A 144,179-nucleotide genomic window follows, 5' to 3' on the forward strand; every position below is an offset into this window, starting at 1 on the left:
GTAGTGGGAAGGCTACAGGGGTGGCTTCTGGAAGAAGCTGCTAGAAGCTTCCCCTGTGTCCGATAGAGCCAATGCCAGCCGGCTCCAAGACGGACCCGCTGCTGGCCAAGGCCGAGCCCATCAGTGATGGTGGTAGCGCCTCTGGGATAACATATTTAAGAAGGGGAAAAAAAAGACTGCACTATGGCAACTTCAGCTGAAGAGAGGAGTGAGAATATGTGAGAGAAACAACTCTGCAGGCACCAAGGTCAGTGAAGAAGGAGGGGGAGGAGGTACTCCAGGCGCCAGAGCAGAGATTCCCTTGCAGCTCGTGGTGAAGACCCTGGTGAGGCAGGCTGTCCCCCTGCAGCCCATGGAGGTCCATGGTGGAGCAGATATCCACCTGCAGCTCGTGGAGGACCCTGCGCCGGAGCAGGTGGATGCCTGAAGGAGGCTGTGACCCCATGGGAAGCCCGCGCTGGAGCAGGCTCCTGCAGGACCTGTGGACCCGTGGAGAGAGGAGCCCAGGCTGGAGCAGGTTTGCTGGCAGAACTTGTGACCCTGTGGGGCACCCACGCTGGAGCAGTCTGTTCCTGAAGGACTGCACCCTGTGGAAGGGACCCACACTGGAGCAGTTTGTGAAGAACTGTAGCCTGTGTGAAGGACTCGCGTTGGAGAAGTTTGTGAAGGACTGTCTCCTGTGAGAGGGACCCCATGCTGGAGCAGGGAAAGAGTGTGAGTCCTCCTCCCCCTGAGGAGGAAGGAGAGGCAGAGACAACGTGTGATGAACTGACTGAAACCCCCATTCCCTGTCCCCCTGCGCTGCTCGGGGGGAGGTAGAGAAGAGTAAAGTTAAGCCCAGGAAGAAGGGAGGGGTGAGGTGTTTTTTTTTTTTAAGATTTGGTTTCATTTCTCATTATCCTACTCTGATTTGATAGGTAATAAATTAAACTAATTTCCCCAAGTCGAGTCTGTTCTGCCCGTGACGGTAACTAGTGAGTGATCTCCCTGTCCTTATCTCAACCCATGAGCCTTTCATTATATTTTCTCTCTCCTGTCCAGTTGAGGAGGGGGAGTGATAGAGGAGCTTTGGTGGGCACCTGGCGTCCACCTGGGGTCAACCCACCACAGAAGAGTAGCAAAGCCACTTCATGATTTTCTGTTTTCAAAGACTTAGATCATTTTCCAATGGGTTTCATAGGCATTTGCCATCAGCAGAGAGATGAGACCTGGAAATCTTTGGTTCCATTCTAACCTCTTGGAGTAACTGCATCCCCTCCAACCTGCCCAGTCTTGGCTTTCCCCTCCATTGGCTTATGCTTTTTGCTGATAAAAAAGTCTTAGTCTTCATAAAGCAGATTTTTCGCATGCATTGCCTTGTCTATGTTTATTAGACCTAGTTTATTTACCTGGCTACAGTGTCTGATTTCCATGTCTTCACTTTTGTTTCTCTTTCACTGCTCTAGCCTCGCTCCCAGATACCTGCCAATTGGGAGTTGTTCTTCCACAGCACTTTGTCTCCCCTTCACCTCTTCTGGGTTCTACCCTAGTCTCTCTGCTCAGCAGTCTACTTGCTTCTGAGTAGACCTAGTTCCATTTGCTCTCCGTCTTTCTTCTGGCCCAAATGTTCTGGGCCTCAATCTGTCTTTCCCCCACCCTTCTCCAGTCCCTTTTTAATTCCTCAGGCTCCTCTTCCTAGTCTGTTCCCCTGAAGGACTGGTCCTCTCCCTTTATATTTGAGTTTGAGAACTGCCTCTTCTGTATTGCTTGGACTTAGTAAGGAGAGTATTGAAACAGCAGCAAAGACCTCTGGCCTTAGTTCAGATTGTTAGACTCAGATTTGGCACTAAGCTGCAATTGCAGAGAAAGACCTTCTCAGCCCCCTGGAGCATGTCCAGCACAGACAGAAAGGTTGGGAAGTACAGCAGCTGAAGTCCAGGAAGTACTGGCTGTGCACAAACCACAAGGCTTGCAAATTGGACATTGCTGAGTGGCTTTTCATTGAGAGTGCAAAAGGCGCAAGATCTCTGCCAACTTGCAAGTCCTTATTCTAAAGCATGGGATTTCTTAAAGAAAGATCTTCAGAACCTTTTAACATTCTGAAAGAATACTATTTCTGCTAGCCTTTTTCTCGGGACCGGCTGCAGTATTTTGTCTGAAATTTTCCAGGAAAATTCGGGCCAAGGCAGACATATGACACAGACGATCAGAGCTTTTTCACTGGTGTAAGTGATTGAAAACAGGATCTTTAGTAGGGGCACTACTTCAAACTTAATTGAATAATACTCTGTCAGGGAAAGTTTTTTCTGCAGGTGTATATTTCTTAATTCTTCTACTTTTAATACCTGTTCCTTAAAGTTTGTTATTCTATTCGTCTTCATCATTACTGTTTTAGTACTTCAGTAAGTAAGCAGTGACATGAGAACACTTGACATTTGCAGTGAAGTCTGACCATAGATACATACTCCCCTGTAAGTGAATATGTTTTTTGAATAAATTTAATAAATGAGAAGATTAACATTTTGATTTCTTTGCATTGGAAGTGGATTGAACAAAAATGTAAATAACTTTCCTAGCATCAGATAAGGGAAGTGAGAAATAAGGTGTACTGAACCTCTTTTTTTCTCTCTTGATTTTTCTCAAGTGTTTTAGCTCTAAGCTGCAGTTGTCAAATTCATGTCCTCTGAAGACATTAAATCAACATCAGAACGTTTGTAAGAACCCCATAACTGTAGACTCTAGATCAGAGACTCCTAACCAAGAACATGGGTTTAAGAACTTATGTTCAAAGGTGTTTTTTAAAAGTTATGCTGATCTGATTCATACTCCTCATTGTGTCACAAATTAAATCATTACATTCATCTCACGGTTCCGTTTGAAACCCAGCAGAGGAAACTTAGTTATCAGAGTCCTTTTGAGTAAAAATTATTATTATGTAGGAAGAACTCAACTTGATTCTTAGATTGCCAAGCTTTGTAGAAAAATTGTTCATGTTTGCAAAATAGCAAAATCGATGTGAAACTTTGTGATATTTAACCAAGAACTGCCTTTTCCCCAGTCTCTTTCAACATAGAACTTTCCTGTTGTCTATTTTTCATTAAAAGCTGAATGACTGCCAATTTTTTTCAGTTATTTCACACAATGTAAAAGCTTATATTGGAGAAGATTTTTTGATCTGAACTTCAGGTTTGTTTATAGCACTTTGCTTCAGAATTGCCATTTTCATGCTTAGCAAGCTAGTTTTTCTAAACTACATTAGAAATATTTCTAACATAATTTTAATCCACTAAATATACAGGGAGCCATGCAATCCTTATTATGCATAGAATTTTTTTTGAGAGGTCCTGGATACCTGTTAGGCATTTAGAATACACTGTGCAATATTGTTCATTGTTTCTGAAATGTTGCAAACACTTGAAATCACTTCTAGATACAGTTGCAATGAAAATATACATGTATACGTGTACTAGTATACATGAATAGATCTTGCCTTTATGAATGGAGTGCTATGTTTTAAACTCAGTTGTATCCAATGATCTATTTACCTTAGGCATTCTGTGGGCTGACCTGCACTCTGCTGAAATCACCTTAACATGGACAATAAAGTTTAGTGCAAGTGACTGTTTCAGCATTTCATCAACCTATTGTCTGGCAAGTCGTTGAACTGTAGAAGGGAATGTATGGATTCTGTAATAGTTCAGTATTCTTGTAGCAATAAAGAAATTGTTTTCCTAACTTCATTCCCTTCTTAGAAGACAGGCATGACTATTATAAGCCATTAAGTATTTAATCTACAACTGTGCTATTTTTTAATCTTTATATTCATACAGCAATGCAAATCTTTTTAATTGAACCATCTCTGGGAAAAAATGCATATATATAGCTTGTACTTCTTTCCTTCCTCTCCCCCTCCCTTTTGGTGAAAAGAAGAAAATAATTCTTAACTCATGGAAATGGTTTTGTCCTCTAACTTTGCAAAGTGTTCTCTGAGCCTGTAGAAAGCTAGCACGTTTGTTTCTACTGTGATAAACACAACAGAGAATAGCAAGCTGGCGTGGCATGTGTTGTTCCATGTGTGGCTGTGCAAAACATTCAGCACTCTTCTCCCAATGTGAAATATGTGAAACACTTTTAGGGAAAGATATTAAATGCAACAAGTTTCTAATTCCCAGTTATAATGTTTTGATTGTTTTTTCTATATAACCTTTTTTGAATTTCCCTGGACTTGGAATAACAAGAAAGACTGAGTAAGCGCAAAGAATTTGGAGGCACAAGAAGGACTGAAAAATCCTTCCTTTTAAAAGTACGGATTGAAGATTTGGCAATGGGGTATGGGCCTCCGTTCCTAGACACAGCCTTGAGTTTAGGCAGGGCTGATAGTGATTTAAGATCAGTAATACTTCTTGTCCTCATTTGGTGTAGAGCCATCTAATAAAGACCAGATCACCTGGCATTCATTGACACGTAAAGTTTAACTGAGAGGTCTAGGAATGAATGGATGTGGAGGCTGACTGACCTCCCCATAGGGCCCATACAATTGAGCTTTTTGATTGGGTTGTATGTTGAAGACAAGGCACAAACCTTGTCTATTCTATACTTCCTAAGTGGCTAAGTGAAATATTTTGTCCTCCAGACCTCATGATGGCATTAATTAAAATAAAAGTCTTTTCACTGTTTGTCCAGTTATTAGTAAAAGCTTGTTCCTCTGTTTTATTAGTTGTTACATTATGATGAACATTCCAGAAAAGGGGATCTGTTTTATCCTGTCTGCATACTGGGTTTTCCTGTTATCAAAGTGTACCCTAACACCCGTTTAAATGGAAGACAAAGACTGAAAAGGAAGCATTGTATATTATAATTTTTTCCAACATTATAGTATAGTTTGTAAATAGCTGAAGACATTTGGTGATATTTACTACATGTGGAATAAGAAGTTGGAACTGGTGAAGGATGTTAACGGAGGATGGAGAGCACATATGCATCATAAACTGTTTCATAATTTAATGTTTGTCATTTAGGGGAGAGTCCATCATATAATTTAATGTCTTGCAGACTGCAACAGTGAAAATGCTACAGTTTTCTTCATGAAAGTGTTTGAGCTTTAATAGCAAGTGGCTGTGATGTCAAGTTCTAGATCTCCTAGGAAACTATAGTATGATTCAGTAGTCGGTCACTCAGTGCAGTCTTGCTTATGGTCTAGTTTTTTTCTGTAGGAATAACACTTGTCTGGGATGGCTACGGGAATACACCCCTTAAGAAAGGACATAGAATGTATTCTATAATTTATTTGCGATTACTTGTAATAAAAACATTTATTGCAGCATCTACTATATCAAAGGCACTGAACAGAATTATCTGGGAAAAAGTTCATTATTCACAAAGACTGTTTCTGCAGAAGTTTACGGTCAACCACTCTTTTTTTTCTATGTCATTTACATTAGAAATGAAGTTTGAATGTAAAAATTCTAGGGCTGTCTGTTTTTTCTATCTATGGCCTTTGATGACTCTTTAACCCTAAAATGACATATTCATTTCTGCTTCTCAGTACATGCCTGAAAGATACAATGTCATGTAAATTGATGACTTCCCATAGCTGGCAGTGTAAAAAGGAGCATGTAAAGTTTGTAGCATCCCCGCTGCCTCCATGGGGAACTGCTTCTGCATACTTAGTTTTTCATTCTTGACTCATAACTCTGAACTGCCAGACTGATTATATAAATTGTAACTGCCAGTTGATGGGCAGAAGGAAGGAAGTTTATGTGTCCATATGAATTATTAAATAGCATACCAAGATGTCACCTCGTAACATTTTGTTAAAATGCCATGATATTCTAAACAGTTGCCTGAAAAACATGTTGAAAATGGATCCATTTGCAAGTTTGTAGACATCTATTAATGGTTATTGCTGCTAAATTACAATGAATAATTTACTTGATGAATTGCACCTTTTTCTTAGTGAAATATCTTCGAAGACCTGCAAATTTCTCAGATTAAGATTTTTTTTATTTAAGAGGTGTTTGTGTGATTTGAGCTGAGTATGGGTACTCCCTTACTGCTCTTTCTGTTCTGAGATTGGATATTTATAAGAGAAGTATACATACTGCTATATAAGTTTGAACTGCTGTTTTGTGCAGGACAAGAACGCCTACCTTTTATCATAGTGTGTGAGCACACAGGCAAGTCACTGAGATAATTTTCAGTTGGTTTGCTACATGGGAAACATACTTGTGCATGTTCATACCCTGATATACCCAACAGAAAATACAAGGTAAATAGCATTTTTTCACTGAGGGATAAGCAACCTCACCCTTTTATGAGCTAAAAACATGCACAGTTACCATGGAATAATTGATGAAACTTAGCTTTCTCTGCAGTGAAGTGTGCGTGTGTCTATTGTCTCTCTGATAAACTTGCTTCAGAGTATAGTACCATCAAGCAATTATGGAACAAATAAAGGAAGGAAAGGTTTCTCCTTAATCTCTATGAGATGTTATTTATAGAGCTAAGGGATATCAGTTCTGGATTTTTTTTTGCAATGCCTTGAAGCATGAGGATGCATGCTTTTTATTCAGTTCTCACTAATAAACTTGTATTTCTCCTCATTATCCATAGACGTCTAACCTATCTAGTTTCTGGTATGAATACTTGAAAGAAGCAAATTAAAAATTCACTATGTTCATTCACGCTGATGAAACTCAATTAAACAAATATTCATGTAAAGCAAATAGAAGAAAGAAGTAAATGTAGCCAAGACAAATGTATTTAAAATTTCAAAACTTTTTTTTTTTCTTTTTCCTTTCCAGTATTTGGTGCCTCTTTTAGAAATCCCAAGAGAACATATGAGTTATCAGAAAATGGATGAATGAGTAACCTCTAGAGGCAGACTTCAGTTGGGGAAAATTCCAAGATATGGAGAACAATTATCAGTGAACATAAACAATACTGCTGTGCGGAGAAGAGAGTTGGGATTGCTCAAGGCTCACATAAATACAGTAAGTACAGTCTGAAAGTTAAAGGGGCTCCTTTGGGCAGAAAATCTTTGAATACTGTAGCTTTAAACAAAGTCATTTTCATAACTATTGAATCTGAATCTTAAAGCAAACTTGACCTGCATAAAATTCAGTCAGAGGAACTCTTAATAAGTTCAAAGTAAGACTTAATGGAATTGTACCTTGATGCAGAAACCTTTGGCATTTTGTGGCTAACAGTGTTTTAGGAGCTATATGGAATTCAAATAAAACGATTGCGAAGGAAATGAACAGTGTGAATTGTGGAATTCTTTGTTATTTGGCAACACTGAAGAACAGGTGTGAAAAACATGGCTGAGTTAAGCTAAGACAGGCATTACCCAGTGTTTTGGGGTTTTTTTGATTTTAATAAAAAGAAATTAAACTTTTTTTGGAAAGCCAACTGAAAATCAACTCAGGTCAGTTCTGTAAAGAAATACAAATATGAGATGTTTTGTTTGGAACAAGTAATACATTTAAAAATAAAAGATTCTATTTAGAAATGTTAGAAATCATGTGTTCAGCATTGTTTTGAAATTTCCCTCTTTTTAATTTTTTTGGGCTGACACACACTTTTTCAGTCAAGTCACTGCCCAGTGAGTGTTTTTTTTCCAAATTGGTGAAAGTCTGAACCAGGCTGAACTTTACAGCTAAACCCATGAATCTTTATGATATGAGCTCAACATTCTGTAGCTAAAGACATTTGCAGTTTTTGTTGATTGGCATATGAGGGGGCAGGTATATTGCTAAGAAAAGTTGTACAAAACCTTTACTACTTTTCCAGAGCTGTTATTCACGCTTAACAATACAGATCTATGCCTTTCAGTTTGAAAAGTAGTGGCCTATAATCTTGTACTCAATTAATGACCTAAAGCAACTTTGTGGTCTATGGTCTTTAAAACTTTTATTTATTTTAAAACTCCAGTGGGACAAAACATCTGCTTTCAGCCTCTTGAACACAGTGAACTGTCTCTGTTCTCTTGAACTGTTTTTCATCAGGGCTGTTGTGATATCAAACCAGTGAGATCTCAATGAGATGTGCTAATATACTGATGATAAAGTCGCTGAGAGTGGAAAGTGCCAGATCATTTGATTTCTTGAAGTATTTTATATCACAACTGTCATTTGAAGGTCTAAGGGAATATTTGTTTTCCATTAGATGCTTGTATTCTATTTGTTTCCTATGGGATACCTGTTTGTTTTTTGTAATCTATTTGCATCTGTTATAAAGTGATTATGTACTTAGGGCCTGATTCATGCCTGAGTAAATCAGTAATTTTTCTAAAGGTGTCATTGACACTCTGCCAGTGTTAAACTGGCATGTGGGAAGAGTACCAAAAAACCTGTTCTAATAGGTACAGTGGATGATCTGCTGCTTTTTGTTACTGAAAAACTTCAGGTTTTGTATTGGCTTTGTAACAGTCATATATGTTTGGAAAACCTTTTTTGCCTCGTGGTTAGCTATTATAATTAAAAGATAGAGATAACAATGCAGAATATATCTCCTGTGTATGCTCTCCTGTGCAACTGCAGCACTTTTACTGGTTTAGATCCCTCTAGTGTACAAATATAAAGAGATGCTCTTATAAGGCAGATTTACCTTAGGATGTCCATTAGCATTTCCCAAAGCAGTTTGTGTCCTTTCTTGTGTGATAGGAGAGATATCGATCAACTGCCTAGTAAGTTAAATGGTCGCAGCTTAATCATGTAAACTTCTGCTTTCCCTGGGGATTGTGGGTTCTACTGCTGGGAGTCGATGCTGTAATATTTCTCTATTCTTGACAGAGAAATCAGCATCCTGATTTCTGCCAGTTTTCCAGTTGGTTTTTCTAAGCACTGTACTATAGAGCAGTACACAATTATGGAATTCTTAAGAGATTTTGTCGCTATGTTTTTTCTTGCTGCTGTAACTTCTGTAGCCTGTACAGGCTTGCCCTTCACCTATTTTATGTTAGCTGTTCTGAGAAGGGAGAGAACCTTCCTACTGCTAAGCGTGTTATCTGCACAGATGATCTATCTGTAGATTTCTGAGGAAAAGTCAAATGACAACATGTCAGCTTCTCAGTTCTGGAGAAATTATCCCACATTACCTTGGCAGTGCTAATAGTTTACAACGTTCATGGTCTGTAATGGGCTGTTTGCCTTAAAGGGCTTTGACAGTTTTGCTGAACTTAACATGTACTCAGCTAAGAGATGATCTTTCTTCACTACATCACTTGCCGTTTGAATAGGTCACATTTCGATAAGAAGTGTTTGATTTGCTGACTGTGAAACTGCTGTATAAATTTTCCTTTATGCTTACACATTTCTCAAAAGATCCACTGTATTATTCTGAGAGCAAATACCTAATTATTTGCTGCTGAAAACCATGTAAGAACACCTCTCTGTATTTCTGGAATCCATTAGTGACATCTGCCACAGTAAGTTTACATCCAAAATGAATAACACAATGGGAAGTGATTTCATTCCGTGGTCTTGTTGAACTGGAGTCCGTCTTTGTGATAAGATAAAAAAGTGAAGGCGAGGTGCCTGGGGGGAGGTCTTCAGTGGCTTTTTTAAGGTTATGCTATCATGGATGAGGAAGTGAAGATTTAGTCAATGCATTGGCTTGTTTGACTGCTTTATATCCAAGTCTGGAACTGAGCACTTGTTGATCTCATCGATATCAGGTCAAGCTGTACAGGTACTTCTACACCTCTCAAACACAGACCTCCTGAGAGATTGCCTCTGAAACGGATTCTTCTTACAATGTTATGTCTTCCAATTACATATTGGAGGAAATAGTATTTAGAAGAAAAAACACTGCTAGTGTGATGGATGGTGCTTGCTCATGCTCTAGTGACTAGTATTATCGTGATAGTATTCGTAGGAAGAAATGTTCTTGGTAAGTCTTGCACTGCAGAATGATCTGGGGTTTTCTGCAGGATTTGGATGTCTCTTACAGCTGTCTTCAGATAGTAGGTGTTGGTTATGACAGTGCAGGCCAGCACAATTAGGTGATGAATCATCAGCATCCTAATGTCTGTTACTTTAACACCTGTGCACCTTTATTAGGATCCATGTATAGAGTTCAAGGCCTATAAAAGTTTGTGCAAAGAGAAAAAAGCAAAATGAAGAAAATATGTTTAAGAACAACTACTGTCAAGTAAAATATCTCTAATGGTGGATATAAGGTTAATATGGGCTGGCTCTTCACACACAGAAGCATTTGAAGCCTCCCCTGGAGCTGCAGCAAAGTTGTCTGAAGCTGTCATGACAACACTAAGCTCCAGAGTGGTTGACTTTCTGTTTGCAATTTTGAAGATTATCTTAACTGGACGCCACCATACTGTGAATGTGTATGATCAAAAATAATGCGGCATGAACATACTGCACAAGAAAAGGTAATGAATATTTTAATGATCAAGGCAAGGTTAATGAACAAGGTAATGAAAAAGTTCTACAACAGAGAGGAAACCGTTTCCCTGAGTTGGTATCTGAATTCCATGCGTAGCTCTTCAGCTGTGTCTTTGGCTATCCTCCAACTGGCAAAGCTACTTGTGAATCATAGTTCTTTGTTTTTGAAATGCATATAAAGTCCATATCCAAACTATTGTATATGCAAGCAGAGCAGCCGAGCATATCAGCCCCATTGTCTGAGCATCTGACAATGCCCATAAAGTGTCTTATGAATGTGATGCTAATTCTATTCCATCTCTTGTTTGGATCTATGAAGGGGAATTTTCTTAAACTGGGCCTTCAGCCATCAGTGCTCATGTTTGAAAAATGCTAACAGACATTCTGTTTATCACTTGTAATACTTGCCCATATGCCGTGTGTTAGGTGTCAGGTGGAAGCATCCTTACTTCTCTGTGTCATAGGAAGAAATACTGTGAATTTCAACCTGGCTATATTCAGAACCCACTGAGTACATTCATTTGGCCAGAGGGCATCCCATTAAGCGGCATAAGGAAAGTCTCTTGTAATCACTAGACTTTTCTTGCTGTAATCCCTGCTGATCCTGGGAATCTGAGGTGGGAACTGAAACCAGATCTTTTTCTGGCTTCGCACAGTTCTGTGACAATGCCTCCAGGGCTGCTAATGTATTAGCGAAAAATTCTGCCAAGCTTTTCACAAAATAACATTTGCTTTCATAAATATACTGGCTGGTTTTAATGACAATTGTGAGATACTGTTGCAGAAAGTCAGGGTGGCAGAATCTTACTTTGTTCGTGAGTGGCAGCTGAATACCTTTAATTCCAGCTGCTTAGAAAGGAACCAGAAATGTCTAAAGCTAGAAAAGAATCAGAAAGTTTTTGGAGATTAATAAAGTACCTGACCTTGCCTTCCATTTTCTTCCATGACACCCGTAATGATTTGAAATTTGCTATACCAGGCAGATCATCCCTGCTAGCTGATGGGTGAATTATTTATCCATATGTCCATTCACAGTTCTGCACTTGTGTCAGCTTTGCTACACAACTAGTCTTGATAGTGCCAGGTTATATGCTCCCTCCTGTTGGGATGTTTTCTTCCATATCATTCTAGCACTTCTGTAGTCATCAGGAGTATCTGTAACCTTGGTGAGAGGCCCTCAGCTGTTCCTTGGTAAATAATTAATAAATAATACATCAAGTGCTGGCATCTTGTTTTACCCTGTTGAATTATATAGGGAAAAGTTTAAATGTAGCAAACATTAATTCGTGGATGACTCTGTTGGGTTTATTATCCATTTCAATTTCCACAACTGTCCTGCATCTGAGTGAATGGAATATTTCCATTCTGAAAATGACTAATGGCATTCATGTGTTTGTTTTCATTTCTTCTGTGTTTCTGTCAGTGCTCACCATTCTTTCGTAACAAAGCTGTCCCCCAGCTTGATTTTTCATGTTTTACATCACATAAAGCTGGTGACATTTGACAGAAAGATAATACATTTGTTTATTTTTCAGTTTACTGAATGCATCTACCAGCATCTCAAGGTGCATAAATTTTGGTAAGTGAAAAAGATAACAGAGAATATTGAGCATATCAGGAACAGTGTTACAGCAAAAGAGATCACAAAATCACTTGTACCATAGCTAATGGGATGCCCTCACAAATGTGCTGACAAGAGGGCTGTTTTAAGTTTTGAACTAGTTGCACTACCACAAGCCATGCTGACTGTGGGGTGACGGCCTCCGTAAACTCTACAGGCAGATGCTCAACGTGCAAGGGCAAGCTATAGTTACCTACTGCAGTGACTTGCAGCTGCATCCATTGATTTCCTAGTGCACAAATGAGAGATGACATCAGATGAGCTTTGTGCTAGAGACTTGATTAAATTGGATGCTGCACCAGACAGAAAGGATTACAATGATGTTAGAGGTTCTAAGAAAAAATGTAGCACAAAAGACTAGGCTGTACCTCTGTCAGCTGAACCTGACAGCATTGCTCTGTGAGAAAAACCTTTGAAGGTAAAGACTCTAGTCTGATGTACTTTGTTTACATCAAGCTTATGGTTGTTTAAAATCTGTTTTTGGTGCTGCATATGTTTGGATAGAGCAATATGACTGACTTCTAATATTTCAGATCTTACACTGATTTAGCTTTACATATGCACAATACACCAAGTACACATTCCTTTCTAGGTACTGTAAATTAGCTACAGTATGTGAATCTCAGCGTGTAATATGATAGCATTTTGTTCATGTTGGAACTAATGATTGTATTATGTATTTCGTGCCCAAAGAGAAATAGCATGACTTCAGGCAACAGAAATTAACAGTATGAAACATTACTGTTTGTGATGTTGTTGATGTTTTAATTGCTGATCATTAATCTGTGTTCTTCAACTGCAGTGTTGGTGGAATTATAATTAGTCCAGTGTGTTTTGCTGAAATGTAGAAAACAATCAGTCTGCCACTAATGATAGGGCATGTGGGACTCCAAAACTGAGTATCAAGTCAGTACTTCTGTTCCACAGTGCATATTTTTTTTATATTGATATTTCTGGAGAAAATTGTACTTCTCAGGAGAATAACTTAAACTAAAGAAAACTTACAGAACTTGAAAAAAATTTCAAAGAAAGCCTTGCATGTTTTATTTATTTCCATTTAAATGCTGATTACATAACGGTGTAATTACTGTATCATGGTATAGCGGAAGAAAACTTTGGACATACCTGTTTCTGGAAATGTAAATAGTGTCATTATAGTTGATCTTAAGCGTGGCCTTCACTCTCTTGTACATATGTTTGCCTAGTCAATTAGAAGTACGTATAGTCCATTTATTGTGTTACTTTTTTATTCAGGCAAAGATCAGTTTCATCATAAATTGACATTCATATGATAATGTGTGTGCACATGTACATTCATGAAATTTAAAAACTGTGTATGTGTTTCAGGATTACTTATGTTGTAGGTCCAAATCTAGCTCTGCTCTTGGACCAAGCTCACTTTAAGAATAATTTCTGTTCCTTTTTCAGCCTTTTATCTCAGAAAAAAGATGACTGATAATGCCAGTCAAAAAGACCCCCACACAACACCATATCACATTCTCTTACATCAATGCAAAAGGAGCTGAAGAATTTCAAATTAGTTGTATGCTTGTACAACTTGTTCAATATGGCAGATGTTCACTAGAGTAAATACCTAAGGGTTATAAAGCAGCTTTTATGATTTTGCATTCTCTGCAGTGGCAGGACTTTGCCTGTGTGGGAAAGATGCTCCAGCAAACCAAGATCTGACTGTAAACTTCCAAAATTGAGTTGCTGTAAATCGAAATATGGAAGATGCTCATTTCATTTTCTCTCAGTTTAGCTGAAATCAACTGGAAACAAGTTTTAGTTAAATAAAAAGAAGAGCTCTTCAGAAGTGACTGATGAGTGTCCCACCGAGGGTTTTGCACACTATAACTACATTGGCTTTGAATGCATTTAGGTCACAGTGATACATTCCACTTTTAAAGAATCTATAATCTGATCTGGCTCTAGATGAAGTCAGTGAGATACTGCCACTTACTACAAGGGAGAGGATTGAATCATTCTTTTAATGAGGCAGGGGCCAGTTCTCATTTGGTGTAAATCAGTGTTTAAATAATTTATCCTGGCTAAGAATCCATCCCCTTCTGTTGAAAGAATAAACTTATTTCCTAGTTAGTACTGATTCTGTAAAATTCCATTAACCTACTTTCTTCACTAAAAAAAGAAAAAGATAAATTTGTATTCAGGTTTAGCACAGAAGCAAAGAAGTGTTTAGTCAGAAATTACTTGGTATAATTCTAAAACCAGATGTTGTTTCCACACTAATCTCTATAATCAATGATGACATTCTTATTGCCAGCAGACAGCTGAATGTCAAGCTCTTAATGACTGAATTTTCAACAAGGCTCCATTTCAGCTCAGTTTCAGATGCAGTGGTACAGTAAAATGATGAAAGTTTCATGACTGAAAGAAGTACAGATCTCATTATAGCTGTAATGGTGGACAAAATTTTGCATTGAATGTCACTTCACTTTGACCATCAGTCTAACTGTGCTAACATTAATGTATGATGAATAACCTGCATGTGTATGAGATTAAGAAATAGATGGTTTAAATTCTGGAATCTACTTTTATAACATAGTTTAACTGCCAGGATTTAAGGTGTGTTAGTTTATGATTAGCACCTGATTCTAAATCAATTTGTGGTAACATATTCTAAATGGGGGCACCTGCTTGGCTAGTGGAATATACCCAACTTTTAAACCTGAACTGGAACAAAGACAGGCTTATACATCTATCCACAAAGAGACATAATAAATAATAATCATAATATATCACGGTGATTTAAAATACTCCTAGAATATGTTAAATTTTAGAAATAACACTTAGCTTGGCTTTTCTCTGTTGCCAAGCAATGAAAGGTTTATAGCTGAAGTAAGATGTGATGAATGAATCCAGTGAATACTTTACAAATCCTTCAAAAGAAAGAAGGAGAAATCCTGCCACTTCAGAACCAGCTGTGTGACGAATTTGTATAGTACTGACAATCCAGAGAAACTCCCAGAAGGGATTTTGTTACAGACAAAGAATTTTACGTGGGAATTTGTTCAGACAAATTCTGATACGTTCTGGTTCGAAGTGTCAAGAGTGGGGGAATAAATAGCATTGGCTACCATGTGACATAGGAGTTGTTAAAAGTTGCCCACTGTTGGTGTTAACCCTTCCCAACTGCAAAGCAGAGTGAGGCTGGGTAGCTCTTAAAATGAAAATTGATGTTAGAACAAACCTTGACAGCTGTATGACTTTTGCTGGTATTGTTAAGACAACACTCATTTCATTGATTCATTCAGTATTATCATGCTGATTATAGGTCCTGCAGAACATCTACACAACCTAATCAGTTTTTCCTTCGTTGTTGAGTACATTTGTTGTGTTTGTGTGCTCCCTGAGTGCTGAGCAGTGGCATTTCTTGGCAGAATGTGCCGTTGTTTTTAATAAGATACACTTCAAAGCATTGTGCCACACTGCACCAAACTGCACTCTAAAAGAGTATAAATCCTTTCACTTTCATTTCTTTGCTTTTCATTCTTTACACCTTATCTTGGAAGCATTAAAATGCAACCAGCTTTTTGGCTTTCATGCCTGCCTGAAGGTGTAAGTACAACAATGCTAGTGCCAAAATGACTAAAGAATCAGAATGAGAAACTCCCTGAATGGAGAAAGGGTGGGAGGGAAGCAGGAAAATGAGCAAAGAAGATGATGAAAGAAGAGCACTGAGGAGAAAAACTATTTCTTAATTACACTACGAACTTTCTCTTGCAAGTCTTGGATCTCACCCTAATTAAAGTAATTGGCATGTAGCAGCGTGATACAGATGGAAATCAGACACATTCTGTACTGGGCAAAGAGGGTTTAAATTTGCATTAGCTAGCTAGCTTGCAAAAGAGCTTTCCCCCCCCCCCCTTTTTTCTTTCATTGTGTGCAAAAGGAAGGGTGGGATTACATGGCTGTTAAGAAAGAGAAGGCACGTGAATGCAAATATCTGTGTTCCTCTTTAGGCTCACTTATGCTCACCTTGCATTCAGAAGGAGTTTGAGCTCCTGCAGGGATGTCCCTATGATAAATCCTCAGAATATCTTAGAGACTATTTAGCTGTTTGGGGGAGATCTTGTCTGGTCTGGAAGCGGACAGAAGTTATAGCCATCAGGGACTAGTCTAAATCCTTTTAAAATGACTGGAGTGACACTGGTTGAAAATCTGGCCTCTTAGTCTACTCCTTTCTACTCAGTGAATTCTCATCACTTTTGAGGTTTAACAGGTGAAAGCATGGTAAAGGATAATGAGTTTGCAAGAGAGACTTTAGCTTCCATTGGCGGAGAAAAAGGAACCGTGTGCTAATCAAATGGATCACAAAGGCAAAGTAATTGCTGTCTGCTTCCTTACAGATCACAGCGCTGTAAATCTGATCTTCTGCGTCTGGACACTCTCTTCACACATCCCTTGATCTTTGAGAAAACCCAAGATCAGTTCAGTTCTGTTAAAAACAGGGTTGTCACAAAATACTGCCAGTGGCACTGGAGAAGCCATGAAAGCCTGAATGGTTTGACTGAGGTTGATCCAGTCCCTACGCAGAACAGCTGTGTAAGCTCTAGCTGCCTGGAAATATCTGGAGAATGGGCAGTAAAATGAAGTCACAAACTACTACTAGGACGCCAATTCTCATTGTGGTCTTTGAGACAAAATTTCGAGTTTTCCAGTGCAGGTTCCAACTCAAGAAGTACAAAACTTGCACAAATCTCACTGATTTCAATAAAAACTGTGGGTTCTCAGTACAGCTTTGTATCAGGACAAGCCTGTATAGATGGGTTTGAAAGAAAGAAGATTAGCTGCCTTTGTCCTCTGTTTCCAGATCTGTAAATCTAGAATGGTAATAGGTCCTGTCTTCGGTCTTTCTGTGAGAAAAAATACCAGCTTCCAAGGGCCAGGGGAGTGTATGATCTCTCAAGAAAACAAGTCTGTCTTCACAACAGAGTAAAGACTGAGGGAGTTATAAACATAAATGGAATTCTTATTCAGAACACTAAGCACATTCTCACAGGGCTTCTCATTCCGAAATTCTCTTGTTCACAGTCTGAGAATCACAGTGAATGAGCCACCCGGAGACTGTTAGGGAGGATGGAAAACCTTGACTTTTACCTGAAAAAAAATTTCAGTTATCCTAACTGCTTCGGGTGTCAGTGTGTTCCAATTACATGTAAATAACATGCAACCAGTGGTGTGTCAGTGCTGGAATATGCAAAGATTACTCTGCAGTATTAGCTTTAATGTCTTTCTGGTATTCATATGGATGTCATTGAAATGCCACTGATTAGCAGGGTGTGGTGGCTTTGAGTCTACGTTTTGTAACATGCTCTTGAGTTTTAAGGTTTGAATTTTCTGTGTGTGCCAATGGAAGAGTTCAGAGCCTCAGAGAATAGGTGATGTACGTCTTGAACACTGTTGTTCAGGGGTGTCTGTGTTCTAGTAACAAGTGCCTATCTTCTGCAAATCGATATGTGTGTCTGTGCTTGCATGGAATTTCAGTCCCATAAGGTTTCTCTCTGTGATTGCTGCAGGCTCCCTAAATAGGTCAAAGAAGGACATTATGCTGTTAATTGATGAAAAAGGTATTTGAAGGCCTTCCTCTGCCCTCAATGTTTTTGATTTATCGTCAATTCCTATGGGGCAATTAATTTTCCAGGGGCAAACATATACTGAGGTCATCTCTGCCCATGGGTTAAACACAAAAAATGTGATCAAAATCACTGGAGAGTTTTCTGGTAAAAGAGAGTCATTCTCATAGGTGTCAGTATGCTTTTTCTTCATTTTTCTTAGAGTTACCAACAGTTGGAACAACACAGTGAATACTTTGAAATGGTAAGGAGTTTAAATATGGGTATGCTACTTCATTTCATCCTATCACCCAAGCAGGGGGTGAAATGCCAGGAAGTGCACCATTGTCTCCTCCCCTTGTCAGCTCTTCTGTCTGTGCAAGCAAAGAAAACCTTAGCTTTCTCTTCTTCCAGTGAGTCAGTATCAGTCTGTCTTTCTCTGAATCTGTTGTGAGATCGAAGGCACGGGTCATTGGACGGGAGAGACGCTACAGTGCAAGCTCAGTAAAGGAGAAAAAGCAGAGTAGCATGGCTTCCCTCTGCTCAGTGACCCATCTGCCAGAGGTGAGATCAAGAAACTTCACACATCCACAGATGTAAAAAGCTGAAAGGAGGCTCAGTTCTCACCCCTTCTCACTGGGAGCAGTAGCTCTGCTGGAACCTAGTACAGTTAACCAGATGCTTTAATTAAAACTACACTAAATTAGCAAGCTACAAACTCTGATTAAGAGGCAGAAAACTATATGTAAATCATTATAAAGCTTATTGTCTCAGACACTATTCCTTATTAAATGTTTTCTAGACTTTTGTGATGAAACAGAAGCAATGGTGATTAGCGGTGGAGGTCATACATGCTCTGCATAAGTTTAGCATATTTCATAGGTCTAACTATTTATTAGAACTGCAGATAGGCCTAAACTTAATTTGAGTGAGAGACACACAGACTCAGGTGTACTTTTAACTGTTTTTCTGGGCTGGAGTTGTATATACAACTGAGGTTTTTCTTCTGGTCATGCTGCACAGTTTTTTGTAATTGACTTAAAGGCATCCTGGGTTGGCACTGAAAATTGTTTTATTTTAAAAAGCTTGAACTGAGTTGAATAGTTGTTACTAGAATGCTCCATGGTACTTACAAGAAGTAGTTACTGACTTATTCGTGATATGTTAGTGCTGTGTGTCTTTGCTTGGGCATCTACAGGTGTAAGCAAAGCCATGCTATTTAAAAGACACCATCTCTTATGATGTGCAAAGTGAGTGTATAACATTTTGTAGGGTGAGTTTGTTAGGTTTTTGGTTTTTCTTGTTTGTTTGTTTTGTTGTTTTTTAAATATACAGTGGCACTTGGAGTTCTGAATATAAGCAGGAAGCTGTGAGATGAATAGATGGTGCTCTCTGTGCTTAGAGCTGCATTTCCTGTCATCCTTTTGTGTGTCTGACAGACCTGGTATTTTATGGGGGAAAAAGTTATAATTTTTTTAAAGTTAGGAAAATAAGTCCAATGAATCCAGCTAAAAGGCAGTCTCATGCTGTTGTCATTAATGGCTTCCCCTGAGAAACTGGCAAATTGATAAATTAAGCTTTCCCTCTATGACAGCCTTTCACACACTCAAGATATGTCCTACTTTAGTCTTCAGCAGCATTAAATCAATCTACTATAGAAATACTTTGTCTTGTTAGCTAGGTACGAAATAGATCTAGAGACTTGGTGCATCAGTTCACTACGTTTAGCTCTAAGTCAATCTTTTGGCAATCACAAGAGGCTTAAATTTTGTATTTAGTTGAAATGCATCCCTAATTGAGATGTCTATACTCCTTCAAGCCTCTCTTCTTGAAAACCAATTAATGCATATCACACTAGAACAGTCTTTTTTATTAAGACTCAATTAAGGAAGATATAATGAGACCAAACTAGGTGAAGCTTTTAGTGTGTATTATACACAGTAGATCTTGAAAGACAGATGCAAAGTCAAATCTCACTTTGAACCTGCTTTCATCTAGTAGTAGTAGTAATAAAAAATCCTATGCGGTGCCTGTACTAACAAGAAGCTCATAAATAAAAAAACCTAAGCAAACTAAAATACCCTTCCATAAGTAAGAGATGGATTTTAGTTATGTCCCCTGTGAACATGGGAAACTGATATTTTTGTTTCAAACTTTTTAATAAAGGCTGATAGCTTATTTCATTAACTATTATCGGACACTTCTAAATCATTACCATTTGCCTGCATCTCCTTTTGTTTTTTAATCTCCTCCAACTGCAGAGTATTTTTGTAACAGTCTCTTAGCCAGTTTGTCTTCATATAAATACCATGAGATAGTGTAGTTTCTCAGCATTGCATGTGTTATATTGCTTTAGTTTCTCAGGATCCCATGTGCTAAGTTGCTTTAGAAATGCAGAGAGTGATACTTTGAAAGACCTGTGATACTGTTTATTACTGTGTCTTGTTATACCTACAGAACTGAGATGCTAACAGGAAATCTCTATTGTGTGAGGATGGCGGTAACAGCTGGTACTGACTGGTCTTAGTAGTCTGTTGGCCAGACTGATAGAAAGCATGGTAAATTTGCTTAAGCATTTGTCAAAAATCTGAACTTAGGCTACAGTATTTAAGAAAGTTGAAAGTAGTGTAGTTGATTATGATGTCATTAATGTTTTTAGGCAGAATGTGGCTGAATTAAACACAGGTTTATATATTATAATCTGGTTTACAGTATATGTATTATAAATGCAGGCTATGATTAAGTAGAATAAGAAAGATGATGAAAAACTTAAAAAAAGAAGATAAGGTGGAAGGAAAATTGCATAGGTCATCCTCACAAAAAAGAATTTTAAATTATGTAATTGTTGTGGACTCAATGAATCTGACAGTGCCTTTCTTGTTAAATGAAGGGCTCAATTGTTCAGCTCTTGACTACTCTTCTTCTGTCATATTTATAAAGGAAACTAACCTTTTTGTGTCACTTTTAAAAAGATAAATACGATCCTTCTTAGGAATTGAGTGAGATGACTTTTTGTTCCCCATTACTGTTGCTAAGTACTATTATTCTCAAAACACAAAATCTAAAGCAATTGGCAGAATGCCTTCATCTTTATTGATAAATACTATGCATAAAACCAGTAACTCATAATCAGAATAATACTGTTTGTGACAAGTGGTAATGCCAGGGAAATTTGAGTATTGAGATGGATCTTTTTATTTGACTATGTATGTGGCTCTCAGATTCTGTCTAGGCACAAGTTTGATCAGTCTGGCCCTCTTTGCTCATACAGTGTATCAATTTAGTCATATATTGAAATATTTGCAGCATCCAGATGCCAACAGGAAAGCATGAGAAACCAAAGTCACATTCTAACCCCTCAATCTTCACAGATTACTTACTGGCTTGTTTCAATAAGGGAAAGCATATGAGTAACAACTGACAGATCTCCCTTCACCTCCATCTTTGCCATCATTCATTGTTTCTTCTAGCAAGTTCATTAACTTCTTCCTTTAGTTCATCATCTCCTTCCTTTCCTATGAATCCTTTAGCATTTTAGAAGCCATTAACACACAAAGGGTTGCTCTTCTATGTTGGTACCATGAACTCTGTGCCAATCACAGGTGGCAACAATTGGCCATTAGTATTCTTTGTTTAGTAACCGAATTTCACATCATGTCCTACTCCTGGTATGCACCCATCTTTTGGGGCTGTGTACTCCTGGCTCACCTCATTAGGTTTTTCTGTCTCTTTCTGTGCATCTAGCCATGCTTAGAGAACATATGTATTCTATCATATTTCCAGGTTCTCAAAGTGTTAATTGTACATAATGTGGTCCCAAGTCACCATTTGATTTCTGAGGCACAGCACTTTTATTTCAGGAAGTGCAAACCCCAGATTTCATCTGCAGTGTAATAAAATACCCAGGAAAATACCGTTAATAATTCAATGTCTTACAAGCTGGTGAAGGCTAAGTAAATTCCAAGAGAGGGAAGGAAGGAGTTGTGTTGGCATGCTGCTGGGATACTAGAAGGAGACTTTTCCATGAAGAAATGGGCAGGGAGGTAAATATTTAAGGTAAAAAGGATCAAGGTTGATGACTCCCTTCTCTCATCAGTTTTATAAATGAATGAGTTTAATATCGTGCTGAATGTTGCATTCAAAACAGCCTTCCATGAAGGGGGTAGCTCATATCATGAATGAGTTTAAAAGTCCAGTGGTTGGTTCTTTTAGCATCAACTGAATTCCTAGGTCAGTGTATGAACATATAGATATGTGTACTGATGCTGATACACACATACACACACATCCATTCAAAGGTGAACTCTGTCCCTTTATAGAAATTTTGTTTTTGGAAGGCTCTAACTTCAAATCACATGCAGTTAGTTCACTGATCCAACCCTCAAACCCTATGAAGTCTGCTGAATTTTGGAAAAATGGGGAGAGTGTTTTTATTTTAGAGGAATAGACTGTTACATGTAAAGTTGCTCTCAGAGAGATGTGAAAGTGTCCAGTCATTTTAATGTCGTGCTCCCAGTTGAACGGAACCTACACCAGTAGATATAGTCTGAGGCAGATCAGAAAGGTGTGAACTATTATATTAATTGTACTAGTTATTTTCATAGTGCTCCATACCCATGCAGTGCCAATACTTAAAAGGCCTGTACATCAAACACCTCTGTCCTCAACTCCTTGAGAGCTTGGTGTATGATTCTACTTGGCCTGTTCTCAGGTTCAAATGCAGAGGAATTCAGATGCTGTCATATCCCAGAATTAGGGACAGGGAAGCTGAATTATTTAGGTTTTTCTTCACTTCTCTCTGTCACCTAAGATTTTTCTTCTCTCATAAAGGAAGAGATATTGTTCTTGGCTATCTAACAAAGAATATGAACTATATTTCCTTGAGGAAACTAGAGGAAAGGTGGACTTAATCTTTGAAGTATTTGAAATCAAACTTGTGATAGGATTTGCAATAAATTTTTCAGTGTAATTACAAATTGAATAGAGTAACACTCAATGGATGTTGAGATATGTTTACACATAGATGTTTATCAGAATAATGAAGCCATTCTGAATGATCAGTTTACCAAGACGACTTTGTTCACCAGCATCTGGAAATAAGAGCCTCAGGAACTATTTGCTCTGCAAGTCCTATCTGTGAACAGCCAAATATAAAGTGAAGGCACAGACTCAGAGAGAAAATGATAATGCAGTTTATTTATGCTGAAAATTACTGCATGAAACCGAAGTTAAAATGAAAAACTTATATTGCTTTCTTTTCCTCTGCGAAGAAGTTCAGGGGTTCACAGGTTCACATCCTAGAACATTACTCAGATTATATTACATTTTATGGAACTGAGTAAGGGTAATTTGACATCAATAATGGTGAGGGGTTAGTGCCTCCCATGACAGGGACTGAATCTGCTTTAAGTCGATCACATAAGGGAGCGTTAATTTCTTCATATTTTACTGCCAACACACAACAGAATTGATAACGCAAGTATGAGTTCAACACTATGGAAGACAGCAAATGATCACTTAAAAGCTGCCTATTTTATTGCTCTGGGTTTACTAGGAGTTGAAGATCCAGATCTATTAAGTTATTTGCCAGTTCTGAACCTCACAATACAAATCCAGAGTGTTGTGTTGCTGGAACTGGGATTATGGAGATCTTGGAAATATTTATTAAAATTTATAAAAAAGAATAAATTTTTTCTGAGGTCTTGGTAGCAAGTTTCATTGTAGTTGGTAACGACATTTCTCACCGCAAGATGTATTCCTTTTCAGAAGTTTTTAACTTATATGTACAGAAGACTTACTGTTTTCCGTTTAAAATATATCATAGTTCCTGTGTAGCCTTGGCAGATGCTCACAATTTCTCCTTATGGAGAAATGATCGAGTGATCCCTAACACCAGTCACTTGTCTTAAAGGGATTACTTCCTCCCCAAAATGTGGCCTTCTGAAGACACAAAGTTAAACATTAGCCCAAGCACAGAAAAAAGGGGTGACATTGTCAGAAGTGTAAAGCACCTGAGTCCTCCAGGGCACCTAGGTGCCAGAATATCTTGAAATTAAGTTTCAAAGTGCTTATGAATATGTGTTAGTTTATTGTTCTTAGCATACAGAATGCAGCAATAATTTTGTTTGATTATACTTCTTTGATAATTAATGGGAGATTTTAGGTGCAAAAGTCCTTCTCTAAATCAGTGAGGTTGTTGCCTCAAAAGTAGTTGAAGAGTTGGTTCTTTGTTTCTTATTTAAAGAAAAAGTAAAATTGCATACACTTGAAAAAGTCTTTTGAAAATACTTAAGACAGATGGACATTGCTAATGAGGATCGCTGGACTAAAGCTTGAATGAGTGTAAAACCATTTTCAAGTATATAACATAACAGAATTTAATTGGAGGATACTATTAAAAGTAATAAACAAATAAATAAAAATATTAAGGAAAGTTCCCAAAAGTTTTAGTCAGTATAGCTAAATGAGTTCTGTTGATAAATACTTAAAGGCTATAGAAAGGATAGAAAAATTCATCACAGCTTTCTGACAATATTTGTTAATTTATTTAGCAAGATTTGAAAGAAAGCACTTTGGCCAGGTTCCTGAGCTGTAGTTCTCTTGTCCTGTTTTATTGTAGATTTTAGAAAATTTAATTAATTTACTCAGGCCCCAATTTGATATTGACTTATTGTTAGAACTCTTGATGACATATCTCCCAGTATCACAAGATTTTGGGTCATTTTTAGACAGATGAACCTGGACTGTCTGTCTTCTGAAGAGGTTATTCCAAATACCTTTATGGAAGAGGGACACTTTCCAAGACAATGTGTGTGGCTGCAAAGAAAGAGGAAATCAGCATTTTGGAGTTTATCATTAAATAAACTTTCAGTTCTCAAGTATAACTCCATTTATTTGTTGGATTTAGCTAGACTATAGTCCAAAAAAGAGGTCATTGGGCCTTCATCCAGCAAGGCACTTAAACGCATTTGTAACTTTAAATACATGAGTGACTGGATTCAAATCATGACCTTAAGTGTTTTGTTTGACTGAGGATACATTGATTGCTTTTTGGCACCAATCTCATTCTTTCTTTAAATGAAGTTAGTCAAGAAATTAGAAGCCTTAGTTCACTTCCTTGTTCAGAGAACAATACCACGTATAGGGCTTTTATATTGAAGAAAACAGTATTGTACATGACTTATGTTAATTAATGCTTGGTCTGAAGATCCTTACGGTTCTTTCAGCTTGGCCTGGCCCCAAACATCATCCCATCAAGAAGAATATAGTCATTTAAGGTTCTTATTTTCAAATTCAGTACAGCAGTTATTCCTTATCCTTTGAGACTTCCTGTAGACTGTGGATGGCAATCAGTTCTTGTAAGTGTTTCTGGCTGCAGGTGTCAATAGTTTGTTTGATAACTGGGGCCAGGAAGTAATTTTGAGGCAGTGAGTGGCTCTTTAAAGTTGTAAAAATAATAGCAAAAATGGGCTGTGCTGTACAAGAGAGTGCCATCCTGCCTCAGCCATGTTCCAGATTGTCTGGGGGGGCTGTGGTGGTGAGTTACCTCAACTCATATACAGCAGAGCTTCATGGAGATGAGGAGCTATCTCCTATGTTATAGGAAAGGTCACGTAGCTTTCCCTCTGTTCCAGAGCTCACCATAATGTTGAAATAGTAGATTTCTTTCAGCCCCTGAGCTCCACCCAGCTTCTACCCTGATCATCATTCCCATAATGTCTCCTTTGGTGATTGTAGGAGGCATGATGTAGCTGCTATATTTGTGAAGATCTGCTTGGCTTCCTTTTCTGATATTCCCTCTTTACCTTTCTTTAAACAGCTTTAGTTAATTACCTAAATAGCCCATGTGAATCAGATTAGAGAATTTGAGAATCTTTCCATATGGCAGAATGTCTGGGTTTGTTTTCCAGTAAGATTAGACAGTTTTTCACTGAATTCTTCATTTCCTGCAAAAAACATATTTAAAAAAATCCTGGCCCACCTCAGAACTCTTTTCAAGAATCCAACTAAATACAGGAAGTGAAACTGAGTTTACATTATTGTTTTTCTTCACTTTCTTTCCATTTAAGGTAGAGTGTTAGGGTTCCCCAGCTGCTGTGAGTATATACCATTTTGTATCCCTTGGTTGCCTCCTCAGCAACCCAGCATTGCCTTCTGCACATGTGCATAGGTGGGAGCTATTGGTAGTGATGGTTACACCAGACAGGGTGCAAGACCCTTGTTATAGAGGCAGACTCAAATTGAAGGATTCATTTTTCCTTTCAGTATTCATTACTGAAGAAGAAAGAAAAGTTTTTTTAGATATCTTTCTATTTTGAGATAGATATAGAAAAAGCAATATAGGACAAGTAAAGAACATTTTACATTGGCAGGACACTAGAATGCTTTGTGTGTGACTTAATATGTCTTTGCTAGTTTTACCATTTCTGGTTCTCAAGTTGAGAATCAAAAAAAGCAGTGTCCTCAAGTTTCATTACAGGCAACTAATTTAAGGAACATATATATATATTTCCTGTCTTTATTCCCATTTTTCTGATAGAAGTGCACCTCTTGACAGAAACTACTCATGGCTGTCTCAAGGATGAGCAGGAAATGGAGCGAAGACACAGTGTTTGGTCTCAGACACCAAGATGTCAATTAAAAGGCAGGAACCGTTGTGGGAAATGTATCCCGGAGGAAACTTGGAAATGGTATAATAGCCAATCTCTGTTGTAGATTTCCTGATGAGAATCTTTTCTGTTTAGATAGGAAAGATGGTTTCATTAGATTGCTGAAGAATGATCGTAAAGAAAGTTTCCCATGAGAAGGTCACATTTACCTCTTTAAAATTAAACACATCATTAAAAGGTCTTGGCTGAATCAAGGCTAAGGGAACCCAGGTCGGTGACTCCACTGTCACACCTGAATACTTATGAAGCAAAATGTGTGAGGCTTCTGAAGCTTTATTCCTAATTTCTCCATTCAGTGGACTGGTTTACAGATAACTAAATTCTCTTCTCTCTCAAGATTATTTTTTTAAAATGTGGTAGCACCCTAACTGGAAAAAAACCCCATGCTTATTAATGCATTTATTTTTGTGTTTTAATTTATTTTTTATAGATCCAGAAGAGTTTGTGAAAAGTGTTTTCTTAAACTGACAAATAGGAGGATACAGGACCTAAAGAAGCTGTGCTCACTGAATGTATTCACCAAATGAGTCAGAATAGCACATTTAGAAGACAAGATGGATAGGGATCAGTGCATTATCGGCCTGACTGGGGACTTACGCAGACAATAACTACAAACCGTAAAGAATAGGAGGTAGAGGGCATTGGAACTTTATTAGAGAGTTTGATAAGTTGTGTAAAATCATGGCTATAACCCTCTGTATTTTGGTCAGCAGCTCAGTCATGCTGGACTATCTGGATACTTATCTGCTTCATCAGGATGATTATACACATCTGCCTAATTTGAAAGTTGAAACAGATTGATTTTGACTGGATGCAAGGGAAAACCTTTTTACTTCGAGGACAGTCAAGCATTGGAACAGGTTGCCTGGAAGATTGTATAGTCCCAGATTGTGTGGATTCCTCGGGGTTTTCAAAACCTGACTGGAAAAAGGCCTGAGCAACCTGGTCTGAGCTCATAGTTGACCCTGCTTTCAGCAGGAGATTGGACTACTGCTCTTCAGATGAGGTCCTTTCCAGCCTGAATAAACCTGTGATCCTTATGTTTTCCCTGTGCTCGTGGTGAAGAAGATTCTCAGCCATGGGTACTTTTCATGAAAAAATTTAAGGTCAAAGAAGGAAATCTAAAATCTTGACAAGTAAAATAGGATCATCTGACTCTGTACGTAGAGAGCTTAACAAGAGCTTTTTCTTGAAATGTTGTGTTCTGCCACGCCATTGGATCTGTTGAAATGTAGCCTATAAAATAATTGCTGAAACTACCCCAGTACTAAGCCAGAGGACTCAGGTTAGGTTCTGGTACTTACTCAGAGGTGGGAAACATTTAAACCGAAGAGATTACCGGAGCTAAAATTATTATCTTTGGGTAGTAAGATCTTAAGATACTCACAGAGGACTCCACTAGGTAAGCTAAATGTCCCTGCAATTGCTTGCTTCCATTTGAACATAGCCAGAATCCCTGCTCTGTGTGCAAAACTGGCCTGGGGGGGAAAGAAAAAAGAAATGAAAAAGAAAAAAATTTGGTCTAAAAAAGCATCTTTGGATAAGTTTGATATTTATGAAAAATTGACTTTCATTTTTTTTTGGTTGATGGTGGGGGTGGAAAGTAATTGCAGACATTTCAACAATAAGTTGCCATTTAGGTTCTGGACAGTAGACCAGCTGTTCAGTCCTACTTCTGCACATCAAATTTGTGTTAGAAGGGGGCAGTCAATGTCATAAGCCACTCTGGGCTCTCATGTAGAAGAAACAACAATGGAAAATATTTTTCCTTTTACCCCCTACTCCTCTTCCCTTCACGCTGACTGCTGAGAGGTTTTTAAAAGCCTATCGCCATCATAAGCACATGGTTGGGTTTTACCTTTATCAGGCACAGAGGAGGCAGGCCAGCCTTTTGAAATTTCTCAGCAGTCAGTAAGAATAAAGTGGGCATCCTAGTGGTAGGAGTAATTTTCAGCTTCCTGACAACAATTGGCAGAATGCTGGGAAAAGCTATTAAAAATGAGGTTCGATCACCAAAGTCTATTTTGGCCTATATTTAATGAGATGTGTCAGCTAGAATTTACAGTAAGTGGCTAATTGTTAATAATAGGCCTGTCTAAGACACTCAGTGACTTCAGCAGATCTGCACAATACAACCCCATGTGCTTGCTAGGTTTTTCTTTACTGGGTATCACAGGTCAACTTATCACTGTAGTGAAGGAACAGGATGTGACAGGAACAAAGGCATTGTTAAGTTTATAAAAGTTTATTTATTATATATTATTGAACATATTATATGGGTAAATTACAACAAATAAGTTAAAAATTAAAAATGAAGATGTGACCTCAATATAGCAGTGGCATTTCATCTCCCTTCCTAATTGTGCTCAGGAGCAATGCAACAGGTCTGTGGCGAAGGATGTTTGTGTTTAAGGCACTGTGCAGCTTGGTTGCAAAGGTTTTTTTGTTGCTCTGGGCAAGTTACTACATCTCTTTGTGCTTCAGTTTCATATCTGTAGAAGGGAATGACACTTCTTTCCCTAGCAAAAGTGGAGAGTATATGCACAGTGAAATGACTGAGGGATAGTTGTAAGATCCTATAAAAAGGATTTATGACATAATGACTTAATATGAACAAATCTAAACCTCACTTTCTTAGTCTTTTGAATACTAAGGTTTTGAAGTCAGCTATGTCTATTAAATTAAACTATGCTCAAACTCCAGAAAAAAAACATTTAAGAACATTTTGTGCCAACATGTTTGTAGCTTGCTTGAAACTTTAGTTTCAAAGTATGACTTTGGCCCTTTGGGTGCATTAGGCCAGTGCTCAATGGTCTCTCATCCCCCTGTAATGTATGGGTGTAGAGGTAGCCAGGACTACTGTACTAAGGCCACCTCCTGACTGTGCTGTGTTCTCAGGGAAGTCACTGCCTGAGGTATTTAATGCTTCAAATTTGCTTCTAGAAGGTATCCAGAGCTTTGCTTTCCTTTCCTTCTGCCCTTGCCTAGTTCAGTAGAGTTTTCAGGGAGGCATGATATCTTTCATTAAACTGATATAGTTGAAGAAGAAAAACTTTAAGACATTAAAATCTTTTTTTGGATTTGAAACAAACCAGGCCTTGTTTAAATCCCTCCACCATCACATAAAAAATGGCTATTGTTTCTGGCTTTGCTTCTTGACGATCATTTTCCTATCATGAAAACAGAAACTACGTATAAAGATCATCTACTTCCCAATTTTCTTTATCAGACTTTTGCGGTTTCTGATAATGAACAAAACCTGGGAGACTGCTTTCTTCATATGTTTCCAAAATGCATTCTGAGGGTCTAGTGTATCTTCTATAATCCCGTACATTGTAAGGAATCTTAGAAAATACAGTGTAAATGATCAAACACAGGTAACGAACTGACAAGAATGATGTACTTCATTTCTCATCTTTAAAAAAAAAAAAATTAGAACTGTTTGTTGAAATGAATGGAAAACTGATAGAAACTGTAGACACTTTTTTAATGGTATCTGGTGGAAACAAGGTTACCGGTAGGCACTAGTCTAGCACTGCATGTGTCGAATAGACACCCAGACAGTAAGGATGCTAGAAAATCACCAACTGTGTGAATGGACTTATGGTGGGTGTGCATGCTAAATAAAGTGCTTGAATTGGAAAGTGAGCTTGGGAGTTAGATGGCACATCCTTACAAAGAGCTGCACATTGGAATAGATCTTGTTAGTTGAGCATGAAATCCAATATTTCAGTCGTTTTGTTTGTATAGAAGTGATTTTTCTTGAGAAATTGCATAATTTCTGAGCAATAAGCTTTTATCCCTTATTTCCACTTTCTCCAGCTACTAGCTTCCTCTTAAAGATGAAGAGTTTATAAACCCATGAAATGCAGAAGGAAGGAAAAAACTGAAAAGTCCTTAACTTAGGATAAGCGCTACTTAGCAACAACTAAAACATCAGCATCAGTATTTTCACACTAAATCCAAAACACAGCACTATACCAGCTACTAAGAAGAAAATTATCCCAGCCAAAACCAGGACAAAAGTTTGAAAGCATTGTAGGATACTTTGTATGCTTGCTGTGTTAGAAAGGTCTACATGAAGGTGCTGACTAACTTAATGCCTTCCCATCATAAATATCTTCTTGGGAATCTAATGAACCTCTGAACTCCAAGAGTAGCCAAATGAAACAATTCTAACAAAGATAATGGTAGTCCTAAAGAGTTATGTTTTTGTAACCTAGCAACTTTTAATGCAGATGGTGCAGATAGGCAGATGTTCTGCAGAGATCTCAGTAGTTTTAGACCCTAATAACTAGATTTATTTTTCAGAAGATCTTTTGTTGTAATAGACTAGGTTATTCGCTGGTTTAGCAGTCGGTACAGCATCACATCACATGGTGGTGAACTAAGCAAATGCATTTGAAATGCATTTAAATGATGTTGCCAGAACAAAGGTTATATTGTCAGTATTTTGATAAATTGTAATTTCTGTGATGAAATTTTTTTAAAGTTTGTTTCCTGGCAACTAGTGTTGTAGCATGCCCCTGCATTGGTGACTAAGCTCATATTGTTTTTTAACTAATTGGAAAAATATTCTAATGATGCATATGGAGGACATAAGGTCACATGGTGTCATTAAGGCATAGAGATGAGTCATGAATCATTAGTACTAGGTGACGATAGTCTTCTGAATTTTTCTTGTCAATTTTTGTCTTGAAGGAGGCAATAGCATGTACTATTCATATAGAAAAATTATTAAATAGAGAGTTTAGATGAGCTTTCTTTTTAATTAGGACCATTTTAGTGTGGAGGATAATGTAAATGTCATCTACTTGAAGGAAAAGATAGTGATTCTCCTTGATAGTGATTTGAAAATGTGTAATCCTTGTATTGCTATCCAGTCATGTGAAATCGGGGCACACTTTTATTCTAAACTGCTGTGAAGTTGTGGAGGATATCTGGCTAATTTCCAAGTCAAGCATGATTACAATGCTGTGCCTTCAACAAATTTCACAGAACTAATTTAGCCTTCAAAGGCATGAAAGGTTAAAGCTAGGTCAACTGACATCCTTCTTGCGCAACAGCACATCTTCAGTTAATTATGTTGCATCTAAATGTGTATTCTATGTTGTCATACTGAGTAAACTAAGCCTAAAAATACTATAAAAGAAAAAATGTAATTGATGAAGAGGAATGCACAGACTGCCAGCATGGCTTATTTAATAGCTTCTTCAAATGTATTAAGGAGGAGTTTCAGCTCAAAGCCCATTGTCCAATGCTGCAGCAGATCTGTCCTACAAGCAAAATCTTACCAAGTGTTAATAAAGATAATAATGTTTTTCAGGCTGAACTCTACTGAGACATGTATGAAATCATTAGAATGTATCAATTCAGCTTGAGTTAGACTTCTAACAATAAAAAGTGCCTGCAGAACTACATATTCATTATTTTACCACATCAAATAGATTATAGTGGAAATCATAGAGCTTTTTGTTAGTAATTAATCCAGTACATAGACAGTTCTAAACTATAACAATGCCACATCATTTAAATGACACTGTTGAGCCCTCTAGAAGTAGAAGGTAATGTTATAAATTACATCTAGGTGATGTAAGGAAGGATATAGGGAAATAACAATATAGGTAATACTCTACAGATGTATACATAGTATATATAAAGACTTGTACTCTAGACAAATCTTGTGACGCTATTGGTGTTTTTGTATGAATACTGTTCATGCTCATACTAGTCTGAAGGTGCATAAACACAGCAGTATCTGCTCAAGAGCATCAGATTAACTGATCTCTACTCTGTTTGTTCTTTAGGAAATACGCTTACAGCAATCATTAAGTGCTTGTTCAGGTTTGTAGATGATATCCTTTCATACCAAGAAACTCAGCATGGGCCTGTAAGCCCTGCACAACTTCTGGTTATGTAATTGTGTCACTCATCATCTGCTTTTCTACCTGATCAGTTTGCAACCTCATTGCAGCATAGCTGCACATTGTGGGATATGACTCCAGAACTCCTGCACAGCTAATCCTATAATTCCACCTTTCTATGTTTGCCATCCTGCCTGTAGCTGTATCCTACCTACTTCATTGCCAGCAGTGGTCCTGCTAAGGATTGTTATCCATCTTTGCTTTTCAGTTCTGCAGTATCATCCCCATGTCAGCCAGATGAGCACAGCTGCATCCTGGAGAAGTACCTGGAGCAAGCACTGCAAGGCATATGATTCAGCAACTGCAGTTTTCTCACTGGCAGACACACTGGACTATATTGCGTTGATAAGATGAGATGAATATGATCTAGAGGTCTGGGAATTTTCTGGCTATATTTTGCTGCTGTGAAGAGCTAGATGTTTCTTGTCAGGGCTTCAGATACTCCTGGTTAGAGCCCCAAACACAGAGCCGTCTGCCTGCCACAACCCTGTTTACAAAGAAAGTGAATTTTTAGATACAAGGTGTGCTGCTTTTGGCTGGGATAGAGTTAATTTTCTTCACAGTAGCTGGTATGGGGCTATATTTTGGATTTGTGCCGGAAACAGTGTTGATATTACAGACGTTTTCATTATTGCTGAGCAGTGCTTACACAGAGTCAAGGCCTTTTCTGCTTCTCACCCCACCCCACCAGCGAGGAGGCTGGGGGTGCACAAGAAGTTGGGAGGGGACACAGCCAGGACAGCTGACCCCAGCTGACCAAAGGGATGTTCCATACCATAGGAGGTCATGCTCAGCATATAAAGCTGGGGGAAGAAGAAGGAAGGGGGGGACATGTTTGTAGTGATGGTGTTTGTCTTCCCAAGTCACCGTTAGGTGTGATGGAGGCCTGCTTTCCTGGAGATGGCTGAACGCCTGCCTGCCGATGGGAAGCGGTAAATGAATTCCTTGTTTTGCTTTGCTTGCGTGCGTGGCTTTTGCTTTACCTATTAAACTGTCTTTGTCTCAACCCACGAGTTTTCTCACTTTCACTCTTCCGATTCTCTCCCCCATCCCACCCGGGGGCGGGTATGAGGGAGCGGCTCTGTGGTGCTTAGTTGCTGGCTGGGGTTAAACTATAACCCAAGGAAATGGGTTGAGCAGTCCTAGAATATGACTGTGGTGATGACCCTTGCAAAAACTGGGGTATCAGACAACTCTGCATAGGATGCTGTTCCTCTGGGTATTCTGAGAATGAAATTCAAAAGACCTTTAGCAGTGGGTCCAGAGTTGCCATCACAACAGAAGACTTCGAGTAGCTGGAGCATCAGTTCAGTAAGTACTGCTTAATATTTCTATTGTTTTGTGGGACATTTCTGTGTTAAGAACTCTCCTGGTGAATGACTGTGATGCAAGGAGAAATTCTGGCTTCTCAGGGAAAAGTTAGCTCTGATTTAGAGCAGAAGCCATATGAGGGGTTTGTTCAGAGGCTTCTTCTAACTATGCCCCTGCCATGTGCTTGTCAAGATGGCTACCAGCTGTGGGGACTTAGGGCAAAGAGCAGTGTATTTGGAAGTACTGTATTTGTATTTGTGACTATATTGCATGGTCAGGTATCCTTCGGTGGCTGATGCTTTCTAAAAGTGTATTTCTTATCATCTGCTTATAGTATCTATGGATCAAAGTAGAAGATTCTGAAAATATGCTAATTATGCTAATTTAAACAAATTATTTATGTAATTAATATTAATTAACCTAACATTATTTGGAACCTTTAGCTGAATAAAAGCTATTAATGTGCAGAGTTACCAGGTCTTTGCTAGTGTGATTCAGCGGAAGCTGTGCTAAGTGCAGGGGGACTGTTCTTGCTGGTGTTCTTGGTAAACAACACATTCATGGACTGCTGGAATATGTATGTCCTTGGTGGATCAATCATTGTGGAAAAATACCAAGTGCTCTTGAAGAACCTTATCTTACTAAAATGTTTTCCTTCCTCTGCTTCCCACGCCTCTATGGGAAGGTATCTAGGACACCAAAAGGCTAACTGATGTTTTCTGCAAGTAAAAGACCTTTAAAAAAAATCCAGGAAGAAAATTAAACCCCCAAAGCTACATGAATTCAGTTACTGATGCCACAGTAAAAGTTCTCCTGCTCTCTGTGGCCTAGTGATTGTGCAAAGGAGCAAGGATGGCATACCTGAGTGACAGAAATGAGAAATAGTGGCCTTGTAACACAGGCAGTGGGTGTGGAGGGAAAGGAGTTCTAACACTTCAAAAATGGGAGATGAGGAAAGCTAAAGGCAAACATAAGCATAATAATAAAGGAAATCTACTTTAAAACAAATGCTGTAGACCTCTCGCAAACTTAATAATTTGTTTCTCAAACTTTGAGAAATGCCTTTTGTATGTGTAAAAGCTTTCCATGGCTAATTTTAATGCACAAGAGCAAATTAATGTGCAAATTTTTCAAGGTAAGTTAATGGCAGGCTGTGGTCTCCAAAACATCAATGTGAGCGCACATTACTGAACATAGGTGAAGCCACTGCAAATGAGGGGGACTTTATGTCGCCTCCTCTGTGCCTCATTTTGCTGTGTTTTGTCATATTACCCAATGAGACAATTATGACATTCTGACAGAAACAAATGCCTGTTTTAGCAAGTGCCTAATTTGTAAATAACAGCTTTGGCAAGTTATTCCCAAACAATTTGAATAACTGAGCAGTTTCCTAGCCGCATAACTGCAATATGATGTAGTATATTTTAAAGATAATTGACAATAAGTGGCTTTATCTTAGTGATGTAAAATAGGTGATCTTTTATTCTTTTAGATTTGAGGATTTGTCTGATTTAAAGTGTACATTAATACTTTACGTGCTTTTAAAATCCTGGAGCATCTCCTGTGCAGAACAAGGCACAACTACCTCCAGAACAAACTGAAATATAATCATTTCTTCTTTCCTTTCAGAAAAATGATTTAATTTAAGTTTCTAGAAGGGACACATAGGGAGTGTTGTGGCATAATTATCCTAATCGGTGTAACACATAGAAAACTTTGCCATACTAAGTCAGTTATTTTACAGTTGTGTTTGGAGCCTACCTTTTTTCTTTGGGTTGTTCAGGTGTGTTAAAGTTATCTGTTAGGGTAGGCAGTTACAGGATTGACAAAGCCAGACACGAAAATCAAGAAGTGTTGGAGGCTACTGCATAATTGCCTCTACTCACAGAAACTGAACAAATTGGGGAATGAGATATATCAAACAATTGTTAATTTGTCTTGGAAAGTGTTATGTGGAAATACATCTTGCAAAATAGGTATTTTCTGGATCTTTCCCCGTTTTCTGGGAATGAAGAAGAACATACACAGACCTAAAAGTTTAGAAAATGGGATGGTTTTGGACAAACACAATAAACACAATTTAAAATTATATCCCTGCCATAGTTTATACATGTATAAATATATATTATATCTGTATAGAATTCTCTAGGTCTTGAGGACCTCTGGTTAAACTTTTATTTTACTTCTATTTCATACCATCGGTTTACACTTATTAACTTCTACTCCCAAAATGTACTGTGCATTTTTTCCCTGTATTTTCATATAAGTGTGAAAATACTTATAGATTCATACAAAAATACTTATGAAAAGTCATGCACCTAAACAGAAACAGTGTATATAATTAATAACAGGGATTTGGAGCTGTGTTTTTAAAACCTGAGCTATTTAATTTAAAAATTCTGTAGAGTATATAGGTTTGAAATAGGGGCTGTTCTCTTAATAATTTTTCTGAGTGAGTGAAATTGCCCTTTGTACAGAAGGACAGCATGAGATTGCTTGTGTACTACTTACTTCCTTCCACCTTAAGTATCACATGCAGAAACTGGTCCCCTGCAAAGGGTGGATATCCCAAATGCCATGTTATTAAGCTGAAGTTACTCTCAGGCATATCTACTTCTTAGGGGTCAACAATTTTTTTTTCCTTAGGCATGCAATTTACACCATTTTTATTTGTCTGCATGGTCCTGCCTATGACCATAGACTAGTTCAGCTCCTGAAGGATATTTAATTCCATAAGCAAAATAACACAACTAGAAATAAACCGGAGCTATGGAATCAGTCTGTTAGAAACAAACCAGTAAGTGAAGTATAGAACTGAGGCCTTAGACCAAAACAGCTGGGCCAAGCTTAAGACAGAGTCTGTTTTAATTTTGACAAGCAAAATTAGCTGTAAACCACTGGAATTTGTGTCTCTGTGTGTTTGTCCACTTGCTTCTGTAACAAAACAGCTGCTTCTCAGCTAGATTCTTGGCCACCTGCTTTTAAGGGCAATCCTTCGGGCTTCCGTTGTCTTGCTAGGGAATTAATAGGTGACTAGATCCATTTGGTTCTTGATGGGGCACTTACTATCAAGCCTGATATTTACATGCAATCACTCACTTTTTCCTATTCAGCACAGCAATTAAGCAGTTCAAAACTGCGTGTAATAATATAGAAAGAGATGGGGAAACAGAAAGGTTCATAGTTATAAAACATTCCCAGCAGGAGCACATTCCTATCTTTGCTCTCTTTAGGGTATTCTGGAGTTTTGCATAAAAAAGAGTAACCAAATCAGACCTGCGTGTTTTTTTCATGCGTATGCCATGTTAGTAAATAAGGAAGGAAATGAGGAACAGGAGATGCTGCTGAACTGAAGGAGGTTCTGAGCTACTGGCTTGGGGTTTCCACACAGGTCAGTGGCTGCTAACTTGTTCTGGTACAAAGATTTTTGCAGAGCATTGAAACATATTAAGAGTGCACATTGAGAGGTATCTGTGATTTAACTGCTGTAAGTAAACTTGGTGAAATGTGGTGCATTTTCTGAAGTGCAGCTATTTCGTATCACATTATACTATTCTTTTATTATTGTATTAGACTTCTTGTGATCCCCCATTTAAATCAACCTCCTCTAACTCTGTGCTGCCCAAGACATGCCTGTTCCTTTCAGTCGTAAGGCTGCAGTGAATGTTTCTTACATTTCACATATATGTTACTTCATTTTTCTTTTACTGGTGATCTTTATCTCATACTTACTTAATTGTCACTCTAAATATCTTAACCTGCTGCAGGCAACTAACATTGCCTTTGACAGGATTTTTGTCTATGAAATATTTTTTGTTTGCCCAACTGGAGCTGTCAGCTTTAAGCAAAGTTCTGAGTAAGGGGCTGCACAGAGGTGTCAACAACAATTCTTGACCCTTGTGGAGCTTTCTGGCTGACAGGGACTATGAGCCAGACTGTGATGGGAGCATGAGGCCATGTCTCAGCTTTTCTCTGTTTTAGGTGTTGAGATATCTCCAAAGGCACTATCTGGAAATGGTCAATGTGCTGGAGGAAAAAAACAAATGGGCAAAGAAAATGTACAACTTCCTGGGAAGGTGTTCAGATATACTGAGCTGCTTCCACCATGTGGTATCCATATGAATAGCTGAGGTACTGTCCAACTGATTTTAACACAGTATTTGGCCTTCCCAACTGAATAAACAATTCTGTGGTAGATATCTCAAAACACATAGCTGGGATGGCCTGAGTGATAAATGTCAGTAAGGGACATAAAAGCAAATCAAGTTTTTGGCAAGGCCATACAGACTATATAAATGTTTCGGAGATAAATGTGCATATAGTAAAATATGTTTTAAATTCACTTGACTCCTTCCTCCTTTTAAAGACTTATAAGTAGTCAATTTAATTAGTATTACTTGGTTTCATAGATTTCACTATCAGAAAACGCTATTCGTCTAAAGGTTTGAGTAGAGTCTCAGTATATTAGCTGTAATTTTCTTATGCATAATTTAATTATTTACATGTAAGTAGATGTTGTTTGAAATTCCATAGATACAATTCACTACCAGCCACAAGCAGATTACCATTGTGTATTAGCACATATTGAGCTATTTGTTAACAAAAGTGTAAAACCATAAAATAACCTATTAAAAATATTTGTGCACACCTCTTTAAGTATTTGATTAATGAAAAAGTCTAATGCTTTTCTTTAAAATCTCATAAACTAACGAAAGTAAAAGAGCTACTTCCTTCTCCAGAGGTGCTTCTAGCGCTCATTAGCACTAATATGAATGATATGTAGACACCAAGAGCTGAATGAACCCATCTCCCTGACAAAAGCAAATAGTATGCGGAATGCCAGTGCCTCTGTCAACCTTTACTTCTCCCCAGAAATGTAGCCTGTGTTTGAATTTTGTTTTGAGATTGCATCAACAGAAAGAAGTTGTGCTGGTTTTGGCTGGGATAGAGTTAATTTTCTTCACAGTAGCTGGTATAGTGCTGTTTTGGATTTGTGCTGGAAATTGTTGATAACACAGGGATGTTTTCGTTATTGCTGAGCAGTGCTTACACAGAGTCAAGGCCTTTTCTGCTTCTCACCCCACCCCACCAGCGAGGAGGCTGGGGGTGCACAAGAAGTTGGGAGGGGACACAGCCGGGACAGCTGACCCCAGCTGACCAAAGGGATGTTCCATACCATAGGAGGTCATGCTCAGCATATAAAGCTGGGGGAAGAAGAAGGAAGGGGGGGACATGTTTGTAGTGATGGTGTTTGTCTTCCCAAGTCACCGTTAGGTGTGATGGAGGCCTGCTTTCCTGGAGATGGCTGAACGCCTGCCTGCCAATGGGAAGCGGTAAATGAATTCCTTGTTTTGCTTTGCTTGCGTGCGTGGCTTTTGCTTTACTTATTAAACTGTCTTTATCTCAACCCACGAGTTTTCTCACTTTCACTCTTCCGATTCTCTCCCTCATCCCACCCGGGCGGGGGGAGTGAGCGAGTAGCTGTGTGGTGCTTAGTTGCCAGCTGGGGTTAAACTATGACAGAAGTGCAGGTGGAAAGCATGTTAATGCACAACATAATTACTTCAATATCACAGAAGATGTGTGAAGTCATTCAGTCTGTTTTTCTGTTATAAGATACCTGCTCTGTATCATAGAAATGACCACATATGTATTTTTGGCTGATCTTTTTACTAAAAATTCAGATTAATTTGTTTGGTGCTTCAGTCCAAAAAGAGTCGTGCAAAAAAGTTCTGATAACATAACTTTTTTGACACTTTCAAAACATAGCTCTTATTTTGTTCATTACTTGTTTTTTCTCAGAATGTATTTCAACATTTATTATTGTTTTTATTTTAATATTTAAATTTATCAAAATAACTTATAAATATTTATAGTTTGGGGTGAAATTAAATAGTCATTTTAAAAAGAAAAGTTTGTGTAACAACTTGGTTCACTGAAAAACATCTGTTTGGGTAAACATACACTTTTTTATTAAAAAAAAACAAACTCAAATTTTAAAAGTCATAAACAGTATAAGAAGAGTAGGTCATTGTACCAATGTGTTTTGTATCTTCAAGATATTCCTGAAACGTTGCAGATCAGCTGCTTTAGTAAGTGACACCATGGAATTTTCTATGTCTGTTGATATTTCTTCTGCCTGGATCATTGTCTTAAGCCAATGATTGAATGAGTGAGGAAGTTAAAATCTTGGATAGTTTAGAACAAGAACCTGCTTTGCTGTTGTAGCAGGAGCTGTGTTAACAAGCTACAGATGCTGAGTTAATGAGTGTGTTTAATAAGCAGATGGGTGGTGGGAGTGGTTCTGCCTCTGTATATGAAGCAAAGAGAGCCCTGGGAAAGACAGACAGCAGCAGGGATGTGTCTGATTGTATTCCTGGTATGTGGTACTACTTGGGATGGAGTAATTTATCAGCATGTAAGCTTTTTTTTGAATGTTTTATTAAAATCTTATCCTTGTTTGGTTTACATGTTGTCATGAGTGTAGTTTGGGGAAGTATTCAGTAAACTCTGATGAAATAATTTGAAAACTCTAAAATGATTCTCAGTGGAAAGACCAAGGACTGAATTGAGCCTAGAGACTGAATGAGCCTTAAAATTGGAACAATGCATCTAATCTTAATTGAACTTTGTTATCTAGGGAGCTCTGATAGAACAGGCTTTAAGATGAGATCTTGCTGAAGAGAGTAGGGATGATGAATTCTCATTTGCTACTGAAAGAAGATGTTGAAGAAGTTCTAAGTGCTGTACCTTGTAAAAGCTCTCCTGCTAATCTCCAGAAGGTCTTCAGCCAGATGATGAGTCTGAAGATGTGACTGGCTGCCTGAAGCCAAAACGTAGGACTTGGGACCTGTAAGAAAGCATCTCTCTTCCTACGACCAATAGCCTCTACCATAAATTGGTGTGCATGACCATTTCAGGTATCTGCCCATATAACTAAGAAATGAGTGTAGTTTTAAAATCTGAGTAGTATTTCTGTTTTGTGTTGGATAGTAAAAGCTTTTTATTTTTCTGTCTTTGTGTCAGAACTCAAAAATATGATAGCACAACTCTAAGAAGTCATTTAGTGGAGATGGTCTCCTGTTCAAATACAAACATCTGTCACTATAAACTATTTTTCCTTAGTAGGCTTGATTAATTTTTTTTTTTTTTTTCTCCAAGGGAAAAAAGGTCACTGTGGCAGTTAGTACACTTGGCAGGGGTCTGTAATAGTAGGTAGAAGCTGTTAAGAGAACTGCCTAAAAAAAAAAAAAGGCAGAAAACTTATTAAAAGATACTTACTGAAGTGTTACCCTTCTTAAGGCACTGCAAGCAGCTCAATCCAGGATCTTCAGGTGGGAAGAAGCTGGCTATCTCTAACCTGTGGACATTTGAAAGTGAGTATGTGCCTCAAGAAAGGCACATATAGAAAAGTTTCTGGTTTTTATTTTGATTTGGTTTGTTACATAAAGGTTTTTTGGGGGTTTCGGGGTTTTTTTTTGTTGGTTTTTTTTAAGGGAGGAAAGAAGGAACAATGCAGAGGCAGAATAAATGGTAGAAGGAAGACAAGCACATCTTTCAGTAGTAGCATTGCTTTATGGTTAGGAGAACATCCGAAATCTGTAATCATGGTAATTATTTAAACTGAGAAGGAAAAAATAAATTTTGCCTTGAGACAGGGAATTTCTACGAAAGCGTTCATATTTTGCAAGCTCTTTGGATTGGTGTCGCTTTGTAATTTATTTGGCTACCACAAGTGATGAGTGAAGCATGGAATATTTAGTCTGTATTTCCTGATAAAAGCCTTTCCAGGCAGGGAAAGGGCTTTCATCCATCCAAAGAAAGAATGCGATTTTAAAAACAAACAAAAAATGTAACTATCAGAACTCAGAAAGTGTTTGCTTTGATTTGTACATTGTAGTTCCAAATAAAAGACAAGGGCTTTCTTTTTAATACTCCTGCCTTGTCTCTTTATAGAGCAAATGAATTTGTAGAACAATATTTGTATCAACAGCATGCATTAAATAACCTCAGAACAGTACTGTATTTCATGCTTTGAATAAGGAAATACAGGTTGGATTCCTTGACTGTGTTTTTAACTCCATTATTGATGTGGCCAAATGCACAGTTAGTGATGTCTTTGCTAGTTTCTTCTTAATTCGTAAGACAATGGATAATTCATGGGCAATACTGTTGCTTACGCTGTCGCAAGGCACCAAATATTTTTGTATGGTACTTACTTATTAGATTCATGAGATCCACCTGACTAAATCAAAGATGGTAGAACAGTATATGACTCTGACAGACTGAAACTGGCTGAGCCTCCCATAGAGAGCGATATACCCTAAGAACATGCCTTTTAATGAAAAATAATTTTCTGTTTAGTTCAAGACTATAGGACAGTTTCTCTCAGATTATACAAAAACAGTACTGTAAAATTCATGTTCTGCTGTGGAGGGAGAAGTCATACCAATGGATGCTTAGAAAGAAGCAGAGATTAAAAATATTCAGGATACCATCTCTGTAAACTATAATTTAGAGAGCTGCAAGCTGTGTTCTGTAATCAGTGAAATTATAGGCATGCAATTACTGTTTTCTTTATTAAAAGCTTATATTTAAATGTACTGTCGCAAATCCATCTTCTCCAAATAATATCAACAACTCATCCAACTCATCAGGACAGTATTCAAATTCAGTACTGTCAACATCCTATGGCAAGCTTGTCTGGAAAGACACGAGGACAGGAGCCTTGCAGTGTGAGGGTATATGCTGTAAGGGAGCAGGGAGGGAGTCTATACTCTTCTAGCATAGCAAGTGCACAGGACCAGCTGGGAAGTCACAGAAAAAGTGGGACGGTGCAGAAATCACATTACAATGTCCAGTGGTTAAAAATTCAAACTGTCATGGCAGGATGTGCAGATACAGTTATTCTTCAATTAGGCTGCAGGAATGCATCTTTGTCCAGGTCTACCTGAAGTGGTTGAATATGTTTGTTTTCATGGCACAGGTGGGGAAAGTGCCTTAATCTGCTGTAATCAGTGCCAGCTTCATTAGCTCAAACCATCTTCAGTGGCGCACTCAAAGAACTATGTGGAGAAGAAAGTTATTGCACCTGGCTGATCATCACAGCCCTCTGCTGCCTCTTCAAAATTGCCTGCAAAACTTTATGTGCTTGTGCTCTGTAATGTCTTTCCACCAAAGTAAACTTAGCAGACACAGGGACTTTAACCTGTTTGACAAACTGGCTGACCTAACCCGAAGTAAATTAGAAAGCTGTTCTGCTGCAAACTGGAAGCAAGTTTATTTGCTCCAAATACACCTGAAAGAGCAGTTCTGTTCACAATCTGAGAAATTGTATTCCTAAGAAAACTTCTTGGAGGACAAAAATCTATGTAGATCAAGCCTTGATATCCAGCACAAAGTCTCTGTCAGACTTCTCACAGAAGAATGTCACTCTGGGTGACGCTGAACAGTATACTACCTTTGAGGGAGCTTAGCAAGATCAGAGAGGTTTTGTAATCACTGTCACAGGCAATGCTTGACTATTCGTCACGAGATAAGGTCTGAGGCACTTCTGGAAATTAGTTACAAGATGTCCTGAGTTGAGCAACCAATAAACAAGACACTTAAGGTAAATAAATGCTTCTAAATACTTGGTGGTTTGTATCCTCCGGAAAGACTGCAAGGCCTGCCAAAGACTGAGGCTGCTTCAGGATGCCTGGCATACACAGCATATGTAGTATTTCCTAAGGATGATGCACAGCGGCAACTTGGACTAATGTTGCTTTTGCCAAATGCCTATGTGGTTCGATTTTGTTAGCTGCAGTCTTTTAAAAATGCTTTTGAAATCCTGATCTACGGGAGTCAGTTAGTCCTTTCAATTTCTTTCGCATACATTAGTCACTAGATTGTTACTTTAAATTTCCGAACAGGCGACTTGCATTCATATGCAAACTAAATTAGGGGTTGAGGCATGAGAACATACCACTTCTTTTTGCATTGAACTTTCAAGCCTGAGAAATCCTAATGTGCACAAGAATATCTCGGAAGTGCTCCTAACTGCACCCGCTGGGAGAATGGTTAATCGGAGATTCAATCAGCAATAAGTTCTTCTGCTATCACCCTTTGCTTTAGAAGACTCATTTTAACAGGATGATGGCAGATTTCCAAGTGTAGTTAAAATCTTAGATAAAGCCATATATATACATAAAAATTATGCTACAGGTTTAAGGAATCCTAGAAAAGATCCCAATAAGTTTACCAGTTTTATTGTCATTCTGCTCTCCAACTCCAAATAACCATTTTCTCTTTAGAAAAATGTGGTTCTGTTATGATGCAAATGAATGTAGATGTTTGCAACGTTAGATAGTATTTATCAGTTGGTGTACAGTGGGGAGCTTTTGAATGGCAGCAGTAACAATACTTGGTGTTACATCAAACTGCTCACTGAAGGACTGTTATGGTACAAATGCAGAGCCTGAAATAAAGGGAAGAAGGAAATGCAGATGTGAGTTAAAAAAAATAGATAGGTTTGCTGCCCTGTCAAGTTTTGCATTGCTGAGTAGGAATGGCTTGTTTTTGCATAATATTTGCTTGAAAAGTATGCATTTAGGCAAGTTCTGAAATTTTGGATCTATTGATCAGCTGCTAGGGTCTGTTAACTTGTTCCCGATTTTGTAAGCATAAGTTTATTTCTTTGAAAAGTATGTTTATGTTTAGATGTTGCATTGTCATGTTCCATCTAACATTATCTGTTACTCTTATTCGTACTTAAACTTGCAGTTTGCGGGTTGTTGTTGGTGTTTCTAAATAGGCTGGAAGATGATCTAGATGAGTCTCCCAGAAGCAATTAATTCAGACTGTTTACTTTAGCTGTGGCAACAACCTGATCCCAACTGTCCTGTATCCTAGAATTTAGATCTATTTCTCTAGAATGCCACTGGGCTTTTTAAGGCCTTCCAAGCTCAGCCTATGTGAATGAAACCTGGTTGATATTTAATTTCATAACAATGCATTTCTCAATTCTGATTTTCTGCTTTGAAATAAGTTTCCATTGTTTCTCTTCTTTCATGAAAATTTTCAGATTGTAATATTTATGAAAGTACAATCTGGACCTGTTAAATTATGTTTTTGATTGGTGTCAGAGGCATTTTAAAAGATTAGTATGTCACTCACGGTAGTTGCTTTGTGGTCAAGGCAAACATCTGTGCTTTGATTGCGTGCCTGTGGAATCTTGTTTGTTTGATCTTCAGTCTTGAGGACATTCCCAAGAGCAAACAGAAGTGTTGAATGCTAAAGAGATTGTGGCCTTAATTTAGTGTCCTTCTCAAGCCCTGTCCTTAAAAACGGCTCTCAGGCTTTTTTGTTTTGTTCCTTGGTTTGATTATTTCCTTCTCTCCAGCATTTCCTTTGCTCCTCTGTGGGTTTTTCCTTAGCTGTAGCTTATTTTCTATTTTTCTTGTTCCTGATTGAGTACTGTCTTTCTTATTTGACTTTATGAAACTGCTTTCAGCTAGTCTGTAGCATCTGAGGAACACATACCTTCCTATTCACTACATGTAATATTATGTGCACAGGTTGACATAATCAAATGCTCAAATAACTGAATATTTTGTGTAGTGGATATGTAACAATTCAGAAGCATACGTATATAATATGATCTTTGGCTGCCTGTTTTTGTCAGAATGGAGATAATTAAAGCTTGTTCCATTGTCACCGTTTTTAGGTAGAGAGGCAAATAGAATGACTTTCTACAAACAGCATTAGAAAATGTGCTCAGTTCTGGTGGTAGTCAAAGGTTATTGTAACATATCTTTTTCTCTTCAGTTAAAACAATTTGAGGAATGGACGAAATGCTATACCATTAGAGATTTAATCTTGAGATACCTTAGTTACACTATATAATTTCTCCATGAGTGAAAAATTGCTTTAATCCAGCAGAAAATAGTGAAACAATGAGTGATTGAGAGCTGAAACTAGGCAGATTCAGGTTGGATCTAAATATAAATTATATAAGGGGGAGGGGGCTATTAACCATTGGAACAGGCATTGGGGCGTGGTGGATTCTCCATTGATATTTCCAAAGCAAGACTGAAAATCTTGCTTTAATCACATACTTATTATTTGGCTCAGTGCAGGAATAACTGGGAGAGATTTAATGGTCTGTGAGGTCAGCCTGTATGATCTAATGGTTTCTTCTGGCTTTAAATTCAGTGAATGAGAGTTATAAAAATGTATTGCTTCAGGTTCCTGTATATCAAAATAAGGTAACTTTTTATTCTGTGTTTGGTTCAAATTTGAAATGGCTTTGCTTTTTTTTCATCCCTCCCCTACAGGGGCAGCACTGCTCTCAGATTCATATATCTGTAAGATGTATATTAAACACAGAAGTAGCCCGAGGTCAGTAGCTTTTGATATTTCTTTTGGGCCCTGGTGGTCCATACAGGAGGCATCTGAGACCTTAATAGACTTAACAGGCTTGACCCAAGCATGAAATGTAACTTCTGGCACCAAAGGCTTTATTAGTCTGTGGATCATATAGTTATAAACCTTTTGCTTCACTGCTTATTAACCCATCTATGGGATAAGAGGAGTTTGGGTTTTTTTACCCCCAATACAGTCCCTGTATTATCAGAAGGCCTGAAATTAATAAGTATATTTACAAATATGGAAGAAGCCTTGGTAAATTAAATTAAAATCACGCAGCTTGTAACGGTGGCTGATCCTTCTCCATTCTTTGCATCTAGGAAGCAATTGGGAAAGTTAAAATGGAAGTATACCCCTTCTTGCCAAACATAGCACGTTGTTTGTCACTGAAAGGAAAAACAAAGTGACTCAAAATATGTCATCACTCAGGTTAAAACTGTTGTGAATTGTTTTAAGTTTCTTCTCTTGTGTTAGCCTACTTTGAGGTAAGAAAAGGCAGTGTATGAAATAACATTTGAATTGCTACATTTTAATAGTACTTTCTCACCCATTAGCACAGCTTACTTGTTAGCTAACTAGATAAGGAAACATTGGCATTACTCTGTTATGGCTGTATTACTATAGTTATGCTAATATATCTCATGTGAATGCACTCTTCTGAATTATGAAGATGAATTCTGAACCTTTCTCAAAGGGAAACTCTTTCAGTATCAGTAATTTGATATGTATGATTATGCCCATTTCATGACAAAAGTAAGTTTTGCTGTGTGGTAAGTTTACTACGTCTTTAGTTTTGCTGGACATCCTCATCATTTCTGCACAGATATTTTGTCCAAGCAGAACATGAGGAACTATTCTAATTTGTCTAGGGTTTCCAGGCATTTATTCAGAGTCCGATGTACCATGATTTGTTGGAGCTAATGCAAGGAGGCAGGACAGCACCAGTGCAATAGTCTGATGCATCCTAGGTAGTTTAATTCTGATGTGCATATGCTACATCATTAAATATTAGGATCAGACATCCCAGCCTGGGAAATCCTGTAGGAAACTGAATTGTGAGATTAATTCTGCAGGGTGTAGATGGGGGGTTATTGTATGTCTGTACTGGGCACAGGAGGGAGGTATTAAGAGGTTAATGATGCTCTAAAGATGTTCACCACATCATTGCACAGAGCAGCTTTGATTTTCTGCACCACTTTGATCTGAGGATCTTGAACTAAAATGTGAGTTCTGCATGCAGACGTAAACTGAGTTAGGGTTACATTCGAGTTAACTTTACAATGAAGATGTATTGTAAATCTCTTTTTATGACTTCTAATAAAAAGAAAAAAACTAATTACATATGCAGTCTGATTGGGAGAATGAGCTTCTGCTCTATCCCACTGTACAGTTTCCCACAAGGTTACTTTTTGGCTTGGAAAGTAGTATAATCTGCTGACAAGTAACAATTATAGCGGTGATTTTTTGATAGGGACATCTGGCCTGTGAACTAATGTCATACAAGCTACCATAAAATACCTGCTGGTATTTATTTCTGTGATTAATATCAGGTATGGTTTTGAAATAGTAATCTGGAGAGAAAATTCTTCCTAGATCCTTACCAAATTCTTGAGCAATCAAGTGACCCCTAGTAAAATGGTCTTTAGCTGCTTCTAGGTTTTAGGTATGTTTTTTTGCTACTAACTTTCTCACTTTGAGTGGAATAGACACTCTGACAAAATAATTGGTAGTAATTGTTGTACCGGTGTCAGTTTTAATAAGTCATTCAAATAGAAAATATTTTACAGATCCAGCCATTTCCTATGTGTCACCAGATAAAACTTTCACATCCTTCAGCACCTGGATCTTAAAGCTAGTACTTGTATTTTTCTTTCGTGCTGTATTTTTTTTTTCCTTGTTAATAATAGAGCTGTCATTTCTAATAAAATATGAAACAACCATCCAGGGAAATAACGCTGGTGATAGATAGAGCAGGCTGAAACACTAGACTGAGTGAACACAAATGCTCAATAGCTTGGAATATAATTCTGTCATTAAACTGAACCTGTAGAGGGACTAGGACTGAATGCACTGGGGTGAAAATGCTTTGTGCTTAGGAGACTGATTCAGCTTCTGTTGGGACTGTTCAGGTCATTGGGGTCAGATCAGGCTTCTGAGATTTGAAGGAGCTCCTACAGTGAAGGAAGAAGGGCTGTCAAAAGTTAGGCAGCGTTAGACTGACCAGAGGGAGAGCCTGTAGAAACATGCACCAAAGATGGAGTTCTTTTGTCAGCCTCTCTGCCAAAAGATTCCCTCTGTCACCCACCTTATTGAAGAAAAGGATGTCAAGTCCAATCAGAAAATTTGCACACAAAGGGATCACAGGGAGCTCTATAGTCTTATTTTTTCTCTGATATTAGTAACTAGGATCCAAGGCAGAAGGAACAGTACAGTAGAGAGACTCCCATCTCCCTATTCTGCTTGAAATAGATGTGACCTATGTGGGAAAGATTTCTTTTGCATGTGGATCTGGGGAGTGTGTTTTCTCTCTTTCAGCTCTCCTTAGTAAGGTTTGTCCAGTAACCCAACATATACACTGTCAGCCACCTGGCAAATTGTTTCTCCTCTCTGTGTTTTTTTCCTCCTTTCCAAAAATGGAAATCAATATATTTCTTTTCTATCTTTACAAAACACTGTGACAGTTCTGGATGGACAGTGCATTAGGAGACTTCAGTATCGGTGTTATTGTAAACAATGTTGATTCTTTGTCCCCAAATAGTGAAGACAAGTATTTTTGGGGGGGATTCCAAGTGGATAAGAAAAGTAAAACTGCCTATTTAAATGATAATTATGCTCTTCTCAGCCTCCATATAACAGCTAAAAAGTCTGTTTTTCTCATTGAGCAGTCTGATTGGCTAATGGATGATGTCTATTTGCAGTTAGAGCTATTGCAATGTTGACAATTAAGCATATATGTGGAACAGGGTAATCGGTATGAATGCAGTTTTATCACCAATGTTAATTATCTAATATTTTCCAGCTTACAATAATGTGAAATTCCTTAGGCATAAATGAAAATGAACCCATCAATTACAATTTTTCTCAAGATAATGGCTGACAGAACATTTGCTGCCCCACAAAAAATGGAAACAAGAGAAAAATTAACAAAATTAACAATTTAGTTGTTCAGGCTCTATAGTAGTCATATATTATATGACGTGTATTCTCATTTCCTCATGGGGGAAATTTCCAAGTTGGTGACTGGAATTACTCATACAAATCTTTCTTTTCAAGAGGTTTGTATGTGCAGCCACTCTAAAATTTCTAAAGAAACCACTTTTAAAAGAAGCAGAACAAACCCTGGTCTTGAATGTAGGTTGTGAATGAGAGCAGAACTGATCTAAAAGCTATTGTTTACCATAATAATTCTCAGAGATTCACTACATCAGTGCCTAGGAGAGTATGTGCTGCTTTATGTAGAAACAAGGCAAATACTCTCTGGCATGTCTCCTTTATATTCCTGAACTTGCCCTTTTCATTTTATTTCTCATCAGCTGAGGACTAATCTCAGTTACAATCATTCCAATCAGACATTCTCAATGACCTTTAAACGCTGAGGAGAGCCACTGAAGATTATTTGTTAACCTCCATCCTCCAAACTTGAATAAGCATCCTAAGTTAACAGGGAGTGAGAGAAACCATGAATAAGCAATAATTTTCAGGAAAACTTATCTTGGCAGTCTTACAAGCTCTGTGATCAATTTTCATTTTGAAGTTTATCTTCAAATGAAAACTGGAAGACACTGAATTACTCTCTTTAAAAAAAAAAAAAAAAAAAAAAAGAACTTGGGAGTAGAATGACTTTTTAAAAGCATTCCATAGGGCAACACATAGCTATGGGCTTGCTGAGCTCCAAAGGGAAGTGTAGGACTATATACACTATGTTGCATGATATAGATGTTTGGATTTTAATTTTCTGTGCATAGCTAATCTTCCTTAAGTATTTAGGTTTCTTGAGCAAACTGCAGGAAATGGGCTTGCTCTCAATCAAAGCCCCAGGCAGTGAGCTCTTTCTGCTCCTGAAAATTATTTTAGGTACCTTACCACAGGTATAGGTCTTGCATTCACTGTGTGATGCAAGTTGAAATATCTTCAATATCTGAAATACGTTCCTTCAGTTTCAGAAGAGGGGGTTAAGATTGCACAAAGCTTGTGGCAGAAGAAAAATAAGACTACTCTCTCTCTTCTGTGATAATCCACGTCAGGCTTAGCTCCATTAACGACTGATGTAGAAATTCCAGGGCTCTTCTGTGTATTTATAGAACAAAGAGATGGTTATTAAATCTGATACCTGTAACAAAGCGAGTTAAAGCCACTACCAACTATTGACCAGCAATGCCAACCGTTGATGTAGGTCATTATAGCGCTCTTCTGCGTGTGACCAAACTAAGGAATTATATTTGCTTTGTTCACTTTACAAGGCACTTAATGATTCTGAATATGAACTTAGCTGGCAGAGCAGACTGAACATACAGTGTTTCTCTGGTAGGTATCATGTGTGGTTTTGTTTTGCTGGCAACTGTACAAATCTGTTTTTGCAAGTAAATTCTGAACAAGAGTATATATGGACAGAAGCAACATACCCATTCAAAGAAGATTTGGTTTCTTTTTTTTCCTTCTCCACTCCCACAGAAAGCACATTAGCAATTATATATTCTATGGCCTCCTTTGGCTTTTCAGCTCATAAAACTTGCTGAACGGTGTTCTCTATCTTGTAGGTTAAGGGATTCAGGTTTATTAAAACATTTCTTTATATTGACCTTGTACTTTTAAAAATAATATAAATTTCTATTTTTTTTGTCTCAACATCAAGAGATCTTTATCTGTGCCCTATTTTTCTCCAACTGATTTTGGTCTGTACTGAACTTAAAGAAATATGTAACTTTCTTCTCTGAGCAAGCATTAATTAACGAATCAACTTGTTACGGTTCTTCATTTACATAACTGAAAGCCCATTTAAGCTTTAGAGGGCTAGGATTTCAAAGTAGTTGATGTTAGTTCAGTTTGTAAGTGCAGTAACTTCTCGCCCATTGCCAGAGTAGTAACATGGTAGAGATCTGTACATTTTCAGCATAGTAGCAAAAAAAAATGGAGATGGGGTTGAAGGAATTATGCTCTAATTAATTATTACATTCATGTCTGTAAGTTGTGGAAGGTGAGCCCCTGCAAAGCAGAAGGAGGGCAAGAGCTTTATGCATCCCGTCACCAGTCCTGGTCTCTGGAAGGTAATGTATTATCCTCACTAGAGGAATATGAGTATGTGCTAAAGCTCACCAAGGAAATCTCATTTCCTTGCCACAGAAATGGATGCTGCTGCTTAACACAGTTTGGAGATCCTAATTTTAATGGAGGTGCTGTCAGTATGTTATAGAACTGCATGGCCTTGGCAGTGCTCTGGTGCTAAGGTTGCCCGACACATGGAAATGGAGATTTGATGAAGGCATTCCTTGCAGTGTCTCTCGCCATAAAGCTTGATTGTTTTAATTCCTTTAATCAAAGTTTTAATCACGTTATCATGTGGCCACACTGTGGCTGTAATTGCATGTATGGATTTGTGTGACACGTTAAAAATCTTGCAACAAAACCAACTTAATATCTTTCTTTTCATACAGCAATAGTCACTAGCTTTTTGCTGTTACACAATGGGATGTAATTGCTTGTCAGTAGGTAACTGCTCAGGAAACATTGTTCTGTGATTCTAGGGAAAGAAAGAGGAGAAAAATACAACTTGCATTAAGCATAGAAAACTAGCAAGTCAGGCAGAACTCTGACTTAAAAATGTTACAGACTTCTAAGTGAGTATACTGATTGCTTAGATGGGGTATGTGGAAGCTTTAATTACATTGTGTGATAAAAGAATAGTATATTGTGTTTATATTTTGTTTATCCTAACAACAAACAGAAATTCTTTCTCTTAAGGTCTAGATCTTAATAGGCAGACATTTCTATAATGTAGCATCATTATACCTGCGTGTTTCACAAGACTGTGTTCCATTTTCTCTCACATCAATACAATTGTACTTATATATATGCGATAATTAGGTTTGTTAGATGCTTTTAAGTGTCTGCCAAAACTAAATATTGCTTTCCAAGAGTGGAATGTTTTGGCCCATAATGTTTTTCCTTTCCCTTACCTTATTCCACATAATATAAAGGAAATTCAGTATAGTCTTTCTAATATTTATTTCGTTTTCTGTTTAAAAAAAAACCAAACCAACAAAACACAGGAGAGCAAAACTCCCAAACTTGTTTCTGCTGTAAAACAATAGTTACAGTTCAGCAGAACCAAAAAACACTGATTGAGGAAACTTCTCATTTTTAACTTCCATGTAAATTGACTTGTCTACTGGACATGAAACAGCCTTAATAGATAATCTAGTTGATGTTCCTGTAAATATAGACTTATTCCCCACAGAACATTTTCTTGTGTTTTATGCATCCTACCTTTAAATATCTCAGTGGACCACACTTCCCTCGGAGACTAATTTACAGGCTTAAATATTTAGTAGACAAGTCAGTTGTGGTTATTAATTATTCTTAGTATTATTTGCACTGTGATAGGCAATTGAGTAGCACAACAAGCCCTATGTGAAAGCATATAACAAAGAGATAGTGCTTTGTTTCCCTGAGACAAGTGACCTCTGTAAATCATCACCTTTTTTCAATGGTATGACTGATACTCGGAAACAAAAGTGCTACACTGGAAAGACTGTAGCAGACTCGGCATAGGTCTGTCTTGCTATTGTGAGTGAAGAACCTCTGCCTTCTCTGTTGTATCAGGTACTGTCTGCAGATATTTCTCCAGTTTGCTACACCATCTTTGTATATGATAAAATTATGATTGGGTAGCTCTGTGCAACAGTATGCAAGCCTTTCAGGTTTCTGCCACTCTCTTGAATTGTTTTCTCCCCAATAGATTGAGTTGTCTTTTTCCAGTCTCTTTCATTTGTTTTCTGAAATATTGCTAGGTAACATGCCCATGGCTACTAAGTCAAAAACCTTCAAACTTTTAACTAACTCAAAGAGATATTTCCAGCTAATTTCTTGCCTCTATTACTTTGGAAGCTACATGACTAAGATCACAGATATTACTGATCAAAAAGATTCCTTGAAACTTTAAAAAAAAACCCAAAAAACCAAACCACAAACAAAAAACCATAACTGTCTCTACATTTGAGCAGTGCCAGGTACATTATAGCTCCATTTCTGGTTGTGGCCTCTGGGCAATGTTGTTATATAAATTTACTTTGCTTAGTACTAAACAAAATTAGTAAACTTGGAGAGGTTCTGATTTCCATCAAACAGTGTCACTTGGTTAATTATAGGACGTGATGGCCAAGTGAAGGTAAAGAAATATGATTTGTATTGATAAGTTAATATGATTTTATGAAGGGAAATAATAAACCATTAGTGCTATAAAGTGAATTGCAGTTTTTATCAGAAACCACAAGATTCAAAGTTTAATCCCTGTTGATTTGTTTGTAGGCAGATTGAGGTTTCTTCTAGACAGATATCTGTCCCTTAAAGTGCAGAATTTTTCATTACATCGGGGTAAAAAAGCACTGAACAAAAGTAGTTTGGACTGTATTCTTTGAAAAACAGTTCCTTAATCCCTTTTTGAGTTTTCAGTTCATGTTTTAGTCAGCAAAACAAATTCGCTACTCAATGTTGTAGGCAATGATAACACCAGGGTAAACACAGGAAATGCTTTTATTAATATGATCTAAGCATTTAATTGCCTTCCTTGTAGTTTAATCTTATCTTTACACATTGAAGCAGTGCATATTGTGCATTTCTGATCCTCAAAAGACAGCTTTTCATATGGCATTGTAGAATAAGACATTATCACCAGAAACCTGACAGGCCTGTAATGTTGCTTGTCAGCCGAGGGGCTAGAAAGTTGTTATAATTATGAAGGAGATGTACAAAAGATCATGGTTTGCAAAAGGCAATGCTGAATACCATTTCATAATTAAAGAGAAGGGGTAAAGTCAAGATGTGCCATGAGTTCTGGGTTCCTATGAGAAATAAAGTGTCAGACTTCAATAAACCCCAAAGTAGAGAGTTCAGTCTCCAGATGATACATTTACAATCAGGTTAAAATTAAAGAAACAAGGCTTTAAATTCTGAGTGATAAAAGGACTATAATTAAGAAGCTTAATCCCACATTTTAGGAGCCATGTTTATGATAAACCAATTATCTAGAGCAACAGTTCTTGTGTTGTTAAATTTAAACTTACTTTTTCAAATTACAACCATGTTTCTGTTTGTACTTGTATATGTAAAGAAACATAAACTGAACTAGGAAGGGAAGCTTGGTTTTTTATGAGCTATTTTAGTTTCCTCTCAAGGCAGGTGACATAACACACAGAGCCCCTCCTCTATTCCAGTTCTAGATTAGATTTTTCTTGCTTAAAAAATGTGGGTAGCTAGGATTGCAGACAGTCTAGATTTCAGACCTAGTTTCACCCATGCCTAGTATGTTAATCTCAATCTTTTTCTATCTATATTGCGAATATATCTCCTAATATACTTTAGAACTATGCTTGCGTTTTTTGTGGTAGCACCATACTAATGGCTGAATTTCAAATGTCTTTGTGAAAGCCTGGAGTGAGAGTCTCCCATAATTACAGAATCCATTCCCTTAACACAGAATCTGTTGGGACTTCCTGTCATCCATATGATCTATTTCCATAAGTAAGGCCAGCATTTCATCCCATTTTTCCTTTATTTATCTTTACTACTTCTATTCCTTCTTTTAAAATGTGCTATAAAGCACTGTATGCTGTAGAGAACCCAGAAAAAAGACATGAAAATATGAGTAGGCATAATTATCACTCTTCCATTAGGTTATATAGCTTGCCTCGGGATGTGCTGCTATTTAGGCTGCTAAAGCCAAGAAGCCAGGCTACATTGTTGCACCCCTGTATAAACTCTCTCAAAAGACTGTTCTGCTTCAATCCACACGGCAAATGGTAATACAGTAGGTAACAAGAATACCGCTACATGCATAAGTCCCGAATTAATATCCCATTATGCAGAAAAATAAATAACTAAATAAAATTTCTCTCTCCTTCAAACTTAGATGAAACAAAATATAAGTATTCATTTCAAATATTGTGAGTGTATTTCTTTCAAAACACAATACCTTTCCCAATCCTCTAAGGACCATTTTGCAGTCTGTCTTAGAAATATTGTACTAGGCAGCTAAAAAAAAAATCTTTTAATAGAAAGTGAATTATGTATGTACTGGCATCTTCATCCATAATTTTCTTGCAAAGGCAGAATTGTATAGCACATTTGTTTTAACTAAAATCTGCTACGGGCCAATATCCTAAATTTAGACCACTGACATAGTATATTTTGACTGTGTGTAATTAGTTAATTAGACGTAACAGTAAACTTATGTTGTCTCAGTACAGGAGCATGTCAGAGAAATTTCTACAAGGCTGCTCTTGTGTGACACTAAATTACAGAGGGAATCTCGTTTTATCCTTTTGCTATTTTTAACAAATAGTTGAGAATTGGGATCTCCTTTTCAATCTTGAATTTTCCAGGGATTATAGGCTTTAAAAGTAAATATAATCAAGTGCACAGATATCCTTTAAATATTACCCTGTTTCCTTGTAGATGTTGAAACTGGCAGAGTTTCCTCATGTAATTTGTAAGGCCAACAATTTATTAGTGTATTTTGGACTATTGTCTAAATGGTGTTCTACATTAATTTTTACCAGCAGATCTGCAATTGGGCTCTCATTAACTTTTGTAAAAGCAAACTATATGAAAGAATGCAATTTTAGTACCATATAGGCATATTCCACTTCAACTTTCTCAAGGCCAGGAGCCCTATTTCTCCTTTCTCAGTTTCACATGAGCATGGCACTGTTGCTTTTAGTGGAATCACTTCTGATTTACAGTGGTTGAAACCAGGCTTTAGGGTAGAATAATTGACTTGGTAACAATGTAAAACAATAAGCATCTGCTCTGGTCCCCTCTGTGTAGATTTATATATGATAAGGGTGAGCGCTTGGGAAAGGTGAAGACAGTATTAATATTATTGTGTGTGTTTTTCGATATGCCTTCTGCTTGGTTTTTGAACTTGAGAGGTCTATTGGGAAATTTAAGAACTCTTATCAATTACTCTAATAATAAATTCGTCAAGACACAGCTCTTGTAATACTTTGTTCTTGGTTTTGATTCAATTATTTTGACATTACTGAAATGAACCTAGAAATGTCTCTCCACTGGGGAATACAAAGGCAAAAAGAACAACGTAATAAAGAAGTCATGAAGAAAGGTTTGTGAAGAGCCAAGTGATTCAAGAAACAGACAGCTGGAATGTTTCTCATTTCCTGCTGTCCCATCTCAATATACTTCAAGTGAACCGTATTTTACCATCAGCGTCTTCCATACAACTACAGCAGTTTTGCTCTGATCAGTGATCCTTTGCCTTTTACTGAGCTGAGCATAAAGGATTTTGAAAAGGAGGTGGGGGAAAAAAAAGCTAAGGATTTCTTCAGGGACAAATCATCTTAAAAAACCCTGTGGCTTAGAGGATTACTGGAAAGGTCTGTCTGCTTTTATCTCCTTTTCATGCCATTTGATGGAATGTAAAGAAATTATACTGGAATGAAATAGAGATGATAAAGTTAAGAGAAGATGTAGATGTCTGGTCACTTCTGAATGTGGGACTAAAAAGCTTTGTAACCTTTCACATTATTAGTACAATTAAATTGTATTAATGCAATTGTTCTTAAGTATCAGTTCCTTGTATTCTGTCTTCTACTTTATATCACAGCCTTAGATCAAATCCTGAATGCCTTAATTTAAGGCAGGTGACACTTGTATGGGAATTGGTGTCCATAACAAAATAATTATCTGTACTTGTTCTCTCTCAGTGGAGAAATCTGAAGTTTTGCTGATGATCTGAATGACTCCATGGATGTTTAGATCATATTCTAGTTTTATTGTGCATGGTCCATTACAACTTGGCCTCTTGGACGAAGGAAAGTCTCTGCTCTAGCTCATCTGCATTTCCCATCTTTATATTGTTGCATGATAACAGGGTATGATGGTACTCAATTATGATATGATGGTACTGTAATTGTGTCATGGGCTTTTATTACCTTAGTGGCAGAATTACATGCAGTTAGTTTCACTTTGGATTATTTGTCCTATGTTTTCAATTGTCTTATGATGACTTTATTAGTTAATTCTGACAAATAGGCTCTGGACTGCTTTGGGCAAGGCTACTGTACTGCTGGCTTTCCTGGACACGTCGTCTTTCTCGATGTGAGAAATTCTGCTAGCATGGGATTTTCAGCTTGACAATATTTGACCAGGATTTCTGAGAATCTTGCAGCATGGTCCATACTGTTTGTCTGTGGCTGTAGGTTAGGGGAACTCTGGAAATCTTGGAGTTGTCTAGTTTCTGCTTGAATGCCTTCTGTTGTTCATGGACAGTAGCTGATCTGCTCTGAGCACAACCTACAGACCTGCCATCCACTTTGATGCGAGTACACACAGCAAAGCTGTTACTGTTGTGGTTGCTCACTGAAGTGAGCTAACCCTCTGGTTTACCTGTGCTGCGTGTGCATGGTAGCTCTGTTATGTCCTAGATTCACAGGTTTCACTGAACCTATACTGCATAGTGCATGAGCATGAATTTGTCTGGGGCATCTTCAGTTACTTTATAAACAATAATTTTAGATTCTAATGTGCTTTGAAGTGCACGGTCTCGTGTATTATATAAAGCTAGTGACTTGCTGGATCCTGTAAAGTGTTAATCTGTATGGGAGAAGAGACAACTCTTCTCGGGTTTGCTGTTATACTTAGATTAAGGTATCAAATATAGTTATTTTATGCCTGCGGATAAATGATTTTTTTTATCAGCATACATTTAATTTTAGTTTTTCAAATGAAATAAGAATATATTGGCAAAAACTTAAGATTTCCCACTAGCCTGACTGTACCTCTACAGGTAAGTTGGTCAGGGAAGAAATATGTTTGTAAAAACAAAAACCCTAATTGAAAAGATGATACTCTGACTCTGGAGTCAGGAGTCTCTAGCATAGTGAAAAACACAAAATTAAGGACAAATCTATGTCCATGGTGAAAAATGCTTCCAATCACAAACCTATTATGTATAGCTCAGTATAGTTTGGTACTGCTGTCAGGCTGTTTTGTGGTTTTTTTTGTTTGATTTTTTTTTTTTTTAAACTGAGTTCAAGCACTGAGCTCTCGGAGATAAAATTCTTTCTCTTTTCTATGCATGTCATCTCCATATCAGGTTAAGGTCACTTCAAAGACAGCCCTGGGGACCTTGCATTGTGGCTCTGTGTACATAGAGCTGACCTATTGATAAACAGGAGAGTTTGGTGCTTAGACGTGCCGGTCAGTGGTGGTACAAATATTTACTCAAAAGTGGAAATCAAAACAATACACGAAGACTGAGCTTTGATTTCTTTTGGGACTTGCTTCTTGTCTTCTTTTGGAAAACTCCATTAAAAGCTTTTCTTCCATGAAGTATACTGATGATGCAGTCGATAAGTCAGATCTGAGTGTGCATCTAACAACTAGAAAAAAATTTTTCTGGTTGACAGCTGAGAATTGTTAGAGTAGTAGTGAGATATGGTTAGTGTCATAGCAAACCTACAGATCACCTGCAGCAAATGTAAATAGGTACACTTAGAGAGCCGTTATTTCTTCACATATTCATTGTAAGAGGTGCACTTTGCTATTCACCAGTGTGTAGTGTATGAAGAAAACAGAAATCACTGCCAATGGATACGAGTGATCTGCTTTTCAGATGGGCAAAGACCTTCTCATTTCCTACTCAATATAAAGAGTAGGTACCCAATGGCCCTGTAGTTGAGACCATTAATACTTCATTCTAGTCATGTTCTGCAGTATTACATCAGTGACTTTAAGTGAGTGAATGTAGTTATGTATTTTGACTTGGCCAATTTCTGGCAAAGTAGCTTAATTCCATATAATTTTCTATTTGTTACTATGACTAATTTAATAATGGTTTTTATTATTTTTCAAATTAAACAAAAATAAAGATTCTCACGTGTTGAAGCTGTTGGATTTTTTTAAATTCCCATGAGCAATACACTTCCCCCAAACCAAATCCTGAGGTAGTAGTTTGCTAACAAGTGCTAGTGGTTCTAGACATATCCATGCAACTGTTTTTCTTTTCCTCAAGATAAGTAGAGCTCCTTTCTTCAAGTAGGACACACTGGAAATAAATGACATGCCTCTGTTGTGCCTTTTGTGACATCTATCAAGCTGGTTCTATTGGATCAGTCTAATTTCGTAGATAAGGTCTGACCCACGAATGTGTAAGATCTATATAGCCAGACTAAAGACATTCTTTTTCATATCCCTCTGATTTGCACTCTCAATAGCTTTCTTCCTCCCAGTTATACTTGAAAAAATTAGGATGTTATAGAATCAGAAAGATAAAGTCAATTCCCTGACAGATACGTAATTATTTTATGCAGGGTACTCATGTGTGTTTGTGTGTGTGGTGTAACTTTTTTCTCACTGTCTTGCTTCTCACAATGATTTTGACAAAGAAAGTAATTGCAGACAACACTAAAGAGTCTATAAATTGTTCCAAAGCCAAATCTTGTTGTAAACGAGCTCATAAGAAATCAGGAGCTTTGGAGATTATTTCTGTCCTTAGATGTTTGGCTTAATGACTTGTTTCCAGTGAACCATTCCTTGTGCCTCTGGAGTTCCCATAGAGGAAATTAAGCATTGAATTTTTAGTGCTAATTTTTTTCATTTTCCACCTGCAATCCTAGTTGCAATTTTCAAAGTTTGCTTCCAGTGAGAATGGAAGCATAGGTTAAAATAGAAAAAGAGTTAAAATTAATACAAGTAAGGGTCATAACTCAACACTAAGGAGTGGTTCGAACTGAAGCAGAGAGTTATGTTAGGACTGAAGTCTGCTGTCAAAAAAAAAAAAAATTCTTTCAGAAGGAATTTTCTGCAAAGGTAAGATTTAGAACTCCTTCAGTGCAGCTCAGAGACTGCTTTGCAGCACGCTAACCTGAGGATGAATCCTAAAAGTAATCAATGAGGAGAGATTGATAGAGTCAGGCTGGAAATCAGGTGCTTTGCTGTGCTCCACTGCATATTTGACTGGGACCTTGGTATTTGCTTTCTGTCTGCTCTCAAGTTACCTCAGGAACAAGAGGGCAGCAGGGATGTGCTGTGTGAATTGATCTAGGAGCAGCAGCCTTCTCTGGGCTGTTTTGTTTCCTGGCAGGGGACAGGAACTTGATCTTGTGTTATGTCCTGAATATACCAAACCAGTGGGGTTCTAGAAGTGTTAAACCTGCTGCATGTGTGTGGGATTGCTTCAGTGGAAGAAATGTCAGGAGTAGGTCTAACTGAGTGGCAGAGCAGGACTGTAGTTTATGACTGAGCCTGCTGCTTGCATATGCATTATGCTTTCATTAGTATATAAGTAGATTTACCAGAGCAATAACTTTAGGATCTGGCTTATTATCTTTCTCACCTGAGATTTCTTCCATTGTTATCACTCAACCAGTTATTCTTGCAGTAACACAGTTCTGTATAAATTATTTTAATTTTTTATGTTTCTTATAATGCTTTTGAGCCTTAACTGCTGTATCAATAAGATATTTTACTGACCCTGTACCAAAAAAGTTGGGTCTTATTAAGCTTCTTGAAGACCTGTGTACTATTGCAGGTCTGTAACGGTTAATGGTTGAGTTTGTTAGTTCTCATGATCTGTTAGAAGAATCCCTGTTTCTTTGTTACTTGAAATGAAGATAAATCAGTTCTTGCTTCACAGTGGTGTGGTGTCACGATGTAACTGTATGCTGGATATTTTATGCAAGACACTGAGATTTGTTAGGTTACTTTGTTTTGTTTGGGTCTAGAGATGGGCAAGATGAAGCAGAAATAAGCAGTTCTAAGTTCTACTGTCTGCTGTTAGATTCTGTCCTGCAAGAATGCATTTTGGTAGCAAGCACACCATAATCTGTCATTCCACATGCACTGAACAGAAGACTGGCAATTTTCCTATGTACCGCGCTTCAGGTTCACAGAGTGCTTTGTAGATGATGGGTGATCCTCATAACAGCTCTGTAAAACAGGAAATCAAAGGTACTATTAGTCACATGTCAAGTGGGAAAGCAGGGCCCTGAGGCAACTGATGCTGCAACTGTGAGTTCCATCTAAAGCAGCCTGGCTGAGGCTGCACTTGTTGAGTTTTACTTTCTATAAAGTTAGGTGGGTTTTTTTTCTCTTCAAGGAGGTAGTGGTTTTCCATTAATCTTGGTTTCTTTCTTGAGAGTTGGAGGCATTGGAAGAAAGACAAAAATTAAAAGCTAATTAAAATAAAAGGAAACAAATCATCCAAGTTTTCTTCTGTGACTCTTCTGAGGGTGAAATACATTTGAGGCAGCTCAGGGGTGCAGGGAAAAGAAGTGTCCTTTAAAATCCAGTTTCGAAGTAATCTCTTTTTTTTTTTTTTTTTTTCCTTTCAATAAATCAGCGTTATTCCAGCAAACTCTGTGCTCCAAGCAGTAGGATGCAATCTGCCTTTCCAGAGACATCTAGCAGTTCCCATCCAAGCCTGCACTGGTGGGGCCGCAAGCCCAGGCAATCAGCATTGCTGAAGACTAGGCTAAGTGCGCTCAGTAAATGGAGATTGCTCAAGTGAAAGGAACAGAGATTCACCCTGTGTGCCCGGTACACTGTGAGACCACTAGAGACACTGGTATATCTTAATACTGGCCCAGGGCTCTTTTCTGATTCTTTCTTTCTTTGTTTCTTCCTGTATTAGGTAATGGAGAGGTAATTGAACAAGAGCAAATCTGTCTGAATATGTTATGGAATTAGATGGCCTGTATATAAAAAGATTTTGCCTGTTCTCTTTCTTGTTGCCCAAATTTCTGAGATATTTGGGAAATCTGCAGTTCAAGTGAACTATGTTCACACTTTAGGTGTTAATTTTAATATGCATGTCATGTTTGAAAATGTCAGCAGAAAAGACTGAATAATACTTGTTGCGTATAAATCTGAAGTACATAATTGCTCCAGCTGACATGTATGAATGCACTTTCATTATCGTGTCAAGAGGACACTTTGTGCTTGCAAATGAACAATGTTTGGGGTTGGCAATAAAACGGGAAGCACTTAAATAAAGTTTATTACAGCTTTTTAGAAAAATGTAATTATGAAGTGTTCATACTGAATGAGAACACTGTTTTTGAATTGTTAACTTTAATATGAAAATGGAGTTATGGTTTAAAGGGGAAGACTGCATGGTGTTCAGGGTTTACTAAAGTGAGCACAATACAGATGTGAAATAATGCTATTTGATTTGCATGCCCACACAATATTCAGTGGGTATGCGAGCTGGTTCCACAAACCAGCCAAGGACTAGCAACCCCCTACACCCTCTTAATTCAGTCCACTTAATTTAGTGACCACAGATGGGAAATACACGTCTAAATGTAGAGAACCAACCTGAGAATCCAAGGTAAAGTATCTAATGCTGCAGTTAAATCTAACCAGTAATACTAACATTTATCTGCAGAAAAGATTCTCTGTTTAAAAACTAAAAAAAACCCAACCAAAGAACCAAACAAAAAAAATCCCAAACCACCAAAAAATGTTTATTGAATAATGATGAAATGCAGTAGTACTAAAAGTTTCATTCAGTATCCATACACTACCTTATCTTACAGACAGGGAAACTGAGGAAGGGATAGTAAGGCAAGGACTGTTACACTGGGATGTTCATTAAAAGTTTTTTGGAAACTTCTAATATTCATTGGTGCTAATGGACCTCTGGCCTGTTTTGTGGCTCTCTGTAGCTGTGACGTATTACAGAGAACTAAATAGGGATTTATATGTCTAACATAATCCAACAAATAAAATTATTTGAGTTCTAAACATAGCTTTCCAACTTGCATGGGGCAAATGCATCCAAAACTTCTGTAAATTCCAAGGCATCAGAGGTGGTACTCAAATCTATGAGCTGCTGGCTACCAGCCTTGTGTCTGGTCTATTTATTACACAGAACACATGAGTTAGGCTATGATTCTGACTTGTGTGTTGCTCTTTAAATCAAGGACTGTTGAATTATGGATTGTAATCTCTGTAAAAGCACTGGATGAGTCTCCTGTGTAATCTGTTAATGTCACCTCTGCTGTAGAGTTAGGCAGTGTAGGGAAATGTAGGATATGAAGCACCAGCTGGATGAAGTAGGAGAGGTGCTGGAGGGTGTAGTCACAGCTGGTGGTGGACATAGCAGTCAGCAGCAGCTGGCAGGACCTGGAGATACACCCATCTGGGGGCTGGAGACAGAGTTTAGCCTGGGAAGCTGGAAAATGTATTGATTCATCACCTCCACAAGACACCCTCTGCCAGCAAGACTGTGATGGAGCCTCTGGCATCAAATGAAAGCTGAAGCCCTGAGGAAGCACAGATGGCAGTATTATTTTTCACTGTGATGAATTCCCTCTTGTAGGTACTTTTTGCACACCTCCATGCTAGCAGGAGTGAATCTAATCCACACTGCATTCAGCAGTTAACAGGAACCTGTTTAACTCTAATGTCTTTTGCAATTATTCAGTATTTCTATTGCTACGTAAAGATAAGCTACTATTAAGAGAATGCTCTCCAAACAAGAATTTCCCAATTCCATGTTTTCCTTTGCTTTTTAAGAGATTTTCAGAAACTCCAGCCATGCTGCTGTGTTTAAAAGAATAGTGATTGTCCCAGCAGTGAGGGAGATTTTGCACAAAGGAAGTAATAATTCAAGTCATGTGAAAGCTTCGCTATCCCTTTACAGAAAGAGTTTAGATGTATTTCCCTGTAGCTCCTGTATTTTTGTTTGCGTTTAAAAAACAATGTAACTTTAGTGTGTCTCCTACTTGTCTACAGACACATTTCTGCTGTTTATTTTCTTTCTTTTTTTTCTTTAGGTAATAAGAAAAATAAAATAAAACCAGTTTAAAAGTCTTTCCTCCTCTTTTGGACAGGAACTTCTCAATGAAATCTTGTCTGCTCTGCAACTTCCCTCTAATGTGCTTTCTCTGGTTTCGACAGCCTCTTGGAGGTTTAAGGATGCTCATATAAGTATTTTCCGGCAATCCTCATGCCTGCAAAGTGGTACTTGTAGTATGAGTGCTGCCATTCAGTGAAGATTCTCATAAGAAAAGATTTCTTGTGATGTCCATAGAATCGCCTATCTTCCAATAGCCTCAAACCTGTAGGGTATCAAGGGAGTTCTAGAAAAGTGAGATGCTGCGTATAGCTGTATGGGATCGCCCTCTCATTTTCAAGCTGTTAAACTAACAACAAAGAATTCTGGTTCCTATCTGTGTTTCTTTATGTCTGTTATTTCTTTCTGGTATGCCAAAATCTCACTCTCTGGTGAGAGCTGATGGTAGCAAATCAGGAAAATTTGTTTAAAATAACTTAATTATAATACTTTTTTTCTTTCATACTTAATTACCTGTGCAACTAAAGAGAGGCAATCCTCTCATAGAGCTAATTATATTTCCCTCGCTGAATCAAGCAGTAGATGCAGGGATAGAAAATACAATAATCCCCTTAATGAAAGTTGGGGTTTATTACTAAACATATAATCTTTTCCAAGATTGTGTATTAAGTATCTAACTTAAACTGGTTGAAGCAAAGCTATGTAGCACTGGAGCTCTCTCTCCATCCTTAACTTGCATGGTATATGTGCAGTACATTGTCCCTGAGATCTCAGACAAGATTTGTACTATGGGTTTTAAGCATAGTAATAAGTAAAAATAGAGCCGCACTTGGCTCTCAGTATTATTTGTGGTTTTGGATTAGATAGAACTTCTGTAAACTACTGGGTTTTGTGTGCATTGCCAACTATTGCATGTTAATTTAAATCAAAATAAGAGACAATAGGTACGGGCCTCTCTTGATGTAGCAATACCAGGTGTGCTATTGTAAGGCCAAGGAATTGGCGAAAAAAATTCTGTTGACCTCATAATGTTCCTACAGTCTGAAAGGAAAGCTGCTCCCCACCCCCAAAGTCTGGTTTCGAACTGCTGGACCACTTCTGTTGTTTTTTTTTAATGGATGCTGTGAATAAACCTTTAGAAATAAAAAATGATCTTTCATGTCCACACAGACATACCTTCGCACACTACTGACTGACTGGGATTTGCAATGGTGTTGGTGTCGATGCTAGAGGAGGCACCTCCATCTCACAAAAAAGGGAAAAATTCTGCTGGCTTTATGAAGTGGCTCTGTGGATGTGATGTCTTACTGCTCATGATATAATGTCAATGGAAGTCAAATGTTTCCAATGAAACAGGCACTGACATAATGCAAATTAATCATTACAGTTCTAAGTGTATGACAGTGGACTTGTGTTAGCAGCCTGATGCTAAAGAGCGCTTGTATCTACTTTTAAAATCAGATGATAGACAACTGAGTTTTATTTTTAATTTCAATAAGAAGGAGGTGGTTTATTTAGCATGGGCTGAATGTACCCCAGATAATATTTTAAAGTTTTGCTTTGTTTTTTTGTCAGGAGCAGGTCAAACACATATATTCATGGATCTAATAAGACGAGTAGTAATAATTCTGTTGATTTCACTGAACTACAGATTTATTCATCATGTGTGGAGAATTCCTACAGTGGCAGAGAAGTTGATGTTATTTTTTCAATAGCTATAAAATGCTTTTGTGTTATTACATTTTTGGACACACCACAGCACTGGAAAGAATGTGATGCATCATTTATTCATGTGAGCTGGTTATTTTGAAACATACTGTTAGGTTTCTTACCATAAAATAATGGCATGGACTTGGAGATGAGAAGTTCAGGTTCACTTTGCAGAGAAGCTGCTTGTTGAAACAAATACCACTATATGTTGTGATTTTTATCTGCAACAGTAACATGAATCCCAAACTTTTAAGACCACAAGGGACCTTTGCATCTAGGCCAACAATCTCCACAGCCCTATAGATAGACTTTGCCCATTGGTACTTGTGGCTGGCTCAGTGGTTTGACTAGAGGATACCTGTTAGACAGGGTTCAGTTATATCTTGAGGTAAAGGCTCTAAATGATAAAGAAATCATCTCATTCTTGGGTGAGGTAGACTAATGTCTAATCTTCCTGTGAAAATTTTGCACCTTTTTTTTTTTTTTTTTAAACTTGAACTCTGCTGACTCCATTTTCCTTCCATGTGGTTTTATTATGCTGTTGCCTGTAACTTCAGAAAGTATCAATGCAGACCCAGGAATTCAGTGTTTCTGATGTTTACATTTCTATAATTCTCACTTTTTGAGATAGTGACAGTGAATTACAGTGTAGCTTTAACACCAGACAAATGGCAGACTTGGTGGTAAGTGTGTGGACTTAAGCCTTCATAGAAAACCCACAATACCATCAGATGGTGCCATTCTTTGTTTCTAAACAGTCTGAGGAAAAAAAACCAAAACCAAATCTATTTCTATAAGAAGATTATTACATCATGTGTATTTATACCAAAAGGCATAAAAGAACATGAACATATAGTCCCACACAAGATATTGCTCTGCTGTTTACAGGAAAGATTCAAGACTAGTCTATTGGAAATATAATAGTCACAGAGAAAGAATGGCTGCAACACTAGGTATTAGCTTAATGATTGTTTGTGTGTTTAATTATTTCATTATTAGCCCCTACTGTGCACTCAGCATTTGTGAGAAGAGTGAGAGATTCATGGATACAATCTTTCACTTCACACTAAAGAAGAAAGATTACACTGCCTCAAAATTTAGTTAGTTTTCTGCACATGGACTTGTATGGAAAATGAAGGGTATCACATGCAATTCTCCATTGGCAGAAAAAGGAGAAGGGAATGACTATTTTGCTTTGGGACAGAAGAAACTGGAAGCACACAATCTCTATAGACATGTAAATAATCTGTTTATTTCACCTGCAAGAACACATAGGAAAGCGTAACTAAATTATAACTGGTATGCTGTGCGGATTTAATTACAAATTGATTAGGGGTTTGCAAAAGAGTTGTTCAATTCTTTACTCTTTTAAAGTGTTATTTTAGATTGCTTTAATAAGTTCTGTCATGACAAAAGCAGGTATGAAAATGTCAGTCATAGCTCAGCTTTTTGCAAAGTCTAATGTGTTTTCAGGTGTTTTAAATGTGAATTCAGCACATTCCTATGGTTAATTTCACCATTAGCTAATGTTTTAGATAAACCTAAGGAAAGGATGATAAAAAAGGTTAAAATTAAAGTAGAACAAGTAATGTCCAAACAAGACTGTTTTGAGAAGGGAGCCAGGTAATTGCTATACTTTCTTCTTAATTCTGTCTTGCATCCGAATTCCAGAGAGAATGAGAATGAGACCACTTCATTTCATAGTTGTAGTGTCAACCCTGGTCATTTGATCCCCGAGTAGCTTGTGTCTAATACCAATGCAGAGTTCTTGCAAAAGGGGATATCTTACTTTCTAAGATGGGCTGAAGGCGTGGAATAAATATTTTCCTGTGGCTTTTGTTTGGGGTTTTTTTGTTTGTTTTGTTGGGGTTTTTTTTGGTGGTATTCAGGAGTTTGGATTAGTTTTTTATTTGGCTGAAAATTGAAGAAATGGAGCATGCCAGATTTCTGTTCTATCAAGAATATGAAACCATGTAGTTATCAGTTCAGCTTTTCACCACTAAACCCCCACAGGCAGCTACTGATTTTAAAAGCGTAGAATCTTAAGACGATTATAAATTCTGAACTGACCAAGCAAATTGAAGGAATACTTTAATTCCATATATCGGTTCTAATGTTCTTCTGGTCAGATGTTTCATAGTTTATCTGTGACCCTAGTTAACCTTAAATATCAATTCTGATATTGCACCACTGGAAGATGTCAGTGAGCATGAAACATGGTGATAGTGGTAAGTGAAAATCGAGCTATGGAATTTGGGCAGAGCGGAAAACAATGTGGGCTGAACAGTGGTTATTGAGATGATCAGAGCTAAAGAAGCTAGGTAAGAGGCATGAGAGTGTGCTTCAGTAGTTGAACCATAAAAAGAGAAAGAGGAAAGAAACGTTTTCCAGATTTCAGCACTGCGGGAAAAGGAAAGCCGGGAGGAAGCAGGTCTGCGTGAGTGGGAGGATGGCTGTAAATAGGGAGTTTTCAGCGTCAGGTTTGGTTTGTACAAGAAGGTTGCCAACCACTAGGCTGATGTGGCAAGCAGGTAATGTTTGAGACGTGCAAGACTGAATAGGACTGGTGCGATGCAGAAAGGTATATTATTAACGTAGAACACACACTGTACTTTAAAACAACTTGCGACTACTGTGTAGATCCCCTTTGTTCTGTGCTACCTCTCTAAAGCTGATGTATCTTGTTTTGAAAGTATACTTGCCTCATTTGACTGTTATCACCAAGCTGGCATAGTGTGTGTCATAACGTGACATCAGTGACAGCACTGCCAAACTAGAGGGAATCTGCTTTTCCTACACCTTAAAGTATCATCTGCCTAGAGACTTGCATGGTGAACTCATGGCTCTCGGTAGACTGTTTTCTGGCTCCCAGACCATAATTATCAGCGGCAACAATTATCGGTGACAATATGGTAATTCTTAATGCTAAACATTTTGTACAGGAAACTAAAATTACACGCTGGAGTTTAGAAGTCAAAGTAAATAAAGATTCCTCCGCCTCCCCCCGCCTAATGTTGCCAGTTTCTGTCACTGTCTACGCATGGTACTTGTTAGGCCACCTGGCACGCTGAGAAGAATGTAAAGGAACTTCGGACATGTCTAAAATTGTGAATGTCCTCTATTCATGAAGATGATTATGATGTCTAGTGCAATTTATTCCCACCATGCCTTAGCTTTTGGAAGATATGTTGACAGTACAAATCTGTGTTGAGGATTTTTGAATTAGTAATTTACAGAGTATTTGTGGGTACTGACTAATAGCAAGCAGAAAGTTGCTTTTCTGGCAAACTGATTAAGAGAAACATCAGAGGGCTAGGAAGACAAGAAAGAAAACATAAGGAGAAAACAGAGAGGTGAATCTGAATGCTCCATTTTGAGCACTAGTGTTTTGTTATGGTAAGTTTTATGGAAAATCATATATTATTAAGGTGGAACGTTAGATTCCATGGTAATCATAGACAAATTATGAAGAGTTTATTATAAGGCAGTTTTCTATTTTAAAACAACATTTTATATATAAAGGGAGTATGGCAAATGCTCAGTTCCTTTCCGATTTGGAATTTTGGGACAAAACATGCTTTTATTAACGAACACCGATTGATCAAAGTAAAACAATTCTGTGAAAATGTTTCAGAGGTGTTGAACTTCTGTCTCAATGCAGATTGCTTTCTGTCAGAAATCTGCATGGTTTTCTCGAAGTTTTCTGTAGGGCCAAATAGTCTGGAAATGTTCTTTGCCGATGGGATGAAAACCATTACCAGGAGAAAAATAAAAATTCAAGTAACTCCAGTCTTTCTGAAATGAAAAGAGTTTATGGAAAATGTCAGAAAAGTCCATTTCATATTCAACTAGCATAAGATACAAATTCCAAGAGTTGAATTAATGTTGTGAATCAGAAAATCATAGGTCAGGCTTTTGATCTTTTGTTTGTTTATATGCAGAAAAGATACCCTCTGACTTCTAAACTCCTTATGATTTTCCTAACATTGTTTCATATGTTAATTTCTGTGGCATTTGGGCTGCTCACCTGTTCTCTGCTGACCTAGTTAGAATGATGATATAAATTTGGTATATTGTGTTTGTTATTTCTGATTAGCTGGGATGTAATCACTCCTTGAACAAATCTCATCAAGTGACTCGAGAATGAGTTGCATTTAGCTTGAACAAACAGAGAATAAATCTGTATCTCTGATTTCGCTCATCCATTTTGATCATCCCGTTCACCTGAATTCAGTATCTGTTTGCCATATTGAAGTATTCTTTCATTTTTGATTCAAAGGCTGCTCAGCTCATACGTAATGGAATAAAAATACCAAAGTCTGAAGTAGACATGGGTAGGAATTCTATACTTGTTCACCCCTGAAGCCCCTGGGGTTAGAAAAACGCTTAAACTTAGTTGAAGTAATTTTTTTCCCCCATATGTGTAGAGATCGAAAACAGTTACTTCAGTCTCCCCTCAAATTAACACTAGGAATGAGGTCTCTGACACTTTGTGATTCAGCCTGATGCTTTGCAGTACGTAGGGAGCTTTATTCAGTCCTGTAAAGACTTTAATTTCTAGTGTCCCATGCCCAGTCAACAATATTTCCTTGTTGTGTAGTTGTAGCCAAGCACTTTTCAGTAATCATACTAGTGACTACAAGTACAAAAAACAACTGAACAATGCCAGGTAAATTTGGCTTACTCAGTACTTTATATTAATGATAGTGCACAATGGCACAAACCTGTTAACATTTGACTTGCATTCTTAGCTCTTTTCAGCACTGTGAAAATACTGTCCCATGTTGCATGCATTTGTTTTAAAGGCATTTTGAAGTTCTAACTGTACAATGATGTGTATCTGTACTAAGGCTTTTGCGTATGAGGCTGATTCGTTCTCACCGAATGAATGAACAATTATGTCCTCAAAAGAGGATTTAGAGAGAGATACAGTATTAGACAAGATTGGAAATAACACATTGGTAGTGAAGGATGTTGAATTACACAAATTGACTCCCACAGTGTATTCCTGCTTAATGATTTTGGCCATTACAATGAAATACTTTATTAAGGGAATAAAAGATTGTCAATAAGGTATTTAAGCCTCCACTGCTGAACCTAGAAAACTTATATTTTACCTTTTAATAGCGAATAAGATACTTCACCTTATCAAACTGCAATAGGTTAGGAGAAAAACTCTGTTCCTTTAGTGTTGTATATCAGCCTTAGGGTGAAGGTGGAGTTAAATTCCTCTGCCTAATGCACATTTGTTCTCATCATAAAGCTAATCTTGTAATTTCTCACAGGACTGGCAATCTTGGGAGAAATGAGCTAGTACTGAGGTTAAATTACCTCTCACCCTAAAGGAGGCAAAGGATATTCTTGGATGAATGGCCCAGCATGATACACATTATAGATAACTAAGGTGTTGTATAATACAAGTCTTGGCTTTTGGCTATGGAAAGAGCTTTAGTCCTGCTTCTAGTAGCATAACTGTCTGGAAAATAATTCAAGGCTTTTTGGAATAATTCAGTTTTACTGGAAGTCTTTAAAATCAGACTGTCCCATTTTATATTGTCTGTTGACTACCTATCTCAGAATTTTCAGTAATCACTCCATTAATGCAGGGACTTTCTAGCTGAAGAATGTACAGTGTTTTTTAATGAAATGTGCACTATACTGGAATTTAAGTACTGTTTTTTGATTTATGCAACAATAAGTGATAAAATCCCTTTTTTAAACAGAGCAATCGATCTAAAATTTTTAAAGCCCTCACAGGGATGCTTACAGGTTTAAAGACAAGAAACTGTGTAATGCTTTCAGTGATAACTTAAAATTAAATTATTGAAATGAATGAATCTAAGAAAAGGTAGATAAAACCCACAAATTTGTTTAAAAGAGATTTTGCAGTCTTTCTTGATTATTGTTTCTCGAAAGCACTGATTCTTCTTTTCTGAAACAGACTAAATTGTAATAAAGTATAGAGCTGTAGAAGGGGTTGAATAATAATCCTTGAATAACTTATTTAATGCCTATTACAGAATTACTTTTATCTTGTAGTAGATTATTTTTCATTATTTTCACCCAGTCCATGTGAGAATGGCAAGAAATTGCTAGCTCAGCAGAAAGCAAGAATATTAAAATATATGAGTGGTTATTAAAAGCCTTAAGAAAGGGAAGTATTTCAAGAAAAAGTCTGGATTGAAAGAAATTAAAGTGCCTATCAAAATTATTAAGATAACACAACTGTGGCTCATAGTTCAAAAAGTCAAGTGTTTCTTGAGAGTGCAATATCCCTTCATTTGCTAGTAGTGCAGAATTAAGGGGAGAGATCCACTTTACTCAGTGCTCTTTGATGTATCTGTGAAAAAACTGGATGAATTCAGCAAGTTTTTTGGATATGTTTTGGTTGGAGATAGAAGACATGGTGCTCAAAATGGCAGAGAACTTAATAGAAGCAAGATAAATGGCATACTTAGCCAGTGAAATTATAACTATAAAATGGGCTGTAGGCTGGTAAGAAGGTCTTACAAAGTAGTTGGCAATCACAGATATCAGCAACTTTTGTATAAATGTATAGAAACATTAATTAAAAATAATGGTTTTGAGGGATCAGGTAAATTAAGGAGCTGGAATATATTGATGTTGATTTTAATCTCTTGATTAGTTCTGAATCACTTTTGGAAAATCCTTATCTGCAGATATATATATATATGTTGACAGTATGATCCACAGTTTTATGTTGATGTGAGAGTTTGATACTTATTAAGAAGTCGTAGAACAAGCAAATCAATTGTAGAATGTAGTATTGAGATGAATTTTGGGGCCAGTAAGGGCCCATGTAAAAATAAGAGTAATAAGGAACTGAATTTCTGTTAAGAACCAAATAATAATAATTGTACTGAAATGGCAGCAAATCCAGTGAACAAGATAAATAGAGGACACTTATTTGTGAGAGCGAACCTTACTGTTGCCCAGAAAAAAGACAGAATAACTTATTTTAGACAAGAGAAGAGCTCTCAGTATGGTTTTTCAGCAGTAGGAAAGACATGCCTTGTATTGCATTTGCGTGGCAAGGTTTTGGTAGCAGGGTGGCTACAGGGGTGGCTTCTGTGAGAAGCTGCTACAAGCTTCCCCTATGTCCGATAGAGCCAATGCCACCGGCTCCAAGTGGGACCCGCTGCCAGCCAAGGCTGAGCCCATCAGCGATGGTGGTAGCGCCTCTGGGATAACATATTTAAGAAAGAGAAAAAGTTACTGTGCAGCAGCAATTGCAGCCAGAGAGAAGAGTGAGAATGTGTGAGAAGAACAACTCCGCAGACACCAAGGTCAGTGAAGAAGGAGGGGGAGGAGGTGCTCCAGGCTCAGGAGCAGAGATTCCCTTGCAGCTCGTGGTGAAGACCCTGGTGAGGCAGGCTGTCCCCCTGCAGCCCATGGAGGTCCACGGTGGAGCAGATATCCACCTGCAGCTCGTGGAGGACCCCACACTGGAGCAGGTGGATGCCTGAAGGAGGCTGTGACCCTGTAGGAAGCCCGTGCTGGAGCAGGCTCCTGGCAGGACCTGTGGACCCGTGGAGAGAGGAGCCCAGGCTGGAGCAGGTTTGCTGGCAGAACTTGTGACCCTGTGGGGCACCCACGCTGGAGCAGTCTGTTCCTGAAGGACTGCACCCTGTGGAAGGGACCCATGTTGGAGCAGTTTGTGAAGAACTGTAGCCTGTGTGAAGGACTCACGTTGGAGACGTTCACGAAGGACTGTCTCCCATGGGAGGGACCCCACGCTGGAGCAGGGGAAGAGTGTGAGGAGTCGTCCCCCTGAGGAGGAAGGAGCAGCAGAAATAATGTGTGATGAACTGACCACAACCCCTATTCCCCATCCCCCTGCGCCGTTTGGAGGGAGGAGGTAGAGAAAATCAGGAATAAGGTTGAGCCCAGAAAGAAGGGAGGGGTGGGGAGATGGTGTTTTTAAGATTTGGTTTTATTTCTCATTATCCTACTCTGATTTGACTGGTAATAAATCAATTTTTTTCCCCCAAGTCGAGTCTCTTTTGCCCATGACGGTAATTGCTGAGTGATCTCCCTGTCCTTATCTCAACCCGTGAGCCTTTCGTTATATTTTCTCTCTCCTGTCCAGTTGAGGAGGGGGAGTGATAGAGCATCTTCGGTGGGCACCCGGCATCCAGCCAGGGTCAACCCACCACATGCCTTTAACAGAAAAATGGCCATTCAGCGTATGAGGAAAGAATGTAGTAGGAGAAAGACAGAAAGGAAGGGGAGAAAGCAGAATGCTTTTCTGTCCCCTATCCCTTGGTGATCCCCCATTCCCACTGAGGAGAGAAGGGGGGGAAAAGGGAGGGGCGGGGCGGGGGAAGCTAGGGAAGGTAAAGATCAACAACAAATGCATGATTTTTTTCTTTTTATGTATTGAATGACTATGACAGTTTCTCCATGATTTATTTTGTAAGAATCTGCTTCATAATAGTAAGTACCGCAATAGTAAATGTTAGAGTAAGTTCCAGTGCAAGTTACAAAATATCATTTACATTTCTGAAATAGGATAATTAGCACATAATTTTCCAATAGTATTCAAGACTGAAATAGGCTGAGCTTGGGACTTCCAGTCCTTTTTGATTTTTCTTCCCCGCCCCCCCCCCCCCCCCCCCCCCAAGAAAACCTATTTTATCTTAATCAGTGCTCTTTTCTCCTGTATAGGAAAAAGCTGGCTTCTGTGACATCTCTTATAGGAGTGAAACTGAATTTCATCCATTACTTCCAACATCTGGGCTTTGTGTAGATGGGTGAGTAGACATCTGAGTTAGATAAAGAATATGTTTAACTGAGTTTCTTAATTCCTTTATCTAGGTGATCACAGCTATTAATAGAAATGGTTGAAGGACAAATTTTTTATAATATGTGGACAAAGATAAACAGTCATAGTATGGCAGTCTTAAAATGTAATAATAGCAATGGTTATAAATCTGGGAATGTCAAGAAATTATTACCATCAACAAGAATAGGTCTCATGGAGCTGTTGGCATCATCGTTCTTGTTCTGACTGTTGTTTGTATCATTATGTACTGTTAATATATGCAAGTAAAAGCTCCTTCAGTAGAGTCTCTGTCTGTTCTGTGTCTGTTACCTGCAGAAGTAGGTAATGGGAATAAGCCGCCCAAATTCTCCCTTATCAAACTAATAATCAGTTTTGTACTACTCAATACATACAGTTTGCCGGCCTTGTCATGGCATCCAAACACTTTCTTTCTCTTCCAGTTTTTGATAATTTGAGTGGTGTTTCTGATTTCTGCCATCTGCGGAAGCAGCACAAGAAAATGACAGGGAACCCCCATCACAATGTTAACGTCTTCAGACACAAGAAGGGCCGTTAAAGTTAAAACTCCTCCAAATCTGCTTTAGATCCATTGCCCCTTGAACAGCCTGATATGCGGATTGTGTGGGCAATCCAAATAGCTGCCTTACCCTGAGAGAGCCAGCAACCCTGTTTCCAATGGAGGAGAGGAGCCATGTTTTCAGAACAGTTTCACTTACTCTGTGCAAATCTCTCTTGCTCTCTCTAATTTTAAAAAGAGATTCTTTGTGTCTGTCACCTACCTGCTACATGTAGATTGTGTGTTGGGGGCTGACACACAAAAGGCCTCAATCTCTTAAGAAGCTGCCACCAGAACACCTAATAGACTGTCAGTTTGAATGTTTAAATGAGGCACAGCAAAGGAGGGAATAACGCTTTTAACAAAAGGATGGTGGGTAGACGAGGAAAAAACCTCATCTCCACTGACAAGGTAACTGAAAATGTAGTACTTGCAGTAGAAGGGAGATATTGATGAAGGTGTCAGTAACAGGTGAAAAATAGTGCTCAGATTGGGGCTACTTACAGGAAATAGAGAAAGCATTTATGGCTGTAGAGAGAAGCAGGTAAGGAATCAGGTCAGGATTAGAATTACATTAAGCAGATTGTCTCCTTTGTAGGATGCAGTGTTGTCTTGTCTCCCCTTGTGATGATTGTTGTTCGAGCGGTATTTTAAAGATACATCTGTGTATGTAATACAGATTTGTGCATGACTGAGCCCTGTAAATCAGTGTTTGTATGTCTTGCAGATGTTTTATGCCACTACAGGTAGGTGCATCTTCAAAACTATACATGGCATTATTTGGTTTAGAGATTCAGAACTTAATTCCTGTATGTCAGCAGCATCTCAGATTGCCTTGCTCACTGATGAAACAGGGAAGGTTAGAAATTGCAGGAAAAGTTTTGTTCTACTTTTGTGCAAGTGATATATTTGAACATTGCCACCATGAAAACACATTTACTTTGGTACATGTTTCATTTTCAGTAAGGCCTATTTCTTTAAAGCTGTGGAATCCTAATTTGATCCTCATTTTTCACTTGCCACATGTGCCACTTCTTCCTGCCCAGAAATTATAAGCTAATAAACTTTGGTTTTAGGTTTTTTTTTTTAATGACTGTAACCATAATTAATTATCTCATACTCTGTGCAAATACAGTTTCACGAAGTGGTGAATTTCTCTTGGACTGTATGTTTGACTGTTGTTCACTGGTACTAAGAGATTGGTTACATAAATTGCATGTTATCATTTCAGCTCTGCTGGCTGACAGACAGCAGTCAACAGTTACAAGCAGTGGAAAAGCATTTCTACCATGAGTAGAAAAGCACTGTTTAATAACAAATGAAAAATCCGTGGGAGGAAAAGTTATCCTGCATAATCTATGGGTACAATCTTTTGTTCCTATGTTTATAGAAAAGTGTGTGAAAAAGAGCGTATACAGGCCAGAACTACTTGACTCTCATGATGTTGAGAATGTGCCACAATTAAATCATATATTGCTTCCTCTTTATACTTATCTTACCGATCTGATGTGGCGTTAACATTGGGAAGGTATTCAACTGCAGTCTCTCCCATGTGATCTCTGCATCTCCTCATATCATAGTTTGGTATCCAGTTCATTCATAGCATGGGGCAGTTAAAAAAACATTTCCAAATTTCATTTTACAGGGATGAGTGCTCTGTAGATAATTGTATAGAAATTGCAATATTTAATTGTATAGAAAATGCAATATTTATTCTGCATTTTAAAAATAATATGTTAATACAGAAAGTTTTTAAAGGGTGGCAGTTCCAGAGTTGCAGCCTTATGACAGTCTTCTGGTATTTGTGGCATATTTCAAAGCCTAGTGGGTTTGAAAAATCTCTGTGGGCTCCTGTTTTAAAAACTGCTTCGTGTAGTATTACTGAAAACTTATCTGAAGATTATGTTCTTTCTTTGCTGGTTTTTTTCATGTGCATTTGTGAAGGGGAGAGAACTCTAAAATAATTGATTCTTTAGTCAGAGGAAGGACTGGTGAACAGTTCATGTCTTGAAAATTCAATTTGATGGTACCCAGTAGTTCCAAGATATGCCTTCTTGCCAAGCTGGAGACTTGTGTGAATTAGCTTTATATTATTTTTATGATTTTTTTGGTGATATTTCTCTTATTTCTTTACTTTACACTATGAATATAGTCCTGAGTGCGTCTTTACTTTTAAAAAATACATGTATGCACTTAATATTGCTATCCAAGATGTTTTATAGTATGTATGAAATAATAATAAGGGAAATATGAGAAGTTTTTTAAGTTTGCATGAGAAAAGGCATATAAAGCAAACATTAGTGTTGCTGTAATGTAGCACTTTATTTTTTTTTTTATTTCTGTGTCTGATTTCTGTTTCATTGTTGGGAAGTCTTTAAGATAACAGGAATTTCAACACACTAAAAAATCCTGTAGGGTAACAACTGAAACTTATTTCTATACACACTACATCATTATAGCAGCTTCTTCTGATTCCATCTTGAACCTGTTCACTTATGGATAGTACTATTACCTTTAACTCAGTTTAAATGTGCTGGGTACTGTCACAGTTACTATGATGGGCAGTGATCCTGGAAGCAGAAGGTATATATGAATCTCAGACTTAATGTAGGATTAAAGAAGCATGGCAGCCATTAGTCAGAATTACTGTTAATATGCAAATGTAAGATGAGCTATGGAAAGGAGAAGACCCTCCAGCATTTTGTCTACTCTGAATTTTTAAACATTTTCTAATTTTAAACATTTTCTAGTTTTAAACATTTCTAGTTCATATACACAAACTGATCATTTATTTTTTCAACTATCTATTTTCCCATTCTGTCTTCAGAACAAGTAGTCTAATAAATTCCAGCATTTAAGTTTCAGTGTGTTAGAAGGAAAATAAGATGTAATTAATACAGATACATTACATTTTCATATACAACTCTACAAGGAAAATGCAAGTCATCTTCTGTACCTGTGCTGCTTCCGTAATGCCAGACATCACTGGTGACCAAGCTTACTTTGCAGTATCCCATCATGCCATCATCTGGCCTAAGACAGGAGCTAGATGCTGTGGTAGTAAAATAACTGCACTTGGTCTATTCTTGCACTGCTTGTTACCAGCACCAGAGGAGTCTGCATTGGCTTTAGAGAAAGTTTTAGACTTCAAGAGTAGGTGTAGGTGTATTTCCTCAGCTAGAGTAGTCCAGTGCCGCTTTGTCCAAGCAGCTACAGGACTGTAAGAAAGGTGCTTTTTTTGTAGTGAGGGGTTTGCTGTTCGGAGACAGGACAGTCAAGTCTGGATACAATAATGTTGCCCTGTTTACTGCTGTTTGCTGCTTATATGATTTGGTTTTAGAGCTTAAAGACTGAAGTGGCACGATGTGAATGCAGACAGAAGCTGTTGGTTGCTGTGTTCTCTAATGACTTAAACCCTACTTACAAATGTAACCTAAAATCCTGGCAGAGTTTCTTTCCTCTAATTTGGTTGCAGACAGAATTTCTGTACAGATGCAATATAAGTTAGACCCTAAATACGTATTTGTCAAATGGAAAATCCAGCTCATGCTCTGTTCTCTGCTATATCCCTTTTTCTGGCCATCTACTTCTGTAAAAAGATTTCTGTGCTTGGAACACTGTTTGGGCTGTGAGCACAGAACATGAATCATGCACTTGAAAGGATGGTTTTCAGATGTGTTTACTACAAGAAGGCCATTTCAGAAAATGTTTGGCCTCAGGAAAAATTTCTAGGAAGTTAATTAGCATTCATATGCCACCTCATGGAGTTGCTTTAAATTGTCAAGCTTGCTTGAGTGTCTCTTTATACTACTATAGATTGATGTGTGCTGGAGAGGAAGAGCCACCCATATTCTCAATAAATGGCATCACTGGTCTGTCGAGCTTGCAGTAAGTCCAAGCTTTAGGCTTTTGTCATGCACTCATTCTGGAAACTCTAACCAAAGACTCTTCTGCTTTCTTCAGGAAAGATGGAAAGGAGACGTCTGTTTCTCACTGAGACAGTAAAATACTTTTCCAGTGCTTGGATTTATTCCATCATGATTTTCCATAGAAATTGGACTGTTTTTTCAAAAATGAGTGGCCCAAAAAAGAAGCCATTATAAGTCACCCACTGTCTGTTTCTTCCTCCCTAACCCTGAAGGCTGCATCCACTCATGCCTTTGGCTACCTGTTTTGCTGATAACTTGCCAGTTAACAGGTGGCAAGTCCCATGTTGCTGGATGTTATTAAAGAAACAGTTTTCCAGATGGCTATAATATTACATCTTTAAATAAAAGTACACAAGCTTAGTGTCAGCATCTTATTTATGGAATGCTTTTGGCTCCTGAACTGCTTGTTGAAATTGTTGTAAGCCATTTGGTCACTGAGAAGTAATTGTGTATTACTGTAGACAACAAGCTGTTTGCATTAATTAGCAATCAAAGCATATTGCCAAATGGGGAATAACATGTCTTTGACATCTCTGCAGATCCTGGTAACTGAAGCAGTGCAAACCCATGGATTCTCCTTTGCTGCGTGTTTATAGTATGAACTTCCAGTCCATCTGCCCATATAGCCATCTGCAAAATCACTAGGGCAACAGCTGGTAGAAATAAAATCTAAGGTTGGAGAAACAACATATGAAGGTACAAGGGAGTTTGTAAAAAGACTTTGTCTTTTGCAGTAAAAGTAGCTTTTGTGAGCATTTCATGCAGTTTCCAAAAAGGGAAAACTGTGAATGTTGTCTTGTTCGTAAGCATGCTCTTTTCACCAGTTAAGGAAGAGATGTAGTAAGTGTGATCATAAGTAACTTGAACCAGCTTTAGGGAAACACAATGAAGCATGATAGAAGGGCAAACCTTCTGAAGATAGCACAGTTAGCTACCTTAGACGAGGTGATGTGCAGACAATGGATGGTACTGATCACATGGAATTAACCTCAGAAAGGGTTAAAATCTTGCCATTCTCTGTCTCTCCCACTGTATTTTTGAAGGCATTGGAGTTAAAGCTGTTTGGACAGCAATGCTTCCATAGAAGCACATTTGGATGTAGAAGGTGCCCTTAGCTTGAACAATTAGATGTGATGTCCTTTTTTTGTTAAAAATAGTTGAAAGAGCATTAAAAGGCTGGGAAAAACTTTGCAAAAGATTAGGAATTTTGTTCCACATGGGCAAAGAAGAGTGAAGATTAAAAAAAAATCATCTAGAATTGACACTACAAATAATGGTATGTGTTTTTCCCCTTTATCCAGTTAACTTTCCCCTTCCCTTGTAACATATGAACATTATGTGATATAAAGTGCATTCTGAACAGCAATTGTATATGATATGCACTCAGAAAACCCTGAGATTCTTAGTATTTCTTGTGTAGAGCTGTTTTTCTTCCTCAACAAAGCTTTTTGAAAATGTTCTTATTAGTAGGAAAGTTTCATGTGAAAAATTAGGAGTAAAGAACCCAGAGTAGTCTGGACCTAGTGGCAAAAACATTCATATGAAGGGTGGGAGCTGTGGGTTTAAAAGTTTAGAACTCTGGACCCTTACATGCCTCCTTGCTTGGTAGTCCCAGCGGCAATTTTTGATCAGGTGTTCCTGTTTGCCTTTTTTTGTCTGATGACCAGAGAAATCTTTGTTGATGAAGTTTGTCAGGATTTGTATATTTCTAGGAAAAATTAAATATTAACTACATCCTACATCCATTTATCTTTTAAAATCAAATTATTTGTGTAAGCTTAAGGTGTATAAGCTTAAGAATTATTTTCCTGGACCTATGCAAAATAACTGCATGTGTCACTGGGAACTGTTGTGCTACTGCGGTGGATTGGAATAATTTTCTGTATGTGTTTTGTAGTGCAAGTGATAAGACCAGTTCTGATGACTTCAGTGCTTTGAAATATTGTGGCATTTTAAATTATTGCATGAATGGGAATTGAGAGGTAAAATAGGTGGGGCCCTTTTAAATAGTTTGGGAGCCATGTTTTATTGCAGTAGCTACAAGAAGCCAGCCAGAACCTAGCCATACATGTGAACGTAGGCATGCATATTTGTACCTAGCTAGTAAACGTGGTTATTTGAAATCCAGCTGTGCCTGTGTGGTTTCTGTCTATTCTTTTGTGTTATGTAGAGAGCAAAGACACAATGGGAGAAAGGAAGGAAAAATATGCTCAAGTGCAGATCAGTGCTTTGCATTTCGACTGAAGGAGTGCATGTATTGGGAAATGCATTTATTCATTTATGCTATGCTTAAGAATTAAAAATATTTGCTACTAAAATTGCCAGGTTCTCTGAGTTATTAAGCACGGTATAATGAACGCTTTGCAGAAAATAACTAGAATGTGATCTATGTCTGCAGAGGAAGCAAAGGAGCAAAACACATTAAAAAATAAATTAATGTAATGCAAAATAACCTTAGTTCCACTGCACAGAAATTTGTAATTGCACTGATCTTGTTAAGCTGCTCTTCCAGAATATGCTGCACATTCTATGCAGAAGTACAGTATGATGATGAGTGTCAGTCAAAATTAGGATCTTTCATATTCAGAGTGTTTTGCACATGCATTTAGCGTGTGCAGGTAGGCACATTTCAATGAAGCAAGATATCTTCTAGACAGGAACTCTTAACAAACAACTCCCACCAGAGGTTTGGGGGTGTACTTTTGTAGTGTTTCTGAGTTTTGGCTTTTTTTCTTCTTTTTTTTTTTTTTTCCTTTTCCTCTAAGATGTATTGCTTTTTTGTTTACTTTCAAAGGGCAGCGCACTGACATAATCTTTTAGGATCTTATTCATGCCTCCAGGGTTACATTGAAGGCCAGGGCTGCATTCTTGGCTCTTAGTGGCTTGCAAGGGAGGGATATGACTGAATTGATTTTGGAATAACTAAACAGATTTCTGTGATAGATAAGCAAAGCTAAAGCATCTTTACCTAGTACAAACTCAGCATAACTGGCCAATAAATAAATAACAAAAATTCTCCCTTGCTCTGCTGTCTTTCAGGATAACATCTCTTCCAGAATGTTTTTCACAACTTCAGAGAATTCACAGGCCTTAGCTGCATGTGACTTTAGTTACAGATTCAATGCTTGTTACTCTTTCTTAGACAGCTTCTAGGGGAAACTGGTGTCTTGTGTACTCCCCAGGGAAAATGCAACTGTGAGCAGAGGAACAGTGTACGATGACGAAGGACATTTAATAGGGGATCATTTAGAGGGGATTTTCTGCCAATAATGCATACATCTGAGAGAAGATCATGGATTCAGGCAGCTTTCTTGCCTGCTCGGGGAGAAGTACAAAGCCATGTATATGCCTGTGAAGTTTGACCGAAAGATGAATATGTGCCTGAGAGGTAAGAGTAGCTCATCACCACAGTGGCTGCCAAATGATAGTAGTAGCTGACGAAAGTGGCAGGCACAAAGGGAGGAGACTGGAGGGGGAAGAGTGGGCAGCTTGGATCTCAGCGCTGGCTGGGGCCTTTGTGTTTGGAGGAGCTGGCATATTGGTAGGCTGTCCTTGGACGTGAAGCAGCACTAAGACATTTGTTTACATGCACAGGTAGTCTAATCAAACTAGCAGTCCTACCATGATACTGCAGACATCTATTCATAAAGACAGGTTGAATTAAGAATGCCATGGTGCCTGGAAAAGAGCATCCCAATCTAGGGCTTGAAAAGAAGAGGGGTTTGGGGAATTTTTTGGGTTTTTTTTGTAAAAAATGTTTGGCTTTTGTTATTTTGGAAAATGTGTAGGATGTTTTCAGAATGACTTTATTTGCTCTATGGTTTTTTTTTTGTTTGAATGATGACCTAAATTAAAAGGAAAAAAAAAAGTGAAATAAAAGGATTTTAAAATGCTCCCAAAGTAAGCAAACTGAACTTTTAATTTTGGTCAAAGCAAAAGTTTTAGGCTTTGTTTCACTAGATTTATGACTGTGCTCTTTTTTCTAAAGACATGTTTTCTTGCATGAAGGCTGAGTTGTAAACGGGGAAGGTGTGCCTGAGAATGAAGTTGAGTAAGATGCTTTCAACTTGCCTGGCTTTGACTACTTGTCAGGAGCAACTGTTGCTCTGTCACTGAACCTGTTAATTTCATTGTTATGCAGTTCTGCTTTTCCTCAAAAAACCCCATCAGATATATTCATATGTCCTCTTGAATGAAAAGCCACAGAACTAGACAGGAATGTCCCTACTAACTCTTGCACTGTAGAGTGGGTGCAAGTTTGCTTTTGAACCTGGTATGATATTTTAATCTTATATCAGTGTAGTGTTTTGATCTTATACTAATCTTCTTGGCATTGTTCCTCAGACATGAAGATTTTAGCCTTAAACAATTTATTCAATAGTTGAGATATTTCATAAAACCAATGCCTACATACTTTTGTTTCCCTCCCCCGCCTTTTTTTTTTTCTTGTCACACTTCATTGTGGTGAAAACAATTTATTTGCTGCTTTTGCTAGGATACGTTGGTCTGGCAGTGAAAATAAGATGTCATTTTCAGTGTCTCATTTGATCATCAGCATAGACATCCATCAACAAAATATTTACATTTTTCAGTGATGATTATGGACGAGGATGCATAAATCAAGGATGCTTTACATTTTATAAGATAAATTGACGAAGAGGAATTGAATCTGAAGTTTCATTAGGACTAGAAAGTGCCAAAATGACTCTGTGAACTCTAAGTATGGCAATAAACATTGGAAACAGTCAAAATCAAGGCTTTGTCTCCATATATTTATTTTTACTACTTTTCAATTAATTCTTGCCAGTGCTTCACACTGATATTAGGCATAAAAGAAGCTAAAGTGTACCAGTTCTCTCTATATCTAGACCAACAAAAATTCTCCATGCTCCAGTAATATTCCAAATATTATTAAAATGAATTGTTAAAATAGTGGTGGTCTGCACCACTTGAGTGCTGACATGTTTGGGCTTGGTTCTAACTTTTTTTTTCTTACAATCTAAATTTCTGGATTGGGCATATTAGCAAAGACTTGCTGATGTGCAAAGTTAAATCTGCTTTTAGTTTTCCAACATTATTAAAAAAACCGTTTAACCGATTTATATATTAGCTACAGTTTTGGCACAATTTCCAGTAAGTTAGGTTATGTTCTTAATTCTTTTATGTGAGGTCTTCTTCCCTCCCAACTACTTTGAAAACTTTGATTTAAGACTAAATGTCTGTTTAGATGTATGCTCTACCAGACATTGAGTTACTAGACGCCTGTGAGAACTTTGAAGATTGCAGTGGTATCTACTGCCTTTAAACACTTAGATGTGCTTTTATAATTATTTCATCTGTTCTCACAGGTGTTCTAATAGTATCCTTAAAACCTTGGGCTCCTTTTTAAAGACGTAATTGTAGAATGGTCAAAAAGTACATAGGAAAAGAAACTGAAAGACCATATATATTAGTCTTAAAAATTCTTTAAGGATTATTCAGCCACTGTTTCCCATTCAGCAATCCTGTATGCATAGAAACAAACCAGCTGCCTCTCATAAGCCAGCTCAGTTTTTCATTTTGGTGACGGAAGTGCTTACCCACAACAGAAAAGCAAAGTTTTCAAGCACAGATGTTTGTGTAATTGTGATACAGTACAGTAAACACAGACAGTATGGAGTGGCCATCCATCCTTTGTCACACTAATCTGTTGGTCTTGTGGGAGGTATAGAAAAATAAACCAAGCTGGGTAAAAATAACTAATTCTTTTTACACATTAGAAATGACATTTTTTTAAATTTTACTTCTATTGTTTTTTAATCTATATTTTGATGCCCAATTTGACAGTGTTGTGTAAAGAGATGGCTAAAACATAACAGCCGCTACTTGCTTCTGCTGATGGGAAGCCCAATTAATGTAGTTACACTAGTGTTGAATCCATAAGAAATATGGGATGTTGATGCAAGATAGGTCTTACTCCAGTGTGACTTACTCTGGTAATTCTACTCAAGTGCTCTGCCAACTTTACTTTATAGACTTATGCAGTGGGCTGAGACTTTTATGGTTCGGAACAGCTTCATGGACGCAGATGTCCATCTGCGTAAATGGATCCCAGCTCTATTTCCTTAAATAGTTTTAGTGTTTCTCAGGAAAAGACACAGGCTATACGCTCCCAGATGCTCTAAAACTTATGCTTTAAGTCCGTATTTTTTTAACACCTCTTCTGGACAGAGAACCTTTCCTACACTGGAAACTTAAAAAGCAAGTACATGGGATCTGAATCTGGAATTTCCTGGATCCAAATAAATGGTGTAACAGAGTGAGCAGAAAACTGCGTTTCTGAGGGCGACAGGTTTGTATACTGCGTGAGATGAAGTATTGAAGTTTTTTCAGGCTGGTCACCTTTTTCATTGCGGGGGGGGAGGGTGTAAAACCTGACATTTTTTCTCTGATAATCTTTCACAAGAATAAAAAAATCCCTTTAGTCGGATAAGGAGAAATGCTCTTCTTCGGTTTTGAAACGTTCTACATTTGATTGCACACACTAACTTAGAAAAATTGCTACAGAGCCAGAATGCCAGGATTTATCTGAAGTTATGTAGAATTGGTTTCAATGTTTTTAAAAATAAGAGATTATATGAAGGTTTCACTGTCTTTAGGTAGGAGTGAGTTACTTCTCACTGCTGGTAATTGTATCTGGTAATTTTTGTCAGGGAAATAAAAAAATGCTTCTTGTGTCTTGTGGTCACAGCTATGTCTTCCAATATGCCCCCTTAATGCTTCCTTTTTTCAGTCAGAGCTGTGTTTAGCATGGAAACACTATGCACAGTATCAGTATGCCCAACAGGCACCAATTTTATAAAGTGTATCATTCATGAGCTACATCGAAACCCAAATTGTTGACGGGTATAAACACAGAGAGAGCTAATATTCTTTAAGCAAAAATAAAATTATTTTGATATAAGACAACTTCTGGCAGGCTACCTTCTGTCCTTGCTGCAGTAAAATAATGGCTTTTGTCACTTGTTTTTAATTTCAAACTGGCATGCTGGAAGTATCTATTTCAAAGATGAAGGAAAAGTAAGACAAAAAGAGATTGTTACTTTCCCCAAATCAGTTTCATTTCTGTCATTACAAAACAATACCTTTACAGAAGATGTCTTTGAAAACCAGCCAGCACTATGACAGATAAGTTATAGCTAGTCTTGATTATTCATGCAGATATCAGCAGGTTATTCCAAGAGGGCTTTATTCATATTGTTAAAGCTATTCTCTAAAAGAAACAGTAATCTTTTTGATGAGCATGGGGAACAATTTCTTCAATACCAATCCAATTTATTTGGACCCTCTGATTGGTGCTTTCAGCTAGATCTCTAAGCACAATATTAATTATTCATTAAGGTACTTGAAGGGAGAATATTTGCATAGCCATACTGTCAAAATTGATGAGGCTTTGCGTATGCACCATAGGAATAGCTTTCAACCTAGTGTTAAAACTAGAGATGATACTAATAAAATTGTTAAAAAAATTATCTAAAAAGCCAACAATAATTTGAACTTTCTCGTAACCACAGCACATTTATTTTTATAGCACCCACATGTCCTATTGAGAGATCATGAAAATATTCTTCCTACAGCTGGTCATGTGGGTATAGAATAAAAAAAAAACCCTCAAGAACATTTGTATAATAAAAGGTCATAATGGGGATAATAGATAGGAAGAAAGAGGTTTTGCGTGAGTGGGAGGAAAGAGTAAGCCTGGCATTTAATATACTTATATCCACTTGGAAACACAAAGAATGGTTTTAGGGGAAATTGTAGTGTTCTGTCAATATATGCATAGGTGGACAGAGGGTCATCTGGCTACTAAAAGATTGGAATACTTCTCTTTGTGTGTGCATGTTAAGGTGCAGTTACTTCTAAAAAGGTAAATTTAAAGAAGAATTAAAACTTAAACTTTATAAAATATGGTACAAAGATCTAAAAAGATCTTGGTGATCGGGAAAGCTGCAAAGTGGCTACACTATGACTTGGCTGCAGTTCCCGCAGCTCTTTTTCAGATGAGGGAACCAAGCTGGAACATGCTCAAGCTTTTAATCTTATCTTATTCCTTTCTCCCAGACCTTGAGCTGTGCAGGGAAGAAGCTCTTACTTCACACCACATAGAAACAGAAAGGAGTGACTTCAGGAGCCAGTGCCTGAGTCTCAAAGTATTTTCATTCACTTTCTCAGTATTCAGTCACAGTAGCAATGCTCAGTTACTCTGTGTGAAACACTGACTGGTTCATACTTTCTAGTACGGCATCCTTGCTAGCAGAGAAGGAAAGAATGTTCCACGTTCTTGAACGTGTCATAAATTTTGGTAAACATTGAACTAGAATTGGTTGGTTTGCCAAAAAGCAGGCTTAGCAGCCCCTGAAGTAAATAGCTAAAACTCTGATAAGAGAGGTGATTTTTTACTCACAAGGATGTAATAACATTTGTAGGATCATCTTTCAGGAAGGTACTGAGGGACAAATAGGAAAAAACTGACCCCTTGCTAACTACTACTCAAGTTATTCCTTTTGCCTAAGCAATGCAAGTTTTTAATTTTGTGGCTGAATTTCTGCCTCTGCAGTTACTCTAAAGAGGTTGTACTGCATGTACCTTCCCGGGATCCGACAGGAACTAGTGTTCTGCTCTGTGATCTCAGAAATACACTGTAGTCAAAGGGAGTGTTGTAATGGAGATGTGTCCCTTACGTGGCCTACTTCTGCATAAAGCATTATCTTTCAGAGACCCTCTTTCCATATTGATATGAACAGCAGTGGAGGTGATGCATGCATGACACGTCTGAGCCCCAAAGGTTATATAGCTTTCCTTGTTCAGAATTAAAACACTGGAAATGTCAACAGTGGATCAAGAACAGAATAGACCTTTTGTGATTTATTACATATCCACAGCAACTGATATCTGCAGTTTTATTGAGAGTCTCAAGATATTGTGCTTTTATTTAAAACTACAGGTCTGAACTATAGAGTCACGTGAATATGTGACTTTCTTGGTTATTTTTAAACAAGCTGAACTTCAGGCCTACATGATAAACTTCAGCCATAATTATTAAAAGCAGAAGGTAGATTGTTTTAAAGCGTATGATTTTTTAAGTCAATGCAGATGGCTGTACTGCATTGCATACTTAGAAAAATATTGTTTTACCTGCTTCTGTATGAATTTATATGCACTTCTATGAAGTGTAAACTTTTTTTACTGAAAACACAAAATGATACTAGAAGTCTTTTACTAAATATGAGAGATAAAAAGTAAGGAAATATTTGCACAATTACTTCAGTGTTTATGTACTACAAATTTATTTTTAACTCTATTTTTAATCTTACTTCAACACCTTTTGAAAAAATAGTGAAATTGCAATATTAAAACCATTTGAAAACTAGAATATAGTACCACAACAATCTCAGGTCAGTTTTAGTACAATTCTTTTGAATCTTAAAATGTGTGATTACACCAGAAAACCAATTTTACTGCAGATCTATGGAGAAACCATCACAGTATAAACTGAAATGTTGCCAAATCAATTATGCTTTCATTATAAAAATGAACTAAATTAAACAGAAAATAATATGCTTAGGTAATGTTGTAGTTCAGAAGCAAACCCAGAAATTAAAGTAATTCCTAGCTGAGTGCCACAGGGCTTTTAAACTCAGCTTTGTCATGTCTCAGGAATTGTAGAATAAATATATCTGGTGATGCATTAATGATGCAAGGTTTGGAAATTTCTTAATGTGCCAAGATACAAAAGATCAGAGGCCAGATACTGCAGCAGGTCAACTTTAATTTCAAGTGCTCTTGCTTTTGTACATTAACCTACAGTTTTCAGTCTCATGGAAGGAATTTGGATGTTCGATTTGCATTGTAACTAAGGGCAATCCAGCATCCCAATCCCTTGAAAGTCTTTGAAAGTATGATAATCTTATCTAAAATCTCATTTACTTTGTTTTTACCTTTAACAGTTCTATACACAACCTGAGTATTATTCAAATGCCCTTTAAAGTGAGCCTGACAATACTGGGATTCCATTTCGAAACAAGGGCTGAATATAGTCAAAGACATTAGGGGAGAGAGAGAGACGGACTGTGATGAATGTTAGAAAAGACATACATACAACTCCTGTGGTAGAATCAGAAAGCACCTATCAACGGAATTGGAAAGATGCAGTGCTACATTATAAGAGAATATGAATTTCATCAGTATTCATAACATATGCTGATATTCTATCAGTGAAACGCTGCTGTAAGCATCAGTCCATTTGCATGCAGAGCAATGCTCTCTTAAATAGGAAAATAAATGAGGAGTTAGTCCTGATATGGGAAATGTTTCAGGCTATTTCCTTACATTCAAAATTCAGCAGCCTGGTTATGATTACTAATTTCCAAATTTTTAAAGAAATAACCATGAGATGAAGTAAGTAGCCACAAACGAAATCACAATAAATATTTCAAGGAAGTTTTGATAATCATTTGGGATTTCATCTGAATGCAGTATTAGACCTCAAAGTTGTTACGCTGCATGTCCTCTCGTTTTCTTTTCCTCTCTCCCTTTTCCCTTCTCCTTTGTCTCAACATAAAGTCTTTAGAAAACATGCCCCGCAAGATCTTGCAAACAACCCGAAATATCCAAAATGTCTTGGAGTGCCTCTACTTGGGTTGGACAATTTAAGCTGAATTTACCTCTCTGATCCACATTGATTAAAACGTACAAACCAGCTGTATTTCTGTTGCTTGTACAGATCCTCCTGGCTACAAGTCCATGCTTCTCTGAAGAGAAACAATTTCCTTAGACGTTTCTTCACCCTTAATTTTTTTTTCTGTAGATTTTTTTTTTTTGTGCCTAAAATTTACAGATATCTTGGACTATGTGCAGACATATTAGGGTAGAATCATCCTTAGCTTTTACTCAGTCAATACTTTAAGATTAACTACCTACAGTTCAAGGCTGTGCTGATTAGGCTATGGTTGCTAACACCTTCTAATAGCGTACTTCAAAATTCAAGCTGAGCTTAGCTTGCATGGTTGATTTCACCTATTGAAAGAGCTACAACCACTACAACTGAAATTGAATCTGACATCAAAAGTCATCCAGATGCCTGTTAGGTAATAGAAAAGTGTGAACCAAGTTTACCAGTGAGCAAAAGGCATATGCTTACATACAGATGCTACAGACCCATCCTTTAGCTTTAATAAAATGATGCCTTAGGACAAAATCCACCACAAGTATCTAAAGACACATGTCTGTAATAGTAGTGAGCAGCAATTTCACTGTTCATTTTTGACTGTGTGATAGAAACGTTTATAAAACTGGTATAGTTTAACAGAGAAAAGGAATTGGTACCCTTTTGCATATTGTTCATTCCACTTAATAGAGTGTACCTAAAGGGTAGTAGATGAACTGAGGACATGAATATTATGCTTTAGCAAGATAGTTTGTTGGAAATAATTCAGATTCTGTTGAGATAGTGTTTATTTGCTTTAGTATGCTTTTTCCTTAGGAAGTTTAAGTAGATAACTTTTTTTTTTTAACTGAAGTTAATAATTGTGTATATGGAATTAAAGAGTTTCAAATTCTGTTATCAATCTAGGCAAAATAAGTGTGATTTGACATGAGATCATTTGGCTATTTCTGTACAATTCTATATTGTGTCTCCAAAGCCTACACTCAAAACTAGAACCTCAGAAGTGGAATTCTCCACGTTCATGCAAATAATGTGAATGTTGGAACATCCCCACATTTTGTAGTTGTGGTTTGGTGAAATGTCAGTGTCCAGGAGGGTAAACACCTTGGATGAAGAGCTTCATCAGGATATTACTACTGCTGTAATGTGTAATTAATTTTACTGCTGCTAAATGTCAATATGAACCCTATATACTTCAAATCTAAATTCTCATTTAAATCTAACTTTCTCTGGATCTGTACTGCCTCCTTGACTGATCTGACCTAACTACCAAATGTGGCTGAAATGTTTAATGTTTAAAAGTACTTTGATTTGAGAAAAAAAAGTTGTGAAACTTTAGGAGGAAATACCTGCACTGAGCAGATTTCCTCTTTAAAACAATAAGATTTTCATTTAAATAAACCTGGAAGAAAATATATCTAGGCAGCCTGTACTTTGCAATTTCTACTAAAGATATAATAGTTGTTATAATTAACAAATATTTAGTAACCAAAGATGGAGGAGTTAACCTCTGCAAATAGCATGGCATACTTTCAGATAAGTGCTTGGGACTTGCTGGAGAAAAATGAAAGGTTGAAATAGTCTAGTCTGCAGCTAGAACAATCTGTTTCCTTACAGATGACCTACACTTTCAAAACTACTCTATTTTTCCTTTCTCTTGGCAGAAGCTGAAGAAAACCACCCATTATTTAACTGAATGTTCAAGAGACCTTGGTTGTGATCTTTTAAATGAGTTTCTTCATCAGAAGAATCTGACTGAGTTACATACTGAAAACATGTTCCCCTAATAACTCTGCATAATGGCGCTGATGGTCTCTGTTGATGCCTGAATCTATCTTGATGTTGATTCCAAAGCCAGTGCTGCTTTGGAACTTTCAGATAACATTTCCATGGCCAATTGACTTTATGACATAATGCAGTATCAAGTTAAATAGGTTAATTATTTTCTGCATTTATTGTTATTGCTTTACAACAAGTACTTACCAGTATTTGAAGAGAAGGAACTTAAGAGTCACAAATGAAGCTAGGAGTCAAAGTACGGGTGGGAAGGAGAGGATCTTCAGGAAGGGTTCTCTTGTTTGTCATACTGACTAGTACTCCCAAATAGAATTTATCTAAAAGTTACCTCTTAATTAATGCTGCTGACTTGAAGACTGTCTACTGAGTTTGATAGACATGCAGCATGATGGTGTTTCAAGGGACTATTTTACTGGTTCTCTGCAATGGTTAAGACAGTGTCAGCACTTCTATTATATATTCTTCTCTCCATGCTCCCTCTACAAGTATGCTACGAGGCAATATTGCAGCCTTTCTCTGTCAGGATCATTGTAACCTCCACAAGATTAGGGTTGTGTACTTTCCTATGTTACAGGACTCTCAGATTGTGTAGATCACTCAACCCACTAATGCTGATGTAGGTTAATTTTTTAGCTGCCATGGGAGATCATTTCCTATTCCTTAAATCCATTTTATTCAAGCAAAATTGCCATGATTATGATCTTATTGAGCTGCTGTAAATTAGAAGGCTTTATGGAGAAACAGATAGGAATTAGGAACAGTTTTATGAGTTTAACAATATCAGTTTACTGTTAAAATAGTAAAGCCAAAATGGGAATCATGCTTGCTGTGCATTTTGCGGTGCATATATATTCTCTCTTAAAATTATATGTGAGTTGAAATTAATGAGTAATTACAAAAAGATTTTTTCTTTACATGCAAGTAGCTCATTGGCATTTAGTTTATTGTCATTTATCATTAAAAGTCTCCCCATAAAATATTTTGAGGTTTATCTCTTCTAGTCTTTTTTGTTGAAGCTGTTTGATGTTCTATGAATAATAATCTCTGGAGTCAGGTCTCCACTCACCTGCGGCACAGCTGAACTCCCTAGAAGTCTGCAGTTCTCTCTGTGGTCCAATAAATGTCTTATTAATCTCATCCTCTGCGAGATGGGAGATCTGGGTTTGGTTTCTCTCTCCAGTATCAAAAGAAACGAACCTTTATTCTGGGGGTTTTGGAAACATGGCAAATACAGAAAGTGGGTGGCAAAAAGCCTGCCTGCTTAATGGATTTGGTCCTACAGGGAGGTTGGATGGTGGACAACCTAACCTATGAATACTGTTCTCATCCTTGGCACGGGAGAAACAATAAGCAGCTTAGTATTAAGCAGCCTCAGGCACTCTGTGCTTGTTCAGTGGCTGAAATATAAAGGACTTCATTGGAAGAAACTGAAGTGAGGTAAGTGTGCCTCCAGGGTCTAACAAGGGCGTCAAGGGACTAAGTTCTGCTTTTGCACCTAAGCACTATAGGTGATGGTACAGAATGACTTTCCTGTGATGTAATGTGATTAGCTGGTAGTGGAAAATTTTTCTAGGTTTATAGCGCTTTATCAGGATTTGGTGGGCACGATACTTTCTGGGATTTTTTCCTGCAACTTGTCCTAATGCTTCACATCTGAGTATGGTATCTGAAACTGCTTTTGTGGTGCCAGGAGACTTTTTATTTCCAGATTCTGTGTTATTTCTGGAAATATATTCTGCCAAAGGCAGTAATTAACATACTCGGGCAATCTACTGCATGCATCAGCGAGCTGAAATAGTTTGCTGTGTTCATTTCCCTGATTTAATGGGTCTGCCCAAAACCCCTGGAGGATGGTTAAAGTAGCTGCCTTTTGATTCTGGTTCTCAGTACTGCTCCTCAGTAGGCTGACTTTGTGTATCAGTACTGCCTCCTCCTGGATGAATTTAATCTGAGCTAGAGGAAAGGTGCATACACAACCAAGTAACCTTGGGAGAAGCCAAGCCGTGACGGTATGTGATACCACATCAGCTGATTCACAATTAATTACCTTCTCCCTTTCCAGACATGAAGAAGCTCTGTGAGGAGTAAGCCCACCCTCTCATTTTTTTTTTTTTTTTTTTTAGTGTGAGAGCCTATTCACAGGTATTAATTAGTAGATGTGCTTTACATCCATTCTTAACTTAATTTGCAGTTTCTTGTCCATATGTCCACACCAACAAGTGCATATTGATTACTGATGGTCTAAAAATTACCCAGACAAAAGAAGTCATATTGTGTATTTATAAATACAACTGTTTATAGAAAGTGTTTTCTCTCTCCTCATGCTGAATACATCCTGCATTGGGAATTCTGAGAAAAGTATATGGGATCTGAACTGGATACAGGAAACTTAGACACAAACCTAACCAAAAAGCAAAATAATTAAAGCATAACAATGCTCCTAGCCTGCTTCTGTTCCAAAGAAAAATGTTTTATCTTCATTTCTGGGTACTTGACTTCATAGCTTTACTAATGTTCTTTCTTTTGTATGATTTAGTATATTTTCCTTCCCTAGAAAAATGTTATGATAGAATCTCTGATTGTTCAGGTATTACAGTGAAAAATGTGAGGGCACAATGTCATATTTTTACACTAACCGCTTGCCTTAATGCTCCCTTCTTTGATCCTGCATTAGGCGATTTCAGACTGTGCTGCCAGTGAGACGGGAAATCCTGTCCTGTCCTCTCCTCCATCTATCTATGGCTGCAGATTCCTGTCTACTTCCCTTGCGCTAGCGTTAGTATTTGTATGGCTGCTCAGTATGTCAAATCAGCACTCTGGCAGATGTTTTTTTCCTTCTTTGATTTTTGGACTGACTGCAGTCAGCTATGATGCTACATCCTGAACGATCTATATTTAAGTAAGAGTTAAAATTTGTCTTCAACCCATCTACAGGAAATCTGCAGTTGCGCACACCTCATTCTTAATCCAAAAGGCAAAGAAAAACCTCCAGGTACTAGGTATCAGCCTTAGTCAGCAATCTTCCTCTCCTTCCTTGCTGGGCAGGTTTTAAAGGAAAGCAACCAGAAGGAGATGTAGAAATCTAACCTGGGTAAGACAGGCCTGTTTTTAAAATGGAGGATGCTGGCAGGAAGGACAGCCTGGTTCCTGAGTTACAGGTGAGGAACCCATCTCTGAGACTTCACAACTGAGATCAGTGACAAAATTGTGTTGTTGGTTCCTCAAGATTGTTTGTACAGTTAAAGTGCTGTGATAGCTGGGCCCAGTCTCCTAGTTGGAAAGTGTGTGAAGCAACTCCACTCCAGAAATATGTCTGTGCCTGGCTAGCTGAGGGGATGATTCCTCAAGGTTTGGGAAGCAGCCAGACTTCATGAGCAGGAAGACCCCTGTGGTGCGCTAACCTGTGACAGCCTCTAAGAGTCATTCTAAAAACGGCAAGAAGGGATATCTTCCTTGCACTTTGCCTTGAAATCCTTCTCCTTTAAATGTAAAACAACATCAATATCATAACCTCAGGTGCAATTTGAGCTTGGAGAAACCTGGTGTGACTGTGCTGAAACAGCATTCTGAACACATTAGCAGCAGTAAATACATTTGGCAGTATACAAGCCCTAAACTGCAACTGACAGTTGAATTTGTATCTTAAATATACATTGCTGAGCTCTTTAATGACACATGCTTACTCATCAAGAGGTTCCACTGCCTTGTGAGCCTGAGTTGCACCAACTAAGGTTGGTCAGTATAAGAAATTTTTCACTTTCATAAGAAAACTATGCTTAATAAATTCTCACAATAAATGAAAAATGAAATTTTATCCTCTATTTCTTAATAAAACAGGTGCACTGAAGGACAATCTGGGTAATTAACTAACAGTGTGTGATACCAGGACTAACACAACTTGAATTAAGTTTGCATCACTCTAAATTCTGCACAGAAGGAAGCCCTGATACAGAAGTACAGGACTGTTAACAAAGTTTGGAGAAACAGTTCCTTTGCTGTTAAATTGCAACTTTTCATAAATCTGTTCTTTCAAAAGAAATGCAAAAGTAAAAATTGAAAGCAGGAAGAACTTTGTGACCAAAAAGATAACCTTGCAGATTTGTCGATCAAACAATCTCTGACAAGATACTGCATTGTGATAAGTCAGAGACTAACTATATGAAAGAAGCCAGAATTACCCTTCGTTAGAGAAATTAAAAGACTGCAGGGAAAGACAGACTTCTGTGTGGACAGCATTCACCAAGAGAATCTAAAATACTAGAGAAGAGAGTGGGATAAGCAGAGTTCATGTTCAAACTGTCCTAACTTTTTGCTCCTCAGGAAAAAAAAAACCTCAAAATATCCCAACCATTGTGCTGTTCATACTCTGGACACAACCTATAATGAGGCAATGTTTGGCAATGAGAAGAAGTTTGAAGAGCTACAATAGATTGTATTATTTTTCAGAAGCTTGCAAATGTTGGTAGAGTGTGCACAGGTTAGTTAAAGGGCTTAATGATGACTTCTTTAGCTCAGAGGAATTCTTTCATTAAATCAACGGACACCATTGTAGCAGGTGACAAATAAACTACCAGTCTGAATGTAAATGGAACAGTTGTTAACTTTAAATTGGACGTAAGTGCTGAAGTCAAATGTTGTGCCAGAAATTACGTTGTTGGAATTCTAAAGAAAAAAAAATACATTAGAAGTTGAATGAATGAAACCCAAGATTGGGGCCTTGACTGCTAAGACTATAAAGAAAGAACTATGTGAGAAAATATAAAAAATAGGAAATAAAATATTATAATAGCATCCTATTGACTAAAAATGTATATGGAAACCATTGGTGTGATCATAATGGCACAGTCTTCAGAACAGAAAGGGACAAGACAATTGAGAGAGAGTTAGAGGACACTTTCAGGAGATAGGGAAGCTTCCACAAGAATATGGGAGTGATCTAGATGAGCCCATTCCACACTTCATTCTTTTAGCAAGGTTGAAAAGATCTTGAAAAGCTCATATATTGAAAATTGAATGAGGAATAAAAGAAAAGTCTAGCTTCCTCGGAAGACCGTCATGGAAAGTATACCCCATCAATTATCTGAGTGCTGATTAATTAATGAACATCACAGTTGTCACTTTTGCCTCTGAACTGTGTTCTCTTGGATAAATGAAAGAGGTAAAGGACAACCTTCAGCCTTTTAAGCTAAGAAGTCGTAGGCTTTTTGAGCAGAAAAATTCAATATATGTCTCGGCATCCAGTCTTTTTGGAAACCAACCAGCAGTGCTGTAAAATCCTTATTACCAGCAAAGCATTGGAGAAAGTCCTCTTAATTACCTTCATCTCCACAAGATGATACCATGATACTAGTTCCTTTTCAGCTGAGCTGCAGGACTGAAGATGGAAAATGAAGTATTTATATGTACTTGTTCTTAGAAAAAGACAAATTAGCAATAGATATTTTGCTACCTATTTCTGCAGCATTTGATACAGACAGCTATAGATTCCTGCTATCCTGTCTCAGAAGTGTGACAAGAAAATGTCTTTCTCATTGCGTTGAATATGAGTCCTTATAATAGACGCATTCATTGCTAGATATCTTGACGCTTAGTCTCTGATCTTTTTCTTTCAACCAATAGGGTTCTATTCTTGCTTGGCTACAGATAAAAGATTAAACATTGTTTATGAAGTTTAACCTTCCTCCATAGGATGCTCTGCCTTCCAGAAAAATATATTCTTCTAGTGTGTGCTTCAGATTGAGCAATGGATGTGAGTAAAATGAGTTAAGAGAAGATGGAGAAGTATCCCTTCATCCTGCAGCTGGAACTATGGCTTTTCCTTACCTTGGAAGTCTCCCTGCAGTAGGAAAAAAAGGTATTACTGGTGGACTGCTAACGTCTTTGGCGATATGTATGTGGGCAACACACAGAAACATAACCATTTTCTTAACAATATGATCATAACTTTGAAGAATGCTTTTTGCCATTAAGACATACAAACCTAATGTTTCCCTATAAATAAGCAAAGAAACCATTTTATATATATTTCTGTATAAACTTTTTTTGCAATATTTGCATACAGACAGTGTTTTATGATTTATATGTAGTTAGGAGATATGGTAACTGCATGAAATCTATATTTATGATAAATTTAAGATGTGCATCTCCAAACATTTCTTTCTGTGCATCAGTTGGTATATTTTCTTCATTCATATTAAGGAGGTATTTCAGTTGTGTGATCAAAATTTGCTGAACTGTGGTTTATAGCAGACAATTAATAGCTGTTAAATAGGATTATTGCAGGCTGTTATCTTCATGTAGCATCAATTCAAATGCTAATTTCACTCAATTTACTGCTCATAAGGCCACCCTACTGCCAGATACACTGTACTCATGATGAATGACAAAATATATCTGAAAAGAAAATAACCTATTTAAAATACATATTAGTAGATTTTATGGCCTGGTTTGCAGCTCCTTGACACAGGTCAGAATTCCCGAGTGGAGTGTTATGCGTATGAGGAAGAGGTAGAGTCAGGCCTAGCCCAACAGAATTGTGAGAAAATGACATTTCCTAGTGTTTCTTTGGCTGTGATTATAAATACAGTTTTGGTAATGAAAACAAGTCATGTTTTTCACCTTTTGATTGTTTCATTTCTTGAAGAATGTCATTCATGCTGGGAGATACAGTAGAATAAGTCATCTTTGAGTGATGTGCTCTAAGTGATGCACATCTGAAGAACTACAGTACGCTTTTTCATGCAAAGTTAACTATTATTTCCTTCTCTCTATCAACCTTTTCCTCCTCTCATATTTCAGATATGGCCAACAGTAGATGCTTCACTCTTCCAGGTTAACTTCAGGATGCAATAATTTTCTAAGCTTTGCTGTTGGGATGATGTTGTCACGGGAAGGCAATATTCCCCTTTACCCTATATTTCCACTCTCAACCTTCGGCCAGCAGTAGCAGTCATACATATTGATTCAATCTGACAGGAAAACAATGCCTCAGAAAGGCATTTCTGGTGAAACAGGTCCCTGCCTTAGGTCTCTATGCAGCCACAAGGCACTCAACAAGAACGTATAGTGGTTGGACACTAGGATTGCTGTTTTGGAACTGTACAGGCTTAGACTGGCCCCTCAGAACCAGCTGGAAAGCTATATCCTTAAGCTGTGATTTCTCATTAAATTGTGTTTCATCTTTACAGACAGTATATGTGGTCCCTTGGTACCCACACTAAGATCTTGGCAATTGTTCTTTGAATGCTTCTACGCAAAGGAGTACTGGGTATTTTAAAGGCGAGTTTGCTAAGTTTATGCAAAAATATTATATATATACAATTCTTCTTATTCTTACTTCTAATGCTTATGAAGGCAGCAAGATACTTTTAAAAGGTATTTCTCTTAGGTTTGGCTTCTGTGCTGTTGTCCCTGTTGTTTGGTAAATTTCTACAGTTACAGGTTGGTTAGTACTGTCAACTCTTGCATGAGGAGAATTTTAACTACTCTGATTAGGAATGAAAAGAAGGAATAAAAAAACTTGCCTTGCACTTTCAATTTTACTGTTGCCTCATAATGTCTATGGGGAAAATTATCTTTCATATTTAAACAAACAAACAGATAAGTATAAAGTAATAAGCTTAGTGCTACTGCAGTGAACGGCCATGTAGTAAAATAGGATATGTTATATATTCTATTCAGTCTAATTCTTCTTCTGATTAGCAACTTGTAAGGTATGTATTAGAAAGCCAAGTCTAAACTTTAACTATAGAACATCTAACTAAATCCTTGACAATAGTTATAGTAAGTGAAAATATTAAACCTAATTTTATTTTCAATAGTCTTGTATAGCCCAGAGACCCACAAAACTACAGCAATATTCTTTCATGTAGTGTTTCTCAGATTCCTTCTAAGTTTTATTTAAGTGGGTCACAACAGGGGAAATTAAAAGCTTATCTTGATGCATAAAATAGTAATAAAAATTGAATGAAGTGTCACTGGAAAGTGTCAGACATCTCCAGTTTAAATAAACGTAATCAATCACTTCAACATGACATTTTCTTCACCACATAGGCAGCAATGCATTGTTCTTAATTACATCCAGATTTGTAACATAGGAAAATTAATGACTAAGGGATTAGAGTTACTATTTAATGCTCAGAAAGTCTTATTAGGATAAAGGGTTTAAGATCTTCTTCTTTTCATATGGGTCAAGATTTATTGTTTTCTTGTGCCTGTGTGTCTTATACTTACATCACAAACAGTGTTCATCCATTTTCAGTACAATGGTAAAGTAAAACATATATTGTTTTGTGGGCTTTCAACAGTTAAGAACGGAAACATAACAAGGGATGATAAATGTATGGTTGTCTAACTACTATAAAAGGAATATACTCCATGTACAATTTTGCAGAAATAAAATTTATTTCTCACTTGCTCTGCAGATTAACAAACAGTTATGTTAAATAAAAATTATTTTTAAGTAGTCTGTGGTTTAGAGGACATAAAAAGATCATATGTTTCAGGATTGTGCCACTTGTTAGGCAAAAGAGGTAGGTAAATTGTTATCAAACCAACAATTTTCTGATAAATTAAGCCTTTTTTCTATTCATGAAATATCCAAAAGCAGATTTCAATTTTGAGTGTTTGTAATCATTTGAAAAACACTTTCTTCGCTCTGTAGATTGATTGTTAAGTGTTTGCTTTATTTAGAGGCTACTTTTTATTTATAACAAGTGACCAGTTATGGTAAGGCTCAATTATTTTCTCTGCTTGTGGAAGACAGAAACTTTTTACACTAAAGAGGAGCAAAATTATTACTAATGACAGATAACCGTATCCCTCTTTAAGTCCTGCTTTCATGTCTGAAATATGAAATGAAGAATAGCTACTCTCCAATATGTTTTGAACAAGAACTCACATCTGCACTCCTGACAAAACAAACAAATCAAAGTTCAGGTACAGCTGAATAAAAAATGTTTGGGAACTGACCAGAAGACTTGCAGATAATTATTCCCTATATTTATCTCAGTCTTGCTGTTAACTCCACAGGGCTTATTAATGTTCCCATTGAAGTCACCTGAATTTTTGTTTAAGAGAAATCCTTGAAAACAGAGCCTCCATGGGAGTGGCTTATAGCCTGATCAAGTGTCTCTTGGAGATGATGAAAGTCCTGCAAAGACCTTTGGCAAAAGCTGTGTATAGAGGAGTAACATGTGGCACTTAACCCATCTTGACACAGGCAAAAATAGCTGTCTTGGAATACAGTTTATATTCTTGTGCCTTTTTGAGTGAAATCTTGCACACAGTTGTTTTTGGAGCTTAGTGCAAAATACTAATGAAAACTTTGAGCGCCTAGAGCCTGCCTTCAGATATTTGTGCATGGGTCCCATTGACTTAGTAGTACACTTAAAACCTTTTTGAGCCAATGGAGAAAGTAATAAATATAGCTCCTCAAAACTTTAGCTGCCTCTTCAATCTGTAAGCAAAGACACGTTTCAGTCAAACAAGTAATATAGATACAGTGCAAATAAACTTATACTTAGTACTAGATTCCATGATTCCTAAGAGCTATGCCATAGGCAAAACAGGTGGGGTGTGAGGAAGTCATCCTTTGATCTTAGCACTAATCACAACTGCAGCAGTATGATTCTATCAGCATTAACTATAAGTGTAATTAGAAACAATACATTGTATGTGTTTGCATTAGGTGGTGTATGGCACAGTACGTTGTGAAAATACTAAGAGTATAGAGGCAGAGTGGAGGAACAATGCTGACAGTGAGGCCATGAGACAAAGCTACTATATGTCTGGATTCATGCTTATTCTTTGACCCGTGTAATTAAAAAAAAAAAAAATATTTTTTTAATATGTAATTAATGGAAATGATTAGTATTTTTCCTTTACTTGGAAACATCTATTTGAAACTTGTCAGAACAGTGATTATTTCCGTTACATGTTTGTACAGGTCTGAAAAAAGACAGGGTCATGCTACTGTAATTTCAAAATTAGAAGGCATTCTTTGTTAGAGACACTAAACAGAATCCTTGAAAGAATGCGTATTGCATGTTATAGTGATAGCTGGCAGAGTAAAGATTAAGAATGAAATTCCAACTCAGTTGACTTTATTGTCAAAGCTCCCAATGGTTTCAAGGTGGCCAAGATTTCAATCTGCATATTTCAGAAGTGTCCTGAAGAAACACCTCAGACTGTTATCACAAAATTAATCGTGGTGTTCATATGTCCTATTGGTGAAGGAAGGCCACAGACACCATCACTTTTATTTGTATTTATATGTTAAAAGTACAGACTAATTACTATGATTAATCAATTTATCTTTGTTTCTTATACAAATGGTTCTTTTTCTGTGCATGGGAGAGAGTGCAGAATTCAAAATAGAAGAGAAATTAAATAAAAAAGACATAATATGACTGTAATCATAGAAAAAGCACACTGTAATTTATGAGCAAAGCATCTCTATGCCAAGTTCTGGGCCATTTGTATTTATATTCATGAATAAAGTGGAATTGATATGGCAATATAACAATCATGTAGTATACGTGTTCAGGCTCATGCTTATTTTAGAAACAGCCAATAAAAAATAATGGAGTAGTAAAAAAGTATTTTTTCTTGGTTAAAGAATTTTAGAATAAGAATATTTGTAAGTGGATTTGTCTGGTTTTATGGTGTCTAGGGATGTTGGATAAGGTGGAGAGATTTTGTTTAGGGTTTCCTCTTTACCAGAAATTATTCTAAAGAGCCAAATAACAGACATCTGCCACCAACACATCCAGAAAGTCTTATCAACGTTCTTTATTTATTGTATCTATGGCTCTTGTTACACCATGCACAGGTACGTAGGCAGAAGTCCGTGTCCATGTTCAATAACCACACATTGCATATCCAGAGTGTGGCCCTAGTTGCGTTGTGCATCAGTATGCAGCCAAAAATGCTGTGTTCATTCCCACTGCTTTGGACATTGTGTTCAGGACTGTTGCATGCTGAAACCATGCAGCGTCTGTTAGTACTGCAATCACTCAAGTGATTTTGTTTGTAAGCAAAGAAAGATATAACCATAGAACACGAAGCTCCAAACTTCTCTTTCCCCAGTTGTTTTTCAGAAGCTACTAAATGTAAAGCAACAAGGCTTTAAATCGCTATAATTTTTAAAAATTGCTCACAGAGGTGCCTGACCTCTGACCAGCCCTTTAACTGGTTTTTGAAAGATTAAGCAGAAACCAGGTTTGAGTTTGAACTACTAGCTATCATCTCATCAGCGTTTAGTATCACTATGATAGCACAGAGAAAGAGAAATAATAGAAAACCAAGAATTGAAAATAAAAAGAATACACTGAAAGGGAAGCATAATTTATAAGTAGCACTGTGGATTTTTCTCTTCTTTCTGGATCCATTCACACTCAATAAAGCAAATGGCACATGAAAGGATCAGCAGTGATTCATACAGCATTGTACATAGTTGGTTTGAGAGTGCTGGATGATGTATTTGCTATTTATGTAGTCAACAGACAGAGTTCTAGGAAGCTTCTAAAGTGGTTAAGAGACAAAGAATGATTTGCCTTTTCACTAATGACAATCAGTGTCTTATGTAGCAGCTTCAGAGCTCAGGCAAATGGACTAATCTCATTCATTCCTTTCAGAGTCTTAATATTAGGTTGTCTGGAAAGTATAAATTGTTCTTACGCAGTAAGACTCTGGAAAAAATACACTATTAAAATAACTTTGTTAATGTTAGAAATAGGCAAAAAATGAAAGTCTGGAGAGGCTGGCAGTTCAGATGTCAGCACGAAAGGACTGAACAAAAATCCAGCTCCAAATTCTTTCAAACTTTACAAAAATCTGGATCTAAATATTATGATTTAAACCAATCTTCAGCCAGCTGCATAATCGCTCAAATAAGCAAGACCAGCCTAGAAACGAATGTCTGTTAAACCAAACCAAACCAAAAAACCGAAACAAACAAATCCAAAACATTAATTTATTTTGTTTCAGTGAAGTAGAAGTATTTGGTTATGATGTCTGTAAATTTTTTAAATTTGACCTTTCAGTATTTTTATATGCATTTAAAATTTTCTGGTTTTCAGTGTATTAAATGATACTACAGGTGGTAATTTTTTCCCTGTTTTGTCTAATTTGCATCTTTGTAACACTTGAAAGCTAATTCACTGCTTTTAGAGAAAGAGTGACAGGTAGACAAGTTATAGGCTTATTTTTCAAAGATGAAGAAGTTTTGAAAAATTGCACAGTAAGGAAAAAGGAGAAAAAAAAGATAAGTTTTAATTTTTGGTACATTCAATGAAACATTTTGGTCAGATCTAGTCAGATAATTAATCTTTGTTAGTTGTTGCTTTTAAGCACTAGAAATAAAGAAGCTTGTCCTTGTGTCCTGGGAGAAAAATCACCCTCAAGTTTTTTTGTATGTCACTCTTGTGCTGGTATCTTCTTTTTGTGCTTTCACATGCTTGTATTTCAATCTTCTCAGAGGGGTTTATGAGAAGCAGAATGTGTGATAAGTAGTTGGCTGGTAAAAAATAAGAAAGGAAAGGCCTAAACCTTGCTTTAAATCTTGAAAGCTTAGAAATTTCTCTGTCTCAAAATAGTCCATGCCAAAGCTTACTTTTTGCTTATTACTTAGCAAGTAATATTGTGCTACAAACCTCTTCTGAAATTAAAAAAGTTATCTGAGGAAGATCAGTGTACTTATTGAAAAAAAATTTTAGTATCTGAAACCTCAAAATTGCTTAAGATTCAGGCTCAAATTCATAGTTTATTAAAAAAATAGATTTAATAAATGATGGAATGTCCTCTTTTCTAAAAGAAATGTTTTATTTTGGAAAAGTTGAAAGCATTACAACTTTTGTGAAAGACTACAAATCTTTTTGTAGCGAAACTGACTTAAATTTCCCCAGAAGTGACGATTGTGGTAGGGGGAAAAAGGGAACAGGGAGTTTTATTATCTTAAACCTCATCAGAAATTCTTCCCAAGAATAAAAAACCACAATGATGTAATCAACCTGAAATTGTTTTTCTTCTAAAAGCCTGCAAATTTCCTTGCTATTTTAGGGTGACCTGATTTTTCTACTTGTATGTGTGAAAGACAGGGGTTCAACCCTGAAACCGAAAACTCGTAATTGTAAAGTTCTCACATTTGTGTGCCCTTGCCCTTCATTAGGCCACTTGTTTGTCTGTCTGCGGGTCACAGGTGAGTTCCTCAAGAGCACGTGAAACCTTTCAGTGATATTTTTTCCTTTGAGAAATTAATTATCCTCAAAGCTTCTTGGGATGTTGCCTTGTTCTGTCCAACTGGGAAAACACAGAACATAACCTGACAACTAATTTCCACAGCAAATTATGTGTCTGCTGATCTGCATTACATATTGGAAAGAGACTGCATGAGATTCTGCCCTTTAGGTGGATTGAACTTGTCTTTAATTTGTTGGGTTTTTTCTTTTGCTGCAGTGTAATGATAGACCTTGCCTAAAATGATGAAATGCTGGTTCCTGGCCAAAAAATTTGAAGTGACATATGTGTATTTTCCGCTAGGAAAGTTGATATTAGCTCATTAGCATCTTTCACAGCTGAAATAACACAGTGAGCCAATGTGAATCAAATATTCCCAGGGGGCTAATTTCCTCCCGCTGATTGGAGAGTGATGAAAACAAAGAATTAAGAGGTCAGCCTGCATCTAATTTCAAAAACTGCCCTATTGATGGGGAAAATATCTGAGATCAAAAGACCATCATCCAAGTGTAATCCATACTGACCTGGTTTGTGATAAACAGTGAAATCAACCATTATAATAATATTACCATTCATTGTTGTAATGTAGCTGATAATTTTCCTATATGGCCTTTTTTTGCACTCTACACGAAATCTATATTTGTATTGTTACACTTCTATTGATAGTTGAGTTGATGAACATCCTACTTGGCAGTTGCTTTGCAGCTGAACTGACAATATCCACCATCACCAGAGTCACAACTGTTGGGTTACCTGGCTGATAAACACAGAGAGTGTCTTCACATTTCAGGTTCCCAAATAGGTTTCTTCCTCCTAAGGCCCAGACCCTGTCTACCATACTGCATTTTTGGTACAGTTCCTCAGCTGCTCAAGTGTCTCCAAAATCGGGGGGCGGGGGCGGGGGGAGAAATTAAAGACTAAAATTCAGCACAACAGATGCACAAATGAATGTTGAGATGAATATAGTGTGGGCTCAGAAGCTAACTGTCATCACTCCCCATTGCATTTTTTTCTGTTCCATGTGCTCTGCACCTGTGGCTTGCAGACAATGGATTTGATTGCACTATAGAAAACTGGCAGTCAAGTTAAAGCTGCCGCTGCCTGATGTTGTGTCTTTGTTCTCTCCTGTGAGCTTTTTGTATGCTTTTCTCCTGGTTTTTTTTTTAAATTTATTTTTATTTTTATGGTACCTCTGTGTGGTCTTTTAATTACTATATTAGTAACCTTTGCTGCTGCTTTTGAGATACTATAAATGTAGCGAAGAAAAAAAACGTGGTTAAGTGAAGGCATTGTAGATTGTAGACAAAAGAAAATAGATATTCAGCAACCTTTGAAGTACACAGAAACAGGACCAGTGTTGTAGTGACTTGAGACCACCAGGCAGTAGAAATGAATTAACAGCAGACTATCTCCTCCCCCCAGATCCTATCATCAAAATTAAGTGAACACCTGCAGTAAATAAAATTGAGCTGAACCAGCATGAATATTAAATTCTGAGCTTGATTTATGGCTATGTTACTCCAGTTTTATGCTGGCATAAATTCCCTTTAAAGCAATAGAGTTACACAGTTACGAATTGGGAGTAATGTGGTTGTGAATCAAGTTGTTCAGGTTCTTTCCTGTGATGTCAGGTCTTGTTTTGATTTGGAGTATCAATATAGGTGCCACTTTATGTCCTTTCTGACAGAACACAGTGCTAGAGGTGCACTGAGGACTGTATGATTTGTGAAAAATACATTTTTTTGTGAAATTTTCCATTGCTTTGTTTCACAAGATTTTTCAGTTTTGTAGTGGCTTGTGAGGTCTAGGAGGAGCACAATTTCTCTAACAGCTTATTACCAACGGACTTGCTCAATCCACTTGTATCAGAAAACACCGCATATGTGACATTTCCTGCGGAAGGGCTGGCCTGGTCCTTGTTGGGCACTGTGTCCTTATGCAACCATGTGTATACAGTTCTTTTGTGGACCATGCTACAGGATTGCAAAGGAACTTGCATAGAATTCAGTACAACATTAAAACCATAGAGCATGGAGAGTATATGGAGAACTATACCTGTAGCTCCTATGTTTTTATTACATTGTCTTCACTGATCTACCTCATGCAGGTGTGCTCAGTGTCAAGTCCACGTGCAAAATGGACAGCACGATCAGTGCTAAATGCTAACTAGTGGAAGTGCTGAAGTGTAAACAGGTGCCAGATAGTTCTGCTTTGTAGGACTAGAGCAAAATAATTGCCTCTTGCTTGGCAAAGGCTCTTAAGTCAGCCTGACTGGGCTCGGTGTGCCTGTGAACCCAGGACGCTCAATGGGAGAGAAAAGCTCATCTTGGACTCATCTGGTTTGAGTTTCTAGAGGAGGTTTGGGCTAATTATTTTATAAGAACTATTTTGTCCATCTTAATGATGAATTGTGTAATTTTCCAAGTTGTCATATCCAGCCTAGCCACTTGATCTGCGGTACACATCCTATTTTCCTATATTTTCTGCTCTATGATAGAGCTAGGTGTTTCTAAGGAGACAAGTGGTAAAAAATAGGGCTGTGTAAAAGATGCAAGCAGATATAGAAAGAGGCATGCAGCTGCAAGTAAAATGCTACAGGATAGATAAGCTGAGACCCTAACCTCAGTTCCCTGTCTCTTAGGGCTCAATCTTAAGACTTCCATGGACTTTAGTAGGCATTGGATTAAGCCCTTAATCCTTTATTTTAAATTTGCATTGACCCAGATGGTTGTTTAGTTTTTCAGGAAATCCATGTGATTTTTTTTTTTTTTCTTTTTCCTTCCAGGTGCTGGGTAAATAATTTCATCTTTTCAGGACTATCAAGACTACCTTATCCTCTCATTGAGCCATACAGTGGTGGTTTCTCTATTTATTATGCGTTTCTTGCTATCCTGGGTAATTTATAACAAGGTAATATTTTCTTAGTTCTGGGGAAGTATTTGCAATACATAGTCATCCTGAAAGAAACCCTCATCTCCTTTTATAGTTTATTTTTCTGCTACAGTTTGAATTCCAAACTTATTTTTTTCTGGAAAATTTTCATATATTATGCTTTTTAGATCATTGAGCTAACTGCTCTATTATTAATTCAAAAGTTCTCCAGCAAATTCTTGCTCTACTAGTCTAGGGAAAATTTTACTAAAGCATCCTGTCAGTAGCATTGAGCTTTCTATTGATATTTCAGATGATAGCAGGCAGAATGTTGCAATAATCAGTCTGCCATGTCTCAGTAATCTTCTATTCAGTATTCCTCTTTTTCACACGTACTACTGACTCTATGTTAAGGTCTTCTGTCAGTACCTGTTGTTGTATGAAACACAATACATTTTTAGGGTAAAAGATACCTTTCCCATAGATGTTATCCTTGTTCCTACATACCCAAATGTGTGTCCCTTGTTTCAAAGGCCTTGGAGTTCTTACTTTGAAATACAGAAGATGTCTTAGTAAGATATAGGATTAAGGGATTGCAGTTTTTAATGTGGAAAATGCAGTGTGAGACTGGCAGAAGTAAATTGAAAATTCAAACTGAAAGTGGAAATAGCATCAGCTGAATAGAAAGTGTCAGAAAGTAAAACAAAAAAAATGATTTGATGACATTTTGTTTTGAATATTTTGAAACAAATTAAGATTTTCCTCGAAACAGATTTTGTTTCAAAAGTGGGCTTCAAAAAAATTTAAGTGTGTGAAAATAAAATGTTACTTTCATATTTATTTTATTTCATTGTGGGCACACACACAAATTTAAGGTATTCCAAAACTTTTGATTATTCTTCAGACTTGTTCTTGAGCTATTCAGACACTTTCTCTAATAGGAGCATTCAGTAGGTCGCCCAGGTAGATCACCCAGTTCCTGCTATTGATTATTTAAGCTGTGTAAAAAGGGATTAAGGATACAAGTATTGCATCCGGATTTGTGCAAAGCAGCAAGCAGAAGTGCGACAGAGTCACTGACCATGTTGTTAAGCCAGAAGATTGTTTATTTTCTAAATACCAACATGTTACCAAAGTGATAAATGTAAGCAGCAAACAATATGAAGACAATCTGTCCTCTAATGAACTAGTTTAATGGGCTACATAAAAAACTGAAAAACAATCTAAGCAGTGATATGTAGTCCCTGTCCACAGGCTCTTACTAGTCAGCCAGATATCTTGGGAGCTGTCGAGACCGCACGCTTTCAAATAGAGCTTTTATTTGTTCTGGGTGTCCACCAGTTCTTTGTTCTGGTTGCTGTCTATATTTTTTTCTTTATTTGGGGCAGGTAGCTCTTCTCTTTACTTCAGCACTTGCTTTTCATCCTCTGGCTGTTACAGTCCTTGCTTTAGTCCTCTTTAAGGAGTCTTAAGTTAGGTAGTGGCAGCTGCTCAGCTCATTGATGGGATTGTTTTGGGATCAGAGACAGATTGCTTATATTCACTGTTGTCTATACAGCTATGGGTTTCTTGTCAGGCAGTTACGCCTCCATATTCCGGTCTCTTTGACTCTTACGGCTATACTAGGGAGGAGCAAAGGGAAGATGATCTCCATATCCAAGCTGGGAACTGTAGCAGGAAAGTGTGTACATGTGTGCCCAGGTCACTCATTAAATTTCCACATTCATGCCAGTATAGGATGATTCTGAGTTTGTGTCCAGATATTTTGTTTGTCTGTGAGATTGGGTTTTGGAAGTAGTATTGGATTGTGTGGTTTTATAATTTTAATAGCCAAGCAAAGGATACAGAGTATAACGCTCACATAATCAAACTTCTGTTCTTGCCAAAAACAGTGTTTGTCTGAGTGCAGAATAGTAGGAAGTAGTTACAGAGTTCCTTTATGCATTAACAGAAATATAATTGGGGTCGTCGGTGTATCAGCAGTATTCTTTCATCTAGTGAATAATTATCTAAAAATGAATTTGAAATGACCTAATTCTTTAACAAATACTTTTCGCATAGGCAGTTATGTGCACTGGTCTGCAGTGGAAGTTTATCCTGGTTCTGGTACTCGTGAGCTAGCTGCTGATAGGGACTGCAGCAATCTGCCACAACAATGGGCATTTGTGCTTGAAATGTTACCCAAAATCAAGGTGAGAGCAGTGGCTGAAAGTTGGAAAGGTGCCAACAGGTGGGACTTTAATTGAGAAGTTGTAGCGGAGCAGCTTTAGTTGCTACTCTTCATATGCTGTCTTCCTTGTCTGCAAATAAAGGGCTGTTACTCCTTGGAGCTGTCAATCCTGAACGTTTTCTAAGCACCAGTTTACACATAAACATTTTTTTTCTCCTAAAGAAAGAGAAGTAGTGAACATAATGGGAATGTCATCATTGTATAGCAAGTATTTAGCATTTTAATTTCAACAATGCTGATTTAATGAAAATTAGCTCATGCTGCTGGGAACTTTTTGAGTCTCTCCTTCTTGACTGCAGGTGGGTTTCAACTTGTTAGTCTCAAAGCAGACACTAATACAGACTGTCAATTTCTAGTTAAAAGGAAATTGTTGTCAGCCCCCTTGATACTTGCTGCCTGACAACTAAACTTCTTCCTCAAAGAGCTTAGATATACATAACTAAGCAGTAAATACCCGACGACACATCACAAAGGTTTACAAAAAATAGTAAAGAGAGGGAAAGGCATAACCTGCAATACATTGGAAACTCTTTCTCTGTATTAATTTAGATATTATGAATTTCAACAAATTTTCTGAAGCTTAAATTCACCTTACAGATTAAAAATGCTCCAACCTGCTACTGCCAGTTAAGCGAATGGGAGCTCCCCCTCACTTCTGATTTAGAAGGACTGGGTCGTAGTTTAGTGGTAGTGCACTCTACAGGTAATTTTTGCCTTGGAGAGCAGTACAAGACTTCCTTACGCCATTTAATTTTACCAGATGTGCTATGCCAGGCATTAGAGGCTAGAGCAGATAAGCTGGAATGCTCTTTGCCTGCTGGCTGCTGTACATCTGACATACAAGGCTTCTCTCTCTTGGGCTGGCAATGCAGGCTGCATGGGAGCAAACCAGCCAGTGGAGGAACAGCTGATGATGCAGCCGGTGTGATACTGACCCAGCAATCATTAAGAATACTCTGGGAGAGCTGCAGGCAGAGTGCTAGCAGGAAGACTCTTACTTGTTGGTACTTTCATACTGTCCAGCTGTCTTGGATGAATTGGTGTTGCTCTTAGGTCAAATTTAAGAATCCCAGCTTCTCAAGCAACATTACTGAGTCTTTGATGTCAACATGAATTGCTGAGAAGAGTGAAAACACACAGGAAAGCTCATCTCATGGGGTAATGCTCTTGGTGAAGTTGAGGTAAAGTCTCAAACCCTGAAAATCCCACAAACAAAGCAACAAACCAAGCCAGGACCCAATTTAGTCCTTTTAGTCCCAACTTGTTCTTTTCTTTGCCAGCAGGAAACTGTCCACTTTGAGAAGTACACGGTCTCACTGAGATGGTGTATGCAACTAATGCTTCACTTCTATTCTAAATGCATTCCAGGCTGTCCAAAGTATTTTATTTACCTGGAATGCAGTAGGGTGCTTTTTTGCTATCCCTTAACATTTTAAAATCAAATGTTGCTTTGTAGTTTAAAAAAAACAAAAACAAAAACCTAAAAGCTTTTTAGATATTTCAAATCTAGCGTTTTGACATCTTCTGAAACTGTTTCAATTTCTTTGCTCAAAAATTGACTAGAATGGATTTGAGATTGTTGTAGTCAAACTAGTTAGGACTAGAGACATGGCTAAAGCTAAGCATGCGTGCTGCATGGAATAAAACTGAAGCATACACCTCCTGTTTCCCTGCGCTGTATATTCCTGTTCCAGGCAATGTCTACTGGAAATGCTGCTTTTACCTAACACATCAGCAAGATTGCAAGGTGGGCCTCTGTTGTGGTTTAACCCCAGCCAGCAACTAAGCACCTCACAGCTGCTCTCTCACTCCCCCTTGGTGGGATGGGGTAGAGAATCAGAAGGGTAAAAGCGAGAAAACTCGTGGGGTGAGATAAAAACAGTTTAATAGGTAAAACAAAAGCTGTGCACGCAAACAAAGCAAAACCAGGAATAATGGTAAGCTTTATGATAAATGTTGCTTCCTTGCCCTATGGATCCTTAATGTTTGCTATGAATTTTAGATTATACCATGATACAAGCAATGAAAATGATTATTGGCTGGTAGAGTTTTTACTGTATTTATATAGTTCTGTAGTGTCAGCTATGATCAGACCAAAAATGTGTCTTAAGATTCTATTCTTAACATGTCTTCAGCTGGGGATGTTGTTCACACTCAGTTCTGTACTTAGCTGTGTATACATACCATAATCTGCAGAGAGCACAGCAAGAAGAAAACGTCACAGTTTTTCTTGCTTAGGATACTAGCAAGAGCTGAATCTTGGTATTCACATGTTGACCTTTCTTCCCACCCCCCCCCCCCCCAGTTTCAAGGTACAGGTTATTAGGTAATTTAAGATCATATGAAGCCTCTGAAGAATGACTTTTAACATGCCTATTAAGTTAGAATCTAATTTTGTCTAAAATGGCATTTCACAATGTCATAGTATTCCTGAGGTATTCACGTTTTGCTGTAATGTTTTACATTAATACCTGTGTTTTTCGTAATTGTGGCACGCTATCATATGCACTTCTGGTGAAAGATCATAATTATACGGACAAATTCTCAATGAACATAATTTTAGTTCACAGTGATATGAACTATACTCATTGTCATCTATGTAAGATGGTTACCATGAGGTGCTCATGCCCCTTACCCATATAACTGCTATTTAGTGGCACCTACAGTTTTCTAATATCCTGTAATATTAGAAAGATCTTGTGGTAGAATAGAATTTAAGGAATATATCCCTCTACTAGTGCAAGGAAAAACAGAATCTAATATTATTGGAAGAAAGGACATTGGTTATATGCTCGTATCAAAGGCAGAAATATCTTTAAAACACTCCTCTCAGACTCTGGCTTGGCATTCTCATAAAAACTTCTGCTTTCAGACATTCTGTGGACTCCACAGACAGAGTCCTGCACTTCATTGTTATTCAGCATTAGAAAGTTTCCTAAAGTGTAAATATGATGTGCAACATAAATTGATTACTTTCTGTCCTAGTCCCAATGGACATGGGAACAGTATTAGCTTCCTGCATGTAATGGGCTCTAATTATATTTGAAGACTACTATCACCTCTTGCTTTAATCTTATCTTCTCTGGACTAAGTTATACTGTTCTTTCAGTCTTTCTCTGTGACTCTTTTTCTAGATCTCTGGTCATCTTTTGTAAGTCTTTCTTTTGTTCCATGTCTTCCTGCAGAAATATGGCAAAACCAACTATAATATTTACAGATGAGATCTTAAAAGAAATCTTGCCATTGCTACCTATCAGCATGATCATTAGTATTGTGCAAGAGATCAGCAAGATTTTGAAGTATATAATTAGGAATTTCTAGCAATGCATGCTTAGCATTCATGAGACAGACTTTGGAGAATGAATCATGCATGTGATGTTAAGGATTTGTCTAAGAATTTGCACAACTAGGGTAAAATGCTTCATCTGCTCTGTAACAGGAAGTATCCTCTGAAAATGCACTTTGTATTCAAAAGAAATTATTTTCACTGAAAAAGTAGCCCATTTTTAAACACAAGGCTATCTTTTCCAAGTTAATTTTTTATGTCAAATGCAAGGTATTTAACTTTTGCATCTATTTCAAATGTGAAAGTAGCATTGTATTCATATTTCAACTGAGGTGCAACTTGAAGGTGCAAAGTTTTATGAGACCAAATATGTAAAACTGTTTCTGAGACATTCTGTGAACTGTGCACTGTGAATTTTACATTACTTGGTTGCTGTCACTCACTGTTTGCTCTGTGGAAAATGAGTTTGTGGTCTCAGTTCAATTCCCAGTAGACAGATTTGTATTTCTGAAACTGTTACTCCAGTAGCTGAGATCTCTGTGGGTAGATGGGCCGTGCAAACTGAACTAGTCTGTGGCTCCAAGGAGCAGTACTTCCTGGTAAGTGTAGATACGGATCAGCAAGGGACAGGGAAAAAAAGGAAATGTTCTTTGGATAAATACAGTCTTTCTTCACCAGGACCTGTAATTTGGGAGCGTTCAAATACAGGAGATTGGTACCAGTACAGCAACACCATCAGAGTTATGAATGACATAAGCACAGAAGTGCTTAAGTTCTTTGAGGTTGAATTTGTATTGGCAGAAGGATCCATTAATATACGTAAGTTTGTGAAGACTGCTTTTACGAAATTATTGCGTGAACCTCTCTGAACAGAAATTGTACATATCAAGGTAGCAGCTGATCGTGACCATGGGACCTCATGAAACAAGACACCATACACAGTGTAGCAAGAAACAGTCTCATCTCAAAATGTAAACAGTCTAAAGGCCTTGAAGGCTGAAAGGGGAAATAATTTAGAGCATAATGAAAGGCTAAGTCCACACAGGGACCTGTATGCTCTTTTGCATGAAACCGTCATCTCAAATAAGGAGCAGTAGTAGGATTCATATATGCAAGAAGAAACTGAACATAAAGCTTTAGGGAATGTTAAAAAAGGAGCAGTGCTGTACTACTTGACAATAGAACAAAGCTTGTCTCGAGGCAAGACAGAAGTGGCTATCTCTTCTTAGGTCTCAAACATGATCTTTTTCTAGGGTTAGGTGGATAAGTCAGCTCGCTCTCATTGAAAAACAAACACCACACATACCAAGAAGGAAATTTCTTATTCCATTTTAGAAAACTGTGCATTGGTGTGAGTATTCACCTGGAAAGGAATATTAGGCCAGGGACTTGAATCCCAGTCTCCTCCAGTATGGGGGAGTGCCTTAGTTGTGAAGTATTTTGGGGTGGTGTCCTTCAGTATCTTTCTTGGAAACCAAGACTGTGTTATTAATTCGATATCGTCTGGCTTGACGGGGAAAGGAATGGGAAGAGAGAGAGGCTGAATTTATTAATTAGAACTGTCAGTTGGATGGCAGGAAACTCATATTTATGTTCCTACTCATATTTATGTATATATCTAATGTATTATACATTTATAATATATGAAATTATATATATTGAATATATAATTAATGTATACACACAGCAACATGGGATTCAAAGAAACCTGCGCAAAAGCTAATTGCCTGGTGCTTTTGGCATTTTTGTCAGCCTGCAAAAAATACAGGTGTTGCAGTTGCCTGCTTTTCTCTTAGGGTTACAGTCTCTGTGATCTGTAAAAGGCAGCCTGCATGGCATTAGTTGGGAAGCAGCTGATTAATCACAGTGTGACCAGACTCCTCTATGCTAGCTTGTTTTTTAAATCTGTTTGGCCTTAAAAGATATTCTAGGGTAGAATGACCTGACAATGTCCTGTGCTGCAGTGTAGATGCTCCTTGGGCAGTGCTTGGCCGCTGGGAGATATGTAGCCAGCTGGGCCTTAGTCCTAAGGGCATCTGAAATGATCTATGTCAGCTTGCGTTACTAGGAGGTGGGATAAAATTGTCTAAATGAGTTCTGAAGCACTTCATATGTAGCCCTTGAAAACTCTGTGAGTTCACTGTTTAGTGCATATGACACTGCTGTTGGGGGAAGGGTTATATTTTTGGATAGATATGAATTTGTCCACCTCCTAAGAAGTTTTAGTAAGGTAAGTGGGCTATTTTCCACAGGTAATCCAACAGTTTTTGTTTATGTTCCCGATAACCAAAAGGAGACTTTGATGCTTCTACACTAAATCACTTCTGAGACCATGACAGTCATTTTCTTGTTTTGAAACAATATGGCTAAGAAATGGTCGTTGTTCACATACCGTCTAAACTTTTCCCATTTGGCAAGAACAACCACCATTCTTTATTCCTTTTGAACCTTTTCTAATTCTGCAGGCTTTCACTTAATTTCAAAATGTGTAGATGGCTTTAAAATATTGCAAACTCATGTTCATCTAATCCCAGCACAAACAAGTTTGAAAAATTCATCTGCCTGCCCTAATAGAATATAATCCTAAGAATATAAATGTTGCTCCACTTAGAAAATGGAATGGGCATGTAACATCTCTAAACTGGGTTAGCTATTCAGTAAAAAACAACCTGTGCAATCTTGTAAGCTGTATGAAAATGAGAAATGCTGAACCAAGAAGCAATCTATGTTCACACATCATGTTCTTAATCACGTCTCAAATATGCATTGATGATTTTTGTACTTAAAGCTGCTGCTGTTTATTTTTCAATTTCTTCATTAATGCCAGATTCATATGGCATTAGGCAATAATTTGCTGAGGTACTGGCATATATTTTATTGCAAAAATGTAATCATGCTTGTCAATTATAAAACTGATTGCGTTATATGTCCAAGTTACTTTTGCTTCATATCATTTAAAAGAAAAAGAGGGTCTTTAAATCTTCCTGCAGCAGAATAGCTTAAAAAAATGTTTAAATTATTCATTAGTCACACTAATATTAATAGCATCCAATGATTGACAAACCTATGTCCTGTAACAATGTGCAATTGTTTGTTACTATAAAGGATGCAATTCTGTCATTTGATAAACAAAACTTTGTGTGTCTTGAATCCACCTTCGCAAGTTTCTGCTCTGTTCGTTGAAACTCTTGCAATGTGATAAAAAGATTTTACTGTGTATGCTGGGAGTGATGCAGCCACTCCAAAGTGAGGATCATTGTCCAGGTTATTCCAAATGACTGATATGCCTGGTACATCATTGTGCATTACGCTGTGTTAGACAGAAAATCCGGTTTATAAAATGTTTTAGGATATTTTCAGTTAATTTGTTTGAGAAGAAGATTTATTCATTGTTCTTGTGCTTTATCAGTCTTGCTGTACAAGGCTCACAGAGGTGAACATTGAAACGTTGAGCTTCGTAATGTGGAGTCTCAGGAGCCAGCATGAGCATTCCCACTGAAAAACTGAGAATCTTTACTTTGTGAGAATGAATCTCCTGGAAAGCGTTTTCAAGCTTACCTACAAGACATCAGAGTTCTGAGCTCAGGTTTGAATGTTGTTTGTAGCAGGCCTCAGGCTATGGCCTTTTTGGTTAGGTAGTGAGTGGGAATAAGGAAAGGGGCAGGTACAGCTAATGAGGGCAGTCGAGTCGGATGGGGAGAAGAAAATACTGCTGGGGGAAGCCGGCAGTAGAAATAGTCCCTATTTAAATTTGCTGTCCTTATGCAGTAGATTAGCGGGTAAAGTGCAAGAGAACCTACATGTATGTGTATTTCATGTGTTTTTTTCACCAAAGGGAAAGGCAGGTTAGGGGGGAGTGAGAGAGAGAGACTGACTAAGTCAAAGAGCAGGGCAGAGTAACTCAACTAGAAGGGGTCAGAAAGAGCGAGAAATCCCATGCTCTGAAACTGGAAAGAAAGTTTGCATTGCAGGTGATCTGCATGCCTGGACTTGCAGAGTGCAACACAGAGGAAATATTCACAATGCAGAACAGACAGGTAATATATATTGGATGTGTCCCAAACCTTGTATGGCTCTAAATAGTCTTGTAAACAATTGCAGCTTAATTTAGAAGGAAAACCATTTGTTATGAGAGATCTTGGTCCATGCTGATATGTTACAGACCTAGAAAAGCAGCTAGAAGTGAATCATGTGTCACCTTTCTCAGGCACAGCTACAGGCAACTTAGAACTTACGAGCTGTATTTTAAATTGCAATTCTATCTCTTAGAAGACAGGCAGGGAAGAATGGAGGAGTAACTTAAACTTTCTTGTTGACTTACTGTATTTGAAGAAATAGAGTAGATACTTCAATGCTATAGAGCAGATACTTCAATACTAGAGTATTTGAAGAAATGGATGTTAATTTGTTGATCTCAAAATCTGGGTCATTAAATCCTCTGTAGTGCTTAACGCGTTATACAGTGCTGTACAAAGTGAAAATTCAGGCACTCTGGTAGGGATTTTGAACTGGAGCTGGGACAGATCTTGCTGGTTTGAGAAAGTGTCATTGTTTATGGCTGTGGTTTTTGTATTGTAACAAGATGTTCCTTCCCGACATCACATGGGTTTTCTTAGAAATGATGGGCTATGTTATTTACCAGTGGGAAAACACCTGAGATGGCTTATACTGAATGTGTTCCTTTTCTCAGATCAATCTACAAGACAAAGAATAAAAAGGAAAACAAAAAACTTGCAGCTGTACGTTTCTTGATGTCAAAGTTTTGCAGAGAAGCATATGGAGAGGACTTTTGCTCGGTGACTTGGGTCAGCTGCAGACAAGTAGTTTGGCGACCTCTTCCTGAAGACTGAAAAAGGAAGAGGTAGTTATGAGTGAGTGGTTATCATACACATGTTTACACAAAGTGTGGAAATTATATGCTACTTGCAGTCTCATCTTTCCTACTGATAGCTTGCTGCTGGCAAAGCAGATGTTTCTCACAGGGTATTGCTTGGCTGTTCGTAAACAACTTCTCTCAGAGACATTCCCAAGAGCATGTACTTTGCTTGTACACTGATATCTTTCTCCAGTAGTCCTTGTCACCTTTTGTGACCCTAACTGTTGCAAGCCTTATTTGAAAGTTTCTTTTCTTCTGAATGCCTGTCTGGTTTAATTATTATAATTAGCTCTGCAGCATGAGTTTCTCTATTTAAAACCGCTTAAAATTATTTCTTGACATAACTATAGTAGCAACGTTTAGTAACTGGTAGTATCAGTTTCACTACACCATCAACAGAAACAATTTCTTTGGGAAAAAGGTTCAGTATATATTAGGAGGTAGCTGCTTTTGTGGACCCAAAGCAATAGAAAAATAAGGGCATGTCATATCATTATACCAAGACAGTACTATTAAAAGGGGGAGAGTTAAATATTTAAATATAATTTCATGAAACCTATTAAAATCCTTAGGTTTGGGAAGTAGAGTAGGACAGGATTTATTATTATTATTTAAATGAATAAAAATTTGAAGTTTCTCTGTGTAGTGGGAATTCTAGGTTTTAGCTAGCTTTAACAAGGAGGTCTGGATTCTCTTCAAGTTTCATCACGTTTACAACATCCTGTTTAATGTCCTGCTTTCCCTCTGTCTAAGATCAGGATAATATCTCACTGTCTTACTAGCACAGTGAGACATTTACTAGGACAGTGAGATATTTTACCAGGATAGTGAGCAATTAAGTGTGACAAATTAAGCTCTGCAAGTACTTTGAACTTCTCATGTGGAAGCTCCTATTGAAATATGGGCATTGTTTTTCTGAGCAAGTGGGACAGTAGACTGGTTGAATTTTGAAGCTCTTTAGCAAGGAAAACCAGTTCTTAACAACACCTTTACTATCAGCTACTAGTTAGAAAACTTGGAACAATAGCCGTGTTATGGATTTGCTCTAGGACCCTTGACTTTAGGGGTGTATCAAGCGATTCCAGCCTTCTGTTCTTGCCGTGTTTATAGTCTCACAAATACTGGCCTCTGTATCATTTCCCTAAAGTCTATATTAGAACAAAGTGCAATAACATCGGTGCTCAATTCAGAAGGTGGTAAGGCATCAGTGCCTGCAGCGTTATTCACAGTATGAACACTATATCTAGTGCTGACTAGATGCTACTATATCATCAACTGACAGCAAACTTGCTTGACTACAGTTGATCTAAAACAGCTATCTTGAGCAGAACCCTACAGGAAAGCACAGAAAATTGTGGTTTGTGATTAATGTTAATCCAGTTTTGGTTAATGATGGTCTATATAACTAGATGCTGTATCAGTTACCTTTAGGAGATCAAATATTTGTTGTTAAAATTATCTCACCTTTATATAGCTTCAAGTGTTTTGAAGAAGTATCAGAAGATGTGGTTATGGAATCTTTTCAAGACATCTTAACTCCCAAAATAGTTCTTGGGGGAACAGTCAGCTTACCAACAGCTCTTTTTGCATAGATAACTGGCATATAATACAAAGGAGAGAAATGCAATCAAGGATGCAATAAGATCCTTAGCCAAATACGAAGACTGGGCCTACTACAGTTAACATAAACACTGTTTCATGATAAGCTGATTCTTGATCTTTCACAGTTTGTCCTTTTGAAGTATCATAAGGCATCCCCAATTCGCTCTCAATGAAATCAGTAGAGTCTGCCATTGGTTTGTGTGGGATCAGAGCAGGCACACGTCACAAATGTTTCATTCTGCTTCTGAAAGTAGTTCTTCTAAAGCAAAGAGTATATTTGTCTTCCCTATGTGTATGTCCCTCCACCCCAAAAGCCTCAACAATTGTTAGATTTGTGTGACGAGGAGGAATTGGAGAGTGGGTTTAGCAGAACTACCTCAGGCAAGTTGCTGGTAACTATTGTAAGTTTTTGGCTTTTTTCAGGATAATTCATTCTCGCCATTACTGTGAGAACTGTCTGTCCCTTTAGAGCAATGCAATCTGCTTAAAATCACATCTGATTTCTCCACATTGTTCCAGCATCCATCAAAACTCCTTTTGAATCTATATATTTACTTTTTTTTTTTTTTGGTCCATGAACAAGGCTGTACTATTTTCTAAAACATATTTTAGGGTTTAGTTTCCAAGGCGGTAAGAAGATATGTGCTCCTGATTCCTAATTTAGTTCCTTAATTGAAGGGTGCCTTCAGCTGAGCTGGTAAGAACCAAGTATTGGACCATGTAGAACCCAATCCATTTCAGCCTTGTTTGTTCATTGGGGATAAGGTAGAATCAAATCTAAATGATACAGGCCAAACCAATTCATGACTCAAGTCCATCAAAATGACTTGAAACCTCAGACCCACAGGACAAGACATGGGATACGCTTTGGCATGGCTGGGGAATGAGGAAGCTGTTAATGAGAATTACAAGAAACAGCTGGAGGAGCTATAGGAATGTTTTCTTTCTTACATAAGTTAATTGAACGAGGTTGTAGAAACCTTTTTCTTCTGTAGAAAAACCAAATACTCTAAAAAATGACATTTCTAATTTTCTTCAGTAAGAAGCAATTGCTTCTGTGTGTGTGTCCCCGTAGTCCCAAAGTCTCTATAGACAGCCAGAAGATTTATATTTGAGTGAAAGCCACTGCATCACACACAGGAGCTTGCGAAAGTACAGTAAACATCCTTCAAACAAATTCTCATGTGCCCTGACTACAAAGTAAATGAAAAGCAATACACAGGGTTGGAAAGAAACCACATTTCTAGGTTGGTTTCAATAGACTCTTAGTTTTCCCAGTGTATTAGTACTCACTCCGAGTCTGCTGCATCCTGCTTTCTCCCCCACAACACAGCTGAACTGCACTTTGTCTACCACTGTGACATTTTATGGAAAACCAACTTATCAAGAAGGTTTATCTTTAAAACAGTAAAAATAATAACTCTTAGTACTTGTGTGGGGTCTGGTTAATTTAATCTCTTAAAACATAGTCAATAGAGACATAAAAATAACAGTTTTCTTCCCATGCTAAAGAAGCAGGAAAGAAAGTAGATTAAAGCAGAGTCCAGGGTTAGTTTAAATACCCTGAGCCATACTGTGCCATTGATTTTTGAACAGAAATCCCCATTGAGCTCAGTGGGGATTTCTGCTTAAAAATCAATGGTGCAAAATGACACCCTCAGATTAAGATACAAAGCTGGAGGATGAGGCTTAATTGGTGCATTCTTGTTGGGATAGGTTTCCCCTACAGAGGGAGTTGCTGCTCTTTTCATTCAAGAATAAATAGTAAAACCTGGAGGAATTTTCACGCAAGAGGATTTTTATTCCTATTGCAAATCTCACCATATATTAGATTTCACTAGTTTCATTAAAAAAAACACAGATACATATTAAATATTCATAATTTTTTTAGATTTTAAGTAATGTGAAGAATCTCTATCAGGAACTAGAGTGTACTGCTTGGGCAGAGGGAGGCATAAGAGCGTAGTACATGCTGTAGTACTCCACACACCTAATAGACTGAGAAACAAAATGAGACTTTTTCTGTAGTGTTTTCTTCAATATGAGTAGTTTCATACCTATTAGTTAATATATATCAGATTCTGTAAGAAAAAACAATTACTTGGCTTCACGTCACAGATGGGGAAATAAAGCATGGCATCGCTGCATGACTTGCCTGTGTTCTTTCAGGAAGGGGATGGCAGTGGTGGTGGCTGAAAACTGTTTCCCTTTCTCTGGAGGCAGAGTTACAAAATCTGCTGTCCCCTCCTTGGAGGAATGCATGGCTGTTTTTTAAGAGGGCACGTTTCATGTAAGGAATAAAGATGGCCACAGAATACATTTTAGGAAAAGTTAATTGCAACTATTATTGTTAAAAAGTGGATTACATGATGAAAGGCCTTTCTGAAAATTCTACAGTGAAAGAGGGGAAAAAGAGGACATGTTTGAAGAAAAAAGTTCCTGCAAATGGTTGTCAAGAGATGAGAAAAAAGCCGACAGTAGAATTCCAGGTAGAATTCTTATGACTTTTGCCTATTCTTATCTGATTGCGATGAAGGTAACAGGAAGCAATGGTGCTTTGAATTATTGCTGTAATTCATCTTATTGGTCCATAGGGTAAACAAAAGGTTTGGTGACTTTTATTGCCATTACTAAAAGCAGTTCTGGGTGTTACTCAGAAATCTATTGTGATATTGTAAAGAAAAAAAAGCTTACAGATGCTGAGACAACTTTTGACTTGAGGCTTGTCCTGCTGAAACAGACAGTGTAATCTAAATACTCCTGACTTTAAAAGAAATTAAGACAAATTTGATGGGAGTCATGCATTTGTTATAATCTAGTGACGGACACTGAGACGTAACTTCACTGATTCTTGCATAGCCTAGTCAGATCTGTTCAGGATTTATTTCCATGAGAAATGTCAATCTTTTTTTCTTAAAAGAAAGCATCTCACATAAAAAGGTGGCTTTTTGTCTCTGGCTTCCGCAACTTGAATGTAAAACCTCAATATTTTGGTTTCCTGAAAAAAATAGGGGAAAGGGAACAATCTTTGTTTAAAACAAAACAAAAAAGTAGGTATAGGCAAAATGAAAGGGTATTTTTCTTTCAGTCTTATCTGTACTCTAATGCTTCAAAACATCTGTAGGGTGCATATGTTGTTTAATTTATTAATACTAATAAATACATGTCTAAGATATTTTTTTGCTCTGAGGGCATATTGGTGTTTCAAATTATTAGTTTTGTCTGAGGTATGACTGTACTGCAGGGAGAAGTTTTTCTAGTCTTTGGCTGTATGGTTTTGTTTATGCTGTGTCCTATGTTTTGTATAAATTGTTTTTAAGTGGTGATTGAAGAGGAACTCATTCAATGGGAGAAAATGGCTTCTTAACTATGCTTTTGACATTGGCTCTGATGCATCCCAGTTCAGCCTAAGCGAGGCGGCTATTATTTGGCAGGTCTGCGTATAGCTCAGCAGTGGCTGATGCAGCTGTGCCCATTTGGCACACAGGTTTTTAATTTTGCAATTGGTAGCTGGCCAATAACAACCAGTTCTGTATGTTTTCTTGCAAATGGGTGGGGAAGGAGTTGACCCGTGGTTGCTATATATGCGAAGAATGAGCAACAATACCAGGGCTGTAGCCATATTCATCCCACGGATGGTCTTCAGGATTATAGTGGGGGAGAAGATATGTAGTCTGGGAATAGGCAGGTGTAAGGGTTGGAATACATGCCTGGTTTCTCTTAATTCCTCATGTAAAGGGTTGCAGTGTTTCTCAGGCTTTTAGCAGCTGACTGAAGAAACTGTAGGATATGATAGTATGTATGTGGGTTTTTTAAGTGTCACAGATTTTTCTAAAGTCCTTTAAACAACCAATTGTTTTCCAGACAGTTTCCTTATGAAATTGCACAAAATTTCAAGAACAGAGGACTTGTGTACTTTAGGAAGTATAGGAGAAGAATCTGAAGAGTGCCAAGGCTATATTGTGATATTATCTAAACAACGCATTCTAGATCTGATGTTTAGGACTATGTATCTGTGTTGGAGGCTGCTTCTGCCCAGAACAGGTCTCTAGCCATGTGTTATAGCCAATATTGTATTTCTTCTCTGCTTCTGTAGGCAACATATTCTCCATTTCTTTTTCATCCTCTGAAAACAACCATCTTTTCATCTTACTGAATATCTCAGCAGAGCATCATTACTAACAAAAACATGCACAATGAAAAAGTAAAAAAGTAAAAGATTACTTATGTAAGGGGGTACTGGGTAGTTGCTTCCTCTCAGGTGAGATGTGATGACTTGAATCGTGTCTGAGACTGTCTCACTCCAAATGTGAGGGCTGACAGTCAGCGTGTGCCAGAAGAAGGGGCACAACTGTGTTGTGGCGCAAAATCTTCATTAAGAAACTTGATGAGTAGTCTGTAAGAGGCAGAGAGTCAAAATCTAGCGATCTGGATACCCTGTCTGTCAGCTGCAGTTTGTGTGTTAGAGAAAGACATATATCCTTTATGTTTCAAGCGTGGAACACTGATTAACTTTTTATTGTTATTTATTGCTGTCCTCAAGCATGGATTAATGTTTGAAGGTGCGGCGTCTTTTCTAAACCTTTGTTTTATTGGAAAGAAATGTTCCTCTAGTGACTTCACTCTGCTCATGTTCCTTTTCTTAGCCTTGCTGATGTTCATAAAAAGACCTGAAGCTGTGAAAATGGTCTTTTTAAAGTTATTTCTATTCTGAGCCATCATGTGTTTTCAGGCTCCTTGGCACTTGAGCCCCAGGTCACAGTGCAGAGATAAAAAATATGTATGTTCATAATTAGCTTATAAATAATGCAGTGTTCTCATTCAGACTTCATTCTTTCAGCATGCCCATGGATTATTGTTCTCTGTGCAGTTTAAATTTCTGAGCACTCTGTGGCCCAATTTTTCTACAATTTGGTAGGTTAATTCTACACACTCAAAGCCCAAAGAATGCAGTGGTGGGGAGTCTGGGTAGGCATTACATTTGGCTTTTATTTGTTTTTCTGTCAAGAATATAACAGATAAATAATATGGTGCTTGTCTTCAGGTATGAGTTTGTGTAGCTGGAGTCTGAACTGTTGACGCAGTTAGACTCATGCTTCACTCCTCTCTAATCTCAAAGGTTTTATACTATAGATAGAACTAAATTGAGGTTGTTTGAGGCTGAGATGCACTAATAGGTAGTTTAATAGAATAAAGAGCATGAAAGGGGTACAGAGTTCACATGAAATATTTGGACATAGAAATGAAAGCACCCTTCTTTCCTGCAGTTTCTTGGTAAACAACCTCCAGTGGCTCTTAAAAAACCTGAAAGGTTAGCCCATTTGAGGGGAAAAGAAAAAAAACTCCACAACATTTATTAAAGAGTGTCATAGTTTAACCCCAGCCGGCAACTAAGCACCGTGCAGCCGCTCGCTCACTCCCCCCACCCAGTGGGATGGGGGAGAGAATTGAAAAAAAGATAAAACTCGTGGGTTGAGATAAAGACAGTTTAATAGGACAGAAAAGGAAGAAAATAATAATAATGGTAATAATAATAATAATAATAAAAGAATTAGAATATACAAAACAAGTGATGCTCAGTGCAATTGCTCACTACTCGCCGACTGATGCCCAGTTAGTTCCTGAGCAGCAATCCGCCCCTCCCGGTCAACTCCCCCCAGTTTATATACTGGGCATGATGTTATATGGTATGGAATAGCTCTTTGGCCAGTTTGGGTCAGCTGTCCTGGTGGTGTCCCCTCCCGGTTTCTTGTGCCCCTCCAGCCTTCTTGCTGGCTGGGCATGAGAAGCTGAAAAATCCTTGACTTAGTAGAAACACTACTTAGCAACAACTAAAACCATCTGTGTGTTATCAACATTATTCTCATACTAAATCCAAAACACAACACTATACCAGCTACTAGGAAGAAAATTAACTCTGTCCCAGCTGAAACCAGGACAAAAAGTTACCTTTTGTTTGACGGATGTTTGCTACTCAGATTTAACAAACCAGAATATTTTTAATGGCTACTGGCAATTTGCACAGAGAAAAAGAGGGTACATGAGAAAATTTGCCCTAATTACCAGTCTGCTTATATTTTTGTTGAATAAGTGCTGCTATTGCTCACTGAACATGGATCATGCTGTCATTTTCAATGGGGATTTCTGTGGCAAAAGGGCAGAGTGTCAGAAAAACTCCTTGATGAAACACCTAGAGGTTTTTATTATGCATCCTCCCAAAGGCAAAGTGATTAGAGGGAGGGAGGAAAAAAGAAGAAATGTCCTATCGAAAGCAAGAACTTCTAATCTCTCCCTCTGCTTCCACTCCTCAACACCTCCCACGTAAGTCTGTGGTGACCTGTTCCCCCTGGAACTCAGTATCACACATACCCAGAAGCCAGTCTATAAATACAGGAGCCTTCCTTGTGCTCTAGTGTATTTACAGAACAGATGACTACTATTGATAGGAGACTGAAAACTAGCAACACTTAAATGCCTTTTCTTTTCCTTTTGCATAGACAGAAAGATGTGAGATCTAGTCTAGAATAGGAATGCCCCTGCAGCCTCAGACCGTTACTTAACTTTGAAGAGTTACGGAGAATGAGTGCGGTACTAGCAGACTGGAAAAGAAGAAATGTAAAACCTCTCATTAAAATGAGAGGGGGGGGACAGGGAAAGGACCCCATAAGCAATATTCTAGTCCTGTTTTATAAGTACCTGAAATATGACAAATGGTGAAAAACTTTTTGGATAAGATAACCATAGAATAGTTACCAAAGAATGGTTCATGATCAAAATTAAGGAAGTATTGGTTGAAATCCTATCTCACACTGCCTTGATTTGGTTTTACTCAGTAAAACATAATGAATAATGACGTAATGAAAGACCTGAGGGATGGAACAAGGAGTAATTTTATAAGATTTGCTGGAAGGAAACAACGGTGTGGAAGGAATAGCCGACATTTTACAGGACAGGATTAAAATTTAAAATTATCTTATTCAGTCGAAGAAAGAATGGTCTGAAAAGATAGGATTAAATCCAACAGGGATAAATGGTGCCATGTTATCCCATTTACACAGAAGTAATCAGCAACACAAATATAAGAGGAGAAGCCATTGATTTAGGAGGATTTTTTAATTATTTTATTTTATTTTTTTTTTTAGAAAAAAGAGATGGGATTATGGCGATTTATAAGCTGTTTAAGAATCAGAGGTCTTGTACTTTTGCAAAAAGATCAAACGCAATTCTGGAGTGAAAAGAGCATATCTAAGCTACACATTTTACTAGCATTGAATGAAGAGACTATAGCTATACAGTACACATTACAAACTTTCTGCTCTTTTCCAGTTTGGGGACAAGAAATTTCAAAAAAGATTTGAACCATCATTTATAGAGGGCCTAAAGAGAAGCAAGATTTGTCTAAAAACATGAAATGTGAAGAAAGATTTAAAAATTTCAGGATTTTTAGGTTGAAGAGGAGTCTAAACGGGGCATGATAATAATGAAGTACATAAAGATTATTGCAAAATGAAAAAGTTCATGTAGGAGTCTGTGGTGGCTGTGATAAGTAATAGACTTAAATCACAGCAAGAAAGATTCTTTAGGGACTGCTTTCTAAAGCAAAGATAATAATGTACTGTTCAGGGAGTTTTGAAGGTTCAGTTGTTGGAGTTCTCTACGAAAAGGGATGGGAAAATGTTTTAGGAATGATAGAAGTATAATTGATCCTGCCATGGGCAGTGCAGCGATCAGTGCTGTGCAGTGACCTCTCAAAGTCCCCTGGAGCTCTGTGTTTTTATGTTTTTATGCAATAGTACGGTGAAAAGAAGTGTTTTAGCCAGAGCAGCTCATCCATTTCTAAAAGACAGTCTGCATTGTTCAGAGAGTATGTAAGTGTCCCATATTCCTGCTATCAGAATTACTAGTGAATGGTTCGTTGCACTGTTCAGCATAATCGTCATTGTTTCTGATAAAAAATTTCATCTCAGAGTTCCTTTGAATTTATTATTATATAATGAAAGACTAGTTTGTGGCATAATTCCCAGATTAGACAGCACTCAGTAATGGAATTCCTTGAATGTGTGAGTGACACTAATGTATTTGCTGTGTTGGTGTAAATATTCATGGGGAGATTTTTTTGCATAATCTAGTCTGTACACAGAGTGTATTGTGTTTTTGCAGAGATTTTATAGGGATAAATAAAGAATGAATGCTCACGCAGTAGCAAGTGATGGTGAATAAGAAATGGCAACCTTGCACATTCTTTGGTTTAATAGAAAATACTTTAAAAAAAGTTCTCTATTGTTTTAGGTGATTTGAGGGCCTTGGTTAAAGTTTATTTTATCTTTTAATTAAGTGACCAACTGCAAATCTAAGACAAGAGGTTTCTGTTGTTTCACAGGGAGAATTCATTCATGAATAAAATTTAAAAAATAGATTAAAGTAAATGCAAACACTAAGTTGTTCAATTGTACAGGGAGGCATTCAAAGCAGAGTGAGATGGAACTCCTAGTTAACGTATGGCCATTATATACTATATGAAACTGGTTTAGATTGCGTTGTGGACAGGGTCTAGACCTTTCAGTCATTTGCTGTTTCTGTCCAGGAGTTCATAGCGCTTGTATGTGAATTGAGGTTAAGGCTGTGTACGCATTCCCAGGAAGTCCAGATTTTGGTTTGAAATATCTTAAGCAGTGAAAATCAAAACTTTCCATCTCAGTAGACTCTGATCTAAACCTCTCATCTTTAGACGCATCAGATAATCAGGGAGTTTTTGGTGGCATAACGTAGCTAGATTTCTTTTTTTTTTCCTTGCTAATTATGTGATGTGTGTCTTGCTGCTTATATGCGAAAAAACACTATTGGTAGACTTGTAGCCTATTTCACATCAGTATGGAGACGGCAATGTGTTCCTTATGTGCTCCATATACCAAAGGTCAAATGTTGAACTCCCCCTGTCTGCATGACTGCTTCCCCTGCCTGAGATGGACTGATCATTTCACAGGATGCTTAGTTTAGAAAGAGTTAAGAACAGTGATATTAGGGGAAAAAAAACAGTAACAAAGCAATACTGGTTAGCCTTTGTGAACAGCAAATGTGGAGTAACATTCTGATTCTCTGAGATGATATTTTGCTGTTGAGTTCTTTGATCTGCTTTGTTTTCTTAATTGCGCTTTTTTATTTCTGAAAGGGCTTTCACAGACAGAAACCTCCATAGGAAGTTCATTTTCTTTGGCTCTCCTTGAAGGCTCTTTTGTCAATTTATTATCACAATAGCAAGATATGTACATACAGTAAATCAATGTAGGTTAACTTTTTAATAGGAAAGGCATTCTACATTTCTGGCATCAGTCTGTATCTTCTTTCAATTATAACGTCTCTCACTGGGCTAAGCATTTGTCTGGTAGGTGTGCTTATTGACGACAACTTAATATTCAAAGGTCAAGCTGCAAAGATCTGGCCAGTGTGATGGCATCTTTGCTCTTTAATAATCAGATGGGATGTCTGTGATGTCTTGAAGTGCTTCTTCTAGGTGAAAGCGTACCACTGCAGTAGTTAATTGCCTGTTAGCTTCTTGGATCAATGTAAAAGAAAGATGTGAAGATTTTTCCAAAGTCTGTTTTCTTTTTTCCTCCCAACACAGCTCTATTTGAGCACTTTCCTCTGATTTATCCAAGAATAACCTGAGTGTGTGAGAGGAAACTTCAATACTCAATTCAGGTAGCTGCCTAGGAGTTTTTTCCCTAGAGGTGAAAGAGGAAAGGAGGAAATTTTGCCTTCTCTATACCAGAGGTTGATGATTATTCACTACATAGGGTCACTGAGAAGAGGTTCTGTATTTTCTCAGCTGCCCCGAGGTGCCTTGGTGCTGTGCCTCCAGTGGGGTCAGTGATTCTATATAATTCTTAAGCTTTCTCCCATGGGGAGCTGAATTAATTACTAATGTATTCTGCAAATGTTTTGGAGCTAATAGAACCTATATAGGCCTGCTTCCTTGTCCACTCATTACTGCTTTTTTCTTGATTCCTCTCTCCTTTCCCTCAGATATCAAATGGTTCCATGTGGAACTACAGAGTCTCCATTTGTTTGCAGCTGAGATGAGCATGCTTACTTGCTGGACTTTCAGGACAGGCTTCACTAAACCACCCCAACCTTAATAGCCATTAAAGATGTTATGTTTTGACGCTCAGCCATATGATATAGGAATAATATTTATGGATACAAATTTCCGCCACTGTGGGTACAGCGTGCAGCTGTGCATGTTGTGTATAGACTATGTCCACTGCTTATATCTGGGGACACGATGCACCCATTTTAGGTAGATATCACAGAATCATAGAATAGTTTGGGTTGGAAGGGACCTTTAAAGGTCACCTAGTCCAACCCCCCTGCAATGAGCATGGACATCTTCAACTAGATGAGGTTGCTTAGAGCCCTGTCCAACCTGACCTTGAATGTTTCCAGGGATGGGGCATCTACCACATCTCTGGGCAACTTGTTCCAGTGTTTCACCACCCTCACAGTAAAGAATTTCTTCCCTGTATCTAGTCTAAATCTACCCTCTTTTAGTTTATAACCATTACCCTTTGTCCTGTTGCAACAGGCCCTGCTAAAAAGTTTGTCCTCATCTTTCTTATAAGCCCCCTTTAAGTACTGAAAGGCCACAATAAGGTCTCCCCAGAGCCTTCTCTTCTCCAGGCTGAATAACCTTACATCACTCAGCCTTTCTTCAAAGAAGTGTTCCATCCCTCTGATCATTTTTGTGGCCTTCCTCTGGACCTGCTCCAACAGGTCCATGTCTTTCCTGTGCTGAGGGCTCCAGAGCTGGACGCAGTACTCCAGGTGGGGTCTCACCAGAGCAGAGGAGATGAGCAGAATCACCTCCCTCGACCTGCTGGCCATGCTTCTTTCGATGCAGCCCAGGATACGGTTGGCCTTCTGGGCTGCAAGCACACATTGCTGGCTCATGTCCAGCTTTTCATCCACCAGTACCCCCAAGTCCTCTGCAGGGCTGCTCTCAATCCCTTCATCGTCCAGCCTGTATTGATACCAGGGGTTGCCCCGACCCAGGTGCAGGACCCTGCACTTGGCCTTTTTGAACCTCATGAGGTTTACATGGGCCCACTTCTCGAGCTTGTCCAGGTCCCTCTGGATGGCATCCTGTCCCTCAGGTGTGTCAACTGCACCGCTCAGCTTGATGTCGTCTACAAACTTGCTGAGGGTGCACTTGATTCCACTGTCTGTCATTGATGAAGATATTAAACAGTACTGGTCCCAATACGGACCCCTGAGGGACACCATTTGTCACCGCTCTACATCTGGACATTGAGCTGTTGACCACTACCCTCTGGATGCAACCACCCAGCCGATTCCTCATCTGCTGAACAGTCGACCCATCAAATCCCTCTCTCTCCAATTTAGAGAGAAGGATGTTGTGGTGGACTGTGTCAAAGGCCTTATAGAAGTCCAGACAGATGACATAGCTCTTCCTTTGTCCACTGATGTAGTCACTCCATCATAGAAGGCCACTAGGTTGGTCAGGCAGGACTCGCCCTAGGTGAAGCCATGCTGGTTGTCTCAAATCACCTCCCTGTCCTCCTTGTGCCTTAGCATAGCTTCTAGGAGGATCTGTTCGATGATCTTCCCAGGCACAGAGGTGAGGCTGACAGGTCGGTAGTTCCCAGGGTCCTCCTTTCTACCCTTTTTAAAAATGGGTGCAATGTTTCCCTTTTTCCAGTCACGAGGGACTTCACCTGACTGCCATGAATTTTCAAATATCTTGGAGAATGGCTTGGCAACTACATCAGCCAATTCCCTCAGGACTCTGGGATGCATCTCGTCAGGTCTCATAGACTTACATATGTTCAGGTTCCCTAGGTGTCAGAAATCTCGACTAGTGTATATAGGTCATGAAGGTGGCTTGTTTTCTAACATAACTCCCTGAGAATCTAAGAACTGTGGGATCCCAACACGGTAAGAATTCTCATCTCTATAAGTTCTTTTCTTCTTGATGTGAACTTGAATCTTGAAATAAGAAATAAATAAATAAAATGAAAGCAGTAAAAAATGTATCCTGGCCTTCCTCTCTTTAAAGATTTTCTTCTGTCACAGTCACGATTCCCAGAAGGCTGAGAACAACACTACTTCTCACATCAGCTTTCACCCTGTTGGGTTTTTTTGGCCACGGTCATGTCATAACATCCAGTGTAAATGTTAACATCGGTTTGGGAGAGTCCCAGTAGCTCACAGCTGTTCCACCTCCCTGCAGAATCAAGGAGCTCTGAAGCACCAGAAATGAAGCACTGTGATTTGCTAATTTGGGGATTTATTTCACCACTTCAACATTATGGGGAAAAAGGTAATCTTTGCCTCACAACACATTGTTTGTTTTCCCCTTTTCACTAACTGTCAGGATGCTATGGCATACCAAACTATTGGTCAATATTGTAATAACAGTTCTCACCAGGATGCATTTGAGTGCCTTTCCATCCTAAATGACCATATCTTTCCATATACCTATGACTTAGGGGAGAAGGAAGAATTTAAAGTGAATCTAGTGTATTTACAAGGATGTGCTATACTTATAAAAATAAAGTAACTTTTGGTTATCTTATCACTGTGAAACTGATCAAGTACTTTCAGCAAAAGACTTGAGACACGTCAGTGTACCTATGTGAAAGCTTTTGAAAAATTAAGGCTGATGTGTTGACAGCTGTAATACCACTAGCTTTTAATCCTTGGTTTCTTTTTTTCATTATTAGGGATTCCAGGACATGGGTAGCAGAAGATTAGGTTTATCCACTAACAATATAAAATCCTGTAATCCCTTGAAAGTTTAAAATCTTCTTTGGGCTGGAGAAGGAACACTTTATCAATATGTACAGCTAGTGGCCTCTTTAAAGGATAAAAAGCACATCTCCTAGCTTGGGGGAAGAAGAATCATTTTGTATTGGCCTAAGGAATTTCAATTTTGAACCTGTGCTTCAGTTCATGAAAAAGGCTTGGGTGAAGCTACTATTTTTTGTTTATTTTTGCTCTCCATTAGGTATTATTTCAATTCGGGGAAATAAATGTTTTTTTCCTCACATGTTGCTTCCCATCTGTAGCTTTCAGAGAGCTTTACAAGGGTCAATAAATACTATGTAACCCTTCTGCCAGGCATTGACTGGCTGCCATGGGACCCTCTGGAGGTCCTTACAAAATAAGAACCCACAAAGATACAAGCACCCTCCAGAAACCTGGGAAATTGAATGTAATTGTCTCAGTGTTGTCTAAGTCATACTTTCTCACTCACAAGTGATGAGTTAATCAAATGAGCTTAAGCAAAAGGAACTTCTTTTGGAGTGCTGGAAACATGAGAACACGTCATGAAGAGTTGCCACGAGACAAACACCCTACCTCCAGCAGCTAACAAGCTAGTCGTCAGCTAGTTGCTCTCTCTTTCTTCTCCAGTCATGGCACATCGTCAGCTAGTTGCTCTCTCTTTCTTCTCCAGTCATGGCACACTCACAGATTGTTTCTAAGAGGGATGTTGAATTTCTGTGACCTTTAAAAGGCTGGTGAGGGAGGTGGGACCAGACCCTGAATTAGCTGGAGCATGGAGGTAGAGCTAACCTGTGTCCCCTCTTAGAGTGGAGCTCAAACCAGCAGGACTGGTGGGTCTCTAAAGCGGTGTTTCATGAGAGGTATGCTGTAATGAGGTAAAAGAACCTCAGATTGGCTGAGCCAGAGGAAAATAAAAGCTTCTTAAACAGCTTTCCTCCTACCTTCTCTCAGTGAGAGTCCTGCTTCTGACATTTTGGGGTGATGTCCCACTTTCTGTCCTAAGCTGGAAGCCTTTTGATGTCTGCCTGCACTGCAACAAACTCTCCAAGGACCCCTATGGGTCGCTAGGGAAAGTATCTTTCTATTCCCTCAGTTTTGGCCATGTCTGCTCTGATACATTCTTACCATAGGCTTGTTTACTGTATTCTACCTCCCTTCGCCACCTGACCTGCTCTGTGCTCTAGAAGATCTCACAGCAGTTCTACATGCTGAATTTCTCTCTGGGAAGACATACTACATCCTTTCTCTCCCTCCTTTCCAAAGGGACAGCAGTCAGTTGAAGGTGACCAAGCAGCCCTCCTCTCAGTGACCAGACTCACCTGTTTTTAACAGAGCACACAATACTGATAGACTAAATGGTAAATAACAAAGTAAAAGGCAAAGCACATTGCAGGAAGCCTCTCCAGACTTTTTCTAATCCTGGTATTTCTGATTAGCCACTGCCTCTTGTTGCTTCTCATCAGCTTTCCCATCAGTCCCCACGAGAAGAGTTTGTTGTTAACCGCTCCCATTCCTGCTGGCTGTGCGCCCTCATGGCTGCTCCCTCTGACTGCATTCACTGCTAGGTTCCCCCCGCTGTTTTCTCTGTGAGCTGCTTCAACCATGCTCTCCGTGTGGCTCTGTCCATCACTGTGAGGGCAGTGAGTCTGCTTTCCCACAGCGTTCATCTGCTGATCCACAACTTGGGTAGCCCTTGAAGGTAGTTCAGTTCTTGCAGCAAGGTGCAGTGTTAAGCAGAAAATGTCCAGATTTCTTGTCGCAAAGAAGAGGCTTTCTGGATGGAGTCTTTCTGATAAATCCTGGGATCTTTGCCACAGTTTATTTGTCATGAAGTTGCAAGTTGCAGTATTAAATCCAACTGACTCCTTCCCCTGAAGCACATCTGGCACCATTGAAGTTTTATGCTTTGCACAATGTGATTACAAATGAAATCATTGCTTAAAATTCACATTTAGATGTTTCTAACACGAAAGTCTCAAAATACAGTATATAAATAGATAAGGAAAATGCTCCTGTTGCTACTATTCTCTTTTGTTTCTGCTAAAGGCCCCAAAATTTGTCCTATCCACATCCTCCACCCTTTGGACTTGCTTTTTCTGCTAACATCTTTATCCTACTTTAAGAGAGACAGAAGTCATTTGTCCAATGAATGTAGTCAGTTAACAGCCAAATACACAAGAGATACCAAATCTTATGACTTTTCAGCATGTCTTTTTAGCTGAAATATTTGGGGGCAGATTTCAGAAGCATTCATCAATTTAATCCGTATAGTAGAATAATGTAACTAGCAACCAGTGCTGGTGGGACCCAACAGCCGCGCTGTATAAAACAACAGTCAGCCATCAATTGTTTGAGAGCAAAATACATCCCTTGCTGCAGCACAGCGCCATACCCCATGTGCCCAAAGGTAACTGAGCCTGCTTATCTGCCTGCTGTTGTTGAATCGACCTTTATTCTTTATAGAAAACTATTTGTCAGATTAATATAGTAAAAATACTCTAATATCCTAATTTAGATATATTTTGCTATCTGTTTGCTTTATTGAAGTTATCCTATATGCTCTATAACCAAGAGTTGATCCTATTTATGCAAATGCAGAATGCTAACTGAATTAACTGAAGGCTAATGGGGAATCCATTTTTTTATGCATTTTTCCCATAAGTAAATGTATATACAGCTTGATTAGTGAAAAACTAGACTTAATAATTATTTTCTTTTTAAAATGTGCTTTATTTTCTAAAATATAATTTTATATAATGGTTTCTGAGGTGGGTTTCCATGTTAAAAGGATCAAGCCCAAAAAATAGTTGTACGTTTTCTTAGCTTTGCCAATTACTTAGTAGTAAGACAGCCATTGGGGTCAGGAGAGCCAAGGATGTGTAATCCTCTCCATGGAACAATTTCCCTCTTGGTTTCTTATAAAGTTTAAACTGAGATTTTTCAGGAAAGCAAGTCAGTCTTAATGCCTTACTACTACAAACGTAGCTTCTAGAATAGAGGGATTAAAGTATTTACTTCAAACTTAGACTCACAGCAGCAATAAATTTATGTGCACATCAAAACTTAATTCTCCTTATTCTTGTGGATAAGCATATGGTTACTTTGCTAAAACAACGCCTCAGGCCCTGAACTTGCTACCGCATTGTGTGAGTTCAAAGGTTTTTTCACTGTAACTTTCTGAGGAATTAGGGTTTTGGAGAGAAAAAAACCTTAAAAATCCTTTATAACTGGACTCCTATGAATACAGGTGACGTATATACTTTTCTGCCTAAGGAGATTCTAAAAGCTTTATAGATTCAGTTGTACTTTTTTGTGTATGTATTTATCATTAAAGGAGCAATAGCTATAGCCTGAGAGGTCAGAGAAAATTCAATGTCAGCTTACAAAGAAGTGATAGAATTTGTTTCTGGAATCTGGAAGTTTTAATTTGCATCAGTATTCATTATATGCATGTGCGTGTGTATAGATACATTTATATGTTTTGGTTTTATGTTAGTCAGAGAAAACAATTCTTTTACTGGATTATAACTTAAATGGAAAAGTTTGCTGGTGTCCTAACACAAATTGCTGAATCTGTCCTTAGAAGTCAATAATTATCTTTTTTTCAAGCCTGAGTAATTTTTGAGACACTTGGAAATATGATCCCAGTCAATACCTATAGGAGTCAATGGGAGTCTTTCCAATAACTGCAGTGGGCACTGAAAAATTTCATTTGAATTTCTCTACTTTTTAGCCCATTACTTCTTTTTTTCAATTTAGTGAACTAATCTTTTTCAGTTTAGGAAGTGTTACAGTAATAATGAGCCAAGCCTGCAAATGCTTACTTAGACATATACCTTCAGACATGTGAACAGTTCTGCTGAGTTCTGGGGGTTATCTGTATGCATTAACATCAGTACATATACACTTTTATTTTTGAGAGATTGCCACTCTAAATACATAAGTGAATCAGGAGAAAGTTATTTACCAACTCCATTGCTTAGTTTTCTTCTCTGAGAGATGGTCCTAATGGCCAGTTCAGAAGAAAATTTCTCAGATAATAACTAGGGAGAAAGGGAAACCACACTGCACTTCTAAATAAAGTTGCCTAGTAGAACCCTTCTAAGAATCCTCTGAATGTATTTGGAGCAAAACTGAAATTTCAGTACGAACCTTCTGAATCTTTTTCCCTGTAAGGCTCTGCCACTTATATTTTTAAAGCTTTATAAATCTTTTGTGGTTCTACCCTATGTGTTTGAAAAGAATACACCACTAGGTACACTCTATAATTGCCTCAAAATAACACTCTGTGATTTAAAAAATAGAAGAATATCTGTAGCTATCACTTCAGTTTTTCTGAATCCTCAAAAATTAGGAGTCATGGTGAGACTGCAACACATACTTTGTCTTTACTTTTCTGGGTATGGATACAATACAATATATTTTTTATGTACTGCCCTTCACAGAGAAAACCGTCACCAGAAGAATGGCTTGAGGCTTAGCAGGACTGTGCTACAGAAGATATCTCCAAATATATTGTCCTCTCAAAATCAATCTTTTCTCCAGTTCTGCCTCTGCCAGTCTGGAAATCATTGGGTTGTGCCGCTGATTCTGGCTCTAGAATAAAAACCTGAATAAAAGATGTTGAAATTTCTATGGAATGATGATGTCTTTCTCCATCTTTGTGATTTGTAAGTGATCCTATAAACTCTACTGCCAAAAATGTTATGCCTTGTGTACTGCTTAAATTCTGATAAACTGATATTTCCTTGCTTTCAGCTGCAGAGGAAACGCTTGCTTGCTTCCATTTCTTAATTCTTGTTTCTCAACTTGCCATGCATGATATTATTTTGATATGGATAGTGTGTGATATATGTGTATATATATACATACATGCACATGCTTACACGCATATAAACCTTATATATCCGATTTTCTCTGAAAGCTTCATTTGTCCTCTCAAATATCTTGTGGCTGAAAACTCACTTATCTTTCCTGTGCCTCTTTTGGGCAGGGAAAGACTCTTGTTATTTCTTTGCACACTGGTATACTGATGTGCTGGGTGGGTAATAACAACAGCAATCCATCAGGTCTGTAGTGCACAGACTTCTGTGCCAACTGCCAACTTCACCATGCTCAGAAATCATGAGTCAAGCCCCAGAAAAAAATTAGAATGGTTTTAAATATTATGACACTTCAGAAAAATCATGCATTTGTGGATCTCTTGCATTGCATTTCTTAAATGACGCATTTGTGGATCTCTTGCATTGCCTCTGTTTCTTGTGGTATTGTGTCATGTTTTTGTAGCTTCTTCTTGCAACCGAGAGACTTAGCAACATTGTTCCCCCAGTCCTTATTAATGACGGTTGAGGTTATGTTATACTGTATTCCCAATAGTGGAACTATGATGCAAGCATTGCCTACCTTGAACTGAAAATACTGCATGCCTTCCCCTCCAGGGGCCTGCCTTGTAATGTCCTATAACTGCTAGCCCCTGTTCCGCCAAGCACACAAGCGTATGCTTCATTTCATTGTAGCTCTGCTTAAGTGTTCTCTCATCCAAGCAATTACTGCTACCATTTAAAGACTTGACTGTAGTTTGGTAGCATACGCATTTTTCTAGGCGTTTTCCAAATATAAGTGAAAAGGATATATATGGCCTTCATGCATTTAAGTCATAAGACCAAGATTCATAGTTTTCATGTCAAGAAATATTCTTGTCTTAGCTCAGTAGAAAAAAGAGAGAGAGATATTTTTTAATTATCTTGCCTTTTTGTAGTTTATCCTAAGCAAATGTTTGAGCATCTGAGACATTTCTATTTTTGGTGAGTAACAGTGTCAGTCTTTTTTGCTTCATTTGCTTTTCATGTGAGATTCTTGCCAGGCAAGAGCAAAATATTCAGGTCTCATTTACATTGAAAATTACTCTCTCATGGTTTAGGGGAAAAGATAGAGTTGGTTTTTTCTGACAGGTGTTCTTTTGTTGATGATAGTACATGCAGCTATAAAGTGATGTTCTATAAGGCTTTAATGCTTTCTATAAGTGTATAGCTGGCCTTTAAAGACTGTGAATGTTAAAGACCTCTTCTCCAGGAGAAAAAAAAATGAGACTCTGTCTTTGGGGAAGAAAATGACCTGTGATAGCAGAGTACTTTGATTGTGCAAGTTCAAATCCTTGACAGATTCAATCATATGAGAAATGTAAGAAGTAGCTATAGGTGAATTCCATAATTTTTTCAGGCTGAGCATCTAAAAATTCAGATGATTATCTGCTATTTCTTGGCCTGTAAGTCTCATAAGAGAAAACTTTAACTGGTTTCATCTCAGCTAGTAATGCAAAAGAATTAGGGTTTCATGTAATTTTTGAAGAGATTTCAATGACTGACTGTGGCCAAAATAACGGAATATTTTCTAATAGTATTTTAAATCTTGAGCTGTTTCGTATCTTGAGTGATATTTGGTTCGACAGGCTTAAATTTTGAGTTTGGCACATTTATTTGTTCTTTCAGATTGACAGATGTTTACGTCATTTTTCTTATTCTTAAAACACCATCCTGCCACTGTAGAATTTTTTTCTTCAACCGAATTTCCCAAATGGAAACCCTACAGAACAAACACATGAAAATTTTCGGTGGTAGGAATGCATTCAAGTATCTTTTAGGTGATTTTCCAGACAATCATTACAACATGCTTCACAGCTTCTGGAGTCCTCGAGGGTGTAGTTTGCTGGTTGTCAGACCTAGATACCAAGAACCAGAAAGTGGGAGAGAAGAAGCGGTAAGACAAGTTGAAGAAGAACAATCCCAGTGCACAGAGCTCTTCAGGAAGTTCAGAAGCTCTGGAGGACGTTGATTGGCATGCGGATTGATTTTATGAGTGAGAAAGGTTTGATACTGAGTAACAGAGAAAATGTCAGGGAGATCTTTGCCAAATGCAAATCCTTTGGGACTGGGAAAACAGGAGAGGAGATTGATCATGAAGCACTATCTTTATTTGTACTTTAAAACTGTGGACTTTTGTCACTACCTATTGATTGTAGTGTTTTAAGTCCCCCTGCTGTGCTGCCATCAGCTGCTCACATCTTCCTGTGTTTTATCCTGCTTGTCACATAAATTGTTTGATCTCTTCTTGTACTTTTGTCATAAAAGCTACTATGAACTGGACTGAACACGTGCAGTGATGTTGCCAAGCTGTGTGCAGATGGCAAGGCCAACTAGTGACGAGCTCACTTGGTTTGGTCCCTGTGTAACACTAGAGAAGTTCAGTCTGGAGAAATTTATTGGATCTTAAAATGCTTGAACAGAGGTGATAAGCAGACAGTTGCATCTGGATCCATAAGCTGTAAACAAACAAGTTTTATTGGGTTCATAAAACTATCACCTTTATGTCAGTTGAAGAAGTGAAGCTGATATGTACTGCTGAAGTTAAGAATGGCTAACGATGATGATGAAAAAATTACAGACTCACCCAATGACTAAGGCTTTGTTATGATGTGAATTGTCCTAGCACATGAAGGAAAATCTTATACCCCAAACTACAGCCTTTTTATGACCTTATCTACAACATATTGTTTTTGAAAGAGAAATCTTGTTGAAATGATTCTTATCAGGTACCACCAGGCTCTACCAACTTCCTTCATCTGTGTTTAAAAAACCAAACCAAAACAGCAAAAACTGAATTAACTCAGAAGCAAAGGGGGCTTCTCTCCTGTGAATCTACTAAAGGGTGGGACAAGGTGCACTTCCAGTGACTTGTAACACCACTCTCTATTTCAGCCATAAACATCATGTCCTTACCTGCTGAGCAGCAGGTGTTTTGGACTGTCAGTGCTCTTCAGTGCAGAAGCAAAGGACACGTATGGGGTATGAAATCAGGTTGATCACATGTGCTATGGAACCATGGCATTTGTCTTAATCAACCTAGTACTTACTGTTTCACTCGATGATCTGTAATGCCTCTTAAGTTACTGACTAGGTAAGCATCCTTATTCATAGGCAATGTATTAAGGTCACTGCATATTTTCAGGTTGTCTCTGTGTAGTGTTTGAAACATTTCCATGCTCTGTTGCTACCTAATGTATACTAAGAAATTATTAATGATCAGCCAGTTATGGCAAACTGTTGTTTTTTATGCATTATGTTCTACCCTATCAATATATTTTATGATGTTCATGTTCTATTACCTCCCCTCTCCAGCTGCTACTATTGAGGAAAGTGATACAGCCACTGCATTAAGCCCTTGGGGGAGCACTGCAAAGTACTTAAGGAGCTGCAAAATGGCGTGGCATCCGCAATGGTCAGGCAGTCTTTCTATCATGGGTGATAAGCACTTAATAGATAAAGGGTCTTTAGATAAAATCCTAGAATGAACACTGATAGCTAACACATGGTGGTACTAAGGCAGTAAGAAGGACCTGGGTGAATCTCACTGTTGGTTTCCAGTATTTTTATAGCAGACCACTGTACTGGTTTTGGCTGGGATAGAGTTAATTTTCTTCACAGTAGCTAGTATGGGGCTGTGTTTTGGATTTGTGCTGGAAACAGTGTTGATAACACAGAGATGTTTTTGTTATTGCTGAGCAGTGCTTACACAGAGTCAAGGCCTTTTCTGCTTCTCACCCCACCCCACCAGCGAGGAGGCTGGGGGTGCACAAGAAGTTGGGAGGGGACACAGCCGGGACAGCTGACCCCAGCTGACCAAAGGGATGTTCCATACCATAGGACGTCATGCTCAGCATATAAAGCTGGGGGAAGAAGAATAAAGGGGGGGACACGTTTGGAGTGATGGTGTTTGTCTTCCCAAGTCACCGTTAGGTGTGATGGAGCCCTGCTTTCCTGGAGAAGGCTGAACGCCTGCCTGCCGATGGGAAGCTGTGAATGAATTCCTTGTTTTGCTTTGCTTGCACGTGGGGCTTTTGCTTTAACTATTAAACTGGCTTGTTTAAGACACCTCAGCCCACGAGTTTTCTCACTTTTACTCTCCTGATTCTCTCCCCCATCCCACCGGGGGGAGTGAGGGAGCGGCTCTGTGGTGCTTAGTTGCTGGCTGGGGTTAAACCACGACAACCACAAATTGAAGGTTGTCTGTGAGAGGATTTTACCTGTGGTAAATGCCTTTTTCCACAATTTGTTCCCATTTTAGTGTTCTGTTTAGAAGGATGAAATGACATCTTTGGAGGGTCTGATTTCAGGATTGACCAGGCTAGAACACTGATATTTACTCTTGTGTCTTCGTGGCTGTGCCTGACTGTTATTCTGAGACATAACTGTTGGCCCTTGAGACACTGATATATTTAATTGGATTGTGAAACATGACAGAAGTTCATTTTTCAGGCTTTAATCTTGGGGAGTTTCCAATGTGTATGCAGACAGAGTTGTAATTCTCAGTTGTTCCAGAGGCCTAACAGATTCTAAGATCATTAACATTATGTTCTTTACTGCACAGGGTTTGGCCATAAATTATGTTGATGTGAGCTTGAATAGAACTTTATGAGCTGAATTCTGCTGAGGCCCTCAAACCTTGTGCTGTTACAGTTGTAAGCAAGGATGCAGGAACTAATTAAAAGGAGAAATTCCAACACCAGTGCAATTTTTCAATAGGATCTGGTAGTTCAGTGGAATTAAAGCTCCCTCAAATTAGTTTTTGCTATCATTCTGTTCTAAGGCAGTTAAATTTTTTTTTATATTATATTTTTATTTCTACTGAATTTTGTTTGCTTGTGAAATACTTTTAAGTCACATGGCTTTCTGGTGATACTATGCATTAGTAGAAAAATTTGGGCTTGTAGTTGCTCTTTGAAAAATAGGTCATTCCTAGTCATGTTTAGTATTATTATTATTTCTCTCCTAAGGATGGAGTCTGATTTCAGATTGCTTTTCATAGAGGGTAAGGATTAGTGCCTCTTTATCAGTGTTGCCCATATCCTTGCTCTGTATATTTTATTATAACTGCTAGAAGGTGCTTTGCAAAGACTGAGTTCTGGAGCTGTAAAATCAAGCTTCCAAAAGCTGAGGAAAATAGAAATGTCACTCTCTACACAGTTTTAGGAGTTAGACTAAGCATTTGCCTCAACACAGACCATCCATTCTGAAGCCTAGTTTAGAAACTTTCAAAATAATTTTAAAATCTTTTCTTTATAGGTTTCATATCCTTTCAATCTCATATTTGTTTATTATTACTGAATTGCCATGACCAGAGGAATATTTGTGAAAGATATTGATTTGTTAGCTGCAGTGACTACTGTTCTTCCTTCCTCTGCTGCACGAAATGGGATGCAGAACTTCACGTTTTGCCAGACGCATTAGGCTGTTGTGCTGTTTGTCAGATGCTTCCTCATACCCATAGAACTAGCAACACTCTTCAAGGCCAAATTAGATTTATGTGGAATGGTAGCTGAGCTAGCAGCATTGTATACCTCTAAGTGACTATGTTAATTAGCAACCAAAACATAAATAGTAGTGTCTCTGCAAGGAGAATACTGGCATGCTAACTACATCTGTGGCAAATTGAGAGAAATCCCATTATCTTGCTTGGGATTCTGCTTTCTACTGATGACATGTTTCAATGTTATTGCAGAGATATTTCATTACTCTAATATGTTCTCTTAGAACAAAGCACAGAGCCGTAAAAACTACAACCAACCCCTAAGAATGCTACTAAGATAATTACTTAGAGTTGAACTAAATAAATGGATTGCCCTTTTTGCTCTCTGTATTGCTCAGGTGAGATGACAAGAGTCACCAAACCACATGGTATGTTCATAATTTTAATGCTGTGTCTAAATACCTTTGTTTACATGCTGTTATCATGGTAATACCAGTGAGCTCTTTCAAAGACAAATATTTTTCATAGTACTTATAACTTTGTCATGCGCTGGGGCTTGTTTTTAGCCGTTTATGAATGTTCTCATAGGAACTAAGTATATTCAGCTATCTATGCATCCCTTATTTTATAATCTTTCATGATATTCTGCAAAGAGCATAGAAACCATTAAATTTTCAGTCCTATAAGTGAGATAAAAGCCTGAGAGTGAAGGACATGCACACAAATAGAAGCACATGTACAAATTTCTTCTGTAAAATAATCCTGGGGTTAGGGGGAAATAAAAGCAAACAGAAACACATATTTTTCCCTTTGCAACTTTGCTAAACTAGAATTGTTATATTCAGTTTGATGGGGAAGAACTGACAATTAAGTTGCATATTTAGCTAGGCTTTGGCACTGACGTTTTCCAACAAGGAATAAGACAATGATTAGATTTTCAGTATGTAGTATTGCTATTTTAAACGTTAAAGATAATGTGGGTTTTTTTTTTTACATTCTAAATGCATTAGAAGCAAAATATCCTCAGAGGAACATAAGCTCAGATATCAAGTACTTTGCCTCACTAATTTTAATTAGGAAAACCTGAAAATAAATCCTGCTGCTTTTTTTGCAGCCCCTTTCCCCTTTTCATTAAAGCTTTACCAATAAAAATGAGTCTGATATTTTTGTGTAAAAAGGCAAGTAGTATAATTAAGGACTCTAGTAAACCAACCATATTATTTCAAGCATTCTGAGTTTGCAAACTGCTGGGGATACCTTCTTCCACAGAACTTCAATTGAGTTAATGACATGTACTTCAGCAATTCCCCTCTGTTCTGATCCAGATTTTAAATTATATTCACATGTGCTATCCTGGCTTTTTATTTCTTTCACTTTTAATTTGAAGGAGAAAAATTATAATCGTTTTAGAAGAGGAATACATTTATACAAGAGAAGGCAGACCCTTTCCACCTTGCTGGTATGGGCTGTGTACTGAACCAGTGCACTAGGTACTCTGTTTTGATTCTGTCACTTCAACCTCAGTGTGGAGTCCAAGAGTAATGTTG

At 37.8% G+C, this 144,179-nt stretch overlaps 1 long non-coding RNA gene across 3 annotated transcripts; it reads left to right on the forward strand.

The window, feature by feature from the left end:
* Positions 1-39,838: 39,838 nt before the first annotated feature.
* LOC127020667 (uncharacterized) lies at positions 39,839-107,565 on the forward strand. Of its 3 annotated transcripts, XR_007767098.1 has the most exons (5): positions 39,839-39,901; positions 40,263-40,403; positions 40,786-40,859; positions 74,321-74,406; positions 107,447-107,565. It is a non-coding gene; the product is annotated as an uncharacterized LOC127020667 (long non-coding RNA). The 3 variants fall into 3 exon arrangements; XR_007767099.1 differs by lacking the exons at positions 74,321-74,406; positions 107,447-107,565 and adding an exon at positions 61,463-62,299; XR_007767100.1 differs by lacking the exons at positions 74,321-74,406; positions 107,447-107,565 and adding an exon at positions 42,470-43,429.
* The last annotated feature ends 36,614 nt before the right edge of the window (positions 107,566-144,179 follow it).

Source organism: Gymnogyps californianus, chromosome 11, assembly GCF_018139145.2.
Source record: "Gymnogyps californianus isolate 813 chromosome 11, ASM1813914v2, whole genome shotgun sequence".
Classification (NCBI taxonomy): Eukaryota; Metazoa; Chordata; class Aves; order Accipitriformes; family Cathartidae; genus Gymnogyps; species Gymnogyps californianus.